The sequence below is a fragment of the Bombyx mandarina genome, chromosome 08 (assembly GCF_030267445.1).
Source record: "Bombyx mandarina strain Sakado chromosome 08, ASM3026744v2".
Taxonomy (NCBI): Eukaryota; Metazoa; Arthropoda; class Insecta; order Lepidoptera; family Bombycidae; genus Bombyx; species Bombyx mandarina.
This window is the reverse complement of record NC_143215.1, coordinates 7,955,930-8,099,028: the sequence shown is the minus strand read 5'-3', so window position 1 is coordinate 8,099,028 and position 143,099 is coordinate 7,955,930. Positions and strand designations below refer to the sequence as shown.

General features: G+C 35.6%; 12 protein-coding genes and 4 long non-coding RNA genes across 26 annotated transcripts in view; 7 read left to right on the top strand and 9 right to left on the bottom strand.

The window, feature by feature from the left end:
* Positions 1 to 2,121, bottom strand: part of LOC114252536 (ribosome biogenesis protein WDR12 homolog) — a 3,830-nt gene extending 1,709 nt beyond the window's left edge. The window contains exons 1-6 of the mRNA XM_028187038.2: positions 1,920 to 2,121; positions 1,548 to 1,847; positions 1,301 to 1,441; positions 882 to 1,057; positions 224 to 288; positions 1 to 13 (exon numbers count right to left, since the gene is read on the bottom strand). The exon at positions 1 to 13 is cut by the window's left edge and continues 132 nt beyond it. Of these exons, the coding sequence (XP_028042839.1) occupies positions 1 to 13; positions 224 to 288; positions 882 to 1,057; positions 1,301 to 1,441; positions 1,548 to 1,847; positions 1,920 to 1,978 (754 nt within the window). The 5' untranslated portion in view covers positions 1,979 to 2,121. The remainder of the gene's footprint in view (positions 14 to 223; positions 289 to 881; positions 1,058 to 1,300; positions 1,442 to 1,547; positions 1,848 to 1,919) is intronic.
* A 247-nt stretch (positions 2,122 to 2,368) lies between these two features.
* Positions 2,369 to 12,971, top strand: l(2)05287 (WD repeat-containing protein l(2)05287). The gene is made up of 11 exons (XM_089729165.1): positions 2,369 to 2,905; positions 3,150 to 3,357; positions 3,993 to 4,279; positions 4,867 to 5,057; positions 5,138 to 5,302; positions 5,616 to 5,803; positions 6,647 to 7,405; positions 8,400 to 8,541; positions 8,955 to 9,097; positions 10,575 to 10,763; positions 12,619 to 12,971. Exons 1-11 carry the CDS (start codon positions 2,802 to 2,804, stop codon positions 12,919 to 12,921), a joined length of 2,679 nt encoding a protein of 892 aa, XP_089585291.1. The 5' UTR covers positions 2,369 to 2,801; the 3' UTR covers positions 12,922 to 12,971.
* A 360-nt stretch (positions 12,972 to 13,331) lies between these two features.
* On the top strand, positions 13,332 to 14,925 carry LOC114252698 (uncharacterized). The gene is made up of 2 exons (XM_028187291.2): positions 13,332 to 13,743; positions 13,842 to 14,925. Exons 1-2 carry the CDS (start codon positions 13,449 to 13,451, stop codon positions 14,795 to 14,797), a joined length of 1,251 nt encoding a protein of 416 aa, XP_028043092.2. The 5' UTR covers positions 13,332 to 13,448; the 3' UTR covers positions 14,798 to 14,925.
* A 4-nt stretch (positions 14,926 to 14,929) lies between these two features.
* LOC114252572 (uncharacterized) lies at positions 14,930 to 16,498 on the top strand. Its single transcript, XM_089729167.1, has 2 exons — positions 14,930 to 15,391; positions 15,468 to 16,498. The coding sequence occupies exons 1-2, from the start codon at positions 15,064 to 15,066 to the stop codon at positions 16,394 to 16,396; spliced, it is 1,257 nt and encodes a 418-aa protein (XP_089585293.1). The 5' UTR covers positions 14,930 to 15,063; the 3' UTR covers positions 16,397 to 16,498.
* A 5,715-nt stretch (positions 16,499 to 22,213) lies between these two features.
* Positions 22,214 to 24,736, top strand: LOC149502535 (uncharacterized). Its single transcript, XR_016323419.1, has 4 exons — positions 22,214 to 22,315; positions 22,492 to 22,563; positions 23,020 to 23,140; positions 23,232 to 24,736. It is a non-coding gene; the product is annotated as an uncharacterized LOC149502535 (long non-coding RNA).
* Positions 24,737 to 26,070: 1,334 nt separating this feature from the next.
* On the bottom strand, positions 26,071 to 26,630 carry Bet1 (blocked early in transport 1). The gene has a single exon (XM_028187173.2). The coding sequence runs from the start codon at positions 26,497 to 26,499 to the stop codon at positions 26,161 to 26,163; it is 339 nt and encodes a 112-aa protein (XP_028042974.2). The 5' UTR covers positions 26,500 to 26,630; the 3' UTR covers positions 26,071 to 26,160.
* A 1,799-nt stretch (positions 26,631 to 28,429) lies between these two features.
* Positions 28,430 to 44,405, bottom strand: LOC114252670 (uncharacterized). 4 transcript variants are annotated; one of them, XM_028187244.2, is made up of 17 exons: positions 44,108 to 44,405; positions 43,607 to 43,710; positions 43,401 to 43,472; positions 42,834 to 42,985; positions 42,564 to 42,651; positions 41,361 to 41,574; positions 40,780 to 40,862; positions 39,861 to 40,100; positions 38,486 to 38,636; positions 36,750 to 36,924; positions 36,196 to 36,339; positions 35,562 to 35,638; positions 35,317 to 35,454; positions 34,693 to 34,800; positions 33,811 to 33,926; positions 32,471 to 32,659; positions 28,430 to 32,029 (listed from the first exon to the last, which is right to left on the bottom strand). In XM_028187244.2, the coding sequence occupies exons 2-17, from the start codon at positions 43,655 to 43,657 to the stop codon at positions 31,811 to 31,813; spliced, it is 2,217 nt and encodes a 738-aa protein (XP_028043045.2). In that variant the 5' UTR covers positions 43,658 to 43,710; positions 44,108 to 44,405; the 3' UTR covers positions 28,430 to 31,810. The 4 variants fall into 4 exon arrangements, with proteins under 4 accessions (XP_028043045.2, XP_028043048.2, XP_028043047.2 ...); XM_028187247.2 differs by having other exon boundaries at positions 43,607 to 43,683; positions 44,273 to 44,405; XM_028187246.2 differs by having other exon boundaries at positions 44,273 to 44,401.
* A 3,937-nt stretch (positions 44,406 to 48,342) lies between these two features.
* Positions 48,343 to 51,607, top strand: LOC149502533 (uncharacterized). Its single transcript, XR_016323416.1, has 2 exons — positions 48,343 to 50,021; positions 51,299 to 51,607. It is a non-coding gene; the product is annotated as an uncharacterized LOC149502533 (long non-coding RNA).
* On the bottom strand, positions 48,892 to 51,370 carry LOC149502534 (uncharacterized). 2 transcript variants are annotated; one of them, XR_016323418.1, is made up of 4 exons: positions 51,253 to 51,370; positions 50,820 to 51,112; positions 50,358 to 50,489; positions 48,892 to 50,273 (listed from the first exon to the last, which is right to left on the bottom strand). It is a non-coding gene; the product is annotated as an uncharacterized LOC149502534 (long non-coding RNA). The 2 variants fall into 2 exon arrangements; XR_016323417.1 differs by lacking the exon at positions 51,253 to 51,370 and having other exon boundaries at positions 50,820 to 51,246.
* A 2,600-nt stretch (positions 51,608 to 54,207) lies between the features above and the next one.
* Positions 54,208 to 57,842, top strand: Cog8 (conserved oligomeric Golgi complex subunit 8). 2 transcript variants are annotated; one of them, XM_089729160.1, is made up of 7 exons: positions 54,208 to 54,474; positions 54,583 to 54,870; positions 55,209 to 55,374; positions 56,152 to 56,247; positions 56,347 to 56,524; positions 56,832 to 56,995; positions 57,064 to 57,842. In XM_089729160.1, the coding sequence occupies exons 2-7, from the start codon at positions 54,665 to 54,667 to the stop codon at positions 57,745 to 57,747; spliced, it is 1,494 nt and encodes a 497-aa protein (XP_089585286.1). In that variant the 5' UTR covers positions 54,208 to 54,474; positions 54,583 to 54,664; the 3' UTR covers positions 57,748 to 57,842. The 2 variants fall into 2 exon arrangements, with proteins under 2 accessions (XP_089585286.1, XP_028042967.1); XM_028187166.2 differs by having other exon boundaries at positions 54,564 to 54,870.
* rad50 (DNA repair protein rad50) lies at positions 57,827 to 73,853 on the bottom strand. The gene is made up of 22 exons (XM_028187165.2): positions 73,428 to 73,853; positions 73,152 to 73,335; positions 72,242 to 72,427; positions 71,895 to 72,108; positions 71,069 to 71,160; positions 70,780 to 70,989; positions 70,155 to 70,324; positions 69,576 to 69,724; positions 68,987 to 69,101; positions 68,649 to 68,885; positions 68,376 to 68,534; positions 68,032 to 68,145; positions 66,776 to 66,973; positions 64,442 to 64,588; positions 64,085 to 64,300; positions 63,025 to 63,185; positions 60,994 to 61,228; positions 59,723 to 59,929; positions 59,400 to 59,596; positions 59,041 to 59,145; positions 58,321 to 58,437; positions 57,827 to 58,227 (listed from the first exon to the last, which is right to left on the bottom strand). Exons 1-22 carry the CDS (start codon positions 73,680 to 73,682, stop codon positions 57,981 to 57,983), a joined length of 3,915 nt encoding a protein of 1,304 aa, XP_028042966.2. The 5' UTR covers positions 73,683 to 73,853; the 3' UTR covers positions 57,827 to 57,980.
* Positions 73,854 to 80,134: 6,281 nt separating this feature from the next.
* Positions 80,135 to 99,066, top strand: LOC114252615 (uncharacterized). Of its 4 annotated transcripts, none has more exons than XM_089729161.1 (6): positions 80,135 to 81,537; positions 89,428 to 89,624; positions 90,208 to 90,347; positions 91,474 to 91,536; positions 92,558 to 92,688; positions 95,406 to 99,066. In XM_089729161.1, exons 1-6 carry the CDS (start codon positions 80,842 to 80,844, stop codon positions 95,436 to 95,438), a joined length of 1,260 nt encoding a protein of 419 aa, XP_089585287.1. In that variant the 5' UTR covers positions 80,135 to 80,841; the 3' UTR covers positions 95,439 to 99,066. The 4 variants fall into 4 exon arrangements, with proteins under 4 accessions (XP_089585287.1, XP_089585290.1, XP_089585288.1 ...); XM_089729164.1 differs by lacking the exons at positions 80,135 to 81,537; positions 95,406 to 99,066 and adding exons at positions 81,543 to 81,924; positions 84,950 to 85,255 and having other exon boundaries at positions 92,558 to 94,518; XM_089729162.1 differs by lacking the exons at positions 80,135 to 81,537; positions 95,406 to 99,066 and adding exons at positions 81,543 to 81,924; positions 84,942 to 85,255 and having other exon boundaries at positions 92,558 to 94,518.
* Positions 99,067 to 100,182: 1,116 nt separating this feature from the next.
* On the bottom strand, positions 100,183 to 107,602 carry RpA-70 (replication protein A 70). The gene is made up of 12 exons (XM_028187238.2): positions 107,474 to 107,602; positions 107,272 to 107,392; positions 106,105 to 106,352; positions 105,209 to 105,451; positions 104,894 to 105,056; positions 104,413 to 104,617; positions 103,310 to 103,422; positions 103,168 to 103,239; positions 102,530 to 102,684; positions 101,807 to 102,065; positions 101,171 to 101,365; positions 100,183 to 100,524 (listed from the first exon to the last, which is right to left on the bottom strand). The coding sequence occupies exons 2-12, from the start codon at positions 107,302 to 107,304 to the stop codon at positions 100,414 to 100,416; spliced, it is 1,797 nt and encodes a 598-aa protein (XP_028043039.2). The 5' UTR covers positions 107,305 to 107,392; positions 107,474 to 107,602; the 3' UTR covers positions 100,183 to 100,413.
* A 4,052-nt stretch (positions 107,603 to 111,654) lies between these two features.
* On the bottom strand, positions 111,655 to 112,733 carry LOC149502532 (uncharacterized). Its single transcript, XR_016323415.1, has 2 exons — positions 112,622 to 112,733; positions 111,655 to 111,728 (listed from the first exon to the last, which is right to left on the bottom strand). It is a non-coding gene; the product is annotated as an uncharacterized LOC149502532 (long non-coding RNA).
* A 4,202-nt stretch (positions 112,734 to 116,935) lies between these two features.
* On the bottom strand, positions 116,936 to 131,626 carry LOC114252706 (glutathione hydrolase 1 proenzyme). Of its 2 annotated transcripts, none has more exons than XM_028187301.2 (9): positions 131,487 to 131,626; positions 125,722 to 125,892; positions 124,253 to 124,660; positions 123,445 to 123,645; positions 122,729 to 122,984; positions 121,005 to 121,195; positions 119,967 to 120,207; positions 119,206 to 119,319; positions 116,936 to 117,320 (listed from the first exon to the last, which is right to left on the bottom strand). In XM_028187301.2, exons 1-9 carry the CDS (start codon positions 131,492 to 131,494, stop codon positions 117,165 to 117,167), a joined length of 1,746 nt encoding a protein of 581 aa, XP_028043102.2. In that variant the 5' UTR covers positions 131,495 to 131,626; the 3' UTR covers positions 116,936 to 117,164. The 2 variants fall into 2 exon arrangements, with proteins under 2 accessions (XP_028043102.2, XP_028043103.2); XM_028187302.2 differs by having other exon boundaries at positions 131,492 to 131,607.
* A 3,065-nt stretch (positions 131,627 to 134,691) lies between these two features.
* LOC114252709 (SREBP regulating gene protein) lies at positions 134,692 to 141,007 on the bottom strand. 2 transcript variants are annotated; one of them, XM_089729159.1, is made up of 5 exons: positions 139,959 to 141,007; positions 138,820 to 138,967; positions 138,016 to 138,167; positions 137,138 to 137,330; positions 134,692 to 135,274 (listed from the first exon to the last, which is right to left on the bottom strand). In XM_089729159.1, the coding sequence occupies exons 1-5, from the start codon at positions 140,190 to 140,192 to the stop codon at positions 135,270 to 135,272; spliced, it is 732 nt and encodes a 243-aa protein (XP_089585285.1). In that variant the 5' UTR covers positions 140,193 to 141,007; the 3' UTR covers positions 134,692 to 135,269. The 2 variants fall into 2 exon arrangements, with proteins under 2 accessions (XP_089585285.1, XP_028043105.2); XM_028187304.2 differs by having other exon boundaries at positions 134,692 to 137,330; positions 139,959 to 140,987.
* Between the last annotated feature and the right edge of the window lie 2,092 nt (positions 141,008 to 143,099).

The following is a 143,099-nucleotide window of genomic DNA, read 5'->3' as shown; positions in this document are numbered from 1 at the left end:
TGGTCAGTGGATTCTATAAATTTAATAAGTAAAATTGGAATCATATTCATTCATTATCCAAGCAACATTTGACTTCTTTGTTTAAAATAATCAAACTGTTTTACCAATTTAGTTTTTTTAATCTGCACAACTTTTAACTAGTCAATTGAAAAAATCAGTCCTATAATACCTATTATACACAAGTATAAGTGTTATAGGACTGCTTCATTCAATTCATACTCACTCTAGTAGTGCCGTGTTCTGGTTTACTTTTCTTTGTAGCTGGATGGTTTTCTTCTTCTGCTAAGCCTAAATTGGGTATACATATTTTATTTATTATGTAGACTCAAAAAAACTAATTTAAAAATAACAACTAAACAAATGTAATAATACATATTTGATTTATTCTGGAGGACCACATAGCTGTTTTTCCACTTGTCATCTTAAAGGAGACCTAGGACCTTAAAGGAGGGTGGGTACCACCACCCTGCCTATTTCTGCCGTGAAGCGGAAAGGGGTTTCGGTTTGAAGGGCTGGACAGCCGTTGTAACTATACTGAGACCTTAGAACTTGTATCTCAAGATAGGTGGCGCATTTACGCTGTAGATGTCTATGGGGTCCAGTAACCACTTAACACCAGGTAGACTGTGAGTTTGTCCACCCATCTAAGCAATAAAAAAATTAAAAAAAATCTTTAATATAGCTGTAGTAAAGTACTAAAAATTGATGCAGGACAGTGGCACTTATTAGTGTTGGCTCACAACAAATTATCAGTTTTTCAAGTTATCAATTCCCATATAAAAATACTTGTTTCAAAGATTGCAACTATACTAGGGCTTAAATCAATTAAAATTGCCTTCCAAAAGTCCTTTCACTTAAATTATTATTGAGTATCTACTCACTTGCACTCCAAAGACAAATGTTGTTATCCCAGCTCCCACTTGCAAAACGGTTACCATCAGCCGACACAGACAGACACTCAATTCCCTTGTCGTGACCACGGTAAGTGATCATACAGTCAACAGAATTTCTAGATACATTCCATACCCAGAGTATTGCTGTTTGATCATGAGATCCACTGAAATCATACATACCTTCTGTATACATCTTCAGGATTTAATTATTTTTGTCATTCTATTTATGTTAAATTATCTATTTTAATTTTTTCAGATCATAACTGCTATGCTATATCTGTAGTATGAATTTTTAATATACTAACTAAATAATGCTGAGATACATATAAATTTAACTTAAATTTGTCAATGTGACAGGTTTTTATATCAAATATATTTATTAAATTACTATCTATTCAATTTCTCACCTAACAAATGTAGCTTGATCGCCCTGGAAGGAAACCCATGATACTGCTTTTACTGGTGATGTATGACCTGGTATGGCTAGTTTGTGTTGTCCTTTTGTGCTCCATATATGTAAGCTATTGTCATAACTTCCTGATAGAATCCTGGATGAAATGAGATTTGTTATTTTACACGTTATTTTGTAAGATTTTACATTAAACTTTTATAACTTAAATAATTTGATTTTATCCAAATTCGTTTTCATCTTACCAACTACTGTGTGCCTGAACAGCTGACACCCAATCATCGTGCATTAAACAGTCCTGTGGAGTTGGTGCAGGGAACCTTTCCAAGTATTCGACCTCAAGCGTGTCCTCTGTCGATACTCCTTTTTCTTGTAAGTGCTCTGCGAGGGAGGCACAAAGTAACTCTCCACATACTAAGAAATCAAATATTACCGCCTTCTCGAACGATGGTGATGTCTCCTTCAAAATTGCGTTTATTAAGGTATTAAGGTCCGCAGGGTGTACGTTACACTGGATAGCGTAAGGACTATCCGGAACTGCATATCTGTATAAAATATAGGCGGTTTAGAGCGAACTACTTTAATGGACCACATGTCAAGACAAGTGCAAGACTTACTGTTCTTGTTTAGTTATAAATCTAACTTGCAATTGAGCTTCTAAAGCATCGCCAGACATTTTGTACTTCAACAACTTAAGTTGTGTTAAAGTTTGGTATTGATATAAATGAAGAATAAACAACCTGAATCTAAATTAAAAACACGCCGGAATCTCATTGATTGACAGCTTTCACCAGGCCTGACTGCTGACATCTGACAGTAGTAGTTCCATTTTTACAAGAAAAAAGGCGAAGGTATCACCAAAGACATTTACCAACTGAGATAAAATTAAATTAAATGAGATGACATGATATGGGATGAAATATAATCTCGGTAAAATGAAGGTTATTTACTGAGACTTTTTCAGTGGACTTTTTGGAAGATCCCGAGAAGCTACGTCCAGCGGCTTTGTTTCATTTTCCCACATTTGTGCACTTTCACAGATTCTTAATAGCTTATAAAACTCAGTTATAACACATTTCAACATAAAGAAACGTTAAATTAACAGCTGAATCTTGGGTGTAATTAGCAGCGGCCACAGTATCTAGTCGTATTAAAACACAGGACACTCATAAGTTTTCAGCTTGATATATGTACCCTTTGTGGTACACTCCCATAAGTTCTCAGGTAACGAATAACGAATGCCCAAATTTAACAAGTTCTTCAAATTTACTTCCTACAACAAATATAGTGGTAACCACAACAAAAGTAGTAGTCGACTAGCTATTCACCTTAATTTTAAAAGAGTTGATTTCTCCCAATAGTTATTCTTTTGCCACAATAATTCTCATTGTCAAAAAAAAAAAGATTGAGGTTATGTCAGGCTCCATCAAAGATTACATGTTCTATTTGTTTACATTGCATTGAAATGAATTTAATTTATATATTAAATATTTCTCAAAATGGTCGTTAAAGTAGATACAGCCAATAAGCTAAAATATTGCCTTAAAAGAAAAGCGGGTAGAAGTATCATAGAAAGACGCCCAATATTTTCCCCGGACGGCGAGTAAGTAAAACAACACATTTATCCACGATGTTATAATGTTAACAGAGAATTCAAAATTCCGATATTAATGAATAGATGAAATGAATTGTCCATAATATTCAAACAATTATGTTATTACAATTTAGAATGCTCTAAAATATATATAATTTTTTAACCTATGAGAACAGTATGTTTTAATCTGCACAGATCAAAGTTGCGCTTTCTAAAAAAAAAACATTCAATTGGCGGCTTATTTATGTTATAGATCAGTGGCAGTAATAGTAGAAGATATAGTGCATGTATACAATGTACAAACATGCGAACTAGTCAGGACTTTAGAATCTGAAACTCCCATTGATGGATTTGTTGGAATAGAATTTCCCCAAAATGAAGATTACAATTTATATGGTTGCTCTAAATCTGGACTGGTCACAATATGGACGTGGGACAAAGGAGCAGTTCTCAGAGACACTGTAAGTAGAATTGTTACAGCTCTGGTAAAATAAAAATAAAAGTTTTCTGTGCAGCATTAGTCTAGAATATTACTACCCCAACTCTTTCCATTAGTATTGTAAAAGGGGATCAGTGAATGGCAATCACCAACTGGAATTTACTGATGGTTTAGAAAATGTAAGCCTGTACTTACTTAAAGGAACCTGCATATGGTCCGCCTAGTTGTCAAGGGCTACCATCACTCATGGTCATTTGTAAGGGGCATAGTCAAGCTGAGCAACCATTGAGTGCTCACTGCAAACCATGAAGAATAAGAAGGAGAAACCATTTAAAGAAAGCCATGCTTAAGAAATACTGTGGAGAGAAGTATATTCTAAAGCTGGTCGGTCCATGGCAAGATGCCATAGTTCTAGGTAGTGTGTGGGTGGGTGGAGGCATTTATATTGTTAATGTCAATGAGCTTCAGTAACCACTTAACACCAGGTGGCTGTGAGCTTCCCATACATCTACGCAAAAAAAAAGCACGATGGGATCAGACACTCCTCATCTCAGATAACTTGTTTATAAATTAATAACAATTAATATAAGTGCTAAAGAATAAACAAGTTTTTCATAAAAATTTCAGTTATATTTTTATTATAAATTTAACTTTCAGCATCTTCAAATACCTGCAAATTTAATAGTACTGACATTTGATTTAATAAATGAAAATGAATGTTTTATAACTGGAGCTGGTGGTTCATACTCAAAAAACATACATTATGCATCATATTCAATAAAAACTGGTGAATTACTTTGTGAATACGGAACTCGGATATGGAATACTCAACCTTTGATAAAGGTTGCTCTCGGTTGGAACAATGATGACAGATTTGCTGCAATCTGTAATGGAACAAAATCATTGTACATTCAAAGCATTTACAATCAGAATACATCTGCAATGTAAGTTACATAAATATTGACTGGCTATGAGAGACAATACATCTCTAAATTTTTTTGAGAGTTTAGATGTACAAGACTAACATTTGAACTCTTTTTGCAATCATTACCCTAATACTCTCTAGTAAGAATATGGTGACAATGGAATAGGTACAAATGTAGCAGAATCATTAAAAATGCCAAGACCAACACCACCTAAGACAGCTGCACCCATCTACAAAGCACACCCTGCACCATAGGTAAAGCCCCCTTTGTCTTTGAAAATGCTGATGTTAATGCTGTTTCTTGAAGGCTGGCATACCTGTATCTGATCTGTCAATGATGATGACTAGTTTCATTAATAATTATAATTGATTATCAAAAATGAACAAGCACTAGAAAATGATATAATGTTAGAATGCCTTAGGTATTAAGTATGCCACTGTAGTTTTGTGCATAAAGCATAATGAATAATTTAATGGTGTAACCCTTTATTTACTATCCAAAATCAATTTTCAACATTAATACAAATATATGATTACAAATCATCATCTATTTAACATTTTGAATAATATCCAAAAGTAGGTCACAAAAATATTGTCTTTTTTCAGTTTCTACAATTTCTCAGAATATCGAATAGTGTCTGTAGCATGTCACAAAAGTATCAATACATTAGCAGTAACAGACACTCTTGGCCGAGCTACAGTCATCAGAGGAAATTTATATGACATTAGGAATGCAGCAAAAGAAGTGTTTCATTGGCATTGTCTGCCACCTATGGCTTTGTGTTTCTCAATGCAAGGTTTGGATATTTTCAAATACAAAAAGATATAAGTTATATCTTGATATAATCAAATTCAAAAGGAAACTACTCTTGTCTAGGTAATTATTTATACTCTGGAGGTGTGGAATCGGTGCTCGTGAAGTGGACCTTGGGTAGCTTGGCATACAAAGCTGCAGAGAAATCATTCCTTCCTCGCCTTCCTGGATTGGTGCGATATATAACAACAAACAACACACATATTGCAATCACCCTCACAAATAACTGTGAGTATTTGTTCACTTTTGTTAACCTATAGTCCTATATCAAACTGAGGCTAATGTGTCATTGTTTTTTTTTTAAAGGAAATTTTTCTTTTTTATTTTTCTTACAATGCCTCAACGGAAGCCATCAACAGAAGTTATATTTACTCATTCCTTAATTACAAGGTTATGCTGGCATGTAGAAAATCGATTTCAACATAATCATGTCATAGTGTGATTAAGAACTTTAATAATTGAAGGTCAACAAGAAAGCAGGCAGTTAAGCTATATGAAAAATGATTAAATAAATAAATAATTATTATAATATTTTTTCCAGCGATAGTGATAGCGAATGCACAAATGCATGCTGTTGGCACAATAGCTGAGTGTGGTGGTGTTTCGCCCACTGCGCGCACTCTCGAACCTGTCCTTATCTACCAGCACAAGCTTGGAGCTCTACTAATGCACGGACCAACCGGTCACTTGCAATTGTATTCTACAACCTCCAACAAAGTTTTATATAATGTAAGTAACATAGGTTCACCCATTTTATATATACAAATGAGCCAATATTTTGTAAAATGGTATAGATGCCTAGAGAAATTTACAACCGACCTGGCTTTAGAACTACCTAGCGCCAGGTCCTCATGCGCCATAACACTTGAGCTTGAAGTCTCAAATGTATTTTTGACTGAACAATGCTATTCCTTTATCAGTGAATACTTCCTAGGTACATGTATAGTCTCAATATGAATACACATTTTACCCATTAGGCACCAAAAATTTTTAATGCCTAACATGAGCACAATTTTGAGAACAAGAGACTTCCTTCACACATTTAGTTATACAATAATGTGACATGACTATGTATGATGCTGCACATCTGTGTTAATTTTTTATTTAAAACATTAATACCACCACTCACACATTAATATGGGAAACGAGATCTTAACTACCTATTCTATAATGATTTATTTTGATTGGTCAAGACCACTGGACAATCTGCAACAACAATTTGAATGTTTTCACTGAAACTGACTTGTAGGTCTGGATAAAATACTGGCTATAAATTTCTAAAACTAGTAGAAAAGTGATAAAAAACCCATTACTAACCACATCACAAATAGTTTCTCTTTTAGTCAGTTCATGTTTCAAAAGCCTGTATGGGCAATGCTCTGTTGCCCTGTACTGGTAGATGTTGTTTATTTTTAATTGTGTACATTGTAAGTATAAGTTTGTTTTTAATGATTCGATTAGGCGTGATTTATAATGTTATCAAATTAGGAATCGCCAGTACTGCTGTCTTTTTTTTCTTCCGAGAACAGCTTTAACCGCATCTAATGCAATATAAAAAATATTTTTTTTTAGATTGACATCACTGGTCAAAATCGGATACAACCTGAGAGGTGGAACCTTATGCCTTTACAAACCGAAATTACATGTGCATCCCTAAGCCCCAACGGGCAATGGTTAGTCACATCGGAATATCGAAATGACGGTTTTATGTACCCAGAAGAACGGCTAAAATTCTGGACGATAAATCAGAATAACAAACAAAAATCACCGTTCTTGATGAACACCTGCATAAACCTGTCCCACGGCGGCTGTCGGGTTGTTGCTCTGGCGTTCAGTTATGATGGAAAATTGTGCGTGTCATCCGGATTGGATCATAAATTTAGAGTTTGGGAATTTGACTGTTCGAATAACAAGAGGGGCGTTTGGGTGTGTTTGACAGCGTGTTACTATTCATCGGGCGTGGCTCAGTACTTGTCCCAAGGTATATTGAACAATTTTAAAATCGGTCACTCCGAGCCCAGCAATGATTTCACTCAATTCCCCTACATGAAGGAAATGAGAAAAGATGACCCGGTAAAAAAGCTGGCAAACTTTCACAACGAATACACTATAACGGACGACAGGATGAGCGCTGGCTCGTGCAGTAACAGCGAAAACGAAATGAGCGGATTGGCTATGTCAAGAGATGGGTCATTAATAGCCGCGTGGTTCGGTTGTAAGCTTACACTCTGGGACACATATCTGTGCACTTTAAGGACGAGTCTGTCTCATCCCGCTTTGAGGCCGAAAGGCGTCGACGTTAAATTCGGGAACAACGACGCTGCACATTACGTAAGTATAATAATTACTAATATCATGATAACTAAAGATTTTAGAAACACATCATCGATGATACACGAGAGAGTCAGTTCACGATTGACTTCCACGGTGAAGGAGTAAATAACATCGTGTTATAAAAATCAAACCCGCAAAATTATAATTTGCGTAATTACTGGTGGTAGGACCTGTTGTGAGTCCGCACGGGTAGGTACCCAACCAGCCTGCCTATTTCTACCGTGAAGCAGTACCTAATGCGTTTCGGTTTGAAGGGTGGAGTAACCGTTGTAACTATACTGAGAAACTAGAACTTATAACTCAATGAGTTGGCGCATTTACGTTGTAGATGTCTATGGGCTCCAGTAACCGCTTAAGGTGGGCTGTGAGCTCGTTCACCCATCTAAGTAATAAAAAATAAAACTGGTTTGCGTTTGCGAATGCTGCCACGCTTTACGACACTGAATTCAAGAAATTGCAGTAGTTTATTCAAAGATGTCTCGTATTACAAAGAAGAGGGCATGGTTGTAGTAATAACTAGACAGCATGTTAGTGCCAATGTCGCATGCAATACGTTCTATAACCATTAGAATTGGAATATAACTAACTGGTACAATTTTTGCGGGTTTTACTTGCACATATATCATGATGTTATTTATTTATTTCATGAAAGACCAACAGCTTAGATTAACATAACAGATTAACAAATATGAAACAGATTATTAAGTAAATAAATATAATTAGGAAAATTAGTACCCGTTTGCGGGATTTGAACACCTGAACAGGTGCTTCTTTTAATGAGAGTATACCGGACGTCTTAACCTTTAGGCCACGATGACTCGTTATAATGATCAGTCAGTTTCCAAGCGATATAAGATTTATGTAAAAAGATAGTTTATGAAATACACGTAAATAATTGACCACAAAATTCATTTGGCAATTGGCTTTTTTTTTATGGGAAAGCTATTCAAAATGGCCTGGTATAAAATTATTATAATAACTATTATTGCAGTTGGTGTGCACAACGGAATCTTGCTTGGCCGTCTGGAGTTTGTTATCTTTGACCGTTAAATGGTTGGTGCAATTGAATCCCATGGCTTTGTGCAGTGATTTACTGTCAAACAAAATGGCCGTTGTTACTTCGAATAATGACAGTAAGTGAAACTTTAGACATTATAGCGATAACGACGAAGGAAAACTGAGGTGGAAGCTATCGTATACCACAAGATATTTAACAGATGCCTAAATCGTGCTAACTACATTTTCATGAAAAGTTCACATATTATATATTATATAAAATTTCCGAACAATAATATTCAGAGCGTATATCTACCGAGCAACATCACCAGCTCAATTCCGTTTATAAAAGTTCCCAACTTTTGGTCTCATGTCAGAATATCGAAATGTTACGGAAGCTCATACCAAACAATGAGTACGTGAATTACATTTACCATTCATTTACAGAATAAGCTTGTATCTTTCAAACTATTCATTTGTCTGATGTATGTTAATATTCTATTCAGTTCAAAAATAACTTTTTACCAGTGCTTCATCATTTTTGTTTCAGTACACATATTTACTCCTCACAGTTCCAAGCCTCTGATGTCACAGCAACGCGTCTCGGATCCGAATTTAGGAGTGTTCAAAAAATGCGCCTTCGGAGCGTCGACGAAAGACGGTGTTACGTTATATTTGCTGAGAAATGATGTTGTAAGTAAAACATATTATATTCTGTACGTCAGGCCATATGGAAAGAGACTTTAATGTTTTTTTTAACCAATATTTTAGTAGAAACTATTGAGTCTCTATAGCGTGCAAGGATTAATAAGAAACGTGTTCAGTTAAGTGACTAACGTATATTGGGATTACAACCTAACGTGCTATTGACAGCCCGACAATCCCGAGACTAGCGTAGCATCATTGCAATATAATTACCGCTAACACATACATATAATTATTAGTTGCTATGGGGACATTTGTGGTCCTTACAAAACCATACATTTTGTTAGTATTACTTATAGTCCATGTGAATAACTTAAAAACCGAACACATTAGTATCTGACTATTTATTACAATACTTTTTTGAGTCTTACCCAAGTGCCTGCTGCAAAGACTATTGACTAGCAGTCCCTCGATCTTGATCGATGTGATGTTCAGAAGACTGTTGCCACTCTTTTTAATGACATGTGGTATACGTGGTCTCTATAAACGATTAAAAATAGTATTAATGAATAAATTATATGTAATTAGAGCTCAATCTTCAAGTACTAAAATGTATAGTAAATATTAGGTTGTATGAGAAAAATATTCAATAGTTTCCTATTTAGCAGGGTAGTCTCATCTGATGATTGAAAAAACGATTAGACTAATTAAGCTAAGAATAACTATGTGTACATAGGTCTATACCTATGTATCTACATTTGGAACAGGCCGAGAATAGCATCGCCTAACTTTCTAAAAGTCTCGTATAATGTTTTTTTTTATTGCATAAATGGGTGGACGAGCTCACAGCCCACCGGGTGTTAGGTGTTTACCGGAGCCCATATACATCTACAACGTAAATGCGCCACCTACCTTAAGATATGAGTTCTAAGTTCTCAGTATAGTTACAAACGCTGCCTCACCCTTCAGGCCGAAACGTATTACTGCTTCACGGCAGAAATAGAAGTATGGGACAGCCATTATTACGATGCAATTGAGATTTCAACATCACGTCTCAAAGTGGATGCCGGAGGTTGCGTTCTGATGCCTAAGTGTACCGATTAGCACTGAACACCAGAAGAGCTCGTTTGCCATAACAATAAAAAAAAATCATTAAAAGAGATAATTTTTTTATTGCTTAGATGGGTGGACGAGCTCACAGCCCACCTAGTGTCAAGTGGTTACTGAAGCCCATAAACATCCACAACATAAATGCGTCACCCACCTTGAGATATAAGTTCTGAGGTCTCAAATTTAGTTACAACGGCTGCCCCACCCTTCAAACCGAAACGCATTACTGCTTCACGGCAGAAATAGGTGGGGTGGTGGTACCATGCGGACTCACAAGATGTCCTACCACCAGTAATTTTTTTTATTAGTATTAATGATTCCATTGCACCGAATTTTATATTTTCGCATTCGATCAGTAGCGCTGGGTTCTCTTCGAATTAAGAACGTTTTAAATCGTTAGGCTTTGTTTCAACAGGAGGTCTTCAGTTTCGAGCCGGAGAAAACAAAAGAGGGACGCCTTGAATCGATCCCGCACAGCAACGCGCCCGTCTCCAAGTTCAGTACACTGCTGGCCGAACAGCAACTGTCGGCAGTCCGTAGAGGCGCACCGGTCGACACGCTGGCGTCAGACGCGGACGCTACGAGCAGTGCGGCCATCTCGAACGTATGTATCCATCTAGTAATCGACGAAACTCGTGTGCTATAGTAAGTAGTTCGTAAACAGTCAACGTTGCCCAAACGTCCTACCATTACGGATCCTCCATAACCATAGGTGTAAATTAACCCACAGAGACAGCCCACTGAGTTTCTCGCCGGATCTTCTCAGTGGGTCGCGTTTTCGATCCGGTGTTAGATTCTGCGAAGCACGGCTCTTGTTAGGGTTTGTGTTAGCAACGTCGTCAGGTTTGAGCCCTGTGAGCTCACCTATTAGTTAGGGTTACGCTGAAATGGCCTCTCAAGGCCATCAGCTTAGGTATTAAAAAAAAAGCCCGTAACATCACGCAGTACAATAAAAGCTCCTTATTCGCACTTCCTCCATTCATGTCTTCACTATTCGCGGATTAAAAATATGCGATCCAATTCCTATATTCGGGGCTAAAGATTTCTTTATTCTCAGATCTAATCGGTACATCGATACATGCACATTGATAAAAATGATTCCATTAAGTAGATCTCCAATCGAATATACTTTGTAAACGCGCTTTTCCATATTCACGATTTCTGTATTTGCGGCATATTTACGGAACATATACCCCGCGAATAAGCAGCTTTTACTGTATAACAAAGCTCCGACCGAACGAAACCAAAGCGAACTTGTGTGGTAGTCAGGATTATAAGACATCACATCAAGACTGGCGAACATTTTGGATGAGTCAAATTTTGTACATAACTTTTATAGTACTAGCTCGTGGAGTCGCTTAGTTATAAATAGGGAAACAAAGATTGTATAAAATTGGTATGTCTCTAGTTAGAATAGTTTTCCTTTGATTATGATACCATTTCGTACATATAAAGACGCTATTATAGTATACTAGCTGTACTCGCCCGCTTCGCTGTGCATTTAAAATGAACATTATTATTTATTGTCATTATTGTTAGGGAGTCCAACACTCATATAAATATTAGCCTATCCATTAAGTGCATGTATAATATTTTCTACATGGATACCAAGTTTCAAGTCAATCGGATGCATGGTTCAGTAGTTATAACGGAACATCCGTATAAACCACTGTAGATTTATATTTATATTTATATCTATATCTATATCTGAATATTTATATTAGTTTAGATTCACTGGTTTTCGTGAGTCGTAGACATAATTAAAACTTCATTCATACAGACGACAGTGACCACTGAAGCTGTAAAGAATTTGAAACGTCGAAAATATAATGACAACAAAAAACGCCATATTAAAAATTGTTGTAAATAGGTTGTAGTCAAAGCTTTCATAAAAAAAACCTACCCAATCTAGAACCTACGACCTTCAACCTACCACGGACTTCCCGCGCTCTTAAGCGTGTTGATAATATAAGCAGTGTAGTTAATATTAAATTGCCTACTGTAATGAATTTAATTTATTATGTACATTAGAACCACGTGATAGATAAACATTAAGATCTTTTCCATTACACAGGTTTGTACTACCTATTTGCACTGTGATAATGTTACAGATCTAAAGTACCGTCTGCATGTTCATTATTAGTTCGTTTAATTCTACTAATTTTTTTTTGTTGTTTTGGATGTGGTTGGTTTGAAGAACACACGGTCAACCCAAATTCCAGGGGTTAACGATCTCTATAGATTTAATAAACATGAATGTGTGACTACCCATTTGCGGGATATTAGTTCGAAGTCTTAAATGTGTTTTAGTAACAACTCTATTTTCCTTCGCACCGGAATGCATTATTGGTTCGTTGCACAAACAAACAAACAAAATGCTGGTAGAAATATCTGCGAGCTCACATTACTAAAGCCAATAATGGTGATAAGACGAAAAAATAATTGGAATTTCCTCGCAGATATCGATGGCGCCGCCATATATGACACCTCCAGTAAGTCTCCTCTGTACAACATTTTTACAAGAACTAGCTGGCCAAGAAGAGCCCAAAGATGACGAATTCACAGACCTCGAGGAGAAAATGAACGTAGATCAGTCTAGCGATGAAGAAGATGATGTAATAAAATTAAACGGCCCCTATGCACCAAGAGCAACCGAACTCTGGACACCGAATTACGAAGCCGTCAAAGCAAAGAAACTTAACAGAATACTTGAAGATCCGTTCATAGACTTGCACGCGACGAGTTCGTTATTTGGAATTTAATTATGTGTATTCAATTTTAAGTAAATTTTAAATAAATATTCTGAATTTGCGATCACTTTATTACTGATATCCTTAGTCTGCTACTAATAATGTCCAAATAACTAGTGGCTTTCGTGCTATCCTTCGGTTTAATAAACTGTGGACGATGTCCAATATTAAATTTCAAGATATACCTATTATTTTTATAATGTTTATGATATGTCACGGTATGTTGTCACATAATATATTTCTTTGTATGTGTTTTAACAGAATTATTTCACGAACCACTTAAATCGCCAATATCAATAGACGACTCATACCAATCACCATTTGACACCAAACAATTTGTTATCCGCGTAAAAATAAATTATTTCATTATTACATACATACCTTACCTATTCTAATTTTGCATCTAAACAAACATCAAACAATCAAAATTACTTTAAGATAATGTAATGAAGTAGCTCGAAGCAACGTTATTTTATATATTCCCATAAAGTTGTCAAGATAGTAATTCTGAAATATTTGTTGTGATAATAATTTTAACAATGGAATTACTGAATAAAGAAGAAATATTGTCAATAGCAAAAATATGTGGATTTAATAACGTCATAAGTTGGTGCATTGAAGAGTTTCCTAATAAAGTCATCGGATACCTTGGAGATCATCTTAAACTTGTTATTCAAGTCGAATCAAAAGGAATCCGGACTAATTTAAACCTGTTTATAAAATGCATGCCGAGGCTGGACAAGTCGAAAGCTCAGTATTTAAAAGAACTGAACTTCTTCAAAAAAGAGTATGTTATGCTCAGTAAATTATTCAAAGATTTTCGGAGCATTGAAGGTAATATTTTCATATCCCTTCCAAAATGCCTAGCCTCGAATTATTACCTATATGTAAATTTATAAGAAGCGTTGTATAATTTGTTATCATTATTTTAGCTTCCCGTAAGTGGCGCCCTAAGCTACTCTTCATAAAAGAGGATATATTCGTTTTTGAAAATATCACAACAATTGGATATTCCATGCCAGACCACAAGGAGACCATGCCATTAGAAATGTTAAGAGCCGCTGTTAAAAGTTTAGCTAGATTCCACGCTGAATCATATATTTACGAGGAAAATAAATCTAAAGAACTCGGAAGACCCTACAGAATTTGGGAAGACTATAGCGAATACCTCCAAGAACCTGAACAAGGAATGGCCTGGCGGAATACTGGCAGAAACGGTGTTATTGATTTCTTAAAAGTGTTTTCAAGGTTTAAAGCCGAATCAAATTTTTCTCGACATTTAGATTTCATCATACCAATGCTATATGATGGAGCATTAGCTCTAATGAAACCCAGCTCTGAATACAGGAACGTAGTGGCACATCGTGATCTGTGGACGAACAATATACTGTTAAAAAAATGTGAAGATTCTTATCATGCTGTTTTAGTTGACTTTCAAACAGTCTTGTATTGTTCTCCGATGCTGGACTTGTCATCTCTCATATTCTTTAACACGACCAGAAGTGACAGATACAATTATACAGACGAACTCATCGATCTTTATTATGACACGATATCGGAAGAATTACTCATAGAAGATATTCAAATCAATGAAATCATGGACAAAGATACCTTGATAAAGGCGTACAATGATAGCATTATGTTTGGAATTACCCAAGCTGCATTAATAGTTCCAATAGTATCGATGACCGAAGAAAAGAGAAAACAAATATTCTATGACCCTGAAAATTGTGAAAGAGCGAATGTCGTTTCTCGTGGTGAATACTTTATTGAAATCGCCAAAGAAGATGCATCTTATCGAAAAAGGGTACTAGAATTATTCGATGAAATTATTGAAAGATACATATATCCACATGAAAGCAGCCAACATAGACCCGATAAACATTAACAAAATCATATATTACTGAGCAGAGATGATTTAAAGACTTTGACTTTTATCATAAACTGCGAATAAATCGAAATTTGAGATTCATGGTTTCCTACATGTAAATAAATTTTTATTTGTTTTAGGTTTAATATATCTTATTTACTCTTATAATCTTAGTTAATGATAATATTGTGCCATAGAGCGGTGACTATAATTTGAAGTGCTTGTCTAATTATCTGCAATTAATAATTTTGTTTTCATTAAGGAACATACATTGTTCTTCAGTTATGGATTCTGAGTCAAAGCCAATCTGTGATAATGGCATTTGTGTATCAGATGCGGACGTCAAATCTATTGTATCAAACTATCTGGTTCTAGAAAACGACTGTGCTATAAGTAACTATTCTATTTATAAAGCAAGTGATCAAATGCTAGGGTATATAGCAGACTACTGGAAATTGAAATGTCACTTGACTGATGAAAGAGTGCTTTCCTTTTTCATCAAAGCTATATCGAGATGCAACCCGGCAAAAGCGAATATGATAAGGGAAATGAAACTCTTCGATAAAGAATTATCCTTCTATTCTCTCATCCGGAAAAATATGATGGTTGCCGGTAAGATTAGTTCAAAATGTATAATCTCTCGGATATGGGCCTTTAATAAATTGTGACGTAATAATTATTGTTGCAGGTCTCAAGCCGTTTAGCAGTAGGCTAATTGCTACTTTAGACGATGCAATGGTATTTGAAGACTTAAACGCTCTTGGCTATAAAGTTAAGAATAAATTCGATAAATTTGATTTAGATCACACTTTACAATCCCTGAATACTTTAGCGAGATTTCATGCGTCTTCAATAATTTTTGAAGAGCGAAGAAGCATTGAACTGCAGCGCAATTATACAATGAATGAGGATTTTAATCAATTTTTTGATGAGGCTGGCTACCGAGAGTCGAATGTTTGGTTTCAACAATGCATGAATGGAGCGCTTGAAGCTGTCCGTTCATATTCTAAATATAATAAAAAAGAGCTGGAGCTAATTGATGCGCGTTGGAGTCAGGTTTGGCTGTCAGCCTTAAACCTAAGCTCGTGCTCTTCAGTTTATAGGAATGTTTTGTGCCACCGTGATTTATGGAACAATAATATAATGTTTCTTTACGAAGACAGAACTGGTAATCCAACAGACTGTTTATTTGTAGATTTTCAGGCCATACGCTACCAGCCGCCTGCTAGTGATGTTATGCTTTTATTGTGTTGCAATCTGGACAAAAAGTATAGAGAAGAAAATTTAAGTACTTTTCTCAATTACTACTATACTGAATTACAGTTATGCTTAGAAATATCCAATTTGAATATTATTAATAGTTTCACAAAAGAGGAACTGTATTTATCCGCCCAAGAACAAAGGAAATTCGGGTTAATCATCTCCGCTTGTATAATTCCCCAAATATGGTTAGATGACGAATTTACGACAAAAACGTTCAGTGACCCAAATCAATTTAAAAAAATTCTTACTATGGACAAGGGAGAATTCATCAAAAAGAACATGGAACACAATTTAAACTACAGAAAAACTGTTATGGAAATATTCGAAGAAATATGTGATAGATATTGTTTGTAATATACTATAGGCAATGGCTTTTAATATTTGATTAGACTTCGAGAGGATTATAAATGACTACTGTTAAAAGCCGCATTAATTTTATTGTTTTGCACTTTGCAAGTCCAGCTACGGCTCCGTGGGGTTTGCGGGATCCCTCAACATCGAATTGGGAACCGACGAGGGGCCCTATGAACTTATGAAATGACCATATTCTCGCTTTGTGTATTGTTTTAACGGGCCAATGTTAATAAAAACTACGTGGACAGAAAATTCTATCGTATTTTATATTTTTATTGTGTCAACTAAACTTAAGGCCTTTTTTTCTGTGCGATACAAAGAATTAAGTTTGGTCTATAGTGTGTTGAGTATCATAAATGTTTAAGCTCGCTTTGACTAATATATACATATACCAAAAATAGTAAAATTTTTTGTATAACGCACCCAAGAAAGCGCGGATCTGCTAATGATGATATGAGTAATGGAAACTTCATGTTACCCACAAAGAGGTGTCTCAAGACACCTAGTCTCTTTGCTGTTTAAAATAAGTTTGAATGTCAATAAATTGTGAAAAAATATTTTAGAGGCTCTGCTAGGTACGGCTATTGATGCGAATCACTTGTACGCTTTAAATTAAATGTTAGAAGGCAACAGCTACGAGAAGTATGTAGCAAAAATCGGAGAATCTCCGAAAACAATATTGAAAAATATAAAACCTATAAATTAAGGAACAAATCATACAAGTAAATCATTGTTCGAAATTATAGTTTTTTTTAACATATAGTTAGGTTATGCTAAAAAAGAATATTCCGCAAATCCTAGGTCATCATAAATGAGACATCGCTAAAGTATCGATATCAACACTGGTAGAAAATTATGGACAGTAGAAGGAAGGAGCATCATCTCGGTGTAAGCGTCCGCTGAAAGGGAGTCAATTAAGGTGGCACCATAGTAGCAAGTGGAACGATTTAAAAACAGCGCCTTAAACTGCTACACTTCGTTCTGTTTAAACTGATATATTCATATCATTTCCACTTCCTAGCCCTATTTCAATGAATCTTTCAAGAATAACTTGCTGTTTACAGGTGGACATTTTTGCAACTTGTGCTTTATACAATACAGTGCTCGCTAACGCTATCTGTCATAAAAAAAAAACATATAAAGTAGGTACAAGGAGATTATTCCTTGGGCCTTCGGTCTGCTCCCAACACCTTGCAGATCGTCAAGTAGTCAAGTCCCACATACCCCGCACGCCCCCTAGGCGCGGGGACCTCGTAGGAGGTTCGGGTCCGGCCCGAAAAAGAAAAGGTACAAGGAGATTACAACAAAAAAAAATATCAATCCAATGCTAAAACGGGACTATTAGAAACTAAGTAAAAAAGGATTATCGCGTCTTTTACGTAGTGACAACAGTACAAACAGTAGGTATATTTTCATGTTATTATGAGAGGACCCCACATTAGAACAAATTTATCGTCTTTAATAAAGTACGTACGCAGAGAACTATTCTAAACACTCAGACGCGTGAGTTCGTTACACGCCTTCGTAACTATTTCGATCGTGAATCTTAAAATGGAGGGCCAATTTTACCTAAAACGTCAGTGGTTGAACGTGTAGCTGATGCGCTTAATATTAGACCACGAACTATTAGACAAATAACTAAAGAAAAATATGGCGAGACTGGAACAGAAGAAAATAAACTTCATACACCAAAAGAGAGAAAACGAGCAAAGCCAGTCGTAGGCATCGATAGCTTTGATGCCGATGTCATTCTAAGACATATGTACGGCTACTATTTACGAAAGGAATACCCAACAAAAAAAAAGTTAGTGCAATCACTGAGGGAAGCTGGATTATTCTTCGGTGGGGAAGTTCTTTAACGAAGATTTTGAAGACCGTTGGATTTCGATACAAATAATGTAACAAACGCAAAATATTGATGGAGAGATTTGATATCGTGATGGCAAGATATACTTTTTTACGGCAAGTGAAAGAAATTGAAAATTGGCAAAATTGTGTGTTTTTGGATGAAACATGGCTTAATGCTAACCATACTGTAAGTCGTTTTTGGACCGATATCTATGCAAAATCTACGTCCACAGTTCCTGTTGGAAAAGGATCGCGACTTATAATTTGTCACGCCGGAACCATCAACGGTTTTGTCGGAGGTTCTCTCGTGGCTTTTGCGTCAAAAACCACTGGAGACTATCATGAAGAAATGAACGGGGAAAAGTTTACTGAATGATTTATCTCAATATTGTGTAGCCTCCCTGTACCATCTATTATAATAATGGATAACGCCCCATACTCGATGTAAATTGACAAGCCACCTGCCCAATCCCAAAAGAAAGCTGACATCATCGCATGGCTTCATAAAAATGGCGCAGATGCAAACGTAGATATGTTAAAAAGTACGTCTTTTAAAAGAAAACAAACCAACTAAGATACGATACGTCATTGACGAAATAGCGTTAGAACATGGGCACAGAGTTATATGGTTACCACCTAACCATTGTGAATATAATGCAATTGAGTTGGTGTGGGCTCAAATTAAGGGATATGCTGCAAGACGCAATACAAAATCCCCATTGACCCCGACAAAAATGCTAAAAATATTGGACGAAGCTTCTAAGCATGTGACTAAAGGAGACTGGGAAAAGGTTGTGGATAGAACTGTTACATTAATAAGGGAAGATTATGAAAGAGATAATATTGTAGAAAACGAACTTCTAATTAATCCAAGTGATGACAATGTAAATAGTAGTATGAACGAATCTGATTAAATTTAGCCTTTCGTGACACCTTTTTTGGTCTCCTTTTGTATTGTTTCTTGTGTGCATATAAAGTATGTATATTCATTTTAATTCCAATATTCAGATCGTTCAAATATATTAAGTAAGCATTTATATTTTTGTTTTATTAAACCTTTTTAATCAGGTACTACTTGCAATAAAAACTTATAGATTTCATTATATTTTCTTCGGGAATAAATTGTCATTTCACATCACTATTGTAATATGTCAAAACGACCATCATAGCGTGCCGATAGTGTAAGTAGTAATTCTATAATCTGTGCTGTTACCATAATACTAACGGCTCAGTGACTTTTTTGGCGGGAACGCGAGGAGTGAAGTTGTGTGATTTGTTTTATTTTGTCTATTTAGTGTTTCTCCAGCTTTAAATGTGTAATAACGGTGGTTTATTAACTGTTTAATATCTGTGAAAGTGCACAAATGTGGGAAAATGAAACAAAGCCGCTGAACATAACTTCTCGGGATCCTCCAAAAAATCCACTGAAAAAGTCTTAGTAAATGACCACCATTTTACTGAGATTATATTTCATTCCATATTATCATTTTTCAAAAAAATAAGAATATACATTAAAATAAGACGTGACCTAAAGGTCTTAATTACCAGGTCATAAAATCTCTTTAAAAAAAAACAAATCAAGAGCGATTTTGGTTTTGATTTTTGAGGCTCAGTGAATTTAGCCCCTCTTTTTTTGTTTTTCAGATTTTTTTATTTTTAATTATTTTTTCGCCATTTATTCGTTAGTGTTCGATTGTAAAAATTGTTTGTTCGTCTTTTATTTATTTATAATTAATGAAACAAATGATCACCCTTAAGTTGGCCTCCTTCACTAGGTATCTTTATTTTTATCGCTCAGATTAATTAATTTTGATCAATTATCGTTTGTTCGACAGCTATTGGTGATTGTCTGATCATAAAAACAATTTGATTCCCAATTATTAGTTATTTTATTTCATTCCATATTATCATTTTTCATAAAAATAAGAATATAAATTAAAATAAGACATGACTTAAAGGTCATAAAATCCCTTAAATAATAAAACTAACCATTTAGGGGACTTTTTGGCGGGAACGCGAGGAGTAAAGTTGTGTGATTTGTTTTATTTTGTCTATTTAGTGTTTCTCCAGCTTTAAATGTGTAATCATGGTGGTTTATTAACTGTTTAGTATCTGTGAAAGTGCACATGTGCGAAAATTAAACAAAGCCGCTGGACGTAACTTCTCGGGATCCTCCAAAAAGTCCACTGAGACAGTCTTAGTAAATCACCATCATTTTACTGAGATTATATTTCATCCATATCATCTCGTTCGTCTCATCTCATTTTATGCCATGTTTAATAATATTAATCAACTTCATTACATTTCATATTATCACGTGCAGAGTTAATTACTACATTAAACTTTCTCAACATAAATTATCTATACCGTACCACGCTGCTAATTTCATTCATACTTACACTAATATTAATAATGGCTAACATGGACAGTTTCCTTCGTTTTTTATTATTCATAAACTGTAAATAATTAAAACGGCGAATTATAAAAATATTATTACTTGACACTGGCTAATGCACAAAACATGCCAGAACCAAAAAAAAACTAATAAATTAATGTGTGAACCATAGATTATACACTTAATATCATAGATTATACACTTAATATCAGGGGGGTGCAACTCCCATACAAAGGAAAATAACATACAACTAGCGTCATCTTACTCCTGTGGCGACGTCATTTTTGTAACTTTTAGGCATTAATGATCTAATAAACTCACTAGATGGCAGATATGAGTTCTGACTCAATAAAAAATGTAGCGTACTTTGAAGCAGTGCTTCCACTTTTAGGGAATTCTCCCTTTTTTAGGGAAAAATAGCTGATATTTTGGATGATAAAGACAATTTAAAAAATACCAGGATTTAGGATATTTCGGGGTAAAAAGCAAAGCCTATACTAGTAACTGTTGTGAATTTTAAAATAAACGATAATTAAAGTAAAACAATGAACATTTTATTTTATGGAGAGAGAATGACATTAAGTCGAGTTGACAAGTAAAAGAATAAAACAGAGTTGTGTATAAAAACTATAAAGGTTTGATTCAACAGTAACCCTCTAGTAAAGTAAATCATAGATTAAGCCACTGCTTTTTCTTAGGGATTCCCCAGAATCCCAATAAGTATAATCCGCCAAATTTTTATTTACCTATTTTCGTTGATGTCACCAGAACTTACTTGTATTGTAATATACAGGTACTTCATGTACCATGAAAGATTATCATGGTAATTTCATTTACGAAAACCTTGTAATTGTCATTTCACTTTTGCTAGCAGTTCCTTCTTCAAAGACTGAGGTGGAAAGATTATTCAGTGTTCTCAAATTTAAAAACTGACAAAAGAAACAGGCTTTCTAATGAAACCCTGAACGGCTTGCTTCATAGAAAGTTCCCAACTTTGCCAGCAAACAATTGCTCAATTTTAGAACCGAACAGTGTTAGGTTGTGCAGCAAAAGAATATAAAAGCAATGCGTCGACTTCCTTGAAAATTCTAATCCTATAGATCTATGATCTTCTGGGGGCGTTTATATTATATATACCTACATTAAATAATATGCTGTGGTTTATTTTCTGTATTTTATTTACGCTTTCTATATGAGTCGTCTATTATCAAAGGTGGCAATCTGTGCATTTGGACAAAAAAATTTTATTGATATGTCAATACAGATTTATTTGAATATAATCGTCTCCTTCAAAGAATACGGTTCAAAACCTGCATTAAATAAAGGTTAATAGTTAACCTGTTATTTATCTAAGATGTCGTTCCGAAGAGTTTTGTGACTGCCAATGGAATATAAAGTCAATAATTCGTTTTTCTGATTTACCAATCATTTTCCAAAAGTCAGATTGCCGGCTTTGATAATAGTCGACTCATATAAAGGATTTATGAAAGTTGTCTAGGAAATTTTAGGGTAAATTCAAAAGAAACTAGGGTAAAATGTGTTAAAAAAAACGTAAGTGGAAACACTGCTTTGAAGTTTTCAAAATTCCAGGGCCGTAAAACAACCTCAAAAAAAAAAAAAAGTTTTCAAAATGTCGTAACGATTTAATTTTTAAATCGTTTTTTTTTGGTCTTGGTGTGAGTTATTTTACGTTGTAGTATTAATTTAGAGCAACTTTTAGCTTTATGAGAATATTAGACGATTAGACATTGAGAAACTCTGTTTTGAATTCTCTTTAGACATAACTTGGCTCCAATACTTTTTTCTTCGTTAGCGTTTCGTAAGCCTGTGTAACTATTTTCATTTCTTACAGAATGTTTATTATTAAAAATCAGCATGCCTCGAAGATCGAAAATGAAATGCTATTTCGGATGCCTTGATAACGGTGAGTTTACACTATTTTCCCGGTATATTATTTGCTAACGTAATTATTATTCATAATATAATTAAATGAATTAGCACCAACTAATGGTCCTTCCTATTTCTGCTGCCTAGCTATCATATATGTTAAGTTTTGATCAAAACAGTCGGTATTAAGTCTCGTACTATCACACACACACCTCAGATAATAAAATTGTCTCGAGTGGGTGGAAGTATTTATGTTTTGCAACTCAGCGTATTATATGCTTATTGTCAAGTGGGCCCGAACTAGTTTTTTGGAATGATCAATCAGTCATGCTTTCCTGTTTAAATAAAATACAGCACAATTGATCTCACATCCAAAGTTAGATGATGGCATTCACGTTTTGTTTCCTGGTGTTTGATAACTAAGTTACACCAAGTGGCCTGTGACCACGTTCATCCTTCTACCCAATATAAAATAATGTTTTTATTTTTGTAGACAAAGGTTTGATAATGACAAAATTTTATGGAAAAATTATAAGGAGCACTAAAATGTCTGAATCATGAAAATATTGATGCACTATATTTGAACCAGAACGTGTTATGTAATATATTAATTTGTAAGTAAGATTACATTAACACTAAATTTTTCATGGTCGTATTTTTTCAATATTTGTTACATACTTAAGATACTTTGTTTCTCCGTTTCAGAAGAGAAACTGATTCAGCAAGGAACGTGAACTCTCAAGGGATCTTAATTTTTTTTAAATATGTTTATAATTGATAAATTAATAATTGAAATAGTTCATAAGAACTAAATTGATGCCAATTTTGTTTTAAAATAGGTTGTTTAGTTCTTATAGTTATAGTATTACGTTTGAATAGTTGTAATTAGTAAGTTAGTAATATATGAAAATACTGATATAAATTTTTGTAAATAACCTTTTGTAAATTCTACGAGAAGATGATTTTAATTAATGATCAAAAGTCAACGGTCTTTAAAAGCATTATTTGCAATTATTTAGATTTACTGTGGAATATATTTGCTAAGTTGTGTTTTCTGTATGAGCAGATATAAATGAAAATGCCCAAACATGATTATGTTTCTTACATTTTCATTATGTGAAATCAATATGCTTGTGACTGAGTATATTAATATTTTTTTAAAACTTAAGTGATAGACAGCAACCCCTATGGCACTGCTGAAGTTTATAAGCACTGGTGACCACTTATCACGGGCCGGGTTGCGTGCTCGTCTGCTGTTGAGTGCAATAAAAATTTTCGAAACCCTTTCTATTATTTAGATGTAATATTAGTGTACATTTAATTTGGATTAAAAGATAAATTTACATTTTATGTTTGCATGTGTATTTATAATTCATTTGCATGTAACGAACACCAGTTTCTTTTGTAACAAAATGTAAACTAATGGTTTGTAATGAATGTAATTAACTTTAAGATGATTTTCTTTCAATCTGCTGTTTGTTTCATCTAGTATTACCAAAGCTAAAGCATCAGAAACGTCAGAATAGAAATAATTTAGATAGGGAATAAAAGTATAACTAATGTAATCATGTCTAAGATTACTATAAGCGTCATTAAGTACAAACTATCAATATTTAAGAGTTCTTTAAATCATCATTACATTTTTTAAACATTTTTTGTTTTTCAAATCATGTAATAAAACGTTTGTGCAGAACAAAATGTCACATGTTATGAACATGATTGTGGGTTAATCGTTTCTTAAATTTCTAAATGTTTATAAGAATGCTAAGAATAATTTAGTATTCACTTTAGTGTGTGTATTATCTCTACAATGCTAGTATAAATGACAATTATTGTATGACGAAGCATAGGTAGTGTTTATAGATGTAATATTTTCATACAAGGTCATGATCTGTCACGATCAACTTTAAGCAAGAACTGCTATAGTTAAGAAACAAATTTATTAAATTTAATTCAAATTGTCTACTATGTTTGTAATGGAAAGCTGACATGTTTATATTTCGCACAAATGACTTAAGTGACATTGAATGATTTGATTATCTAGACTTAATTAACTTTTAGATAACTTTCGATTTAATGTTATTAAGTACTCTAGTAGGATTAATCTAGAGGAGTTATTGTTATTCGAAATTTTATACAATTGTACGTTCATACTATCTTTTAACAGTAAATTGTTTGTAATATAGGGAAATTAAATAGCTTACAGAGAATTACAGCTTTTTATTTAAAAAAACTGTTTTCTCTCTGTATGAAAAGGTCTTATCGATTAGAATGCTGAACACAATCAAACGTTCTTTAATATTTCATAAGTACTACCGGGAATTTCAGCGATTCTAAACGATAAGATTTTTTCATAAAGAGAGTTAATTATAAAAAATATTAAAATTACTAAAAAAGCCACCTGGTGGGGGGTAGGGAGATTAATAATCGACAGCAGCGACGCCTGCTGTCCTGGGCTCTAACTAAAGCAAAAATAAAAATGAGAGTTGCGCATCTATCTCAAATATATTAAGTGTATAATCTATGCTTAATATACGTGTGAACTAAATAGAAGAGATGTGAGATACATATTACTTAGTGAAAAAAGATGACCTAAGTATTTGAAATAGGCACTAAAATTTATAAATAAACATTATAAATGAAAATACTTTTTACTTGCTTATTTCTTGTTATTTTTTCCAAATTTTTAGATAGCGCATTTTGATGTTTATATTAGCTACTTCAGAAATTGAATGTATTTGCTATGGAAGGTAACAAAATACAATTCTACTTTGAAGAAACAAGTTTAAACAGAATAAATCTTTTTAAAGAAGCTTTATCCAGTGCAGAAAACGGAAGAGTTCTTTATATTCTCCATGAAGAATTAAGTCAGCTACCCACATTATCACAAGATTTAAATTCAGTGAATAGACATTTCATGAAAATGATTAGTTTTCTTTATGTAGAAACTATTGAAGCACTTATAGACAGTGTTTCAACACTACCAGATTGGCAGAATGTGCCCTCAACAATTATTTTAGATGATTTAAGCAAGTTCTTCAGTAGAAACAACCAACAAAACATTTATGGGATTATTGCCCTGTTGATGGACAGTGTACGGATCTGTTCTGTTTCACTAGGAAAGCCATGTAATTTATTTGTTGCTGTAAGTAAAGAAGTTGTAGGCGATGATTTTTGTAAAATCTTAAAAGAATTATACTTTTGATTGAAGTTTAAAAACTAGTTAGCATAATTATTATAGGGAATACTTACTAATGATCACATATGAGCATCATTTTAAGTATTATACTTATTTGTTGCATAAGTAGGTGAGTGAGTTAAGTGGATACCTAAGCCTATAGGTAACAATCAAAACTTAAATACCACTGACTATCTTTAGAGCTAAGGTTAAAGTCTCAATTGTATTTTATTATGGCTGTCCTTCAAACAACATATGGTTACTTAGTGAAGGAAAAAATAAAATGTTGACACCTACCTGTGCAAGCTAGTACTTATCATTGAAACATATTGTAAAAGTTGTGGAATAAGTGAAATAAAATAAACATTTAATTTATACATATGTTTTATTTACATTTCAACATATACAAAATTTATTTCGAAACACATAATACACAGGAGTGACGGGTAATGAAAATCATCTAAATTTTAAAACAATATACAACAAAAAGAACACAAAAATGGAGAAGAGGAATAGATAGAAAATATAATAGTTGTGGTTCCCTTTGCCAAGCCTTAAAACTCTTCCCATGGTTTTTCCAAGGAAACCTGAACTTCTGTCAACATCATCATCTAATCCACGCAAAAGTTTTTCTTGGTCCCTTACTTCATTGCCTAACTCAATGGAAATGTATTTAAGTGAAGATATCTTGCCACTGAGTTCTTCAGCCATTCGTTCATTTTCATTTTCGATAGTATCTTCCGTGGCTACTCTGGGCACTGGCTGATAGTGGTAGCCTTCGCGGGCTCGTCTCATATTCGTTCGGCCCGCCGTTTTGATTAGCAGTAAGACACAAGAGTGATGATAATCAGGTCTTGGTTAATTACGTCCTTCGTTAGACGTTTATTTAATTTTGGATCTACTTGCCGCCTATTTACTATAAAATATTGTTTTTTTTGTCAATTTGTAATAGGATATGAAAAAAAACACTAATTTAATAATCTGGACACATTGAAAACATACACGGTTTACAGTAAGTATATAATTTGCTTTTATGTAGTTGTGTTAGACTGTTAGATGTGATAGTCTCCTACGTGTTTATCTGACTCAAATGTCAACTGTCAATAGTAGTAGTAGCTCCATTTATCCAACTGAAAAGACGAAGGTCTCATAATATTATGCATATTTCGTTTTATGACAAATTTAATGGAACGCATTGAAATAATGTTGATTAATTTGAAATTTTAATCATTTGAGATGAAATTAAATGAAACTTGATAATGCGGGTCTCAGTAAATGGTGTTTATTGACTTAAACTTTCTCAGTGAACGTTTTGAACGTTTTGAAAAAACTCGAGAAGCTACGTCCAGTGGCTTTGTTTTATTTTCCCACAATGTGCACTTACACAGATACTAAACAGTTAATAAAGCACCGCTATTACAAATTAACAAAATAGAACAATTCACACAACTTCGCTCCTCGCGTTCCCGTTAGAGTTCGACGTGCGAACTAGCTCATAGACACAACTCACTGGGTTTCTCACCGGGTCTTTTCAGTGGTTTACAATTCCGACCCGGTGGTAGATTCTGCGAAACACTGCTATTGCTAGGGACAGTGTTAGCAAACTCTCAGATTGAATGACCTCACCTACCAGTCGGCGATTAGCTGGAATAGCCCCTTAGGGCTACCAGCGATTAGGTAGAGAAAAACGATCATCTTTCAGTCTACCAGTCACATAGCAGAACTGATATCCTACGAGCTGATGAAACGAAATACTTAGGGTTATCCCGCCTATTGAGGCGAAACACAGAGAATTCTGTGTTACAGTACCGTGACACGTAACTAACGATGAGCACGACCACAAAATTAAGGAACAAGTAGAAGCATATATAAAAACAAAATATTGCAATGCCTAATACTCACGAGACAATCAGCTTCAGAACTAAAAAATAAATAAATAAACCTACTAATATTGATTTTTTTTATTGCTTAGATGGGTGGACGAGCTCTCAGCCCACCTGGTCTTGTAGTTACCGGAGCCCATAGACATCTACAACGTAAATGCACCATCCACCTTGGCTTTACTGCAAAAATAGGCAGGGAGGTGGTACCTACCCGTGCGGACTGGACACATACTGCCCAATTTCCCAAATTAATCGTGGGTTTTCACAATTACTATAGATAAATAAAAAAATATATATTTAGAAACTAGATTATGCAGATAAATATTTCTTGTTTACATCGCAACGTTGAGGCACTTTGATTTAAAAAATGTCGTGATTCGTACTTTATTTAAATTACAATTTTCAACGTTGATAATAATATCAGAAGGCCCTTTAAAAAAAAACCATGGAAACTGGATTTTCGAACAGTTTAATTAAGCATTGGCGCACTCAAATCACATGAAAAGTTTTTAATCTGTTCAATCAAAAAAATGTATTTCCGAAAATGCTTTCAAAGTAATTAAACGATAATTCAACCTGCAAACTTTTTCTTATCCCTTTTAAGCCGCCGTTAATTAGCTATTCCCGGGCCCTACAACGTTTTTTTCAAATTTTCTTTTGATTTTGCACGCGCATGAACTTCATGCTTTTTCGACTTGGTGCTCTACTTCCCATCTGCCGCTCAGAATTCGTGCGCTTGGAAGTTGGAACGGGTTTACATAATATACCTTCTCTTGTGAATTTTTAATAAGTCGCTGAACGTAGAACGCAAAATAATTAATAATTTAATAAAACATGCTACATACATACTCAATTATTTTATTTTTCAATAATTATTATTGTACAAAGTTTTAACAGTCAGTAACTATCGAAGAATAAAGCTTTCTTATTACTACTTACATAAAAATTTAATGTGCCTTGAGGGGAATGTATTGCACATAGCAGTTGATTTCAGAACATAATATAGAAAAACTGATTGAACAAAAATTATAAATCTACATATACATAAGATTGTTGTTAATATTTTCTATTGAATTAAGTATCTAATTAATTTCAGTTTGTTTTTATTCACGTAGATGTAAAACTTAAAAAAAAAATATTCAATGAATGCCTAGCTTTTTGCTGCTAATTAATAGTAGCCATATAATCCTTGAAACAAAATCAAATGATGACAGTAGCATCTGAATAATATTATGTGGTGAGTAGTCCATCAAGAATATGTATATATGTAAATAAGATAGCCGATTAGCATTTAGATTATGTTAGAGAACCATCCCAGCTTCACTGCAAAGTACTTATTATGTCGTAAACTGTCATTCTGAGGGAGAGAAAAAATCAAAACAGTTTGACGATCGACTACCACGTAATCGCTACCACTGCAACTAACGCATCAGCCTTAGAGCCGGTATTCCTAAAACATACTTGGAGGAAGCTAGTTTAGGCAAGAAGACGAACATATTTAAAAAGTCAATCTACCCTCTGTATATGAAAACTAGATAAAAGTTTGTTTTTAAATTTCACGAGGTGACTTAATTAACGTATTATCTTCTGTCGCGACAATGTTGTTTCTTGGATAGTGAAAAAACACACGTCTTCCCTTTAAAAATGTTTACGAAACCGAATGCGACTTTTTATAATACCTGAAAATCAACGATTTGAAGCCTCTGTTGAGAACCTCTGCAACGAAATCATAGCTCCCAAGATAATGGATTCAGCTATTAAAAAAGTATTAACTAGTGAAACCCGGTTAAACTTCGGTATGATTACCCCAAATAGTATGAAAAACATAGATTTTTTGGAATTAATGGAGTACTATAATCATAGTTGATACTATGACAGAAACCTTTTCTGCAGCGTGAACAAAAATTTTACCAATTTTCATCACATTCCGATGAAAGATTTAGAAACGTATAGGGGACTAACAAAACTCAGATTTCGAGATACTATAAGCGTTTAAAAATTTAGGTTATAGGCTTTAAGGTTTAGGTTTTAGTTTACTAAAAATTTCCCTGAAAAGAAAACATTATAGAATTTTGTCCTAAGCAAGGTTTCTCGTTTAATAATGTCTAATATGTCTCGTCTAATATTGATATAGTTTGTTCTGTCTAGTTTGAAATGAAAACGCTTACAACTTCTTTATTTCTGAATAATCTTTTATTTCGATTCCGTTGATTCGCTATTTACGAGGCAATAAAGATATTCAGTCAACTTGCCTATTTCTTATTTAACATATTAAGCTCTACAACAAAAATCGCACACGAAAAATAAATTCAATTAAAAATATTACTTTCTTTTGCAAAAAATATTTAAGCCTCATAATTAGCAGTGTTAATAGAATGCATTTCATAAGCCTACACGTCCCTCTTACAATTGTCCGTCCATTCTCTTCGTTAATTATATGTACTCAGAGAACCTCTAGGAAGTAATGACTTAGGTTCACCAATTTTAGGCTGCCATTTTACTGGCATTTAATTTGAGTATTCTACCCAAATAACTATTTCGCTTTATTCAAGTGAAATCTGACGTTATTTAAAGCTCTAAAAGCAAACCTGTTTGCTTAGTGCGATTTTTATAACGTTCTAGATGGCGTAAAAGTTAACCCAATTTTGTATGCAATTGGAACAGCGCCCCTAGCGGCAAACGTAGGCAAACAATCCCATTTCATACAAATATGAGCTAACTTTTACGCTATCGAGAACGTTAAAAAACTCTAAGCACACTGTTAGTCAAATTTAGTTACCTGTTGGTAATAGCTCTGGATTTAATGACGTTTAATTTTTCTTCATATTTTAATTTTATTGATGTATGAAATCATTCCAATGAAATTGTAAATTCATAATTAAATTTTAATGATTAACGATATTATTGTGGCATCTTCATCAGTGCAGTTCTCTAAGTAGTTCATAACTTCTTCGTCGCCTTCGTGAAAAGGCATTATCTATTAGAATTATCAGAAAGTATAAAAAAGTATGTACATAAAATAAACAGTACTTTAAAATATGATAATACAATTTCTAGATCTGACTGTTTTCGATATTGCTATCTATAGCTAGCTACACGTCGATCCTAATACAGTAGAGTAATTAGTCATTCACAATGTAGCCTTTATATATCCAAATGAGTTATATTTTTATATGTACACATTATTTACATAAAACAATATACAAGAAAGTACAAAATTTAAAACTAAAATGAAATAACCATTTAATTTTGTCAAATTGCAGTTAAAAAGTTAAAACTGTCACCATTTTAAATAAAATTGTTTATTTTTTCTGAAAATTTTAATTACAATTTTAAACACGTTAAGATACAAAACTGTATTTACTAATTGTATACGGCTTTATTTTTAAACGCAACAAGGAGATTCAGCTGACACCAAGTGCAAAATATCGTAACACGCACAACCACTCAGAAAGCATTTAAACTAAATGGTATGTTCACATAATTAATTTAATAATAGTCTCTTAGTTTTTATACTGTTTCACAGTCATCGTGTTCTGGCTAAAAACCAACGCCCATTACCCTCTCAAATTTTCGTAATTTCGATCCTTTGTGATGTCAAGTTTCCAATGTTTTTCCAAATTAATCATCTCCGCAAGATTTTTACAATTACTCGAGTAATTATTCAATTGAATATTCAATTTCGAAAAGGGCACAAAATGTAAAATGTTCAGGAAATGAAAAAAAACTGTTTATTTTCTAAAGCAGTGTAAAATTTAAAATATTAACTTTTGAGATATATTTTAGTATTATTAAGAATTTGAAAATTACTGGAATTATTATAAAATGGGTGTAGGTAAGCCTCAAAACTACATCGACGATCGAAAGGCAAACGTGACTAAGCGACAATAACTGCTTTGTTAAATGATAGGCAATAACTATATTCGATGCGCATAAAATATATATTTCTAGGTCTATTAAAATAATTTCAATTCTACAGCTAGATTCGTTAAAATAGATTTTTTTTCAGGTATTTCAACTTTAAATTAGTCTACTGTAAAGTTCACGCATTGTCGCTTAGTCATGTTTGCCTTTCAAGCGTCGACATGTATATGAAAAAACGTATTTGACAAAATATGCGAAATGTGCCCTTTTCGGGCATGAATTGCATATTCAAAGTAATTAGTAATTACGAACTCTTCATTCATTGTTGAATTACATGGAATTCATTACTTTTTCGATCGTCATATATGTACTGGTACGTGCAGGAGAAGATCATCGCGTCGCGCGAATTCTAGCGAGCACATCTCGCATTTGAAGAGTCTGGATTCGTCGGCGGGAGCGGACGGCGGCGGCGGCTCCGGCGACATCGGCTCCGGCGTCCGCGGAGTGACCGGCGACGGCGATCTTGCTATCTCACGCAAATCGTCGGCCGGATGACGCGGAGTTCGGCGCGATCTCATCTAAAAGCAAATCACATAACATGTTAAAATAAAACTTTTAAATGAGGCTTGAGGAACATATCTACAGCTTTATTCGTTAAAAATATAATATCTTGAGAGTTTTCATCAAAAGGACGCCTTCAAAGGTACGTATCAAATGTTTTAATTTTATATTATACTAGCTGTACCTGGTAACTGGTGTAGGGAGTCCAACACTCAAATAAATATTAGCCTATCCACTAAGTACATGTATTTTCTACATGGTTACCAAGTTTCAAGTCAATCGGATGCATGGTTCAGTAGTTATAACGGAACATCCGTAAAAACCACTGTAGATTTATATATTAATATAGATTTTGCAAAAAAAAGTCTTACGTTTATGACGTCACGTTTACCAACTTTCAATATTGTTGTCCTCGAATGCGATGCGACCTGGACGTGTAAGCGAATGGTGGGCGTTACCTGACGCTTGGTGCGGCGTGCGTGGGCGAGCCTGGTGCGGCGCGGCCGGGAGGCGCGGGGCGGGGGCGAGTCGGGCGGCGGCGGAGAGGGGGGCGGGGAGGCGGGCGGCGGGGAGCTGCTCTCCCAGTTGTGCACGGGAGAAGAGTCCATGCTCATTTTCCGTCTCCGCTTATACTTTCGAGGTCCAGACTGGTTCAACAGTATGAAAACCAGTTAATTTGTTTGTCTTATTGTTTTACACAAAAAGTTATGTTTTATCTAGTATGGATTAATCGCTACCACATATCAACAATAATGTTGTGGGATCGTGTTTGACAAATACAAATTAGGTAAATCAGCACTAAAATTGTAAGTTAGAGTCACCATTTTAATAGCTACATAAAATATTTGTAGCCAGCAAATAATATTTTTTATGAATGTCAGCAATACCAGGGGAACATCCAAGACACTGCTTACTATAGTCCAGTCGCGGAGCAGGAAAAAAATTGTACAATGACCTTGTTACCTACTGACAGTAATCACAAACATTTTTATATTAAGTGCAGTTTACATAAAACGTGTGAAGGAGAAAAAAATTTACAAACTAAAAAAAGTATTGTTATTATAATGAATTATTTATTTAGACTTTATATTATAACAATTATAAAAATCGAGTTACAATCACTAACTCGGCAGAAATAAAAAAATGAAAATTCAAAAATCATAATCCGATTCCTCTATATCAGAGTTACTGTTTGCCTTACTTACTACTTAAGGCCAACATGCAAACAAGAACAAACCTTACAGTCTCAGGTAATAGGTTCACAATCCCTGAGAACGACGGTCATTGCATCTGTGCGAGCGAGACTCATTATATTTACGCGTGAGTGACAAAGACAGGTAATAACAGGTTAACGTACGAAATTCTTCCTGCTCCGCGACTGGACTATACAAGGTTCTACTACTATATACTCTATACTAGCGACCCGCCCTCGCTTCGCTTTGGAAACATTAAGTTTTATTATTGATAGCCGAGTCCCGCGATGTTACCCGCGGTTATGGTGGTATCGCGGGTGACACCGCGGGGCGAAGCACATTAGAAACGTCAAAAATAACAGTATTTCACCACTATTTAATGGATTTTATTATACATATAAACCTTCTTCTTCAATCACTCTATCTATTAAAAAAACCGCATCAAAATCTGTTGCGTAGTTTTAAAGATTTAAGCATACATATGGATATAGGGACAGAGAAAGCGACTTTGTTTTATACTATGTAGTGATTCAAAATAACAGAAAATAATTTACAATGTTTGATTATTTAATATTCAACAATGTCTTGAATAGAATGTCTCTCACCTGTGGTTGCCTTTTCATGGCTGTATTTGCATCACAATGCTGTATGAGATGTTGTACGAGTTCGTTGCTAGAGTGCAGAGTCCGACCGCAAACAACACATATATATGCGGGTCCACCTGTAATCATATTTAATTTTAACTTAGCGACTTTGTTGCGTGTGACGCCTTTAAAGTCCAAAACAATTGAGTTTATTATTAAGTAAGGATCAATTTAATCTTTCGTTTCAAAACGTAAGACAACTTTGCACTAAATAAATAATAGTTTAAAAAGAAACTAAAAAAACACGCTTTATATAAAATTCAACTAAAACATAGAAAATAAATTTTAATAAATTTAAATTGAAAATAATGTAAAATATATATATTTTATTGTAAAAAAAAGCGTGGGGTGCATGGTGTTTTAAATATTTTTTTGACCGATATGAGTAGAAGAATTATTATTTCATTTTTTAGTTAAATTTTCTAAAAGCGTATTTTTAAAACTATTAAGTACCTTAACAGCAATTCCTGCCTTATCGACTATAGATAACAATTATATAAATTGGCAAAAATCTCATTTTACAAATAGAATAATGGAATAATCTTATCAAAGTAGTGTATTGTCATTGGTCCTCGATAAATCTACAAAGTTTGAATGAAATCTGGCCGTTTAAAGTGGGCCAAAATCGCGTCTAAAGGGTCAGTTATAAACATACATACAGTGAAGCTATTAAAAAGCGTGTAAAAACGGATAAAATGATGGTATGAATTCGTTAAGCATCACAATGCGCTATATCTATGCGTCCGGGCATTATCAAATTATTACTGTTGACTAATAAATATATTGAGTCACAATTTGTTTTTGTTTTTAAACGTAGTACTGTATAGAATATGTAATTATTACCGTTAGTACATCTGTCGGGCGCCGAATGATGCGATCGAACATGTTCACGTAGCACAACTCTTTGGTTGAAAGCGCGAGGGCACACTGCGCACGCATAAGGTTTTTCGCCTATAAACAAAAAACATTTAAACTTTCGTATTACTACAAAAAAGCTATAAAGTATAAAGATATAGAAAAAAAAATACACTTTTTTACACTTTTACATTTTTACTTTTGACATTACTTAAATTTCATAGCTATTGCTGGTAGGACCTCTTATGAGTCCGCGCGGGTAGGTACCACCGCCCTGCCTGTTTCTGCCGTGAAGCAGTAATGCGTTTCGGTTTGATGGGTAGGGCAGCCGTTGTAACTTTAGAACTTATATATCTCAAGGTGGGTGGCGCATTTAGGTCGTAGATGTCTATAGGCTCCAGCAATCACTTAACACCAGTTGGGCTGTTAGCTCGTCCACCCATCTAAACAATAAAAAAAAAGAATCTAAATTATTAGGAGATATTTTGTAATTATTAAAAGTTTATATATTATCATGATAGATAGATAATTACGAAATAAAGATATTAGATACTGAAATTGAAAAATAACACCTACCACACATAATTAGAATGTTACTTTATAAGAACTGACCTGTATGTATTCTCTCGTGTTTTCGTAAAGTACCACCATCAGCAAAGGCTTTCCAACAGAATCGACACGCGTACGGTCTCTCCCCTGTGTGAATTCGGATGTGAATCTGCTGCGAGCTGCGGGATCCAAACACTTTCCCTAATTGAAAAGAATGAAAACTGTGTATTTACTCATTTCAATTATTCTCACAATTTTGAACTTTAGTGTGAGCAATATTAAAAACTAAAGTATAAATTTTTGCTCACCGCATTCTCTACATGGAAACTGCCGAGCGATGTTTGACGAAGACGCATTACTTCTGCCTTTAGACGTGCGTTTCACTCTGCAAACGAAAAAAAAAGTTGAGTTTAGTTATATAAAATTTCATTTTTAAAATAATATCACTAAATAGATAGTGCCTTGTTAGATTTGTACTATTGTTAGGAAATATATAAATTATAAAAAGTTAATTTTAAGGGGAATTAAGTTTAATCTTTTTATAAATAACAAAAATTGAATGAATGAATGAATGAAAATTCTTTATTGCACAAAAATATTGTACAAAGGCGAACTTAACGCCATGCAGACACTCTCTTCCAGTTAACTCTCGTTGATGAAGTAAAAGATTCAAGAAGTGCGTAACTGTGTTAAGGTTAATACATGGCGATAATTTTAGGAATTATAGTAGAGATGAATTATATAATAGTAAAAAATTGTACAGCTGAAAGTTGAAATAGTTCTAAATATAATTGATTGAATATAGTTGTAGAATATTTCTGTGGTTGTTCTGCGAGGTGGTCCCCGCAGACACATTGTGAGTACGTGTCCTGGTGAAACTGGAAAGGCCTCCGGGCCACCAGTAATAGTTCAATCATAAAAAAAAACACATCGTGAGTGTACCTATTGTTGTGTGGGGGCAGGTCGCGGTCGCGGTCGGCGTGCAGCTCGGCGTGCGCCAATAGCTGCAACGCATCCGTGCACGCGGCGCCGCACACTTCGCACGTGTGCTCCGCCCACGAGCCGGAGTTCTCGTGTCGCTTGTAACTGCGTAGATAACCATCCACAATATTATTTATTTATTTACTACAAGGAGAACCAACAGCCAACTAACATAGTATAATAATATCAAAAATAATAGAAACAAAAAAATTCAAAACAATCAGCAAGCAAGAAACAACATAAGGAAGGAGGAATACACCAGACTAATTTAAATGTACACTTATGTATAAACTAGCGACCCGCCCTCGCTTCGCTTCGGAAACTGTAATTTATTATTGATTTCTCTACTATTTAATGGATGTTATTATACATATAAACTTTCCTCTTCAATCACTCTATCTATTACAAAAAACCGCATCAAAATCCGTTGCATAGTTTTAAAGATTTAAGCATACATAGGGATATAGGGACGGAGAAAGCGATTTTGTTTTATACTATGTAGTGATAAAAGTTACCTGTGGGCCGCAGCAACGTGCCGTCGGAGTAAATCAGCTCGCTGGAAAGCAACGCCGCAATCCGGACAAAACAATTCTGGACCTCGAATGGTGTCGTATACTGGTCTTCCCGTAGATCCACCACCTCGACCTTCGCTAACAGATGCAGGTGACAGCTGGTAATCCATATCGTCTCCTGTTAAAGAAATATTTTTTTGAATATTGTTGTCTAGTTTATGACTTGTGGAGATCCTTTCCTGTCGAAAGATTTTTTATGGAAAGATTGCATTTTCTTTTGTATTGTCCGTGTAAGCAGACGAGCATTCGGCCCACCTGATGGTGAGTGGTTACTGTCGCCTATGAACTTCAGTAATGTCAGAGGCAGAGCCAAGCCGCTGACTACCGTTAAGTATGAATGAATGTGAGTTAGAGACTTTTCCTCTCAGAACAAAGGGGCCAACTCTAAGGCTCAGCTAGGAGGGAAAGGCTTGCTAACAATTGCCTGAGATGTTGCCCAAGATGAGGTCGAATAGCTCAAGTGTACCTGCATCTACCACCACACGATCGGAAACGGAAACCACTGAAGAGACCTTGTTGAGAAACTCAACAGGCTAATACTTAGAACCATGTGACCTGTGGACCTTCGCGTTAATTGTAATGGTTGTTCACATATTTTTTTGCAAACGCAACCCTGCAATGCACACGTAGAAAGCACTAAATATTTACTTTGTTAGCTAAAAACAATCATAACTAAATTTCTTTACATCGTTGAAACTCGTATTTGTTTCATGTTCAACAAATTGGTTTTTGCACTTTTTTTTGTGTTATACATTATTACATATGTGTGCTATTAATAAAGGCTGCAAGGGAATCGTTATCGCAAATATATATAAATATATTGAAGCAGTGTTGTTTATCTTATTATTTTACAGTGTTTAGCGATGCGCGAAATAAACACATTAAATATAGCACACATTACATTATATCGACGCTTGAAAGGCAAACGTGACTAAGCGACAATAACTGATTTGTACATAAATGATAGGCAATTACCATATTCGATGCGCAAAAAAAAAATATTTCTAGGTCTATTAAAATCATTTCAATCCTACAGCTACTAGCTAGATTCGTTAAAATAAATTTTGTTTTCAGGTATTTCAACTTTAAATTAGTCTACTTTAAAGTTCACGCATTGTCGCTTAGTCACGTTTGCCTTTCAAGCGTCGATATGTATTATAGCGCTAGCTTGTTTGACTAGCCGATGCCTACGCGCGCATTGCTGTTAGCGTGGACCTATTTATGTTACTTATGAAGACGCTTGCAGCTGAAAGTAAGTATTGTACTTTTTGACGAAGCATGTTGCTGATAACTCTATTTCTGTAATCTGACGAAGCATGTTGCGGATAATAACATGTACTTATAGCGCTCATTAAAGTAATAAAGTCATAATGATAAGAATTACTGATGGTAGGACCTCTTGTGAGTCCGCACGGGTAGGTACCACCAAGCTGCCTATCTCTACCGTGAAGCAGTAATGCGTTTCGGTTTGAAGGGTGGGGCAGCCGTTGTAACTATACTTGAGACCTTAGAACTTATATCTATGGGCTCCAGTAACTACTTAACACCAGGTGGGTTGTGAGAAAAGAATATCAAATAAATTTGATTTCTGGTAATCTTCTAGATGTTGATTAGTGTTTCGACGTCGGGAACGGTAATAAAATTTCCTTCGTCCTGTATTTGTAGTGTTTGGAGGGTACCTGAGTCGGCCTCGTATTTCAGTTCAGGCGTTAGCGCGCGTTGGGGATCGACGTGCGGGTGACGATGTCGAGTGTGTGAGGCGAGGGCTTCCCGGGACCAGCACAGCTCGCCGCACTCGCCGCACTCCACCGGGGAATCACCGCCGTGCACCTGCACAAATAGTATATTCGAATGTTTGAGTATTATCGAATTTAGTGGGATGACACAAAATATCCTCAAAATTTTTTGAAGTGAAACTTCTTTAGAAATGTTGTGATTTCAAGCCCGATGAAACGAAAAAATAAGTCCATAGAGACAGTTTAATACAGCGCCATCTATGAGGTTTTTTAATTCTAACGTATGTATGAAACCTCTGTAGTGAATTTTAATTTAGGATTATACGTGAAGTTAAAATATTAGTTCACAGAGGGCGCCTACCTCATACTATAAAAGATGATTCACAATTATTTACTAATGACAAAGTTTTACATATACTTAGACATTTAGGATAATTGTATTTTAATTTTTGAAGGTTTCACTTCTACCACGTGTGAATTGCACACATGTATTTTTTTTTAACTGTTTTGGCGGGTGAACCATTTCACGGTCCACGTGGTATAAAGTGATTACCGAAGCACGTAAATTTCACAACGAGATATTTTTTATTGCTCCTGTAAGCAGACTGGCATACGGTCTACCTGTTGGTGGGTGGTTCCCGTGGCCCATGGACGTCAGCAATGCCAGGGTCAGAGTCAACCTACTGCCTACCGTAAATGCTATCGTCTACCATGAGACATTAGCTCAAAGTCTTAATTGTAATGTATAACAGCTATTTCATTCAGTAATAATAAAAAGTATGGATTGAATTTGAACAAAAACATAATTAAATGTCGATTAGTAATAAATAAGTGTAGAATCTCTGGTTGATGTTTTATCTATGCATGTAGTGTTTCTGGAGCAGATTAAATTAAGAACAGGGCAATCAAATAAATTTAAATTGACTATTTCACCTATTTGACTGTGATACCATGATTATTTATTGACATGAACCAATCTTAGATTCACCTAACTATAAATTAAAATTTAAGGGTATAATATCTATCACTTTATTCAAATGACTGAAATGAATGACAAGGACATTTTATGTTTTTTTATGGGCTAATTTAAAAGGATTACTTAACTCCTGATGAAAGGTTTTTTATAGGTTTTGCGGATTCGAAAATTTATTTCATAATTTGATTCAATTGTACTCTATTAAATATTATGTATTATAGAAATACTTAATTAAGATTTATCATCATATTATATATCTTTCACTAAAATGAAAAAAACTTTAGGCATTTCTAGTGATAGTAAGGCACCCATCTAAGTAATTTATATGAGATAACAACAAACCCTCGCATGTGATTGCAGAGCCTTCTCCCTCGCGAAACCGATCCCACAGTGTCTGCACACGAAGGGGCGGGATGGGTCAGCGGGCGGCGTCGGGTGTGCGGCGTGCACGGGGCGCGGGGGCGGCGTGACGGGAGAGGGGGCGGTAGGCGGAGAAGGCGGCGTGGGAGGCGGCCGGGGAGGACTCCGCGCTCGCCGTGACCACTGCTGCGTGCGCGCTGACGTCATATTCTCCCAACCGTTCTATACAAGTAGATTTTTTTTTTTAATTCTTTTCTTTTTCTCTACCTAATCTAATAGGCTTGAGAGGCTATTTCAGCTTCTCCTTGACGTGTAGGTGAGCTCACGAGGCTCAACCGGAGTGTTGCTAACACTGGCCCTAGCAAGGGCAGTGCTTCGCAGAATCTACCACCAGATCGGAAACGCGACCCACTGAGAAGATCCGGCGAGAAACTAAGTGGGCTGTGTCGGGATCGACGAGGACGGTGACCTGTGCTTGTGGTACCTAAAAGCACCGTTAATGGATCGGGAGGATCCGTAATGACGTGTTTAGGGCGACGTCAACTGTTTACCATTCGGTCCACAGAATCGGGTATGTTTTTTAATAAGTGTGTGTTCTGGTTTCATATGTGAATACAATCTTAATATTATATATTTGTTTAAACAATGGACTGAGTAGTCTTTAACAATAATTTGAACTTACATATACCACAAAGTGAATGACGCTGTCCATCTTAATATTTTCTTTGAGATATCATTTATATCAAAGCAGATAGGGTTGTTGAATAAATGTTTTAATTTTTATAGTTACAGAATAGAATAGTTTTCACTGTTACTTTCATTAATTAAGTATGTATATTCTGTAAGTTACTAAAATATTTACATCAACAATGGATTCAATAACCATTGTTACAATCTTTACCTCAATTGTTTCTGAAATCTTTTTTCTCCTTCCCCTTTTTTTCTTTGGTTTAACATTTTGGTTTTTTTCTACATCTTCTGAAACTAAACAATACATATTCCACATTAATTTTAAAACTTAATATTAACATAGAAACATTTAGACAAAATTATTTGCACACTTTTTAGTAATTAAGGCCATATGTTATATATATACATATGTGTATTTACTGGTTGTAGGACGTCTTGTGAGTCCGCACGGGTAGGTACCATCACCCCGCCCGTTTCAGCCGTGAAGCATGCGTTTCGGCTTGAAGGGTGGGGAACTCATATCTCAAGGTCGGTGGTGGCATTTACGTTGTAGATGTCAATGGGCTCCGGTAGTCACTTGACACCAAGTGGGCCGTGAACTCGTCCACCCAACTAAGCCATAAAAAAAAATTATTACTGCATTACTATTAATGCATGCAGATACAACTATATTATTTATTTCATTTTCAATCATATTTATGTCACTATAATTTAATATACTCATTAAATCTTCCTTAAAAACTCATATCTACCATTTTTTTAAACTATAGTTTATCAAATAAAGACTCATACCAAAATCCATTTCATCTGCATCTTCAGGTACATAAGCATGCACCTTTAGATGATTCATAAGATCACATTTTCGAACATATCGTACGCCGCAAAGATTACAAGCGTGTGGTCTATCATTCTGATGTGCAACCATGTGGTTCATCAAGGCGGCTTTTTTACGGAACCGCCGTGAGCAGAAATCGCATGGCCATGGTCGCATTGCAGTATATTCATCCTAGAGAAAATAGTATTTTTACTGAGTCAGAATTTCATTAAAGCAAAGTCAAGGGTTACTGTGATAAATGGTGGCCTTGTTATAGTATTTGATGGTGGGTGGAGGCATTGTATAATAATTTAAATGTGTTTTTTTTCCTCTTTAATATCTCCAATCAGTATCCTGTACTTTTATTAGATGCTTTGAAATTAATTGATTCCTGGTCGGATTGAATACTAAAATGAGACTACTAGTTCCAACTGCTGATTACCAAATATGTTTCTTTGAAAGAAATTGCATTTTGATACATTCTTGATTTTTTGTTAGCATCATTGCAGTTAGAGCCAAGGTTAAATGCACTTTACAAATGTGACCAGCAGTAGTACCATGTAACTGTTGCAATGTTAAAGAGAAACCGGGCAAAATGTCCAAATAATCAGCGCCCCCTAAATAAACATGCTATAACCATTAAATTTTCTACAAATGACTACTTTGGACTACATATCTAATCAGTATACATCTATTTGCTCAGTTTTTTATAAATCAGTTTAACTTCACAGTTCTTGTGTGGTATAAAAATATTTTATTTATTCCTAGAGAAAAAAGTGAAAACATTCTGGGTTTCATCTATAGACTAACGTAGATACTTTATTATAATTTTTTGAATACCCTTAACACTTTTATCTATGTAATGGCTCATTGACCAATTGACTAATATTTGTTTTCATCACAAATTGAAATAAGTTTTTCACAATAATGAATTTTATTTTTTGCTTCAAAAAGTGACAGAGAAAGATAATAATATATATTTGCTTTGTGTGCCATTCAAGCTATGTACCTATATTAATTGGAAAAAAACTGTGGATGTTGCAATAATCTTTCATTTCATTATTCTATTAATTTGTCAGTACAATATTCAGTGTAAATATGCATATTATTACCAATTTTATTTAGTAGGCAAAGCTTTAACTTTTATTTTAAAAAAATAATAATATTTAGTGAAACCTTACTTGATCAGTTGGTAATGGAACATCTACATCATTTTCTTCTTTTATGTGTAAAACGGGATGTGTTAGCTGATCTATAGGTACTTCAACTCTGAAAACAAATACAATTTCATACTTATCAAGAATTTAAGTAAAAGAACGGAAGAAATAACAATTTCATGCACAAATGAGGATTCTAATTTTTTTGATCAATATTTTGAAATTATCATTAATTTTGTATGTAATGGCTATAATAATACTATAAAAATTAATATGAAATTCAAAATTTATTACCGCTCTTGTCCACCTGGGGTAACCCAATCGTCAGTGATAACTTCTTCCGTTACACATTCCACATTTGGGTCTAGCTCAGGATCAACAAAGCTGACAACATCCTGAGCAAGATACATCAAATTCTCGGCAGCTATTTGGTCGATTTCTGATTGCTGAAAGTTTGAAAGACAGTACAATGGCTGCAAATTATAAACACTTGTGAATGACCACCACACCAAATATTACTTTTAGTCAATACTGGGAACACGGTCGTGACTGAGATGCACACTTTTTAATATTCATTGCTGAAAAAGAAGTGCAATAATAAAACTGAATAGAGATCTTTTAATAGCATTAAGTTTACATTAATATCTATGGGTTGTACAGCATTTTAATTTTACATAGGCATGAAAGCTACTGTTGGTACTGTACTCTACAGTTATTTACCAATTACCGTTTAGCTCATATATTGTCCATAATAAAGAGGTAAATATATGGTAAAAAAATCCTATATAAATTTTTTGATCAATAATAAAATAAGGTAAACTAAACTATTCAGAAAATTAAGTAAAGTTATGATGTAATTACCATATTTCCATAGCTTTGAATATTTTCTATGGAACATATAGGTCCATCTGCTCTGGAATGACTGGGACTATTCTGCAAGGTATTTATTATTATTATAAGCTAGTGGTTTATTGAAAAGAAACACAATCTTATGAAGTAATTTATTTATCATAATTATAAACTATAACTAAGGAAAGAGTTTTTGGTAATTTTTTTTAGCCTCCTACCTTTATAACAACCTCCTCCTCCCAGCGGAGGTTGAATTCTTCACCATCCATGTTATTTGTTGAGTTCAATCATTGTACTGCATTTAAAAAAAGTACTTTATTACCTATACAAACAGTAACTAATTATTTCACTTGTTCTAAATGTGTTTTTTTTTGAAGTCTAGTATTTTGTCAAAACAATAAATGAAGTATTGCTATGGTATTATTTATTTTAAGACGATCACAATTTTTACATCAAAACATCAACATAACCTAATATTTCTTTCTTATTTCGCATTTATAATTGTAACATATTAAAACTATGGTACTTTTAAATTAGAAATTAATTATGACGTGTTGCGAGCACTAAATGTAGATTAATGAAAACCGAAAAATTCGAAAAGAAAATGGTGTCAAGTTCTGTGGAATTATAATAGGTTATCCGTCAAACATAAAGGTTAGATGTGAATAAACAAATACAATTTTATGAAAAGTAGTATTTTAAACGAAGTTAATTATCACCTTGAAATATTTCCCAATTTATTAAGGATAATGGAGACGCACTACAACATAGCTATAGGTTTTTATGACGCAATCGAGAACTTATCAATAGTTCATCACCGACGAAAACAAAAATATAACCAAACTGAGTTTTATATTCTATGAACTTAAAAACCGAGGATTTACCTCTTACTCAAAAAACAATAATTTTAGACTGTAAAGTGCAGTCTAACATGTAAAATTCTGGAATTAACATCTCATAGAGAATGCCTATCTTCATTTGTACGACTAGTTCACCTCCATTTTTTTATGATCCATAAAATAAAGAGTAAAGTTAACAGGTAATATAAGAATAGTAAATCGCATTTTAGGTCGCATGCATATTTTACGCTTTTACCAATCCGGTAAAAAAAATCGCAAACATGCCTTAAACTAAAGTGCTCCGTTCTATCAAACAAGTACAGAAAATTTGAGCAAGTCACTTTATTTCACAAATTCCCACCATTTGCGATTCGATTGGCCGTTTCCCATTGCCACTTTATCCCAACGTCACAAATGATTTATTAGGGACACCTAAAGATATAAACTCCTCGGAGCACTACTTTAATTATAGATTAACTAAGGACAATGAATTAATGAATTAGTAGAGATGCTGATGCTGGGGTGGTGGACCCGAGTCGACCCTCGCAAGTACCACCTCGGATAACAACGAAGGAAATAACTAAAATTATAATGAATATGACTAAGGGTAAGTCTCCCGGTCATGACCACCTCAGCATTGAGCACTTTCAACACGCTGGTCCGCATTTACCTAGATTGCTAGCGCTCTTATATACCTTCTGTATCAGACATTCGTATCTGCCCGGGGCGTTAATGAGAACGGTCGTTGTCCCGATTTTAAAAAATAAAACAGGCGACGAATTGGATCGTAACAACTATCGGCCGATCTCCCTGGCAACCATAACTGCTAAGGTACTCGATGTAGTGCTCGAGCGGCAGGTGAGTGATCATCTTAAATTAAGTGGTGCTCAGTTCGGTTTTAGACCGATGTTATCTACCGAGTGTGCAATCCTGTCGCTAAAGCATGTGGTGGGATACTACACGGAGAGGAATACGCCTGTTTATGCAGTGTTTCTCGATCTTTCGAAGGCTTTCGACCTAGTCAGGTACGACTTGTTGTGGGGTAAGTTGAGGCAGACGGGCGTACCGGGATCTTACGTGGACTTGTTCTCCCATTGGTACGAGTATCAGACCAATCAGGTAAGATGGTCAAACACACTTTCGGAGGAGTACAGGTTGGAATGCGGGGTGAGGCAGGGGGGCTTAACCTCACCGGCGCTTTTCAACCTGTATATTAATGAGTTGATCGAGGCACTCGGTGACGCACGTGTCGGCTGCTCGATTGATGGTCACTGTGTGAACAGCATCAGTTATGCTGACGACATGGTGCTGTTGAGCCCATCGATCGGTGCTCTCCGGCGGTTGTTGTCCATCTGTGAGAGGTACGCGGAATCTCACGGGCTCCGCTATAATGTTAAAAAAAGTGAACTGCTCGTCTTTAAGGCAGCAAAGACAAAACCGACTTATGTGCCACCAGTGACGCTCGGAGGTACTCCACAGAAGAGGGTTACTGAGTTCAAATACCTTGGCCATATTGTAACTGAGCACCTTAAAGATGATGCAGATATTGAAAGGGAACGGAGAGCGTTGGCTGTCCGCTGAGGTATGCTGGCCCGCAGGTTCTACCGTTGTACCGCACAGGTTAAGGTAACCTTGTTCAAGGCGTTTTGCCAGTCCTTATATACCTGTACCCTGTGGGTTCGATATGCGCGGCGGGCATACAATGCTCTCCGAGTGCAATATAATAATGCTTTCAGGATGCTGTTGGGCCTCCCGCGGTACTGTAGCGCATCAGGTATGTTTGCGGATGCTCACGTGGATGACTTTTCATCAATCATCCGCAAACGAACGGCCTCACTGATGCGTGGGGTTCGTGCGAGTACTAATAATATCCTGATGGTTATAGGTAATAAACCCAAATGTGCTGTTTTGAGACACTGGGTTCATATACATACCCATATACCAGGTGCCTCAAAGCAGCGCAGATTTATGAATTAAATGTTTAAATGTTTTAATTGCTAATTTTAATTTTACTAACATAGTTCTAAGTATTATTCTACTTACAACATATGGACTTAAGAGGGTCTGAATTAAATGAATTTTATTTTTATTTATTTATTTATTTATTTATATATTACATACTAACATCATATAAGATAATAACTTGAATATTCAATGCTTAAGTACAAATAAATCTAAAAAAGAATATTTTGTTAAAGTGAAAACAAGGCCAAAAACGTCAATGACAATTTATTGCGTTCGTTTCGTTGTAAACAGTGACCGGCCCCCTGATCACGTAAAAATTTGCGACAGCCACAATTTTGCAGATGTTGTGCAGACGCGTCGCGACCGATCGCAAAACGTCAAATTATTTCGTATCACGTACCGCGATTGTTCGCTTACCGCTTACTGCAGTTTTCTGTCATACAACTAGCGCCAGTCGCAATCGGGTAGCAATAATTGGCACTAAAAAGCCACATTACTTTTTTTTTTTGCTGAACAAACCGGCAAATGAATTTATAAAAGCGCGTTACATATAAACATTTCAAAATGTTTAAGTGGAATTCACGTTTGAAACGCCAAGTGAGAGCTGCTAATTCTGTTCTTTTCGATGAAGCGTTACTAAAAATAAGTGATCTAATAATAATTTTTGCTTTATTTTGAATAATAGCTATAAAAATGTAATTGTGTCGTGTCAAACACTGATAACATTTTTTTTTTGTAATCGTTTGATAATTTGTAAACAGGTAGTTGTTTACGTTACGAACCTATTTTAAAAAAGAATGGATCAAAATTATAGCCTAATTTATTAATTTCATTATCAATTAAGTAAGTACATAAGCTCACAACCCATCTAGTGTTAAGTGGTATAGACCTCACAACGTGAATGCCGCCCCCACCTTTAGAAACGAGGTCTGAGTTTCAACTGTATACCAAAACGGCTGCCCCATTCTTCAAATTGCAACGCATTACTGCTTCGCGGTAGAAATGGGCGGAATGGTGGTCTTGCGGGTTAATCAAACGTCCTACCACCAACGATTTCTTAAAGAATATTTGCTAATTTGATTTTAAATAAAAGATGAATGAATCCTTAATCATGGAAGTCTTCCATGTATTTATGTCAAATACGTGTTTCATTGGATTTATTGATATCTGCCTGCGGGATTCTAACACTGGTTCAGTCGCATCTTTATTAGAAAGTCGGCCGTCTCTACTACACCGCTTAGGCCACGACGATTTCAAATTAAATAGTAAATTCTAGAATAAATGATTTAGTTTTATGGTTTTATCAATAATAACGTGTACAACAGATCCATCTCACGCCGACATGAGGCCGACAACGCTAGAACAACCAGTCGATGATATTCTAGGCGAGATGCTGCGATTCTTTATCAAGTAATAGATAGTGGATTTGTTTGACTTGGCAAGAGTAGGCTTTGATTTGAATACCAGAAATATAGTGCACTCTTTCACAGCTTGAAGGGAAATAAAAGCTGTGCAGACTATTCAAAATAATGTTCACCCAGGTCATGGGCAATATGACGTGAATAGGAAACTGCATGTCAGACATTAACTTAATGTTCTATATTATTTTTAAACAAATGAATCTAATATTTTAAGACAATAAATAAATATTTATTTTTATAATTAGCCCAGTTTTTCGTCGACGAAGCCATCTTAAGAGTAGCTTCATTGCAAATATCAGGCCGATATTTAGTAAGTTATTTGTATTCAATAACCAGGTACTCTTTGCACTCACTCACTGCAGTAAGAATGTTAATCAATCATTATATTATCTAGACTATAGCGGACAACAAACAAGAGTAGACACATCGTGAGCTGTAGTTGTAGAAAGAGGAGAAAATGGAAACTAAGGCGAACCACTGGCTCATGCAGCTTTCATTTAAGCAGAGGCTGCTCGTACGCAGGCAGAGGCCGCGCATCTTCCAGCTGAGATATATAAAAAAATTCAAGGAATTGACCAACATCGGCAAAAACCTTGTTTAAAATAATAAGTTCAATTTTGTTTTAATTTTAGCTGAGTCCGTAATAGTTTATATTACCATAAAACGAAATAGCGCTTGTTACAACAGTCAAGCAAATCCAAATATATGTTTTACTTTAGGCTGGTACTACAGTAAAATTTACGACACTAATGAGTATATTTTACGCTAATAAAACTACTCTCAACTTAGCATTTCAAAATAACTATTTATTTTTTTATTGCTAAGATGGGTGGACGAGCTTACAGCCCACCTGATGTTAAGTGGTTACTGGAACCCATAGCCATCTACAACGTAAATGCGCCACCCACCTTGAGATATAAGTTCTAAGGTCTCAGTATAGTTACAACGGCTGCTCTACCCTTCAAAACGAAACGCATTACTGCTTCACGGTAGAAATAGGCGGAGTGGTGGTCCCTACTCGTGCGGACTCACAAGTGGTCCTACCACCAGTAGAATACCAGTATTTAGCTTCATTGTATATTTTGTATTCACAGTATTTGGCATGTTCTGCTTCTAGTCTATAGGGTTATAGAGCTATCACCTTGCTATCATCCTACTTACCTCGGCCCCAAGTTCAGTTATGTTTCTTTGAAGTTATCGGCAGTCGATATTATATTTCAATTGTGGCTTCAATTTCATGCGGCAAGAAGTTGGACATGTATTACAAACAAACTACGATTTCCTAATTTAAGAATTATTATTCAAATAAAACAAAATTACACAAAAAAAATTATTATCAAACTTATCTAACGGCCGTCTGGTGTAGTGGTAAGTGACATGGTCGCTACACAAGGGGGTCGCGGGTTCGAATCCCGCCAAGGGAAGATATTTGTATGATAAATATAAATGTATTTTCCAGGGTTATGGATGTATATTAAATATATGTATGTGTATAATAAAAATCCTACATTTATTTCCGTTATCTGGTACCTGTAACACAAGTTCTTTACGAACTTATCACAGGACCAGTTAACGTGGCGTGATTGTTAGTAAATATTTATATTTATATTATTATTATTATCACAATGAACTAAAATCAGTGGTGGTTGATCCACATTTTGTCTAAATGATGAATTATGTTTTTCATTTTGTAAGTAATATTCATGTAAGTATCCAACAAAATCTAGAAGAATTATGAATTACTAGTCGATTTGTTATTCATTCTATTCTATTATTTAAAACAGCAGTATATACAATAATATATATATAACAACACAACATACAAACGGGGTTAATATAAAGATAAAATGATACAGAACAAATTGAGCATGACAGATTAAAACATTGTCTTAATAAAACAACCTCACAATTTTGCTTTCAAATAGTTATGAATCCATCCTTTACTATAAACACAAAAATGTTAAGGAAACATGTATATTTCCACTAAGCACAATTAAAAAATTATAGGCAGAAATAATTAGGCTATTCTTGCCCTCTCAGTTCACATAATTAAGAACAGCAGTTTTAAAAATATCTACATAAAATTACTAGAATACAGAGGTTGGACTAAATTTAATGTCTGTTCTCCACAATCCAATTGAACCACCCTTGAATGTTGACATGGTGCTAAGTGCTGTGTTTCCTCTTCTCTCCCAAAAAATACAATGTTATGAATTTGATAAGAAACATCAATTTCAGCATCTTCGTCAGAGAGTTGGGGCACTGGACACCCATGTGTGTTTGCCATGTTATGCAATACAAGCTAACAATTATGGTATTGGCCATGGATGATCATAATGCAGTACTCTATGTACCAACAAGCATCTCCAACTGGCTTTCAATACTCACAATGGTCAACAGTGTTCCTGGTATGACAATAAACATTACTATAGTACTATATATTAACGGCCTTCCCAGTTTTAAATATACTTTTAGATTGAGTATTAATTTGTAGTCAGGTTACTGAGACAGAGCTCATGATGTTTTACTTGCCTAAAAACCAAACTTTTTCACTATTATGGTGCAGGTCCTGCATAGGCATATTCAGTTGTGTTAAGTCAGACAAATGTATCATGAAATGTTGCATCAATACTTAAAATGTTAAGTTCACTATCACAGATCTGAAAAATGAAAAATGTTGTAATTTAGATAAGTACTATCAAATGTTTGTTATTGTGAATGATAGGCTTCAGCAAAATACTTACTATTTGCACATTCTTGAAATGATAATGCTTGCGGTTCTAAAACCTTTCTTCATATACAGAAGATCTGATAAGTGCAAATGAGTGCCATCTATACACCCCGAAACCCCAGAAAAGCCAAATTTATTGTAAAACCTATAATGAAAAGAAATTTATTTACTATTATATTATGTTTTCAATCACAAAATTATTATTGTTCAAATATCTATGTACTATAAAAATAAGACAAAATTTGAATTAAAAAAAAATTATGTAGGAAAGATTAATGGTGGCCTGAAGGCCTTTCCAGTTTCACCAGGACTTGACATTTCTTAGAACTCTGTTTAAAATATAGCTATATATAGCAAAATATAGCTATAGTTATAAAGCTTCAAGAATATAACTGATCTATATGATTGACTCGTGGAAATTGTAAAATCAGTAGAACTCTTGTGCTCTATACTATAAGATAATTATTTAACTTACCCATTTATAATAACTTGTGACCCATTGTACTGTTTGCAGAAACTTTAAATGTTTCAATAAAACTGGAAGATTGTTTAATGCCATAGCCACTTCCCTAATGGCATTGGATTTACTTGAAGTTTAACTCAAAATGCAAAAAGCTCATTCCCACAGGTTTCTGGTATGAATAGATTAAGGCGTCAGGCTTGATCACGAAGATAGCGTCGCAAACGCACTGATTCGTATGTATCCGACCTAATTTCCTTAGACTCCAAAGCCCCATTTATTATTTGAGCTCTGTCCATAGTACATACCTAGAAGAAATATTAATTTGTAAAAAATAAACTTTATAACCTCAACATTAGTAATGTACTTAAATTGCCCAGCGTGGTATTTAATGTTAATACTATGGAAAACACAAACACAAATAAAGATCTAAACCAATTACACTTACCTAAACCAAGTTAATTAATTTAATTTCACAAATTTTACACTTGCAGATAGTTAGCAACAATTCAGCACCAGATACAAAAGGTGTCGCAAATTTGACAAACGAAATTGCTAAATATCTGCTGTTGTGTGGCAGACAAAAGCATCCGTAATACCGACTTTAAGCCAGTTGTTGTTAGTTGTATGGAAAAGAATGCACTAAAGTTTCACAAATCGCTCTGCAGAGGCAGCACTAGTGATGGTTCGCGATCTGCTTTTTTGTTGTAAGTCCGTAATACGAAATGGACAGTTGACAGCAATATTTGCACAATATTTGTCTTCTGCTAATTGTCTGCGAAATACGTGATACAGCTGCGGTATAGCTAACTATAAAGGATCAGCTTCATTATACGCAAATCGGAACATAGTCGAAGTGTGGTAGTTTAAGGCTCTGTTTTTTAAATCTTTCCGCTTGCTACTATGGTGCCACCTTAATTGGATCTGTTTTAGCGGACATTTTTTATTAAACGGTACCTATTGAGATGTACTCCTTAGTTCTACCCTCCATAGTATGTGTAGTGTGTACTTTGTAGTCTATTACACTTATTTGTAATGACGATTTAACAATTTAATTAACAGGCCATAAAATTCGTCAAAAAACAAACTTTCGGCTGCAACGCTAGTGCAAAATTGTGTGAATTGTTTTAATTTCTTCATTTAGTGTTTCTTCCGGTCAAAAAATATAATAACGGTGATTTATTGACTGTTTAGCATCTGTGAATGTGCTCGATGTGGGAAAATGAAACAAAGCCCCTGGACGTAACTTCTCGGGAACCTCCAAAAAGTACACTGAGAAAGTTTCAGTAAAAGACCACGATTTTACTGAGATTATATTTCATCCCATATCATCTCATTTCATTTCATTTCATTTCATCTCAGTTGATTAATTCTCAAATTAATCATCTTCATTTCATTTCACTCCATAACATAATTTTTCAAAAAAATAAGATTATGAATTAAAATAAGACTTGATCTAAAGGTCTCAGTTGACGGGTCATCAAATCACTTAAAAAAAAAGTAACTGTTGTACTAATCTGTGACTTAATGGTTAATTCACAAAATCCAGGACTTTTTGGCGGGAACGCGAGGAATGAAGTTGTGTGATTTATTTTATTTTGTCTATTTAGTGTTTCGTCGGGTTTAAATGTGTAATAATTGTGGTTTATTAACTGTTTAATATCTGTGAAAGTATATGTACCAAGATCTGGAAAACAGGCCAATGGCCCAGTGATTGGACAAAATCTGCAATAGTACCACTTCATAAGAAGGGCTCCACAGCGAAGTGTGAGAACTACCAAACTCTGTCGCTCATATCCCACGCGAGTAAAATACTCCTTCGCATAATAAACAGCAGACTATCAGCTTTCATAGACCACCAGATACCGAGAGAACAGGCTGGTTTTGTAGCTGGAAAAGGAACTCGCGAGCAAATTTTGAACGTCTGAGTGCTCATTGAGAAATTTCGCGAGTTTAACAAGCCTCGGGTGCTATGCTTTATAGATTATGCGAAGGCGTTTGACTGTGTTCAGTGGAGTAGCATGTTTGATGTGTTAATTGATATGGGCGTTCATTCTCATCTCACACTACTGATACGGAATTTGTACCTTGATGGCTCTTGCTTCGTGAAACTGGATAATCGAATATCTAAGCCCTTTCATACAGAACGTGGAGTGCGTCAGGGCTGCATTCTGTCACCCAAATTATTTAATATCTACGGTGAATATAAAATGAGAAGAGCACTTGAAGGCTGGAACAGCGGTATTTCCGTGGGCGGTGAAACACTCACGAACCTGAGATACGCTGACGACACTACCATGCTTGCATCAGATGAGGAGGAAATGGCAATTCTGCTGAACCGTGTGGAAGAAGAAAGTGCTAAACTCGGTCTTAAAATCAACCACTCCAAGACCAAAATAATGATAGTAGATAGAGCGCAACTTCTTCCACGTTCTGATGCACTCAGTGGCTATGAGAAAGTAGCGGAATTCATATATCTTGGGTCGCAAATAACATCCGAGGGTGGCTGCACGGGGGAGATACGCCGAAGATCCGGTATGGCTAAAAGTGCGATGGCCAATCTCGAGAAGATATGAAAAAATCGTAGCATCCGATATAAAACCAAAGTGCGCTTGGTGCGGGCACTGATCTTTCCCATATTCCTCTACGGGGCGGAGACATGGTGCATAAAAAGCCGGGATATCAACAAGATCGATGCCTTTGAAATGTGGGTGTGTTGGAGGATGCTGCGAATACCGTGGACTGCCATAAGAACAAACGAATCCGTTCTAAGGTAGCTAGACATCCGAAAAAGGCTCTCTTCCATCTGCCGGGAACGTGTTATGAGCTTCATCGGACACATCATGCGGTCTCCCAGACATGAATTAGAGAAGCTCATAATAACGGGTCTAATAGAAGGCAAGCGCGCCGTGGGCAGAACACCAGCCAGATGGTCAGATCTAGCAAGAGAAGCACTCGGTGGTAGTCTGTACCATGCAGTCCCTGCCACCCATGATCAAGCACATTGGAAGTACGTCGCATGTGGTCGCGATCCTCAGTAGTGAGGGAACGATATAGAAGAAGAATCTGTGAAAGTGCACAAATGTGGGAAAATGAAACAAAGCCGCTGGACGTAACTGCTCGGGATCCTCAAAAAAGTCCACTGAAAAAATCTTAGTAAATGACCACCATTTTACTGAGATTATATTTCATCCCACATCATCTCATTTCATTTAATTTCATCCCAGTTGATTAATGTCTTAAATTAATCATCTTTATTTAATTTCACTCAATAATATCATTTTTCATAAAAATATGAATATAAATTAAAATAAGACATGACTTAAAGGTCTCAGTTACCAGGTCATAAAATTCCTTAATAAAAATCACAAATCCATAGATTATACGCATAATTTAATCGAGAAAGACAAAATCCTATATAAAAAAATTACATACCTTATTTACCGTACCTACTTTTAGTAAATAGTGTGCTAATTATGTACATATTTGATATTAGTATGTGCGTTTAGTCTTTGAAATTAATTATTTTGTACGGAACTGCGTAAAGTGTAGTACCTATCCTATAACAGGCGAGCGCACTCACATCAGTTTCAGTTAACTTCATCATCAACTGAAATGTCTCAGGAACTAAAGGAACTCTGTCAATTAATTTTCCCAAGTTCACCTACAGGTAGGTATCATAACATTTCTATCTTAACGGAAATAAATATATTTATTTATTAATCCAAATTATAAAGTTGCCATTCATAATTTTTTCAGAAAATGTCATATTTTTTAGCGAAGTCAGTGATTACATCAAAAAGTTGGGTTCTCAGAATTGGGACTATATTCGGAAAGAACCAGAAAGGCTTACCGAGGAGATGAAGCACTTAACAGAGCAGACCCAGGAATTAGCATTCACAAATTACAAGACTTTTGTTGAAACTGCAGAAATATCCCGTACTATAATTAAGGATCTTAATAGATCAAAGCAATCCTTACAGAATTTTCTTGATGCTACTCCTGGTTTTATTGAAGAGAGCGAAAGGTTTTCGCAGATGGCTGGTACCATTGTGAAAGAGAAAAGGTAGTTCAATGAAAACCTTTTAACACAAAATAAGATTTTATAACTGTATGAGAATAAACAAGATTGAAAATAATATTAAATAAAAATAATTACCTGGTACAGCCAGATGTTCAAACGAATCTGGGATTATTAATATGCATTGACCTGTTTTTCTTGAAACTTAGTTGAAAAATAGTGTGGAAAAGCAATAACTTTGGCTCTACTGATATTTAGAAGCAACAAAAATCATTTTTCATCATATTGGTTGCAAGATTGCAGCCATCAGTAGCAATAAAATTAAAACAGTATAGATACAGTGTATATTAAAAAAAATTAGCAATAACTTTCTTTTTTCACAGTCGATATAGCACTATCAGAAATCAAAGTGATAAGTTGTTAGAACTTCTTGAACTGCCGTCCTTGATGCGAGAGGCTTTAAATGCTGAAGATTATGAAAGTGCATTAGATATATTCACTTTTGTTCGAAATTTAAGTAAGAGGTACTCTGTGATACCAATTGTTCAGGTAAATTAAAATAGCCCTAAGATATTACTATAGCTTACAAAAGGATATGTTATAAACATTTATCATATTTTTCTTTAGTCTGGTCTGTAGTCTTATCAGTGTAGTTGAAGTTTACAAAGAACAATAAGACAAGTATGTGTTTTCCATTGTGAAAAAACCTTATTAACGTTCTATAAGGTATCTGAAATTAAACGGATGAAACCAAAGTTGATATGTTTACTACTGGCTAAAAAGTAATATTTTCTACTTTGGTTTCTTTTATATAAACTCATGGGAATTGAATTCTACATTAAACTTCTTCATTGATTCTCTTTTGACAATACACCCGGAGATCTCACAGCACACATTAGTTTATACTTTATGTTAAGTGAGTATTGAAGCTCACAGATGACCTTCAAATGAGAATATAGGCGGTATTTACATTGTAAATGTTTATGGATTCTGGTGACCACTCAAAAGCAGCTGAGCTGTGAGCTCATCCACCCATGTGAGAAAAAAACATGTACAGAGAACTACCACATAACACATATATCTGTAGGTGGTTTATGGGTGGTATCTACTTGTGTGTTCTCACTTCTCTAGAAATGTCTCACTTCTTTGACATTCTTGAGGTACCTAATGTACCAATGTGTGTGTGGTTACATTCAAATTACGTTTTTATGGTGTTATTGGTAGTATTATAATGGTGGTGTAAGTGTTAGTGACTAACACTTTAACGATGAAGGGAAAAATAATAATAGAAGAAGTTTCATATTAACCAAGTATTAACATTTTCAGAATACAACAAATGAGATAATGACATTATGGTTTGAAACACTGTATCATCTCTTCAATCAGCTTCGTTATGATTTACCGCTTCCTCAGTGCCTACAAGTAATTCAAATATTTATTATTTATATTATACTACATTAATTTGCATAAACTTTACTACAAATATAGTTCTGAAAAAAAATAAACTGTACTTGATTTAAGATATTAGGTTACCTGCGCAGAGCAAACACAGTTTACAAATCAACAGATGAAGAAGAAAACAGTATGCAGTCTATAATAGGGAACAAAAATACAAGTTCTGATGGATTACACTTACATTTCTTAAAAGCGAGAAATGCTTGGTTTGAAAAAGCTTTAGTTGATGCTAGAAATTCTGAATGTAAGTAAATACAACTGATCTTATTAATAATTTAGAAATTTTAGCATAACAGTAAAGAGCATACTTTTGTTCCTATAGGTAGGTAGGTATATTTTGGTTTAATAAGTAAAAAGAATGAACGTTGGCATTTACAATTGTAATGTATTTGCTTTTCCAATCACTGAAACATTCACTGTTTAAGGTTTAATATTTTAGAAGAATTAGAAAATTTAAAGTATGTATACTCTTTAACTTTACTAAGAAGTTATCTATCTGTACCATTATACTTTTTGTAATCTCAAAATTGTATTAATAATAAATATTACAGCATCTGATAAAGTTCTAAGAAGAATTGTGGAATTGCATAGAATACATCTCTTCAATGTATTAACCCAGCATAAATCAATTTTCTTATCTGATGCTCAAGAATCCAAAGCAAGAGATGATGAATTGAGTGGAAACAGTGCTCTATCAAACTGGTTAAAATTAAAGGTATTTACAATGAAACATATTTATATAATTTTATGTATGTTAAATTTTATAGCTTTTCTTTTGTTTAGGTGGAGATTTTCGCACATATTTTAAACCAAAATTTGGGTAAAGAAGATGAAGCTAATTTCGAATCACTTTTGAACCAATGTATGTACCTTTGTCTTTCGTTCGGAAGAGTCGGCGCTGACATGCGATGTGTCTTAACGCCGCTGTTTCGCGACTGCATACTAAAGCAATTCCATTCAAGTCTTGATAAAGTCAGTGATCACTTTGAGCAACAAATGCGTGCATACAAAGTTCCTAGTATCAAAAACTATCCAAGACCAATTACGGAAACGGCAAAGGGTCCTCCCGAAAACCTCCTTGATTACTATCCACTAGCAGAGTACTGCAATGGAATGCTTACAGTCTTGAATTCTTTAAGAGTTACAGCTCCATTAAACATAGCTAAAGAAGTGTATAACTCATATAAAGAATCATTAAACAGTACAGTCCAAGTATTGTTAAATTTCTATTACAGAGAACAACAAGGATTTACTGATGTGGAGAGACAAAATTACGTATCATTGTGTCTTTCCTTTAGAGATGATTTAATACCTTACATCACTAAATGTTTATCTCAATCGTTCCCTTCAACACAAATAGCAGAGTTGCTAGGTGTTACTTTGACTGTTCTTCAAGACAGTAAAATTTTGTACATAGACCTCCATGCAATGTGTGAACCTTTAAATGTCATTACTGGTTCAAATTAAATATCTAAACTATATGATAATATTTAATAAAATAAAATATGAATAATATGTATATTAATTGTTATAAAAATAAACAATATTACTTTTAGAAAAAAGTTTTAATCATTACATAACCTATAATATAATTTTAATGACAATGATATTTTAAAGTTCTTCCTAAGGCACCGCCTTTTACTTATTGTTAAAATAAAATTTGTATGTATTTAAGGAATGGTTCAAACAAAAAAATAGACCTACATAAATCTAATCCTCTTGACCCTAGATTTGCCATTGTCATTTCGAGACACCTCATAATAGTGTGTAACTTTATCAATGTTCCCAAGTGACTCTATAAATTCTTTGTCATGGGTGATAATAATAAACATAAAGTTTTTTTGCATCATTCGCTCTTGGACTATTTCACCAAGGGCTGCACACAAACTGTGAATGTTTTCTTGATCCAAATTTGTTGTTGGTTCATCCAAAGCAAGTATTCCAAACCTAAAATTATACAATAAGTATCAACTCCAGTTCCTATATAAAATAAATGTTTAAACGAGAAATTAAAAATGTTTTATAGCAAAAATGAATTACCTGGAACTGAACGTCTCTGCAAGTGCTAGCCTTATTATTAGGCAAGCGAGTACTTTTTGACCAGCACTACATCTTCCACGCATGTCGATTTCCACACCGTTTTTAGATTGTACTACTCTGTAATAATAATTGTTTGATTAATTAGGGTTTTTTATATAATCTAGGTAAATCTTGTCAAATTGACAAACCTTCAGATTTGTCAATTTGACAAGGTTGAAAAGTCGAAGCTGTTGCCTAACAGCTGTCTTACCATTCACACAAAGCTGCCGTAAAGCAGGCCATACGGCAATAATACACTGGTGGTAGGACCTCTTGTGAGTCCGCACGGGTAGGTACCGCCACCCCGCCTATTCCTGCCGTGAAGCAGTAATGCGTTTCCGTTTGAAGGTGGGGCAGCTGTTGTAACTATATTGAGACCTTAGAACTCATATCTCAAGGTGGGTAGCAGCATTTAAGTTGTAGAAGTCTATGGGCTCCAGTAACTAAGCGCTTAACACCAGGTGGGCTGTGAGCTCATTCACCCATCTAAGTAATTAAAAAAATGAGTACCTACAACATTGAGCTGTCTGACCTATTCTTTCTGTTAATACAACTTTTTTAAGTGTTGCGTTTTTTTCGATAGATTAGAGGTAGTTCATATGAGTACACAGGGTGTCTTATCTATTAGGTCAAAGATGCTTATATGCTTTATATTTTAATGCACAGTGCAGTTGGACATACCTGTAGTCATATTTGCGTCGTTCTGATTCTACAGTTAAGTTGCCTTCAGTCTTGATTTCAATGTAATCAATATCATTACCTCTGTATATCTTTCGCCAAAGTTCCCTGAAGAATAGATCACACATAATAATTATGCATTTGATATAGGTATTGATAGCTGAGGTGTGCTCGCACCTTCCACAGAAATGGTTTGTTATTGGTTTGGAACAGGCAGGATGGCAGTGCCCTATAGGTTCAGAATATCCCTTAATAGTGATCACATATTTTTATCAAATATTTGTATGATATTACTTCAGCATTGAAGTTTTCGTGAACCTATGTGCTGCAATGATTTAGATTCATACTCAAACTATTCATACCTGATAATCATGTTGATATTTTCCATTTTCTCTCTATGAAACTCCATAAGACATTTATCTAAAGCAACAGCATATTCCCTTATATCTTTGTCAATAGCTTTAGTTACATGCAGTTCATACATTTTTTCTCGAAATTTTTTTTCTATATCCTTCGATAAAGATTTTTCCAGTTCATTCCTGAAGCCTTTTAAACTTTTCTAAAATGCATAATACAAAGTACAAATGAATGCTTGTACAATTGAATTAAAATTACAAATACAATTGATGTGCGATTGAATTGAACTTGACACTAATTAGCAAAAATGCACTGTTCAAAATTGTACCTTAAGTTCACTCAATGCTCCAGTGCACTCTGCCTTCTGTTGGAACAACTTCGTTTGCTTAATGATTAATGATTCTTTTTCATTTAATTCTTCTCTGTTAATACCATTCAATTTTTCATTCAATTCATCATCTTGTTTTTGCCAATTTGTGATGTCCGTTTGTGCTTTACGCAAACACAAGTTGTCATCTAGATCACGTTTATAAACCTGTAATTTATATTATATTATCAACTTTATTACCTATAATATATAATATCAACTTTTTTCCTTTCCTATTTGTTTTTAGCCTATGAGGCTATGCCTGCTATGCTGTGACTGGTAGGTGAGCACATGGGGCCCAACCTGAGAGATTGTGCTAAGACTGATCCTAGGAAAAGCAGTGCTTCGCAGAATCTACCTCTGTATCAGAATCACGACCCACTGAGAAGATCCGGCGAGAAACTCAGTGGGTTGTGTCTATGGACTGGTTATCTCGTCGAACTCTTCGTCGTAATCGACGAATTATACGAGGATGGTAACAGGTGCTTGAAGAGCCTAAAAGCACCGAGAGCGGTACGGAAGATCCGACGAGACATGTTTTCCCCAACTTATAGAGAATATAGAGAAGGACTGCAGAATGCTGATATCTTTTTAAAATTATGCACAAAAAAATGATTAAATCAATAAAAAAGTATTACACTCTTACTCTGTATCTATACTCTTTTGTTTATTAAAGTCTGTGGTCATATTGAGAATAGATTATTATTGTTTGTCTTTAATATTATTTGTCTACAGTGTAGTCTTGGCGAAATCTATGATTATTTATAAGAATAATAAATAGTTTTGGACAATAGAACCATAATAATGTTCAAACTTTTAATTTTAATTAATGTACAATACATTTGACACTTTGATCATATGTCACAAGGCGTGTCACGTTGTTTTTATCTATGGACTTCGGTAACCACTTTAAGTATGGTAACCAAATGGGCTATGTGTTCATTCAAATAAATTAAAGTCCGTATACATATTATTATGATTACTGATTCATCAATGCAGTGCCTAAGCTGCTTTTACTACCATTATGTTTTAAGCATAAACTCCTTGAGTCGGAAATTTCACACCTAAGGGTGTAAAATAAGTAAGTAATAAGCACAAAATTCTATGCATTTGCTTCTGGTTAGAAACATAGACATGCACGATTTTCATAATTTTACATCTAAGAGAGTGAATTAGATACTTCTGACAAGGTATTGGAATAGGATACAAGCAAAAATTTTAAGATCACGCACCTCTTGCTTTGCAATTTCATCTTTAAGAGTATCAATTTTTTTTGTGAGCACTTGTCTGTCAGTCATGATTTGTTTTTGTTTTTCCATTAATTTATCGTTTGCTTCTTGTATCTTCTCCATTTCACGGGGTACATTCTTTTTTTTATGCTGTTGGATCTCAGCATCGAGAGACTTTACTTTATTGAAAGCTACTTCGACTTTTGCAATATAGGCACTTCCAACCTCGATCAAATCTCTGTAATAAATAAATAACGAATTTAAAAAAAAAATTAGATGCAGAAATGGCGAGTGTGCACGCGCGTGCGTAAGTTTAAAAATTCAACAAATTTTAATTTGAAGTCTTATTTTGTTTAAAATGAAGTTATTGATAAAAAATATATATTCTATGGCATAATATGTGACCCAATCCATAATTTTTCTTCCCTCTATGGGAATCGCTTGAACGTAAATTATTAACATCTTCAGGGATATAATATGTGTATGTTCAGTTTTTTCTTAATTATTTATATATTTAACTCTACGCTAAATGACCGCATAAAATATGTAGTCACTTTTTTTAAAGTGCATAAATTAAAATTTTGTTTATTTTAGCAAATCGCAATAACTAATACATTATATTAATGTTTTTGGTACTTTAAAATATTCGTCTCTAAAACTGTTAAGGGTAAGAATTAAAATGATTAAGGTGTAAATAAGGGTAGAAAGGACATGGGCCACTCCCCATACAATGCACGGGCCACTAAACGAAGTTCAAGGGCAGTAATTAAATTAAGTTTAAATAACAGACTATATATCCTTTTTATTATAAACTAGCGACCCGCCCTCGCTTCGCTTCGGTAACATTAAAACACACATGAAACAAAAAAAAAAAAAAAAAAAAAATAAAAGTAGCCTATGTTCATCAGAGACAATGTCGGCTTCTAATGGAAAAAGAATTTTTTAAATCGGTCCAGTAGTTTCGGAGCCTATTCGAAACAAACAAACAAACAAATCTTTCCTCTTTATAATCCTTTTTATTATAAACAAATTAAAATCAATATTGTTCATGGGGATACAGATATTTTTAAAAAATAAGATAAGATTTTTAGGTTACCTATATCATGTGATTTGCTGTCAATACACTTACACTATAACATCATCATCAGCTTAAATATTATTTATATTACTATACTTTATAACACCGACCTAATTTAATGAACGCCAAGACTTAATTTATGCACAAAAACTATAATAAGCAGGTATATCGCACGAAACACTTAATAATATCCGCAATGCGCGCGATTTTAAAGGATAAAAATAGATTTTTGTTTAGATATAATGTTTTATACTAGTTTTAAAATCCATTAATTAAATATGTTAATATATTTTGCTAGTTTTTTGCAATATAATGTCTTTTTTAAGAAGGTTTAATGTAAATTGTTTAAAATATAAATATATTTTACCTATGGCAACTCCTTCAATATTATCAATGTAGATTAGTCATGCTAATTTCTTTTTATTTATGATTTTAATTATCCCATCACTAAAATACCCTTAAATTTTATAATAAGTATGTAAAAATGAAATGTTTTTTTCTATAGATATTTCATTCGTGTCCTTGAGAACACTAGTAGCTGGGCCGAAAATGTCCCATGTCCTTTGCTGGTAGTAGAATATTTTCTGACGACAGCCCTATTCAAATATTCTTCTGATAACATAACAGCGCCACAAATGTTTCTCATCATGTCTAAGCTTTAATTATAATTTGCGTAATTACTGGTGGTAGGACCTCTTGTGAGTCCGCACGGGTAGGTACCACCGCCCCGCCTATTTCTGCCGTGAAGCAGTAATGCGTTTCGGTTTGAAGGGTGGGGCAGCCGTTGTGACTATACTGAGACCTTAGAACTATATCTCAAGGTGTGTGGCGCATTTACGTTGTAGATGTCTATGGGCTCCAGTAACCACTTAACACCAGGTGGGCTGTGAGCTCGTCCACACATCTAAGCAATAAAAAAAAAAAAGCTTTGTAGCAATAAAAAAAAGTAAAAGTACCTGTTCCTTTTCACTACTTCGGTCTTGGCATCGATTTTTTCTTTAAGTGCGACTTCCAGTGGGGTTATAGCTTCTTTCAGTTCTTTTAGTTCGGTTTCTAGTCTCTCACAATCTGATTGCAGTTGCTTTTTAGATTCCTCGAGATTTACGATGTCTTGAACCTGGAATAGCGAACTAGTTAGATAGTATGGTTCGAATAACAATACACTAATTTTTATCTCTAACATAACATAAGATCATCTTTTCGGTATTACATTAAACTATAATTATATTGATATTATAGTATACAATGATATCATCATCATTCATCATTATCCTGCCCTTCTCCCAGTCACCTGGGGTCTTCTCAACATGTTTTCTCCTTCCATACTCTTCTATCATATACTATTTCTTCGCTCACTCCCCTCTTACCCATATCGTCTTTCACACAATCCATCCATTTCTTCTTAGGTCTACCTCTTCCTCTATATCATATTCATAGTTAACACTCTCTTAACAACCTCATTTTCATTAGTATACAATGATACAATGATATATTGAATTTAATTAACTCTGCCTGTATTGTGAACATAATCGTAGCATAGACATTAAGTAATTTTTAGTTTGAGGTTGAAAGGATATGGTACATATTGACATACACATACATATGATCGAACATCGGAACACAGAATGACTTACCAATTAGATCTCTGACGATTTTTGAAAGAGCAACTATAGAACAAATTAAGACATATTCCTTGCTTGATAAAAAGTGGCAGTAATGCAGATAGCTTTGGCACTTCAATTCTTTCTCCTTCTAATTTTGAAGAGAGCTAACAACAGGTGCTTAGTTTGATTTTGTATTTCAACCAATCAACAATCATTAAATAAACTTAACTTTAATAGTTGAATTTTTTATTTCTCATAAAGTGTTTGTTCACAAAAAGCTACAAGCACTTAGTAAATTGTAAGAGCACGGGAGTATACAAAATTTATTGTGTTGGATGAGTAGTTTCACTAATACCTAGCATAAATTCAGCATATTGGCAGGGTGTCTAACTGCCAAGTACTAAGTATTTACCTTTTTCTGTGTATTTAACAATTCTTCCTTAGCTTTGGTTTTTTTTTCATATAAAGTTTGCAGTTTCTTGTTGTGTGCATTTAGTTTCTTCTGTGTGGTTTTTACGCGATTCCTTAGGGTGCTAATTTTTTGCTTAAAATCCACTTGCTTGGCAGTCGCAACATCCAACGTCATTTCTGAATCAACATCGCCACATTGTTCTTTTACTGCCTCAAACTACAAAGATATGAATTATCAATCAATTAAGTTAATTTAAAAATGGAAGAACATATTGATTTTCAAAACATTTTCTAGAATATATGTTTAAATTCTAAAATGTTTCAACAACAGTAACATAACATATTTTTCGTAGCTTACCTTTTTGGTGACCGTTTTAATTTCTTGTATATAGCGATCAAGCATCGGCATATCCCCGTGTATTTGCTTAGCAGTGGTCATCTTTTGCTCTGGTTCAATCAGAGACATGGTTATTTCTTCCACTGTTTCATTTAGAGTCTTAATTTGCTAAAAATAAAAATTAATCTGATTACTGCATTTTTCTTCTTGTTTGGAATCTAATATGTAAATAAAATTCTCGTGTCATGGTGTGCGTAATTGTACTCCTCCGAAACGGCTCGACCGATTTTCGTGAATCTTAGGTGAGAGGAGGGAGGAGAATCAGGGTGGAGAATCGGACAACATCTATTTTTCATACCCCAAAATTTTTATTTTTATTTTTTTGACAATTTTTTTTATTTTTTATTTTTTTATGATACACCATACAAAAATACATACAACCCTAAATTTTCACCCCTCTACGATTAACCCTCTTTTTTTTTTTGTTATAATTTTTTTTGCAAGAATTTTTATTTTGCCATGACTTAAAATAAAAAAATTCATATTACTCTCAATTTTCACTCTTATACGATCAACCCCTATTTTTCCATCCCGATTTTTTTTTAATTCTATGTACAGATCCGCAATAAGGTTAGAAGATGGCAATCAAATATTATAATTGTAGAACGATAAATTCTTATTCAGAGCTTATAACTTCAAGTTCCTTTAATTATGATTTTTTTTAAATTCAATTTGATTTCCCGCCCTCGCCGGTCGACTACTGATCAACTATGAATCGATCAGTTATCCCCGCCAGGTGTCATCACTCATCCAGCAAACATCACGTAGTAGGGATGAGGACGAAGCCAGGCTCCTGTCTTACTCACTACATTTTTCAGCCATTTTTTTTTTGGTTTTATTTGTGTATCAATCGTAGCAGTGACTGTTATACCTATTATTTTAATTTTTCTGTGCAACTTTCATGTTAATTTTACTGTCATCGTAAAATTATCATTAACTAGCTGACCCGGCAGACTTCGTAGTGCCTCAATCGATAAATAAAAGATCTACTTTTGTATAAAATAAACTTAAAACAAACAAAAGGAATCCGTCCGACGGGGGACACATCAAAGGAAAAACAAAATTGTTATTTTTATTAAATTCCGAGCATTTTCATATTTATCTTTTATACCTTCTCTGGACTTCCACAAATAATTCAAGACCAGAATTAGTCAAATCGGTCCAGCCGTTCTCGAGTTTTAGCGAGACTAACGAACAGCAATTCATTTTTATATATATATATATACTTATATAGATTTCCAGTGCAATAATTTTTCAGTCATTTACCACATCTTTACACACTACAATAAGTTATTATTATTTTTCTACACTAGAAATTCCCTAGAAATCTTATATATGGCAAAGCAACGTTTGCCGGGTCAGCTAGTATTTAAATAAATAAATATATGAGTCTGTGTAACTCTGACTATATTTGTAATAAAGGAGGACCTAAAACTGGAATGCTATTTCTTCATGGCAGAAATATGCAGTGGAAACACCCTTCACAAACCTAGAAAACCTAAAAATGATCCCGCGAGCTACTCGCCGATCAGCCTCCTTCCAGTGTTAAGCAAATTATACGATTGACTATTACGCAAACGCCTCTGGGACTTCATCACCTCTAAAGGCATCCTGATCGACGAACAGTTCGGATTCCGAGCGAAACCCTCGCGCATTCAGCAAGTGCATCGCCTCACGGAGCACATCTTAGTAGGGCTAAATAGACGCAAACCCGTACTCACGGGAGCCCTCTGCTTCGATACCGTGAAGGCGTTCCAAGAAGCCTAGCGCAATGGTTTAATTTACAAACTGTATAACATGGACGTGCCAGACAGTCTCGTTTTCATCATACGAGACTTCTGGTCAAACCGTTGGTTTCGATATCGAGTCGAGAAAAATCGCTCTCTCCTGCGACATATCTCGGCCGAAGTCCCGCAAAGTTCCGCTCTCTCCCCGGTACTTTTTAGCCCATTTATTAACGACATACCCCGGTGGCCGGCTGGGTAGTTAGCCCCTTTTGCGGATGATACGGCTATCTACTACTCTAGTAGGATGATGTTGTTCAATCAACTCCAGATCGCGGCAACCAATTTAGGACAGAGGTTCTGGAAGTGGTGCATCGACATCAACCCCAGTCTTATTAAATAGTGCGTAATTAAACATTAAGTTAAGTAACATAACATTGGATACGAGATGCCAAATCGTATAATCATAAATAGATAAATACTTAAATTACTATTCAGGACTTCACGAAATTTGGCAGGATAATTGGTACACTTCACGAAATTTTAAATTACATATATTGTAAATACTCACGGTATCAACATCAACGATTCGTTTCTCCAGCTGGGGGATTTCCGTATCTTTAAGAGTGGTTATTTTCTCATTTAAAGACTTCATACTGAGTATTTCATCTTTTTTAGCTGACGCTCTTTGGAGATCTTCAGTAACTTTTTCAAGTTTACCCGGCACATTCATAACTTGAGTTGTTAGTTGTGTTACTAAGTCGGTTACCTAGACATAACCAAATTATAGTGACAATCACAAATTTGTCAATATATATTTAACACGTTGTATGCTTTACAACCCACCAGTGGGCAAAGCGTAATTTCCCTAACAAATATTTTTTGAGGAAGAAGTTGTTTGACATAATCTTTTTATAAGAAACGCAATATTATATTTATTGGTTTTTATATTAAGTGCTGTTTTATTTCAATATTTTTTACAGAATTTAAAACATTTTCTGTAAATTTTAATATTTTATGGGTTTTTTTATTACTTAAATGGGTGGACGAGTTCACGGCTCACCTGGTGTTAAGTAGTTATCAGAGCCCATAAACACCTACGGCGTAAATGTTGCCACCCACCTTGAGACATGAGTTCTTAGGTTTTAGTTTTTACAGTACAACGGCTGTCCCACTCTTCAAACTGAAACGCATTACTGCTTCACGGCAGAAATAGGCAGGGTGGTGGTACCTACCCGTACGGACTCACAAGATGTCCTACCACCAGTAATTACGCAAATTTTATTTTTGCGGGTATCATTTTTATTTTACAAGATGTTATTCCTTTATCGTGGAAGTCAATTGTGAACATTTGCTAAGTACGTATTTCATTAAAAAAATTGATACCCGCCTGCGAGATTCGAACAGCGATGTATCGCTACTTACGAAAGCACCGGAGGTCTTATCCTTTAGGCCAGTCTTTCCCTAAGTGGGTGATAACGCCCCCTCGTGGGCGCTGCAAGCCTAAAGGGGGGCGGTAAAAGACCCAGAAAAAAAAATGGGGGCGTTGTGTAGAAGCTTGAGAGGCGATTTGTAATTTCATCTAGGAGGACTCTGAGACACCAACTGAGCTCTCGCTATAGTGGTTTTTAAGTAGGTGAAAAAATGGGGGCGCTAAAATATAATTTATTCTCAAAGTGGGCAGTACACAAAATAAGCTTGGGAGCCCCTGCTTTAGGCCAAGATGACTTCATAGTCATCAAGTCATTCAAGTCATGTCATGTAATAATGTAGATGAGAAGATGCAAGAAATTGTGTTTTGCCCTATGAGATTGTTATATTACTTACCTCAGACTCGTTTTCAAAGCCGCGATTGCATAATGGACAGCAACTGTTATCTTTAAGTTGCCCTTTATATTTGTTTATGATGAACATTGAAGATTGTAAAACATTTTGTTCATCCTACAATATAAAAGTATTTTAAAGATTTTTGTATTTTTTAATAAAAACTAAACCAATTGTATACTCAATATTATAGATACAACTTATTTAATATAATACCAATTTACTAATAAATAAAAAGCGTTCAAGTAATTGTCATTTGATTATGACAACCATTTAAAAAAAAAATCTTTATTCTTTTTTACTCAGTAGTTAAGAAAATTAACAGTAATTAATCTGTGCAATAATACCTGAAGTTTTTCTACTGTGGTTGTATATTTAGATAACGTAACATCATAGGGCTGGGTTCCGCATGCCTTGTATATTTTGTCTTCGGCTTTAGTCAGTTCACTGCGTCGTTCGTTTAAAGATTCACGAATATGTTTTCGCTCCGCTTCCAAAGTCGTTATCTAAAAAAATTTAAATGAACACAATCATATTTTTTTCATTCTTAATTATTTCATTCATTAATTGCTTTTGTTGGCTGCTGAATGAATTTAGCCGAATGAATAACATCTCTCTACCTCTATTTGTTTTTCTTTCAATTTTTTCTTCAGGGTTTCAACTTCATTTCGCACTTCACACTCAAATTTGTTGATTGTCACAGCAAAGTCTTTTTCGGGTACATTACCAAGCAGTTCCATCAGGGCCGTCTTGTGTTTGTTTTTAAGAACAATTAACTGTTTTTCTTTAGTTTTGAGATTCTCTTCGATCATTTCTTTTTCTTTCAATTTAGCAGTTTGCTTTTGAAGTTTGGTTATCTGGGAAGTTTTATACAGTTAAATGGTATGTAACATATTTAATTATTATCTACCATGGGAATTTGCTTGAAAACATAAATAATAAACACATGCACAGCTACCTTTTGACTAAGCTCATCCATTTCTTGTTCATATTGTTCCACAGCTTTCTCATCTTCGTTGATTTCTTGCTGACATTCTTCAATGTTTAATTCGTTTTCAGCTTGTTTGTGTTCTCTGTTTTAGCATGAAATATTTTATTTTGTTATTGGCAATATTTATATATTTGTTCATTTATTAATACTTACATTATATTTTAATTAACTTATAGTTATATAAATTATAATATGTTATTAGTAAACGGTGAAAGCCTTTATAGTGTAAATCTGATTTATATTGAATTAGCGGTTGTTGTACTTTTTATTCAGGATTAATTATTGCTAAAATAAGCTGTATCAAGTGTGGACTTACAACACAGTCTATATATTTTATTCAAAAATTAAACCTAGCTTCAACTTAACTAGGGAAGTTCCCCTAGTTAGGTTGCAGAGTGAGGACACTATTTCTTCTAGAATGGACAAAAAGGCCGTAATGCAATAAGAACACTGCGGGGTAGCATAATAAAATCCTAGTTAGTAGGTAATGTAATTAGAAGATCATCTAGATAAAATACGAGCGAAATATGTAAAATAAAATATTAATTTGACTTACTCTTCAACTGCAAGCAACTTCTTTTCAATCAATTCTAGTTTATCTTTTGATTGATTTGCTGATGTTATATCTTTTTCTATTTTAGTAATCTCTTTTTTCTTCTTATTTATCTCTCCTTCTTTGCTACTGATTTTTTGTGTATGACCAGACTAGAAAATAATCTTTAATGTAAATGAATCATATTGAAGGATACTTTGCTTTGTTAAGTGTTACATTTATAATACATTATAAATGGTCTTTTAAATGTTAACCACTCAATTAAAATACAAATTAAACTTTTCTCTTACTTAATTTCTCTTTGACAATGAAGTCATAGACATCAGTATTATAAAATGATGGTTTTGCAAAAATTATGAATTGCTAAATAAAAGAACATTTGTGATACATAACAGTTTTAGCAGTTAGGTATAGTAGCAGTTAGAATATCGGCGAGAAACTCAGTAGGCTGTGTCTGTGGGTTAATTTTCACAACGGACCCTTCGTCACATTCGACGAGTTCGACAAGAACGGTGACTGATGCTAGGAATGCCTAAAGTAACAATAGTGGATCGTGAGGATTCAATACGACGTGTTATTTACCAAGGCTACACGACATTCATCAACGAATCCCTGCGCTTTCTTTTCTTCTTCATCAGCTTGTGATTTTTGCACTTTATGGTCACTTTTTAGACTTTCTACTTTTTCCAAAATAGTTTTTGTGGCTTTCTCTGCTTCCTCGTTTGTTTGAACTTCAGTGATGTTTTCAATTTCTAAAGACAACAAAACCAACATAATAAACATATCCATACTTTACAATACTGTTTAAATGTTTAGAGATATTTCATATAAGTTCATATTAGTATTAAGTTTTAAATCACATGAAACACAGATCATGTGAGAGACAAAATCTAAATATCTATTGTATTATTTTGGTGCTTCACAGTAATAATGCACACAATGGTAGTATGTAGTAGCATCTTATAGAGCTGTGCAAGTTATGGAGATTTTTATTAACACCTCTTGAATTTCATGAAACAACTACAATAACAAAGTTACAACTTCATTGTTGAACACATTTATAAACAACAAAAAAAATGTTTTACTGTGAGATTCAGATTCAAGTATTGCATCACTCAAAATGAATCCACCTTCATATCAATTAGGCAATGGATGCCTTTGTTGTTGCTATCTGTACAACAATCTCAATTGATTTTAATATAATTACCAGCAATTTTTGCAGTTTCCACAATCTGTTCATTTCTCTTATCAATCTTCTCTTGATTTTGACTTTCCAATAATATAAATTTGTTGTACTCTATCTCATTTGAAGACTTCTCATTGGCAATTTTTTCTTCTTCCTTGTTGAATGATGTGTTCTTTTTGTATGAATCTTCAAGCTCTTTTTGTTTAGCTTTAACTGTAGTTGCGTAGTTTTCTGAAAGAAGATAATTTTGAGTCTTTTGTACACCTTTTTGAGGGTATTTTTCAAAGCAGACACAGAATTTTCTACTTACTTATATTTTGTTCCAATTCATCAAGTGCTCCTTCAAACAAAGTCTTGATGTTGTTTTTTAGTTTCTCCTCTTCTATTCGAGCTTGCTCTAGTCTAGTAAGATAATCGTTTTTATTACTGATCAGTAGATGACTTTTGTTATAAAGGTAACACTTTCTCCTCAAAGTCAATAATAAAGTATGATGTAACTTATAGTATAATTTACTCTTAATTAATTTTATTGTTTACTAGATTCAATTACTACAAAGACCTTAGAGAACTTCAGACCAAAACAATAAAGATGTTTGTTTGTTAGCCAAAGTTTTTAAGGCACTGTTATCTGAATTTCACTGTCCAGTGTTTGATAAACAAGGACTTCTCAGCTAATTGACATCTTCAAATTGAATGTATTTCACGAGTGTGTAGATAAATGATCTGAGAAGAACCATCCTAACTCTTTTAAGAAGTCGGCTACCCACCTTAGGGAATGGTCTAGGTCTGAAATTCGCCATGAAAATGAAACCTATCATGAGACACAAGATTGTAGTTTAATTAAAATTTAATTCACTATACTTTAACAATGCACACAATTTATAATTAGAAAAAAATGGATCACAGTACCAGTGGTGTCTAGAGAAAGTGAGTGATAGTTTTATACTGACTAGACGAAGTATCACAGTTCACAAAAAAAATGCTTAGTAAAACAACAAGTATTTATGTATGGTTAAATAAATGAACAATATCTTCTATTTACTTTAAGTTATATTTTGGCTTCTGCAAGTGTATATACATACGGACATGTTAACATGACTTCTAAATAAAGTATATTATTAACACAACCGTTATACCTCATCTTAATTTTTTCTCGTTTGGTTTCATAACTCAGTAAGTTGTTCTCGAGTGTTTTGATAGCACTTAATTTTTCATTAACTGGTTTTAATTCTTGTGTTAGTTCTGTTACTTTTATTTCAGTTTGGGAGATATTTGTCTCTGTATTAACTACATTAAGTTTTTTCTTGTCTAAATCTTGTTTCTTCTCTGTTAAATGAGCCACTTCTTGTTCTAAAAATCAAAACATTTTGTTGATAAATACATTCACAAAATATCCTCCTAATACAGCAGAATTAAATTTAGGAACTCATTAATCTAACAGCTTATATGTGGAATCCAATTTGTATACTGAATATTAACTCACCAAGCAACTTTAAGTTCTGTGCATAATCCTTTCTTATTTTTTTTAAACGATCTAAGCAATCACTGTATTTATCAGCATCAAAAATTTCATCAAATCTTTCCTTAACCTTTTTTCCTTCATCGAGTGGCCAGCTTGAATCTTCTTGGTGGCAAAATACGACAGAATTTAGTATGGCTTTTGAAACCCCTGGAAAATAAATAATTAAATTTTATTTGCAATTTCTAAACTACTAATATTTTCAATAATTTTCAAGAGAACTTATTGAATTGAGATGCTGTCTGCACTGACCGGGTAATGATTTAAAGTACTTTGCTAACTGGAAGAAATATAGTTGAGTTACTAAGTCCTACAGAGGTACCCTGAAACATGAAGTTCTGGTTTTATTGAGCTTATTTTCACATATTTTGCAGAAATTGGTAATCGCTTTTTGAAAAAAAGTACCTTATAGAAAACTTTAACTACTAAAAGAATGCAAAAATCAATGCAAAATTTACAGCAAAATAATTTTAAATGGTTATTTATAAATTTTATTAACTTATTAAAAACTTATTCATACAGTTGTTAAGACACGTCCATACATGTTGATACCTAATGCTACATATTAAAACTGCACAATAATCAGTATTCCAACACTTACACCTTATACATATTAATGGAGTCTATTTATCGATACTTAACACTCAAAGATGTAAACAAAAATGCATGAATGCTTTCTAGATCAAGTTATCAGTCTTTTCTAACATATACAACAAAAACCTAAATTGCGTTAACTACATTTTTAAGACTATATAGCTTGCATATAATAGCATTGAGACTGTTAGTCTGCTGAGAAATGACACTCACTCAATGAAACAACTTACCTTATTACTCACTATAACTAACAAATTCAATTAAATTCAAATTAGGTTACCAAGTTCCTCATGCATAAGGATGTCCAAATCGGCACATCTTGAAGATACATCTTTTGTTTTGCCACTTTCATCAACAGTAGAAAGAAAGGAATCCAGTGTTTGAAATTTGGTCTTTTTCTTGGCTAAGGCAGTCACCTTCATGGACCTTGTCACCTCCAACTGTTTGTCTTTTGCATTGACAATCTACAAATATGATGGTTAATATTTTTATACTGTTATAAATAGCACGCTCTTTTAATTAGAATCATATCTCAAAGTTCTAGTGTTTAGCTAACCTTTAATTTCACTTGACCGAGTACTTCTGTTGATCTATTCACTTTTGCATCATGAACAAAGCATTCGTTCCTGCTACCAGGCGGCATTTGACCAGTGATTGCATATCTTAAGCACTCAATTATTGTTGTTTTACCACATCCATTTTGCCCTAATATCAGCGTTAATGGAGAATCAAATAGTATGCGTTGTTCGTCGGTATCTTCAGGTCCAAAACTTCTTATTCCTCTAATTGCTAGCGATTTCACTCCCGCCATATTGTACGTTAGGTTTTCTTACGGTCTAACCTTAACAAACAGTTTAATTATACTCAAAATACCAAATAAAGTCCCATGCCAAACTTAATCAGAAAGCCGGGACGCGCGCCATTCACTTCTGTTTTAGTAAAAAGGCGGCCGAAATCCGAAAGGGTACGAGCAGTGCTACCAGACCCAAAAAAAATTATAGCCCCAAAGCTAAATTAAAGTATCGCCTTAATTCAAAACTTCATCAGAAAACAAGTGGTGTAGATAATTTTTTATTTACAAAATACCACCTTCAGCTTCACCCGTTTCAACTAGCGTTCTGATTTGATCTCGAAGTTACTCCCGTAAGCATCGGGAAATCGTTATTTTGATATTCAGGTATTAACGTATTGCATAGAAGTCGATGTATAATTAAATAACGATTTTTTTGTGCCAGTTGTGCTGAAAGTGAAGTAGGAATCTTTCAATATTTCACAGTTAAATTATTAAAAGTATATCTCGTTATTTCAGCTTTGTCGGGCTTTCTGTCTGTACTGCATTCTGATTGTCCAATGATCTATAATTATATTTGTGTAGAACGCTGTCAGGCTTTAAGTCGCAGACATAAAATTGTCAAAGTTCAGTTACTTTTGACCTTCAAAAATAGAGTATTTGTATATTAAATAAACTAAAAATCGTTTCCCAAATTTTTGTTAAATTTAATTAATGGCTTGGTTGCGGACATTGCAACACAATGCACCGGTTGCACCCACCCTTGTAACCGAAACGCATTACATTTACGGCAGAAATAGGCATGGTGGTGGTATCTACCCGTGTGGACTCACAAGACCACCAGTAAATAGTATTGGTGGAAAAGGTAAAAATTGGTGGTAAAAAGGATGGACGAAGAATTACTGGTGGCCCAGAGGCGTTTTCAGTTTCACCTTTCAGTTTCACTTTTCAGTTTCGTGGGCGAGCAAAGGCTCAGCCAGGAGGGAAGGGATTTGCTAACAGATGTCCAAGCGTCGCTGGAACAGACCTAACAATTCATGGGCAGCTGCTTCGCCAATGAATCTACTAGCGGTTCGGAATTGCGACCTGCTGATATCTGGCGAGAAACTTAACGGGCTGATGTAATTTTTTTTCCTACCTAAGCTGAAAGCTTTGAGAGGCTATTTCAGCGTAACCTTAACTAGTAGGTGAGCTCACGGCGCTCAAACCTGACGACGTTGCTAACATGAACCCTGGCAAGAGCCGTGCTTCGCAGAATCTACTACCGGAACGGAAACGCGACCCACTGAGAAGATCCTTCAAACTGAAACGCATAACTGCTTCACGGCAGAAATAGGCAGGGCGGTGGTACCCACCCGCGCGGACTCACAAGAGGTCCTACCACCAGTGATCATTTGTTTAATTAATTATAAATAAATAAAAGACGAACAAACAATTTTTACATTCGAACATTAACGAACAAACGACGAACAAATAATAAAAAATAAACAATCCGAAAATCAAAAAAAGAGGGGCTAAATTCACTGAGCCTCAAAAATCAAAACCAAAATCGCTCTTGATTTGTTTTTTTAAAGGGATTTTATGACCTGGTAACTAAGACCTTTAGGTCATGTCTTATTTTAATTTATATTCTTATTTTTATGAAAAATGATAATATGGAATGAAATATAATCTCAGTAAAATGGTGGTCATTTACTAAGCTTTATTCAGTGGACTTTTTAGAGGATCCCGAGAAGGTACGTTCAGCGGCTTTGTTTAATTTTCCCACATTTGTGCACTTTCACAGTTATTAAACAGTTAATAAACCACCGTTACTACACATTTAAACCTGAAGAAACACTAAATAGACAAAATAAAACAAATCACACAACTTCACTTCTCGCGTTCCCGCCAAAAAGTCCCTCTTGATTTATCATTTTATGTGATTTTATGACCTGGTAACTAAGACCTTTAAGTCATGTCTTATTTTAATTTATATTCTTATTTTTATGAAAAACGATAATATGGAGTGAAATGAAATAAAAATGATTAATTTGAGACGTTAATCAACTGGGATGAAATTAAATGAAATGAGATGATATGGAATGAAATATAATCTTAGTAAAATGGTGGTCATTTATTAAGATTTTTTCAGTGGACTTTTTAGAAGATCCCGAGAAGTTGCGTCCAGCGGCTTTGTTTCATTTTCCCACATTTGTGCACTTTCAAAGATATTAAACAGTTAATAAACCACCGTTACTACACATTTAAACCTGAAGAAACACTAAATAGACAAAATAAAACAAATCACACAACTTCACTTCTCGCGTTCCCGCCAAAAAGTACCTCTTGATTTAACATTTAAGTTCATAGACACAGATTATACACTTAATATGTTCATAGATAATACAACTTACTTTTAAAAAGTCGATAAATTTGTCGACCGCGTATGTAACTTTAATGTTATTTTAATGTTGACAAAAAACTGTCAAGTTAGTATTTTGGAAACAAATCTAGGTGAGTAAATTTTGTTTTGAAAGTAAATTAATTTTATAGTGATATTGCAAAAATAATTATGTAGGGTTATTGAGAAAATGCGACACCAATACAATTATGACCCTTTAAACATGAAACAAAGTTATTCTGACAAATTGTCACTCAAGTCAACATTAGTTAAATAAAATAGGCTGTCACTAAGATGTTACATACGCTTGTTTTGTTATTAGCAAATTTGACCAAACACCACTTATGTCTGTATCAAGGTAGGTAAATATAGTTACACTCAGAAAGTTAAATTTATTGTGGCCTTTAATTTATATAAATTCTATTTGCCATTCATAATTTAAGAAAATTTATTTTTCTGTACCAGCTGCCACTGTTTTTATGAAAAATTGCTGCATATTTTTTATTGTAATCGATCACTGGAAACTATATTTTAAATTAACCTTTTATTGTTTTAAAAAAATGCATGTTTTTAATTATTTCATTCTAAATATACATCTATATATATCTAAATAATGGGTATCTTTTGAACTAATTCTAGATGATCATCTTACATTTTAAAATCTTGTCTTGTTTACTCAACTATAATTTTGTTTCAAATTTAAAGCCTAGCTTGAATGTATGACTTAATTTATTTTACTTTATTTATCGCTACGTCACTGGCTCCCAGTAAGAATGACTTTTCCCAATTTGATAACCAGGTGATAATTTTATTTTAATAAATAAAATATGTTTGTAAAGACATATGTACCAATAGGGTTGTCGTAAAAATGTTCATGGCTATTATTATTAAAATTAATAAAAGATAAATATTTTTTGCCAAACGAATCATGGTCTAATTCAAAGTATAGAACATTCCCTTAATGCAGTTGATCGGTTGGTTACCTTTTTTGTTCCATATTACCTGGTAGCCACCTACAAACAGCTAAATTGATAATAGTAGTTGGGCTCATCTGGTTAAAATGATAAATATGTATTAGAATGTAGGTAATTTTACCTGTCCTGGTGAAACTGGAAAGGCCTACGGGCCACCAGTAATCCTTCAATCATAAAAAAAAGGTAACTTGCTAGTAGAGTAATAGAGGGTTGCTCGTCAAAATTTGTTCATAGATGTCGGTAGCTGGGCTTTGAAGGGACAGTTCAGGAAAATAAATAAATAGTAACAACCTCAATTGTATCAATTACACAGAATTAGCATTGAAGTTAGGATCCAATCTTTGCATATTTTTTTTCGGGCCGGGGGCTGAACCTCCTACGAGGTCCCCGCGCCTAGGGGGCGCGCGGGGTATGTGGGACTCAACGATCTGCAAGGTGTTGAAAGTAGACCGCGGCCCAAGGAATTTTAGGGCTCACCCACGACTCCCCTGCACTCTTACAACCGACGTCTGATCTCCGTCCGGGGTCAAAACCCGGTCAGAGTAGGGGGGTTCCCGCGGTCAACACTACAACCAGACACGCGGCGCCACCCCGAGGACGCTCGACCGACGGGTCGGCGAGGCGATAGTCGACCACCAACGACGTCGGTCTCCGCGGTACGGCGGCCCTACCAGGCCGCCCGGGCGATGCCGCTGGTGTTCCAGGATACCCCGCTGGGCCAGAACCAGCCTGCCGTTCGGAACGCGATACACCGCCGACCGGGTTACTCTTCCACAGTATGTTCGGCGACGACAGCGACGACGAAAATGCGGACCGCATCGCAGTCCGCAGCCGCCGACGCATCGTCCCGTCCTCCTGGTGCCAGCGCGCTAGAGTGACGGTAGCGTGCGGCGCAGTCTCAACCCCCTTAAGTCGCCCCGTAACCATCATCGGGAGGAGACTGCCTCATCCAATCTTTTCCTAAGCCTACCTGCTTTCCATATGTACACAGGATCCGATTATATTAATGCGTTACAACAGAAAAAAAGTACAGTTTACATTAGTTTATTTCAAGTATACTGACTGCACTACTATGTGAGTTTAATTCGCAAAAATGTTATACATTGTTACCCACATTTTGTGTAATGATGTATCAGGGTGCTGGTAGAGTTGTCTTATCTCTGTAGCACCGTAGAAATGTTTGCAAAAGCTTAAATTTACTGTGTTAAAACCTTAACAGCAGTGGGGTAGCGATGCGCATCCTTAGTGATTACAGTTTGGGTTGGCCCCAACAGCAACCTGAATATGATTGAGAGGAGGCTGGACTGTTCATAATATTATGTGAGTCACTGCAGCAAGGTCTCAGCTATGCTTTTTACCTTGAAGCACTGAGTCATTTTAATTTGAATTTACATCTTTACTAACAGATGCTGTATATTATTTTGTTACTAATATTTTTGATTTTAAGTTATTTTAATATAATGTATATGAACTACTTATTATTATTTAAAAATATATTTCTTAAGAATGTATTAAATATTCAGTATTAAAGAAAGTATTAAAAAATATCATGCCCCTAGTGGTTACAACTACAAAGTCAGATACCTCCTCACAATGAGCAGCATATTGCAAATTACTGATTCTGCTCTTAATCCATTAGATAATGAAAAAGTTGTTCAAAGAAGAAGAAATTGTGCACAGACACCGATTATTAATTATGATAACAGTTTATCATAGTGTATTCAACCTAGAATTACGTACTTGATTACTTTGTAATATTATTAGTTAATGTTATATTATTATATTGAGATTAATATCTTAAATGTACTTATGGTTTTTCACAGGTCGATCGTCATAGAAAATGGCATCAACTACAATGATCGAGACTGTTACCATAACAAGGCCATTAAAGGTAGGAAATAACGCATATTCAAATAATATCATTCTTCTCATGCCATGCAGTGAAACGTTCCTGAACAGGAATGTCAATCATACAGTATCTCATGTATGTTTGACGATATATGACATGTCCTTCTTCAACGAGGCTTGTCGAGAGTGGTAGACAGCGGCCTGGCTCTACCCCTGTCATTGCTGAAGTCTATGAGTGACGGTAACCACTCACCATCAGGTGGGCCGTATGCTCGTCTGCTTATGTCTGCAAGGGCAATAAAAAAAAAGTGTGTGAAAGTGTCGCTACAAGATAAACATCATCACTATCGCAAGTGTAACAGATTCATATCTGTTGAACCCTCAAACAAAAGTAAATACTGCAGTAAAGACTGATGGTAGGTTGTCCACAAATCACAATACTCGTTCGATTCACGACGAATTTAAACAATGTAACCAGTGGCTGATTTGCAGTCTCGGCCGCCCTAGGCCCAAGTCATCAGCCGTCCCTTTCTCAGCATCCACCATATAGACTATGTAATGAAATTACTTTATTGTCAACCTTTATCTAAATAGATTTAGAAACTTGGAAAAAAATAGTTTTACGCGGTATATATTGCACCATGCAGTGCAGTCCGCCCGCCATACGTTATAATAAGTTTTTTGACACGTTTGGGGCCGCCCCTAAATCTGGCCGCCCTAGGCCTGGGCCTACCGGGCCTTAGGGTAAATCCGCCACTGAATGTAACCCAAACGCTAGGGTCAAAATATTTTAACAGGGTTCTATCTTTATTGCTCTTGTTGTGGCTCCTATTTATGGCAATGTGATTTAGAAATTTTGCGAATGATTTTTTTTCGCGTATGATTTTCATACACTACGTTATCCTTGATATAACCTGCATCGTGAAAGTGCGAAACGGAATAAGTGATAATTAGAGGTATAGTTTATTAAACGCTTAGAAAAGGATATATATATTAAGAACACAAAAATGCAAAAGTAAAGTTGGAAGTCTTATTGCTTCAATCAATCTCTTCCAGACAACCATTGAGCGAATATAAGATTGAAGAGACTGCTGAGCATCTGAATTTACGTTAATAATATTGGTGAAATACTTAGTGAAATACTAGGCCTTCTAGGCCTTCACTAGGCCCTGGGTCGCGTTTCAGATCCTGTGGTAGATTCTGCGAAGCAGGGCTTTTGCTAGGATTCGTGTTAGCGGTTGTATCAGATTTGAGCCCCGTGAGCTCACCTACTAGCCCGGTGACGCTGATATGGTCTCTTTAGACCATTAAACTTAGGTAGGGAAAAAAAAATTGGCTAGGTTTACAAAATGTATAGATACGCAATGGCTACATACATTTATCATTGCAGAATACGTACATAAATTGTAAAATAACTAATCCATATATTTAATATAAATAAATAAATACAAATCATAATATGTTGTTTAAGATATAAGCACAAAAGTATAAGATTGGGTAATAGTTCTAAGTAAAACCAATGGCCTACGCAGTTAGTTTTACTTTATAATGTGGAGTGCGTTATAGATGTACATTATAGATTATTACGGGCTGTTTTTTTCTAAATTATGAACTAAGTTTTCTAAGGAGCAAAACTTTTTTTTAAATATGTATTTATTCTGAAAACGTCTGGTGGGTTATTTTTGTAAAATTTAAAGAACGACAATCAAAATTAGAATAATAATTTGATAGACTATCCAACTGCGTATTTAATTACACAAGTAAATTAGAAAAAACAAGTTGCAAATTGTAAACATGTTTATATAACCGAATAACCCTCACACCTCATTAGTACTATTAAGAATATTATTCGCCATTCCTAATCTAATTTAGAAAGTATTAGGTTAGTGTTCTGTGAAAACTGTCAAGTGCGCTATACCTAGTATTGGATTATCAGCAATCGCTCGCCATCCTTAGTGAAGTCTTGTGAATCGTGATGCATACACACGGTAACTTGACTGCTAGTTATCTTTGGCAACCGGGTGAATTTGCTCGCCGGATGCTCGGAGAACGTCCATCTCCAGTACCGCCCACAAGGGACCTCTGGCCTCCACCTCAACAGCCGCTAAGCATAAGTACCCTTCAAATCTCATATTTACAAGATGAACCGGAAATTAGGTGTTCAGCAACGCTCCCTGCTCAATCAGGTTATGCAACTAAAGAAGACGATCGACACAGACCACAGATGTGTACTATCGGCACGAACACCGATCCGCCACCAAATATGCTTGAAAGGTTCAGAATTTTATTTAAACGTCAAGAGAACGAGACAATTAACCATCGTCGTGCCGGACAATTTACTATAGTTCCCAGAGAAACATCTTTTGAGGTAAAAGAAGAAAGCTCAGCTTCTAAAAAACTTAACAGGATAAAAAAGGCACTTGCCAATGCTAAATACAAAATTGCACCTCGTAGTGAGACTATCGAGAGTCCTAAAATAGTGTACGACACGTCCAAGCCTGGTGATAGGATGAAGACAACTTTTGGTGTTCGCGATAATCGAAGAATATGCAAAATACCTTCGCGAAGTGAATGTCTTCGAAGACTTAGTACTGTGACCGATTGGTGTCGTCCACGATCACGTCGACCTCCTCGACGGCAACCCCCAGTACCACGCTTACAAATCACTCAGGTGTGATCATTCGAGACTGCAGCCATTTAAAAATAAAGAAACTATGTATTTTATGTAAAAAAATAAGTAAATATCGGAGTGGTGTCCTCTGTTTTATATTTAACTTATGGTATGTTGAAGTCCTTGCAGAGATTTTGGCTAATAAATGTATGGCTACAATTTGTGATTAAAAGTTATAATTTGTGGGGCGTAAAAGTCTTGAGTCGTCCGAGGGGTGTGAGGGAAGCTCGGGACAGCTGGGAGGGCGGCAGTCCCGCGCCATTCGTCGTATCGTTCGTACGACGCCTATCGAACGGTACACGTCCCTGTCCCGAATTCCTATAAAATTATTCATCCCCAAATTTCATAAAATACTCCTAGTAAGAATAAAAGTACTTCGGAATCAATGTAAGAAACGGCGTTTCGATTAAGCTGTTGTAAGAATAATATTGATGCCTTTGAAGTGTGTACTATCCGCGCAACCTACTGCGCAAATTACACAAATGGAAACCAAAAACTACACAGACCTATACGTTTTTTTTAGAAATTATTGTTGAATGAATAACAAAATGATTAAAAACAATTGAAAACAAAACAATATTATAAGAATGTTTGGTTTTTTTGTTTTTATTGTTAGCAGATTTTTTTTAACATAGCATAAGTATAAAATAAGAGATAGATATTTAACATCGTTAGCATCAAGGTTGTATTTTACCCGACCGCCTGCCGAAGGAGGAGGCTAATGTTATATGAGCCATCCGTTCATTTATGTGTATATTTCTTTGGTACGCTCTATAGCTTTAATGTTGTGAAGGATATCAACTAATGAGATGTTATTTTAGATTAGTTTCAGTTGTGAGAGTGACAAAATTAGATAAAATGGGTTTCGTAAAAAAATATACATAATAATATACATATTATATAATAATTATAAAATATACATTAGTGTAGGTATTGGAGGCGGCGATAAACATAATAGTATTATTTGTATGGAATTTAAACGTGATCGCCAATTTTGAGATCCGTTGATATTTAAAATCACGAACAAATTTTAATGAACACACTGCCGAATGAGCATGTGCACCCAGCGTTGCTCGGGTCACTTACCATAGTAAAAAGTGTCTTATGTGTTAATTCAGGCTATAAATTATATTTGTGTAAAATATCCAAATCGATTTAAGCTAAGCTAGGTTGTTTCACAAAAAAATTATTAAGTTTTCTATCTAAAGACTGTAGGCACTGAAATTTCATATATCCGGATTTTAATGCCTGACTTCGCACTTACCGTCACAATAAATTTATAAAAGTTATCTATCTATCTTCTTCTTCTATCTTCTATCTTCTATATTATATATAAAAATGAATTGCTGTTCGTGAGTCTCGCTAAAATTCGAGAACGGCTCGACCGATTTGGCTAATTTTGGTCTTGAATTATTTGTGGAAGCCCAGAGAAGGCTTAAAAGGTAAATAAATATGAAAATGCTCAGACTGAAATAAAAATAACAATTTTGTTTTCACTTTGATGTGCCCCCGTCGGATGGATTCCTTTTGTTTGTTTTAAGTTTATTTTATACAAAAGTTTAGATCTTTTATTTCTTGATTGAGGCACTACGAAGTCTGTCGAGTCAGCTAGTAAAATAATAAAATCAATAATTTTGCTTAGAAGGAATATACAGTTCAATCCTAGGTCGTCAAGTAATTAAATGTTTTGGCTATATCCTTTGAATGATGAAAAACAAATGGTACAGTTCCAAAAAAAAATCGACTCGATCCCCCATTTATCTTAAATCTAATAAGCACATGATTCATCATCGTATAAGCGAGAGAGAGAGAGAGAGAGATTTGAAACGTATTCATAATCTTTGTGTAACCCGCACGATGCAGCGAAGTGTATGGATAGTACAATTATTATTTGTGTATGTTTTCTGATCAATTTCCGGATTGAAAGAAAACAAACAAGTTAGACATTTTACACATTGTTCGACGCAACTTTTTTAACAAATGACATCAAAACTTCTTAAGTGGACAAAAATTTTTTTTTATATTAATTAAAAAATCATTGACATCTAGTGGTAGGGACTTAATTTTTGATGAATCCATTCACTTTGTGGTTAAGGATATCAGCGCCATTAAAGTGTCTGATACAGATAACTAGGTTTGCTCAGTTCCACACTCACTTCCATAAATAATTCTTAAAATTCATATCAATTACTTTTACAACTAATTTCGATTCTCTTTCCACAAAGAGTGTCTTTTGAATGTCTGTTGCCAGTAAATTATTGTAAAGAATGAAACTTTCGGTATCATCCCTATTACGTTTATGTCATTGTAGGTAAAACTCGTTGCTCTTTGAGGTCGTAAATATCAACAAACGACCTCATTTGATGGTTCTTTTTTAAATAAACCGGTGTGGTGGCATGGCGGCGGTGACCTATATTCAAGGAGTTTGACATGAAAAACGTTAATTATTGAGCTGCCTCCGAATGTTGTACCGACCAAGCCTTGTAAATAATTGTTGAAGGCAAGTAAATAAATAACTACTAATACATAATTTTCTCTTTAAATGTTAACTTATATATCACTATCACTACATAGTATAAAACAAAGTCGCTTTCTCTGTCCCTATATCCCTATGTATGCTTAAATCTTTTAAACTACGCAACGGATTTTGATGCGGTTTTGTAATAGATAGAGTGATTGCAGAGGAAGGTTAATATGTATAATAACATCCATTAAATATTGGAGAAATACTGTTATTTTTGAGTTTTCTAATCTGATGTCGTAAATAATCAATAATAAAATTTCATGTTTCCGAAGCGAAGCGAGGGCGGGTCGCTAGTATTGTAATAATTAGCGGCTATGCAATGTGAAGTATAAAACAAATAATCTATAATAATAATCCTTTATAATTTATGAAATACTTAAATATTCTATTAAATTAATAAGGGGTAATTCCCAATGCATTTTGTGTTGTGGCTTGTGTTGTACGCAACAGCTCTTATGGACAAACTGTAATATATAAAATAAAACTAAAATAAAACTTTTTTGAAAGCTGTATCGAAATTTGTTGTACAATAACGATTTCAAGATTTGCTATAATTAATTTGTTGTACAATAACAATTTCAAAATTTGCTATAATGAATGCGTACTTATTGCGTAGTCAGAAAATTATCTGTTCCATGTTCGTAAATTGAGTGGAATACGTGCAATCTTCTTTTAGATAGATACCTGACAATTATCTTTTCATCTTAACCGGATTACATAATAATTTTAATTAAATAACAATAACGTAGAGATTTTTGAATTAATTGTATTTCTTTTTAAATACGTTCACTAATAGTATAATTTATATTTATGCTTTTTGTACATAAAATTTAAGAGCCGGACTAAAAATTAATAATACATATGCCTCTACACATTGAAGTAATTTAGTAAGCAGACGACCCCCGATTCACTTGAAACACCCATCTCCGATTGAATTGAATCTTGAAATTTGATTATGGTGCTGTGATTGTGTGCGCTAAAATCAAGGAAGCGTCTTATGTGTGATGTGGTGAAGTTTGGTGAGGTGTGAGTGCGGTGTCGTGGCGGGTGGGTAGTGAGCGCATGCAGGGGCGCGCGGGCGCAGGTCCGGGCGGGCATCGCACTCTCCCGCGCGCCCTCCCACCTCCGGTCCTGCCGCCGCCGCCACAGTTTGCTTCCGAGGAAGACGAGATGCCGGCCAATCAAATTGCACAGGTTTATCAAAATTATTTTATTTTTAATTTTTATTGCTTAGATGGGCGGACGAGCTCACAGCCCACCTGGTGTTAAGTGGTTACTGGAGCCCATAGACATCTACGACGTACATGCGCCACCCACCTTGAGATATAAGGTAGGACCTTTTATGAGTCCGCGCGGGTAGGTACCACCACCCCGCTTATTTCTGCCGTGAAGCAGTGATGCGTTTCGGTTTGAAGGGTGGGACAGCCATTGTAACTATACTGTGACCTTAGAACTTATATCTCAAGGTGGCTGGCGCATTTTCTTTGTAGATGTCTATGGGCTCCAGTAACCACTTAAAACCAGGTGGACTGTGAGCTCGTCCACCCATCTAAGCAATAAAAAAAAAGATTGAAAGAAAAAAAAATGCACTTTTCGCCGGTATTATTAAATTATTTTAAATTTAATTAAATTATATTATTAAATGCTTTTTTAAATGTTTGTTGCAATTTTATATGACAATTCGATTAGTAAAATTTATTTTTCAACAAAAGCAGAAAATTTAATAGTTCATATTGCTTTCGTTCAGTTTCTTCAATAATTCGATTAAAGAAAGACAAGATTTCGAAGGGAAATAAATCTTGAATAGAGAATTACCGACCTATTATATAGCATTTACATAAATTTTTCATAGACAATTTCCAATAGGCCGGTTTTCATTGTGGATTCAAGCACAGATCATCATAACATTCAATAAACCAAATATTTAATCATTGGGTTTACCATATGGCAGGCGAGCTCTGAGCAGGTGTTTTTAAAGGATGATAATAAATATAATTGGTCATCGATTCGTTGTGGAAAAACAATAAATATACGTTCCACATTTCACGACCCTGAGTCAGTATTTTCTCTTGTGTGCGTAACGGACGCATATCTCCGTGCGAGATAACAAACAGTACATCCAGGCGTCGAAACCCAAATTTACCTGAACTTGGATCACATGGTTCAGTGGTCACGATCATAGAAGTCTGAGTTACACAGGAAAAAGCTTTCCGTTCTTCAGATCGAAATGCCATGATTGCGCAGCAGAAATACTCGGTACTTTTGTGTCCGGACTATCAACATTCATATTACGTGGATTGCGAAGTCTCATTAAATCGAAGGAAATTGACGTATCAATAGTTTATTCAGAACGATCACAAGGTTTACGAAAAAGAAAATGCTGCAGTTAAGACACCTCGCCCTCGACAACCTGACGTACTGTTATTGAAGGGAAAGAAAACGGGAAAGTGAAAGGTGGGTGGTGTCTAGAAGTGAGGGACGGGGCGCGGGGAGTAGTCATCGATCGGAGTTCCCGACGGGACATAGAGCCGCGGGGACCGCCATCAGCTGATAGCGAAGCGCGACGATCCGTCTCCTCAAAACAACTGTCGTCAGGGCTTGGGAATGGTTCGAAAATTACCAGGTTATTATAAATCCCAAGCAGGTTTTTCGTGAACACTCACTAGGAGCGAAATCGATACGTGAACACTATATTCGCCGGGATTAACCAGGTTAATATCAAACGATTTGGAGGCGGGGCATCCCGGCACTTTTCAAGACAAGTTAGTTCTTGAGTTGATACGAAAACTTTTCGTATCTCTAAATTGATACGTCTAGAGTGCAGCACGGTGGTTTGCAATTCTAGCATTCTCGAAGAATGTGACTTCGTCTTTCTCGAACTGCTTCTCTCTCCCCCTAATCCATCCAACCTATTTTTTAAACAAAGCAAAGTAATTATTCGTTCTGATTGAATAGTTTCCACGGCCGCCACCTATTGACTCAAATTGCACGGTGACATTAACGTTGTGTGGTTTATATCAATATTGCGGTAACCGCTTAAGGACCAGTAGGCCGTGAGGTCATCTGCTGTCCACGTATACAGCAAAAAATCTTATTATAGAATTATAAATTTTACTAGGATTCTTTTATTCATTAATCGTGACAAACCGGAAATGTTTAGTATCGAGGGGAACATAATATATGAGTCACATAATAATATGGTGATAGAATTGTTGACCTTGGTTGTTCCGTAATATGATTCGATGACGAATGATGAATAATTAAGTACACCAAGAAAAAAATATTAGGTACAGTTATAATTATATTTCTTTTGTTTTAACTCAGTTTTTACAGCTAATATTATGTAATTAAGCTGAATGTAGCATTATCTATTTAGCTATCATTCTTTATTCAAAGTTGTTTATCTTTCGTTGTCTACAATAGACATGCTAGATAATAATATATTAGCACATTTTTAAAACTGTAAATAGAAAAATATATCTTTAAAAACCAACTATATTTCATGCTTGGACTACTTTATCTACTTCTTTTCTACATGACACATTTAACTTAAAAAAAAATTACACAAATATAACGTTTTATGAATATATAGCTCCATTCAAAATAATCTCTATTCCCATTATTTAATTCCTTTGAAGTTGTGGCCAGTTATCGATTGAGACGCACTTTTTCTATAGGACGGCTCGCTACTGAAATCTAAAGGAACATTTTAGGTTGTCCAAATTTTCATGGCGCTTAGAGCATTATATAAATAATACTTTCTAAATGACCCAATAAAGTGAAATAAGGTGGGGAGTATAATACAATCTTCAGTTATGATAAAATCAGAACAGTTCCTTTTCAACCACGCTTTTTATTCTTTTTTTTATTGCTTAGATGGATGGACTAGCTCACAGCCCTCCTGGTGTTAAGTGGTTATTGGAGCCCATAGATATCTATAACCTAAATGCGCCACCCACCTTGAGATATAAGTTCTAAGGTCTCAGTATAGTTACAACAGTTGCCCCACCTTTCAAACCGAAACGCATTACTGCTTCACGGAAAAAATAGGCAGGGTGGTGGTACCTACCCGTCCGGACCCTCTAAAGGCCCTACCACCACTAAAACGCTTATATGGCCTCAGCTACCAAACTATCACTAAAACCGGATAATATCCACTTTGTACCCCACTGCTAATAATTGAAAAGCACCTGTAGAATTCTGAGAATAAACTTCGTCCATTTTGTTGATTTAAATGTTGCTCTAATAGCAAACTCTTTCATGTTAGTTTTTTTTTCTTTGACCAAATTAACATTAGTCACTCCTTTCTCCTCCAAACGGATCAATGGTGTCATAGCTGTCATATAGAATACCGGATGGCACATCCCTATTAAGATGCAAAACAATAAGCTAGCAATCGATCTCCAAGAATAAAATAATCAAAAATAAATGGTAATAAATCGAAATATAAAAAATTATTGCAATTTTATATGATTTAAACATCATATTATAAATTCTAAGACTTATCATCAATCACACGCACGGATGATGTCAGATGTGATGTGTCAGATTTTTCAGCCATGTTATATGGTTCAATTAAATGCTAACTTTACAGCAGTCATTCGTCAGTCGAAGCAGATCGCCGTTGCCAAAAAAACGGCATTACATCATTATCATATTTCCACAATTTTTACCACCAGAATGAATTACTGTTTCGTGGCAGTAATAGACAGTGTGGTAGGCATAGGTAGCTACGTACGTATCCGTGAGACCTCAAAGAACGCGCCCTTTACTAGAGCGAAGTTTTTTGAGGTCGTAGTTGACCTATTAATATTTAAACTGGGCAAAACAGCACGCAAGACGGATTTCCTAAAAAAACAATTGTTATTGTTATTGTTGTACGTAGGGTAGTCTAGCTTACAGCTCACTGAATTTGAATGAAAGTTTGTTTTCATGACCTACAACCTTAACTACATGAATTTAAATATGAGATAAAAATATTTGGAATGCGTATAATGTAACCGAACGACATAGAGCTCATGACCTTGTCTTTATTTCAATTTTAAATTGTATTTGTATATTTTTTTTTACCTATTTTAGTGACCTCGAAGGGTCATAGTAGACCGAACGTGTATGTGAGTATGTGGGGCTCTAACCTGGTAACATTGATAACACTAGCCCTAGCAAGTACAGAGCTTCGCAGAATCTACCATCGGATCGAAAACGCGACCCACTCAGAAATTCCGGCGAGAAACTCAGTGGACTGTGTTTGAGGGTTAAGATTTCCTGTAAAATTTACGTTTAAGCAACACATAACCCAACACATATATAATAATAATGTAGTTGTGAAACATCTATCATATAGAAACTTTCTTAATTTATTCTAGGTAATCGCCCTAATATGTGGCTTGCTGGTTGTAATTCTGATGGTGCTTGGACTGGCATCAGCGGACTGGCTAATGGCGGCCGGCTGGCGTCAGGGGCTTTTTATGCACTGCATCGACCCAATCGCACCAACACCCTTGCCTTTCGACATTATAGCTCAGCCGGGATGCTACGCCGCGAGACCAGCCCCATACATCAAGTCAGTATAGCCAATTATGAATATGATGTCGAGAAATAGAAACGCAGCACAGATTTGAAAGCATCGTGACATAAAAGATAAGACGACTGGTAGATGTATATTGATGTCGCGATGCGACTGAGCCGGTGTTCGAATCCCGCAGGCGGGTACCAATTTTTGTAATGAAATACGTACATAACAAATGTTCACGAATGAATTCCACGAATAACATGGTGTAAAAAATCAAATCCGCAACAATTATAATGTTGTGTAATATTGTGCAATTAATTACTAGTGGTAGGGCGTCTTGTGAGTCCACACGGGTGAGTAACATCACTCTGCCTACTTCTGCCTTGAAGCAGTAAAGCGTTTCGGTTTGAAGGATGGGGCAGCCGTCGTAACTATACTTTAGACCTTAGAATTCATATCTCAAGGTGGGTGGCGCATTTACGTTGTAGATATCTATGGGCTCCAGTAACCACTTAACACCAGGTAGGCTGTGAGTTCTCAGAATAGTTACATTTTGTCACAGAATAGTCACAATAGTTTTATTTTATGTAATTGATGATAGTTGAGTTGAGGTTTTACGTGTGATGTTGGACAGGGCCGCGGCTGGTTTGTGCGTGGCGACGCTAGCGGCGGATGTGTGCGGGGCTCTGTTGACCGGGCTCGGACTGCGCTCCACTGATCACCGCACTAAGTTTCGGTACTACCGTTTCGCAGTGCTCGCTATGGCCCTTGCACGTACGTATCCACGTATACGCGGCTTACGATATCAACATAAGTGACAACAAATTTAGCTTGTGTTCGATCAGTGGCTCTCAACTTTTTAATTGACGAAACACAGTTTGAGCGATTTAAAAATTTTGACGGCACACAAAGAAAAATGTATGCCTAGAAGCCTTGTTTTCTGACCTATAACACATCGTGTAAAATAGTACGATTATAACTTTGCCTATAAAATGTGGTGATACACAAAATTGTCGACCTAATGCTTGAGAATCATTGATCTAAATTCTACGTCATGATTTACTAATTTTCATGATGAATATACATATACCAACCAGATAACAAAGCAATCAATAAATATTACCTAAGCCATTTTAAGTTTAATTAAAATTTTTCATTTAAATTTTTAACTACTTAAGAAAATCTAATAATTATAAATGTTTTAAATAAACTATATTGCCTGGTATAATATGTGTTTAGATGTGTTTGAAAAATAAGACCCGTTCGATATTCCATTGGATGTGGGTGAAATTCGATTCTTTAAATTTCATTGCTCAGGATTCACAGAAATGTTCTTAAAAATTATAATGAATTAGTGAAAGTTGATTGGTAATGGAAGACACAAGGCAGCGTAACGATTACTAGTTTAGGGACTATTATTACATTAAAAAAACCGATTGAACTAAATGCGCAGAGTAAACAAAAAAAAACAAAGAGGAAACAATAAAAAATTAATGCGGCTCACTGGCATCCTTAGAGATTTTCTTGAACAAGATAGTGTTTCCATTTCTAACTAATAAATATAGAATGAAGTGTAAAAGGAACTAGGGAAATTCTAATTCCAACCCTTGTATTTGTTTGGGTTATTAATTTAAGTAATAATCCATAATAGCTGAATAATCAGAATTCTGGTTGATTCAGATAGATGTCTATTATTACTAAACAGTTAATTTCGAACGGATTGAATCCGGAGAGCTGATATTTTCACTGAAATCGATAATAATGTTATTTAATTTTGATCACTTTGCATTTTTCGCGGTCACGGACGACTTAAGTTTTGATCGTAAAACATAGTAAGTTTTAATTATTTGTACGACTTGCGAAATGCGTGTGTTACTAATTATCTGTTTTATATTTTCAGTGATGTGCATTTTGATAGCATTAGTCATCTACCCGGTTTGCTTTGCGGCCGAATTAAATCTGGGTAAGCGAATTCCGTTTTATTTTAAAATTTTCTTTCAATTGTAATATTCTAAAGATATGGTGTGGTAAGGTATTTTTAATAAATGTATGATATTTTCTTTACGTATTTATATATACCTAATGTAAAATTATTAACGTGCCTTTAAAAGAAAATGAACACTAAATGAATACAAACCGAAAAAAAACGATCTCGCTTTGTTTATTTCTTTGTATTAATAAATTAGAAATAGATTAATAAAAAATATGTAAAATTAAATATTGTAATTTAGTGCTCTGAGGATTTCCAGGAGATAATCCCGTCGTCTTCGTTTTTTTCCCTACCTATTCTAGTAACTTCTAGGGGTTATTCTAGGATTCACTGAACTAGTAGGTGAACTCGCGGGTCTCAAACTGACGTTGTTGCTAACATGAACCCTAGTAAGAGCCGTGCCTCGCAGAATCTACCACCGGATCGGAAACGCGACCCACTGGCAATATCCAGCGAGAAATTCAGTGGGCTGTGTGTTATGGGTTAATTTACTCGTCGAGCCCTTCGTCGCAAGCGACGGGTCGTCGAGGACGGTGACCGGTGCTTGAGGTACCTAAAACCACCGTTAGTGGATCGGGAGAATCCGTAATGACGTGTTTTGGGCGACGTCGACTGTTTACCATTCGGTCCGCAGTATCGGGAATTTATCCGCCGCACCGCTTCCAACCGGAGCGGAGTTTCTTCATACTACTTAGAACCTCTGCTTTCATCCATTTATCGTACCACAATATATTATGCCAAGTATGCCAAGAGGATGTCCCCCTTCAGAGATTTTTTTTATGTTTTCGTTCTTACCTATGCTGATAGCCTTGAGAGGCTATTTCAGCTTCTCCTTGACGTGTAGGAGAGCTCACGGGGCTCAAATCGGGGTGTTGTTAACACTGGCCCTAGCAAGAGCAGTGCTTCGCAGAATTTACCACCGGATCGGAAACGCGACCCACTGAGAAGATCCGACGAGAAACTCAGTGGGCTATGTAATAATGTTATGTTACAGGTAACCGGTCAGTTTGGGAGTTTGGTTGGGCGTACGGAGTGGGGTGGGGAGCCGCCATATTCCTGTTCGGGGCCGTAGTGCTTCTGCTCTGCGACAAGGAGAGCGAGGAGCTTTATTATAAGGAGCGGAAAGTACGTATCAACCAGCTAATAACGTCCGTATTAGAAGTATACGTGTGAAAAGTTAAGCGCTTGAAATGAGGCCGTTAGCGCAAAAGTGGCCTATGCTTACTATAGTCAGTCAGTATGGAGGCAATTAGGCTTGAATTTTCATGAATTTTAATTTAAGTAGGCAAAAAAAAAACAATACGCCCAAAATAACGTTTACAAAGCTATCTGTTACACCGGCCGACAAATGAAAAATTTTTGAAAGTTGTTTGTATTTGAACCACAAATATCACCAATTTATACTATCTTAAACACAAAAACACCTACATATTTGCCCTATCACATCAGATTTTATTAAAAGAAGGAAAAAGCATTCTTTTCAAAATTTAAAGAAAAAATCAATAATCATATTACAAAAACATATATTTGAACATTTACAAAGAAAACATTGAGTCTAAACAATGCTACAGGACTATTTAGAGTGACATCTTTTACGTTTCGCGACAAAATTACGTCTGGGTGTAGTTTTTTTGTGAGTATCTTCAGTAACATCACGTGTCAGTGACCAGCAGTAATCAGCCATCATATTCACATTCCATCGACCTTGGTACCTTGTCTCCATAGTTTTTATGTCCTGATGAAACCTTTCTCCCTGCTCTTTACTGTAATCACCAAGATTATCAGGAAAAAAGTCCACATGTGAATCTAGAAAGTGGAGTTTTATGCTCATATTACACCCCAATTTTTGATACTTATCCAATAAGTTTGCAACCTTATTTTTATAGTCGGGATGTTTATTATTTCCTAGAAAATTGTTGACAACATCTTTGAACGCCAGCCAAGCATCTGATTCAGTGTTATTCATTGTGGCATCAAATTTTTCATCAGCCATCAAAGATCTGACTTGCGGTCCATCGAACACTCCCTTCTTAAATTTTTGCATCAGATAATCTTGGAAATTTTTTACACAGGTATTCAAAATTAGCATTGTTTTTATCCAATACTTTAACGAACTGTTTCATCATACCGAGTTTGATATGAAGCAGAGGTAGTAAAATTTTTTCAGGACTAATTAAATTTTTTCGTGTAACGTTCTTTGTTCCTACTTTGAGATTTTTACGAGGATTCCATTGTTTTTGTACGTAGTGCTTGTCTCGTGCTCTACTGTCCCACTCGCACAAGAAGCATGGAAATTTTGTATATAAGTAAAAAGTAAAACGTAAGATTTTTTTATATAAACACACTAATTTCAGTAAAAATTTTATAAACAAAGTAACTGTAGAGGTTTATTTGCAAGTAAACCTGTTTCGAATGGGTGTGTCGTTGTTGCAACTAATATATTTCCTCATGAGAGGTCGCACAATTCGAGAAAAGAGCGCCAAAATCTAAAATTTAATTTATTTTAATCAAAAAGTTTAAAATAGCCAATATCTTAACTTTTTTAAAAACCTGATGTGATACGATAAAATGAGGTATAATTTCGTGATCAGCACTACCAAATTAGTGGAAAAAAATAATCAGAACTTTAACAAGGAAAATGATGTCGGCCGGTGTTATCTATGGGTGAAACTATGGATAGGCCGGTTTTGCATCAAAATTTTTTATATTTTAAGTTAGCGACCCGTCCTCGTTTCGCTCCGGAAACTGTAATTTATTATTGGTTTCTCCACTATTTAATGGATGTTATTATACATATAAACCTTCCTCTTCAATCACTCTATCTATTAAAAAAACCGCATCAAAATCCGTTGCAGAGTTTTAAAAATTTAAGCATACATAGGGATATAGGGACAGAGTAAGCGACTTTGTTTTATACTATGTAGTGATAAATTCCAATATACATCATATAAGCTTGAATATAAAAATTGGGGGTTAGGCCACTTTTGCACTGATGGCCTCAAATATGAATAATAAAAAAAATTAATAGAAAGTTTTTTATTAACTTAAATGTATGGCCGTACGACCCGTTGGAAATATCTGCGCACCCGGTTGAAATGCGCTTCCCCACGCCTAACTAGTACCGTTGCCAACGCAAGCGTCGACGCACGTGTATTATTCTTGCTTTCGTAATGTCATTTTTGTTTATTGTCTGTTCACTCTGTTTCAAATTAATAAACTACCTATTTAGTGTTTTATTGTAAGATGGGTAGGACTATAAATAGTGCAGAGCGGAATTTAGTAGACACAAGGAAATAAACGTACTTTAAAAAAAAGTTGAGAATAGCCAAACAGGAACTCAACCTGTCCGGCCAAAAAGACGCCCTAAGAAACATACTAATAAATTCTTCGGGGTACATACAGGTTTAAAAAATTTAAACGAAAACGCATTTTTTTTTGCTATCTCTCTAGTTTGCATGACGTCATTAAGCCAGGTTCGCAGATATTTCCGACGGGTTAAACTGTATTGAAAGCGAAGCGCCTCTTATTTATATGAGATCTGATCTTAAATTTATACCGTCAGCGTATATTGCAATTTATTTAAAACAATACATTTTGATGCAAAAATGGTTTATCCCTAGTTTCACACATAGGTAACAGATGGCTTTGTAAACATTGATTTTGCGCGAATTGTTTTTGGCTACGTAGCCATGTGAAAGTAAATTCATAATCTAATTATGGTAAGCTTAGGTCACTTTTACGCTGACGGCCTCAATTAACACCTATAATGGTATAAGAGAAATGTGAAGTGTTCACATTGTCTTCGTCAGCGTTTGTGTGTAAATATGTAATTAATTGATCAGGTGGTGAGCGTGGAGGGCGGCGGACGCCCCTAGGGTTGCGGGCGCCTGCCCGACCTCGTGCCGTGAGCGCGCGTCTAGTGCGCACGCACACGCGCGCCCGTGACGCGGCTCGACGCACACGCACACACGCACGCCACGCCGCGCGGCCGACGCACGCGATCCCATAGCCTTTTGAACGACATTGCCGCCTGTACTCTACCACTGAACAAATGCCATAGATACTAAGGATCTTATTTAAAAAAAAAAAACTGATTAACTTTATGTCGATATTTAAACTTTTTAGTATTTTGATTTAATTTGTTAACATGGAGCGCACTAACGCCGTGTCATTCGAAAGGTATAAAGCAGTCGCTTCGTCACTGAAGTACTACTATATTATTATTAGTATTATTATTGCCGATCGAAATGATTAACCCTGGATTTTTTAAGAATTATTTTGATATGCGCTTGCGCTGAATTTATCGGCGAAGATACAAATTCCGTCGTGTTGAGTATATTGGGCTTGTCTCATCGTGTTGCGGAACTCTGAAAGCGATTGTCACGAAAGATCTGATTCGAGTAAAGAAAATTAATGTTAGTTTTTTGAATATCTAGTTTTTTTGTGAGGAAAATTAATAGTAGGTTTTGGACGACGTCTGTTTTGCTTGTTATATTTTGTAAATAAAAAATCTATAGGCTGAGTTTACGCACAGCAAGAGAATAGCTACAACGGAATTGTTTGTCTGGACAGTGTTGAGCGCAGTGAATTTGCTCGGACTTAACCACAACAATCTGTTTACAAATCTAGTTCTAAATAATTGTACAATTTTTCTAACATGTCAGAACTATTGTGAATAAACTGTTGCAGGGATAAATTGAATGAAGCTTTGATTAAGTAAAGTGCACGGCTCGCGGCTGAGAAATTGAGTTTTGCAGCATAAAGTCTGATTATAATAAATTATTGCAAATCAGACGGTTAATCCAAAGCGTTTATGGTTGGTAGATATGTGTTTATTCGTAGTTAATTTGCTTAATTTATTTATGTACTGATATCGTTTTTAGTCATTTATTAGTTTGTGTTAGAGGATATATATTTAAAAACAAAACAAAAAAAAAAATGTAGCTATAAAAAGACCTTTATGAAGTGAGAGTAACACTTTGTGGGGTCGCCTTTTGTGAATTTGTGTATTTTTGATTTTTCTATAAACTTCACTGTTAGATTTTGAAAAGATTTTGTTTTGTTTGCAAACGTTACCGATCTGTGTATCGAATTATGGAGGGAACGTGTCCAAGGTCGTTGCATTAGAGGTAATATTACAACCATTTAAATGAGCAAGGATAGTGCGGCTGGTACGAACTACATTGAGTCCACGATGCGTCTCGGACACGCTCCTGTCCGCGTGTCCAGAGAAGGCCGCTTGTCTCTGGTCGCGTTGCGGCGAGTGCGTCGCGTCGGCGGCGTCGGTGTGTGCGTGTGGGTGCGTGCGAGTGCGTGCGTGTGCGTGCGGGCTCGAGTGGCATCGGGCAGGCGACCCTAATAACCGCTCGCTCTACTCTATACCTGCGATTACAGATAACGAACTGTGTTTTAGTGTAGTGTAAAGTGAAAGACCGGACCTATGACCGAGTGAATTAATGTTGTAATAATGTACGGGCTATGATAACTAAGACGTGTCGATCGCCGAAGTTACCTTTCGATGTGTAGTTTAAAAATCGATATTCGAAATCGATTCGCGGACGGGCTATTCGGAATATTAATTATCTGAAATGTGAATCGATATTAAAATCAACATTTTCGGATGCCCTATTTTCGCTCGATTTCAACATAAGTATAAACGTATAGAATAGAATCAATCGATATTATATTCCGCAATAGATATTACTCTGTAAAATTATTTCTATGTATGTAATCAGAGCTAGGTACTCGATTATCTGCGAGCAGAGTTGAACCTCAATTATTTTCAGGAATTGAAAATCTAAAAAATGCATGATACTTTATTAACGATTGTCATATATTGTAACCGCATTAATGTAATTAATCTCAAATATAGTAAGTAATTATAGTACAGCGGTATATTATTATGTACGTTTAAGTAAGTCTAAATCATCATAGTTGCTGTAGTCATTAGAATGATAAATGGTTTTCGGACATGATGAATTTATTAGTGATTCAATTTATTCTGTACTACTACTATAATATTAGATGTTTGTGTAATCTCTCATTAAGGCTTTAAATAATTTACATTTTAATTTATAATAATTATTTACATTTTTACAAAAACTTAATTTTAAACTATAACTATAGCTCCTAATAATTACACGGCAACTATTGGAATCCTCACTTTATGTTTAGGAATTTTAAAATTTGATTTAAGAATAAATATTTTACTTATATATCTAAATTATATGTAATCTGTAGTTTTTAAGAATTTGTAACAAAACTAAATGATACAATTTATCAGAACTCGTTGTATGAAAAAAAAACTATATAAATAGATTAGAAATGATTTCCTTTAATAATAAGCTACATAGCAGTATTATGTTATAACGTACGTAATAATGTGTGATACCTCAAGTTTTATGTTTAATATTATTTTCTATTATGCTCTTTCTTTCATTTTATATTAGGTATCGTTCTGTGTCAAGTCAAAAATTATGCATATTTCCCCACTAAACTACACCACTGCCATGAGTTATAAGTTATTTAAAGTGATATTTTATTTTCATTATTAGGCTAATTTATTGGAAATAGTTTTAAAACATGAGGAAATTTATAATCCTGTTAGCTACTTACGTATGGGCAACTAAGGCACTTTAGTCAGTAATGTTATTGTCTAATAAATGTATTTATTCCGAAACCACTTTCTAATAAAATATAAAAATAGTCATAGTATGACGAGTACAAGATTTTGCGATACGAAAATGTTGTATATTTAAAAAATACAGTACAAAGTTATTTATCTTATTATTATTGATTGCGTAGACAGGTGATCTAGCTCACGACCCCCTTGGTCTTACGTGATCGCCGATGTTCATAGACATCTTATAAAGTAAATTGAGATATGAGGTGCAAGTGAGTCGCTATTGTATAACAGCTCTCACACTTCACTACCAGGGTTCTTAGTGCGAGTATTTTAACGTTCTCGATAGCGTAAAAGTTAAGTCAAATTTGTATGGAGTTGGAACGTTTGTCTACGTTTGTCACTAGGGGCGCTGTTCCAAATGTATACAAATTTGAGTAACTTTTACCCTATCGAGAACGTTATAAAACTCACATTAAGCACATAGAACGTATTTCTACTTTGCATCAGAAATATGTAGGTGATCGTGAAGCCAACTCGTATGGACTTACACTACGCCCCTAATTAGTCTATGCTGATTGGTTATTGTAGAATCTCGGTGTAGTAATACTCTGGAAACGTTGTCTGCTCATTCTCCAGTGAGTCCGGGGCGGCGAAAGTATTTCAATCTTGCAAATAACTAAAGATAAATTTATAACAAGAGGTGTTTTTTTTATATTATTGTTGTTCGAACATTGTGAAAATTAAATATCCATAGTAATAAGTCAATTGTTGTCAGTGTTAAAATTGTTGCCCAATTAGATCTGAAAGCAAGCTATATGTTTCCTTAGCCAAATATGAGTCATATCAAACGAGATTGAATAAATTAATTAGTACATAAATGCATTTTTATTTCAAAAGTATGCCAAAATTTAAGTTTAATGAATACTCTATTTATATTATTAATGGCTTATACTAATTAATTTTAGGTTATTCTAATACTATAATTCTTATAGGTATTAGAATAACCTAAAGGATAAGATTATTAGGACTATACTGCTTTGCTGGTACTGTTTTTTTAAGGAAATGCGTAAATAATCCATTTTCACGAATGACTTTATAGATAACATCATGTAATAAAACTCAAAAGGTCAAAAACTATAATTTGAGTAATTAACGATTGTAATGTAGAAATATCACATGGGCTACTTGTTTTAACCGTAACTAGGGACTTTTTTGGTTTTAAGAGTGGGACAGCCGTCATAAAGTAAAATTGAGATTTTTTTATTGCTAAGACGATTGGATGAGTTCACGGCCGGTATCTGGCGTTAAAATTAAATGATGTCCGGAACCCATGACAGCTCATGTCTTTTTAATTTTTTTATTGCCCTTGTAGGCAGACGAGCACACGGCCCACCTGATGGTGAGTGGTTACCGTCGCCCATGGACTTCAGCAATGCCAGGGATAGAGCCAAGCTTACTTTTTCAGTACAACGGCTGCCCCACCTTTACACAAACAGAAACGCATTACTGCTTAACGGCAGAAATAGGCGGGGGTGGTGATACCTACTTGTGAGGGCACACAAGGCTCGCTAACTTTAATAAAAAAAATTGCGGATTTCATTTTTATTACACTATGTTATTCCTTTTCACCATGGAAGCCTATCGTGAATAATTTTGAAGTACCTACGTGTTTCATTCGAAAAATTGGTATTTGCCTGCGGAATTCGAACTCCGACAGTCGCATCGCATAAAAATGCTCTGGCCGTCTTTTTCCGAAGGTCATGATAACTCAGACCTCATGTCTCAATGTGAGTGGTGGTATTCTCATTGTGCTATCTATCGGCTACGGTAATACTTAACATCAGATGGGCCATGAGAACATTAAAAAGAGTTGCGTCTATTTTAAGACTCAGTTTCCATAAATACCGAAAAGCATATTAAGACAGTTTGTAATCTGACCGAAACCCTTCAAAATTAAGAGCGAAATTTAGTATAGAGTAATGAATACTTATTATATTTAGAATTAATTTTATTAAAAATAACAATTAGTATATTATAATGTTCATAATAAGTTGCGTACACTTTACAATAATTTTAGTAATAAGGCATGATTTTAAATCGTAACGTTATACATTTTTTGGCTGTATTCTAATTTCAATAAACAGGTAGTTTAATGTTTCGTTAACAGCTGACACTATTAATTTTTGTTTGAATACTAAAAATCGAAAAAAGTATGAAAATAATTATTAAACTTGTACTCCAGTGGCCGTTTTTATGTTCTTGAGAAGTCTGGCAATACCGTCCTTATAGTCGACGGGTTGTACGTTAACTACGGTCGTCTTCAGCCTGGATTCATCCTACAACACGACATAAGAACGTTATTTGATTTACTTGTTTAAAATATATAGTATGGGATCAGTTGTTAGATCTTCCTTCCCCCATCTGCTTACCAGACGAACACTATAATTTATCAAGTATATTACGATTGTATTATCAATCAAACTATATGGTATGACTAGACTTAATAAAAACAATCATAATTTTCTGTGGTTCACTGTCTATTTTATCAAATAAATTTATTAGAAATTTACATTAAAATGGAAAATAGGAAACATGCAATAATTGTATTCTGAATGAAGATATGGTATAAAATAAAGGCATAATTGCCTGTATAAACAAACAAATTGATTCGGGTGACGACTATTAGCTCATTGCAATAGATAATATTAAAATTGCAAATGCAGTAGTGTAACATTGGATAAAACAATATTCGTTAATTAATAGTACCAGGCTTTGAAGTTAGAAAATCGGAGCTACAAAAGGTGTGTGAACAAAGGCACTGAACGCACAATAGAAAAAAAAGGATGTAGCCATTTTAGAAAAGGTTTGATTCATTATATCTCTAATTTAAATAATAATATTATTGTTATTGCATTAGAATATTTTTATTATAAAATCTTGCACATATATATGATTATAATGTGCCATAGACAACATACTTACATTAAAATTTTCCATCTTGGTACGGAATTTAAAGATAAAAGTTTTGAATTTCACTTCGTCAAAGATTCTGTTATATTCGTTCTTGTCGTATTCGGACAGACGTGCAATTTCTTCGGCGGACTTGCCCAACATTGTTTCTGCGGCTTCGTTGAAAAGTGTGACACGTTGGTCGCCAGTAGGATCTGAGACGTTTGCCTAACGAAAACAAAAATTTAAATCATTCAATAATTCAATTCAGCAATTAGAAACGTCCTAAATAATAAAAAGCGTAAAAGTTGTTTTAATTCTGAATAAGATTCATAAAAACCGACGAAATACTGTTATTATAATCGTTTGGGGTTTGTTTCATAACAACCTATACTAATATTATAAAGCTGAAGAGTTTGTTTGTTTGTTTGAACGCGCTAATCTCAGAAACTACTGGTCCGATTTCAAAAATTATTTGTTAGATGGCCCATTTATCGAGGAAGGCTATATAAAACATCACGGTAAGACCAATACAAGTGGAGCACCGATAAATAATGTTTCAAAATATTTTCACTTTCTACATAGATGAAGTGGGGGGTATTCCAAGCGTACGGAGTCTCGGGCAAAAGCTATTAATGTACTATTTGTATCTATGTGAAAATAACATACCGCCAATAAGATCCTGTGTTTGTAATTAGGATATTCTCTATTACATTTCTCGCATCGGAATAGGCCATTTTCTTGATCGACAAGTTTCTTGTTGCACTGTTCTTGCGGACATGCCTTGTACACAGCATTTTCGGAAAACGTAAACGTCAATACGCCGAGAAGACTGTAGTAATCGCCTTTCTCACCGGTGCCCAGTTGACGGCTCTCGGCTTCCGAAAACGATATCCATTCATTTGAACCACCCGTGAAGTTACCCGACCTGTAACAGAAACGTGATTATTCTTTTATTTTTATTGTCCTTGTTGGCAGACGAACATACGGCCCACTTGATGGTGAGTGGTTACCGTCGCCCATGGACTTCAGCAAAGCCAGGGGCAGAGCCGAGCCGCTGCCTACCGCTTAATACTCTCCACAAGCCTCTTTTAAAGAAGGACATGTATTAGCGCTCGGGAAACACCGTGGAGGTGAGCTCATTCCATAGCCGGATGGTACGTGACAAAAAAGACCTCTGGAAACGCACTGTCGATGAACGCAGCGGTTCCAAATAATATAGATGAACTCTGCTCCGATGGCGGGAGGTGCGATAATAATGGTGATGAGGGGATCATCGCAAATAATTCCTCAGAGCATATTTTCTATTAGGGATACAAAATGTATCATTGGATATAAATCTTTTGGTTGATAGGTAGAAATTAGTAAAATAATATTTCAAATTACACTAACTTAGCAGATATGTTGACGATATCGGCATCTGCCCCTCCGTTGTCGTACCAGCCTCTTAGTTTGTGAGCTTCAGGTACATCTGGGTTCAAGCGCAGCATTGTGCTCGATAAACAAGACAACGACTTACTGCCGTTGAATTCAGTTAGACGAGCTCCCTGTTCAAATATAGATCAACTTGTTTATTACTAACTAGCGCCCGCCCTCGCTACGCTTGGGAAACTGTTATTTATTATTGATTTTTCCACTATTTAATGGATGTTATTATACATATAAACCTTCCTCTTCAATCACTCTGTCTATTAAAGAAAACCGCATCAGAATCCGTTGCGTAGTTTTAAGCATTTGAGCATACATAGGGACAGAGAAAGCGACTTTGTTTTATACTATGTAGTGATTCCACTCTGAATAGTGCATGCCTATATAAGTCAGATCTATAATGGCATGAAAATAAGAGATGAATAGAGAGCATGGATTGCACACTTACAAGGATCTTTAGTAAATCAGTAAATCAAGCAATTAATGTTTGTCGTTTCAAGAGAAAAGATAAACTAGTGTAAGAGATTTGTTTAATGATTGCTTGTACCTTGTTTGAGAGTTTAGGACGAATTTAAAATAATTCAATTATATTTTTAACATACCTTTACTGCTAAAATTGGGTTTGTGTTTCCCTCAAACTTTTCAGCTTCATTGCCCCACAGCGTTAGTGTTACCTGCAATGATGTCAAATATTATTTCAAAAACCTTTTTTTTTAATTATAATGGATTGTGAATAATACTTACAGCCCCACCAGAAGCGTCAACTAGCATCACTTCTCTTTTCTTAAGTAGTTTCCCAGTACTTTTAGCTGTTAACTCTTGGACATCTGATGCTGACTTGCAAACACCTATGAGATCTGAAATATAATTTATTTTAAATTGCAGTCTCATATAATTAGCGTAATATTATATATAATCGGTAGGCAGCGGCTTGGCTCTGCCCCTGGCATTGCTGTGGGCGATGATAACCACTCCACATCAGGTGGGCCGTATGCTCGTCTGCCTACAAGGGCAATAAAAAAAAATGAATTGCTGTTCGTTAGTCTCGCTAAAACTCGAGAACGGCTGTACCGATTTGGCTAATTTTGGTCTTGAATTATTTGTGAAAGTCCAGGAAGGTTCAAAAGGTAGATAATTAAGAAAATGCTCGGAATTAAATAAAAATAACAATTTTGTTTTTTCTTTGATTCCTTTTGTTTGTTATAAGTTTATTTTATACAGAAGTTTAGGTCTTTTATTTATCGATTGAGGCACTACGAAGTCTGCCGGGTCAGCTAGTTGTTAATAAAAATTTAGACGCTAAAGGAACCTTATGTGATAATAGTCACAGTTGACTATTAGTAAAATATTATGGACATTGGACTTGTCACTTGTAATGCCACCTTGAACAACTTAACTGTTCTCTGCAGTGGTATCTTTACAACCTTTTAACTTAATACGGATTTGTATTTTTTTTTTATTGCTTAGATGTGTGGACGAGCTCATAGCCCACCTGGTTTTAAGTGGTTACTGGAGCTCATAGACATCTACAACGTAAACGCGCCACACACTTTTAGATATTAGTTCTAAGATCTCAGTATACAACGGCTGCCCCACCCTTCAAGCCGAAACGCATTACTGCTTCACGGCAGAAATAGGCAAGGCGGTGGTACCTACCCGCGCGGACTGACAAGTGGTCCTACCACCAGTACTTAGTTTTAAAGAGGAATGAAGTAGGAAACAGCAGCTCATAAAACTGAAAATTAAATGAAATAGAAGATATTTTACTAGTTCCACCAGTAGACGAGATGAGACTACAAAGCAGGATATATACGTAAAAAAATCTTTTAACAAATAATTTTATTTACCTATCAGCGTTTCAGTTTCTTTATTAGCAATCTCGCTGATCGGTAAAAAGTCATACTGGACTGTTGGCACAGCAGACTCATCTCCAACATATTCACTCACGACAGTCTCAGCAGTGAATGTCATCTCATAATCATTCTTCAACGTTGTAAACTTCTTATTGGCAGTTTTGATTGCACACCGACTTATGTAGTATACTTTATCCACCTAAAATAAGTGACAAATTTTTTGTGTTCAAAGTGTAACGAACGTTCAATCAAATTACAGCATGTAATTTGTTGTAAGAAAAGTTACAGCATTAAACAATTAAGTGAATATTATATTACAGTGAGAAATGTATAAAATGAATCCAGCCAAGTATTTTAGCCCTTAATCACATTAATTAATATCTACCTAACCATAATGTAGATGTTTGATTGTTGAATATTTCCATTTATAGTGTTAAATATTACAATTTTCTTGTATTTTAGTTCTATTCATTACCTGAATCATATCATAGAATGTGTCACATTCGTTTTTGAAAGCTGTGGCTCTAATTTCTCCGGTTTCATCACATAGATCCATACTAAATAGTTTTCCTTCACCTTTGGCATTACTCCATGTTCTTATAGGTGTTTTTGACATTACACGAGCTCTTATTACCCATCTAAAATGAATTATTTGTTTTTATATATTCAAGATACGATATTCAAGATTTACTAATTAATATCATTTTGATACTTGGCAGAAGAAAATGGCTTGGTTTGGTTTTCATCATGCTTTAATTAAATGGAATATTTTTTCTTCTCAGATACTCACTTATTTTGATAAGGACTAAGGCTAGAGATTGGATTGGTCATTTTAACCGAGAGCATACTGGAATCGAGATTAGCAGCTTTTGGTTCTACTTTAGCCGTAAACTTTGGAGTTACTGGTGCAGGCTTTGGTTCTGGGCGTTGAGCTGATGTTGCTTCCTCTGACCATGGTTGTGGATTACCTATCTTATGACGAACATCTCGACCATTTGCTATAATGGTCAAAGCTAGAATGATAATAACACGCCTGAAAAATAATTTAATTTTGAAATCATTATTCATCAATTGTGAAATATGTTTTAATTATTTAATATTCTAGATCAAAGACCCTTTTTTTAAAGAAAACTTTTCTTAAAGGTAAACATTTTTGAACACAAACATAGGTAAGTGACAGTACTGGTGGTAGATCTGGAGAAAATTATATTGGGAGTTGTAATTCAAAATCTTTAAAAAAACTTGTGAAAACAGTAATTGACTTTAAAGATAATATGGAATATCCATACTGGAACGTTGGTAAAGTTTTGACCTATTTGTGCATTCTAGTGCAATATCATCACTAGGGTTTCTAGCTTGGTAATTCCTGATCATATAGAAAATTTTCTTATTAATTTTTACAACATAATATGATGACTACATACAGCTTAATATCAACTGTGAACATTATCCATAATATAATGTGTTGCAATTTCAAAGATCTCATAAGTATTTTATGAATTTATATAGGTGAACATTCCCACAGCCTGTTGTGCTAAGTGATTACCATAAGTATCAACAAGTTATATACCACCACCCATATTGAGTGATATATAATCACATTGCTTGTGATATTATTTCTGGTTTCAGCTATGTATCTTTTAAAATTGAGACAGCCCAAATATTTTGTTCATCTAATTTACTTACTTTTCACCTTTCCCAACATTCTTCAGCAATGTTGTAACAAACTGATCAACTTGTATCACAGAGTAATCTGTAAGTTCTCCAGAGAGCAACATAATATTCAACTGTGTGGCTAACATTGCAAAACTATATGTATATTTTCCATCTGATACCAATAATCTGTATCTATCCCCAGCATCATTCCCTTGAATCTTCTTCGTACCCAGCATTTGTATTATTGGTGCATCATAATTACCACCCTTCATTATGGTCTAAAATAAAAATTTAGTTTTTTTAATTTATTGCTTAGATGGGTGGACGAGCTCACAGCCCACCTGGTGTTAAGTGGTTACTGGAGCCCATAGACATCTACAATGTAAATGCGCCACCCACCTTGAGATAAAAGTTCTAAGGTCTCAGTATAGTTACAACGGCTACCCCACCCTTTAAACCGAAACGCATTACTGCTTCACAGCAGAAATAGGCGGGGCGGTGGTACCTACCCGTGCGGACTCACAAGAGGTCCTACCACCAGTGAAAAGTCTTGCAGGAACACGATTTTTGTATAATGTAATTATTGATTAATTTGCTCCATAATTTTACCAGCTTTGTGCCTTGTGCTGTATAGTTGTGCCTAAAGACTTTTACTTATTTATGAAATGCAATGAGGTTCTTATTTAGTATTTAAAGATGTCACAGATGCCATAGGCTTTTATAAATTATGATTTTTTTGTTTAAACAGTCCACATTATGAAATGATGGACAACAATACCACTCTCTATCACTGGGGAATCTTTTCATTCCTAATTTGCAGAAGCACAGGTCAAGGCTCGGGATGTTTCCCATTCCATGGTGTTCCATGCAGGGAAGTTCAAATCAGAGCCAGATGGTACTTATGTTTTTTCTGTTCCTCTTATACTTATTATTATTAGAGAACTTTTTTTTTAGAATATGTGGGTATTGCATCTAATAAATGATTTTATGTTATTTTATTAGAGATAAAAATCAAGATATCTTATTAAAATATAGGTATCTTAGGTGATGTGAAAGAATGTTTGAAAGTTGTTGAATGTTGAATTGTTGAAAGAAAGAAATGTTTACATTTGTGATGAGGTACCAGTTCTTAACTTCGTACGAACAGTTCGTAATCTGTAGTATTCCAATCTGTAGTATTCATACAAAGTTTCTTACCTCTAAGGCACCCTCCGACAAATTATAAGACATTTTACTTTTACTTGTAGTTGTTGTATTTTGATTTTAATTTGAAGTCGCAAGTTTGACAATTTTGTTTTTGTTGTCTTGTTTCACTTCCCTGTGTTTTAAATTGTAAATTAAAAAGTGTTACAGTGTGATCGGAAAGCCTTGGCTATAAATTATTTTCAGAAATTCAGACCAGTCAGACGTTGTGATTAACTGGATAAGAGATTAAAATTGTAGTTTTGTAGCAAGTTAAAGTATTCCTTCTTTCGTCGTAGTGTCAAATAACTCAAAATCGCAAATTGGCGGCAACGGGCAAAACTAGTATTGCCAGTAGCTGTATCTACCATAGATAATATACATAATGTTTTTCTACAAATTATGCGGTTGTCGACTTTATTTTTGCTACTTTCCTCTCTTAACCTCTGATTCTCTGATTAGTAAAAGGTAAAGACAACACAATGGTAGCGTTTTAGTGGATCTGTAGTTGAAATACAAATCAATTGTAAGCCTTTATTTATTAATAAATAATTTAATTAGTTATATCCTTTACTGATGAAACTGTTAATTTTCTAATTATGTGTTAAAGAGTAAAATTTTAGTTCTATTGATAGTGACCGCGTTAACGCGAGTTGTAAAATTAATTGAAGTGGTTTAGTTTGTTAATATAATGTTGATGTGCCTTTGGAAAACATACAGCATTGTATTATGAAGAAGCAGTGTGTACTTAGCTTAAATTCCTTGTCTATGTCCAACCATAGACAGTCAATTTAGTTCCATCTTTAGCCGCTAGGTGCTGCCAGCAAGTATAAAGGAAGCGCAGCCATCTTTGATCTTCATCCGGTCACCGTTCTCGTCGAACCCGTCGCTTGCGACGAAGGGCTCGACGAGTAAATTAACTCTCAGACACAGCCCACTGAGTTTCTCGCCGGATCTTCTCAGTGGGTCGCGTTTCCGATCCGGTGGTAGATTCTGCGAAGCACGACTCTTGCTAGGGTTCGTGTTAGCAACATCGTCAGGTTTGAGCCCCGTGAGCTCACCTACTAAAGTTAGGGTTACGCTGATATAGCCTCTCAAGGCTCTCAGCTTAGGTAGGAAAAAAAAAAAAAAAAAAAAAAAAAAAAATAATTGATCTTCATAGCGTTGTGTACTTTCGTACTGTGAAGTCGCAAATCCACAAATGTTTATTCGACTTCTTATTAATTGCAAAAAATATTTATTTTGTGTTTCTATGAGTGTTATTTTGCAATCATTACGAGTATTATTTACCAATCCTATCATCGGACGCCATGAATCACGCGTCATCTGTTGGAGGTGATGTTGAGTCAAGCTCCATAATTTCCGAGAGGGAAGATGTCCAGGCGAGACGCGATGGAGACGCCTCACGTTCGAACAGCTCGTCAAGCGAAAAAGAACAAAAGGAGTCTCTGCGTAAGAAACGACGGGATTCAAAGGTAACGGTCGATCTTCGAAACGGCTCGTTATCCCACCAGGTCAGTGACGTTGTAAATCTAATAATGCATCAACTGTGTGTAACAATTGAATGTAACGAAAATTGTTGTAAACAAATTGATCTCGTCAATACGGAAATTTTGACAAAAACACAACAGATTTAAGCTAATAATCTTTGTAACATAATTACTGAAAACTTTGGCAAATCGTCGTACAAGTTATCCGTAAAAGCGTCATAGATTGTATGCGGAAAAAAGGGCCGTATGGATAAAAATAAGACGTCAAAGTTTAATTTCCGTGATCTCTAACAAAGTATCCTGTTGCCAACGCACCACTCATTGAGGAATTTTTGTTTGATAATACTAAATTGAAATCTATTCAGTCCCTCGGAGGGCTACAATCCTATTTGTCACAACCTCGTACAAAAGGCAAGCCAAACATGATAAACAATTATAGTCTGTAACATCTGGCACAATCCAGAGGGGGCAATTGAAGACACCGACGGGAGGCACTGAGTGCCACCAAAATTGTAATAATTTGTAAACCATGTATGATTACCAAATACCGTAAAAAAAAAAAAAATTGCTTTTTCTGCGGAAGAAAAGCGACGGATCAATGCGTCCAATTTTCTATTTTCGAGAGTTGAACAAGGTCGTAAAGATAAAACACCTAACTGTTTTCGGACACCTCGGTACCAAACTTTCCCCACCCAGGGGACTGGATGATAAAATTGAACATTTCTTAGGAATATTTTTCTAGTATAGGTCGCAAAATTTCGTCGATACTTCTTGAGGATCAGTACCAAGGTACCAGTATCAGTACCTTCAGGAAGGAATCGGTACCTTCTTATGAGTTAGTATGAAATGACATGCCTACCCTTCGGTCTGGCTTCAGAGCCACACCTTTTTGCTTCTATAACATGCGGGTCGCAGAGACCTTGCGTGCAAAGGGAACTCGAGTGCTAGTGTCTACTAGACGACTTCCTTTTGGTCGACCAAGACAAATCCAAGTTGAAACTTCAGGCTGCAGAAGCCGTGAAGATTTTGGATTATCTGGGCTGGCATGTCAATTTCCATTATGTAGGGTGCTCGGTCGCTCGGTCGCTCGGTCGCGGAGACATTGCGTGCAAAGTAGAGTGCTAGCTTACCTACACGACTTAATCTTGTTTCACCAAGACAAATAAACGTTTTTGTTCCCATAGCATGCTCGGTCGCGGAGACCTTGCGTACATAGGGAAGTCAAATGTTAACGTACCTACGCGACTTTCTCTTGGTCCTTGAAGACAAATACACCTTTTTGCTTCCATAGCATGCTCGGTCGCGGAGACATTGCGTGCAAAGTAGAGTGCTAGCTTACCTACACGACTTAATCTTGTTTCACCAAGACAAATAAACGTTTTTGTTCCCATAGCATGCTCGGTCGCGGAGACCTTGCGTACATAGGGAAGTCAAATGTTAACGTACCTACGCGACTTTCTCTTGGTCCTTGAAGACAAATACACCTTTTTGCTTCCATAGCATGCTCGGTCGCGGAGACATTGCGTGCAAAGTCGAAGTGCTAGCTTACCTACACGACTTGATCTTGTTTCACCAAGACAAATAAACTTTTTTGCTCCCATAACATGCTCGGTCGCGAAGACCTTACGTACATAGGGAAGTCAAATGTTAACCTACCTACGCGACTTTCTCTTGGTCCATGAAGACAAATACACCTTTTTTGCTTGCATAGCATGCTCAGTCACGGAAACATTGCGTGCAAAGGGATGTTGAGTGTTATCCCACCTACGCAAGTCCCTCCTGGTCCATCAAAAGAAGTCCAAGTTGAGTCTTCAGGCCACATAAGCTGCCACATAAGCCTTACAAAGGCCTTACTTCAGGCCACATAAGCCTTACAAAAAATCAATTAGTACACTGGTTCAAGAGATGACATGGCTAGGGATTCGATGAAAAATTGAGAGAAATAAAGTGGCCACTCAACAACATTCTAGCTCAAACTCTGACGGAATTACATCACTCTATGTTAACTTGCAAATTTTCTTGCGAAGTTTCAAGAAAAAACACCCCCGTAAAAAACAGGCCATCCTGCATGTGTTAACAATTAAATGCAGTGCTGACGCGGAGCCACATGTCAGACATTGCCGATACACAAAACCAACCATTTCCTGGCAACGGAAGCTTCGGATATGGGTAGGGGTTACAATTAGACAAAATATTAACGTCCTGTCTATAGTCAGCTCAACAACTGAAACGGCTCAACCACAAAAGAGCTATTTGCAATGGTAGTGACAATCAAAATGAATCTGAAAGTATTTCACTAGCGGTTGACCTTTCGATTTTTAAACTAAGCGATAAGTTCAAGATAACTGTCAGCTTATAATCTCTCGGGGAGGTACAACATCGTAGCCGATAGGCTATCACGAGGAAATCAACCTGCGAAATGGCACTTTTTACCACAAGTGACCACAAAAGTTTTTCGAAAGTGGGGTCATCCGGATATAAACCCATTCGCCGACCAAGATTGGATACCTTCAGCAGACCGTAGAGGATGCAACTAGCATGGAGAATTCCTCCTCTCAACCTTTTCCCCAGAGTACTGACTCACTTCAACAGTGTCTAGGGAACCTACCTGGTAGTGTTTCCAGACTGAGCGAAAGCATTTGGGTTTCCAAGCCCTCAGATCCCGAACGCTAGATAACTCGCACGAAATCCAAAACCTGCCTCCTCCACAGGGTAAACATTAACCCTGAAAGCTTAGAAACGGGGGGGGGGAGGTTGTACAAATAATAGACTGGTCTACACAGGAGAAGATTTATTGAAAATTAGCTGGTGTCAATCCACTTTGCCAGCATACTTACCAGCAACTAGAAGATGGTGCATATGGTGCTACAGTTTTAAAATTGATCCTAAGTCTGCAGATGTTGCCAAATTCTTTTTTCTTTTCCAAAAAGAAAATTTTGCCTGTAAAACAATCCTTCTGCATAAAGCAGCGCTGTCGACTTTCTGTGGACAACATACATGTAGGACAGCAAACATTCTCAAGCTCTCTAATAAAAATTGCTATTCTAAAAAAGCCATCGGAATAACTAAACAAAATTCAACTACTTATTACAACTTTACTAAGTATAGTCCCATTCACATGAGATCCGAGAATAGTTCTAAATTGGTTTTCTTCAAACCCAACCACCAGATCACGCCTCAAGGTAGCTTGAAGGACACCAACAACCATGTTGCTGGCTACTGGACGCAGAGTTAATAACCTTACTTTGCTCAACATTTCTAAAGACAGTTTCTTTGATAACAGAGAAAAACATCTTTCTGATACCAGTCTTTGGGTCTAAAATTGAAATCCATTTTCGTCAATAATCTGCATAAGTGCTTTCTAAACATGAAACTAAAGACATGCCCAGTAAGATTCGTCAGGATTTTTTTTCTAACTATGTGTGTTGTCACAAAAGCGGCATACCGTACTGTAATTGGAAACTGGTCTTCGTTCAACCTTACGAGGTAGTGGCATCAACCCATCTCTAAGAAGTTGTAGATCAGCAGTAGCCTCTGAGATGGATTGATAATGAACCAATAGACGAAATACTTTCTAGAGGCAATTGCAAATCATCCAAACGTTTACAATAATTATTGCCGAATAATAGAGCTTCCTAAAGATCCTCACGATTCTTTTTTTTCAAAACATTTACCCATCATTTACTCATGTTGCATATACATCATTTATACAATTTATACATTTTCTTGTATATACAAGATAAAATGTTTATTACAAACTTATAAATATTTTTTAATTATTGAATTAACATGAAAGTTAACAGCTGTGTTTTTTCGATTTAATAATTATATAAATTATGAACATTATCATTGCGCTTCATAATTTTATAGCTTACCTATTTCATCATAGCGTTGTGCTTAATAATTTCACCAGCAGATAACAAACACGTCTTCATAATACAATGCTGTATGTTTTCCAAAGGCACATCAATATTACGGTTTTACATAACAATAAAACCGATATTATGTGCCGAGAAGGAAAACATACAGCATTGCAGGAAGTTCTTCCTGGTGAAGACTATGAAGATTTTTTTTTTTTTTTTTTTTTTTTCTTCCTACCTAAGCTGATAGCCTTGAGAGGCTATGTCAGCGTAACCCTAACTTTAGTAGGTGAGCTCACGGGGCTCAAACCTGACGATGTTGCTAACACGAACCCTAGCAAGAGCTGTGCTTCGCAGAATCTACCACCGGATCGGAAACGCGACCCACTGAGAAGATCCGGCGACAAACTCAGGCTGTGTCTGAGAGTTAATTTACTCGTCGAGCCCTTCGACGCAAGCGTCGGGTTCGACGAGAACGGTGACCGGTGCTTGAAGTACCTAAAAGCACCGTTAGTGGATCGGGAGGATCCGAGATGACGTGTTTTGGGCGACGTCGACTGCTTTCCATTCTGTCCGCAGGATCGGGAATGTAGTTACCGGCGGCCACGATGAGAGGGTTCTCGTGTCGTGCCGCTTTATCGAAGTGGCGCATGGACGCCGACTGCAGATACTTACTGATGGACTCTAAGTCCAGGTCGTCATGGAGGTCGACGTTCCTGACGAACCACGGGGCTCCGACGGCTATCCTGCAAAAACGGGATTGAATGATTTGAAAGGATTTTAAGTGTATGCGGGCCGCGTGAGCGAACACTACACTTGCATAGGTCATGACGGGGCGTATGCAAGTTTTGTAGAGTGTCACCTTATTTCTAAGGGGGAAGATCAAAGATGGCTGCGCTTCCTTTATACTTGCTGGCAGCACCTAGCGGCTAAAGATGGAACTAAATTGACTGTCTATGGTTGGACATAGACAAGGAATTTAAGCTAAGTACACACTGCTTCTTCATAATACAATGCTGTATGTTTTCCTTCTCGGCACATAATATCGGTTTTATTGTTATGTAAAACCGTAATATTTTTTCGGGTTTAAGCATGTAATATTATTGGCTTATTAACATGATGGTTTATTGGCCGTTTAGCATCTATCAAAGTGTACAAATCTGTTAAAGGTTTCTCGGGATCTTCTAAAAAGACCAGTAAAGTCTTAGTCAATTCCTACCACATTACTGGGAAGATTTTTCAAACCATTTCATTTCATATCGTCTTATTCCATTTCAATCAATTTAATTCCCATAGGCTAAAATTCAATTAAATCAACTTCGTTCATCTTTATTTTCAGTTTAAATTACTTACCTAATATTTGAAGATATTAAGCTCGACGCTGGCACCAAGACATACCTTGAAGTCAATTGCAATACTGAAAAAAAAAGAAGCAAAAACTCGATAGTGGCAGCAGTCGTCGTGGCCTCTGGTTAGTGGCAGTCAACTGGTTTTGAAGTCGTCGTGACCTAAAGGATCGGTAGAAGACGTTCGGTACCAATTTTTCTAATAAAATACGTACCTACATAACAAAATATTTTCACGGTTGACATGGTGAAGGAATAACGTTGTGTAATATATAAAAAAGAATTGCTGTTCGTTAGTCTCGCTAAAACTCGGAAACGGCTGGACCAATTTGGCTAATTTTGGTCTTGAATTATTTGTGGAAGTCTAGAGAAGGTTTAAAAGGTAGATAAATATGAAAATGCTCGGAATTAAATAAAAATCCCCCGTCGGACGGATTCCTTTTGTTTGTTTTATGTTTATTTTATACAAAAGTTTAGGTCTTTTATTTATCGATTGAAGCACTACGAAGTCTGCCGGGTCAGCTAGTCGTGTAATAAAAGTCAAACCCGCAAAATTATAATTTGCGTAATGACTGGTGATAGGACCTTTTGTGAGTTCACACGAACAGGTGCTACCACCCTACCTTTTTTTGCCGTGAAGTAATAATGCGTTTCGGTTTGAAGGGTGGGGCAGCCGTTGTAACTATATTGAGACCTTAGAACTCATATTTCAAGGTGGGTGGCGGCATTTACGTTGTAGATGTCTATGAGCTCCAGTAACGACTTAACACCAGGTGGGCTGTGAGCTCCTCCAACCAGGTATGCGAAAAAAAAAAAAAGCGGTATCTCACTTTTTTCAGCTTGGCAATCAGCTACCTACTTAGGTAGCTAATTGCCAAGCTGAAAAAAATGTAGAGTGACGACCATGACTATTTTATAAATTTGCATTGTTAAAAATGTTTCGTAAATTAGTATTAATTCTATAATCAATTAAGTCAGAGGATGATGAACTATAGAAAGTTATGATTTTATTTATTTCTTATATGGGTGAACTAGTTCATGGTTCATCTGATGTTAAGTGGCTACGTTACGCAGTCCATAGGTATCACAACGAAAAAGCCATAAGTCATCTCAAGACCTTAAATCGATGTCTCAGTGATAATAACAGATGCCCCATTCTCAAATCTCAAATCTCAGCTCACTGCAGATATAGACACGTGGTTCATGGTTCATGGTGTCAAGTGGCTAATGCAGTCCACAGGAATGTCAATGCCGTAACGTATCTCGAAAAAAAAAATGTATTTTTTTGTCCTTTTAGGCAGTCGATCATATGGCCCACCTGATGGTGAGTGATTGCCGTCGCCCATGGACTTCAGCAATGCCAGGGTTAGAGCCAAAAGGTCAGTGTCTCAATGGTATTATACTTAGTCTGGCCATAAATACTGTTACAATTAAAAATAAAAATAAATCAATTGCAAATAACATTTATTACTTTTACAGTGTGTTAGTTTAATACATAAATATAAAACAATTTAAAGTATAAAAAGCTATTCGAAGTGGTCTTCATTGGCTGCAATACAGTCCTTTAAACGTTGAGGCCAGCTATCAATAGAAGCACGCACTCTTTCCATGGGAAAAATTTTCACTGCCAATCGTACGGATTGTTTTAGGGACTCCAAATTATCATGGCGTTTAGAGCAAGCCGTACTCTCTAAAACTGACCATAAATCATAATCCAGCGGATTAAGATCGGAACTAGACGACGGCCAGTCTTCAGCTCTGATGAAGTCCGAAACGTTCGTTTCCAACCAAAACTGCGTAGACCGAGCTTTATGACCTGGCGCCGAGTCTTGCTGGAAGGTACACGACATGATTCTAGGTGCTATCTTCATCTCCCGAGATAAAATCTTTTGCTTTCGGACAGGATTTCTTCAAATTCTTTCCCTTACTGCTTTGACCACCTTTTTCGTACGAACACTACGTGGACGGCCAGATTTTTTTCTGTCACAAGCAGAGCAGGTCTCATTGCACCTATTAATAGTCCGGTACACAAACATTTTACTAATACCAAGCGCTAATACCAAGGCTCCATACCTACTTTGTGTAATGCAATCACAGCGATTCGGTTCTCTTTATCACCCCACTCCATTTTAATATCGCAAAATATTGTACATTGTATTGGCGCCAAAATGAGAACTTAATGCAATCATATAAAAATGACAGTTTCCAAATTCAAATGTAATATTTTGTTTATTTTTAATTGTAACAGTATTTATGGCCAGTCTAAGTGTAATGGCTGTCCCGATCTTCAAACCTTGCCTCGTTGCAGATATATGCACGTGGCTTAAATTACATCCCACTAAATTCGGACGATATCGTTCAGGAATGAATTTACTGAAAGACATTCTGTACCTACATGATATAAAAGAGCTTAGATATTAAATATTATATAGTACATATTACAATGTGAATACCGGTATGTGCTTCAAGATATAAGATTGAATGTACAAACCGCGATCTTCCCTTTCGAAATGGAAAGCTTGGTTACAAATCAAAAAGTTACGATAAACTAATAATTTATTATCATTATCACCTATCTTATGCATTCGATTATACATGTTTCAATGATTTAATTAGTTTATGGTAATGAGCTGAGAGGACTCTAACGATAAAGGTTCGGAGCCTCTCCGCTTGAAGGAATACGAAGACCTCGCCACCCTCTGTGGTGTTACACGATTTTCACATTATTGTCCTTAACAGTAAAATAAAAGATAAGGACTGAGTATATCAGAGGAAGTGTGAAAGTAGCCCCGGTAATTAACAAATTAAAGAGCGGACGGTTAGCGTGGTATGGACATGTGATGCGTAGAGAGAAGATGCATGTGACTAGTAGATGTACGGAAATGGTAGTGGTAGTGGGAGAGGTGGAGAAACAGAAGAACAGTAAAACATGTTTTTCTTATTAAATTAACAATTGGTATTGCATTAATTAAAAACACTATTCTTTTTGGTATTATGTTTTTTTTTTTTTTATTAAGATTATTTGAAATTCAAACAAACAACGCTCTTGTTTCAGATTGTTGATGAGATCAAATTCACGTATTTCATATTTTATGGTCGCCATCGCTGTAAAATAGGTCCAAGTTTCCTTTAAGGCTTACTAAATATGGCGAACTGTAACTTTCACACTAATTAATGCTAGCAAAAGAACACTCATGGTATTGAAGATTTCTTTAAAATCCGTCAACGCTACCGATTCTTCTGTGATCTGTGGCCGGGACCAAATATCCCGAGCGATCACGGTGTATGGCCACCATCGCAGCGAAACCCGCCGTGGGTCCCAGTTCAGTTGTTGCATGTCCTTTGCTACGCAATGACGCTATTACGTCCTGAAAAGAAAATTTGCTGTGATAAGTAAAACCTGTTACGCCGGTAGGAGTTACGTCATTGATCGCCGAATAGTCGAAAAGAATATTAAAGTAACTAGTAACGTCGAGAAAGCTCGAGAAGTACAACGCTATCTATTGTCAGATATCGGAAGCACACATCGAAGCTACTCGACTTGCCCAGAATGTTCTCGATAAATCTAGGGATGTCTCATCGACTTTATAGTCTTGCCATCTCTCATTATGGCACGAAGTCAATTAGTAATCAGAACTACTCTTTTTTTATTTATTGCTTAGATTGGGTGGACGAGCTCACAGCCCACCTGATGTTAAGTGGTTACTGGAGCTCATAGACATCCACAACGTAAATGCGCCACCCACCCCGAGATATAAGTTCTAATATCTCAGTATAGTTACAACGGCTACCCCACCCTTCGAACCGAAACGCATCACTGCTTCACGGCAGAAACAGGCAAGGCGGTGGCACCCACACGTCCGGACTCACAAGATGTCCTACCACCAGTAATTACGCAAATTATAATTTTGCGGGTTTGATTTTTATTACACGATGTTATTCCTTCACCGTCGTGAACATTTGTTAAGTACGTATTTCATTAGAAAAATTGGTCCCCGTCTGTGGGATTCGAACATCGGTGCGCCGCCGCGCCGATAGACACGAATGCACCGGACGTCTTATCCTTTAGGCCACGACGACTTAAAGCGAAACAGCGAACGGATCACCGGAAGCGCAGCGGAAGAAGAAAATTGATATTTGTAAAGTATTCTGTGAGTGTTCTAAGTGTTAATAAAGTTTTAATTTGTACTTCGGTAGAATTTTTGTTTATCCCGAACCCCAGCGCGTAGCAAACCCATGAACTATGAAATCATAGCGGAGTGCCAAGGGAATGTAGCAATGATGTATACACTCTTTGTAGAAAAAAAACCTAATTCGTGTTCCCGCACGACTTCTGCTAATGAATCAAGATTCAATCCCTTAAATTTATAATAAATTAGCTTAGTTGTAAGTGTTAACGTAATATTTGTATTTCTGAGGTCAAATGGGTAGGTAGCATCAATTTCCTTATTGCTGTGTGCATCCATATAATACCTTTAAGACTTCAGTCTCATGCCGCAAATTCGTTCTAATCAAAGCTCGTGTCCTCACTCTTTTAGTTACAAAAAATAAGTGTAAATGGGTGTGACGCGTGTAAAAACTATAGATACATTAGAATGTATTCATATTGGGTAGTACCTTATTAAGTACGAAGAATGCTATCAATTAAGTTCCAGTATAGTGTTCGACAACTTTTTTGACAACTTTTTTATGACTGAAACTTTGATCGCATGGATATATATAATTAAGGCTGCTTTTGAATAATTTATGGTGATTGTAACAACGAACGTACTAAGAGTGCTAAAATATTTCTCAATAGTTTAGTCTACAATAAAACTATGTATAATTTTCTGATGATATTTTAGAGAATGGCTTGATGTGCTCCATTAAATGACGCGGTGTGAGTACGTAATTTCCGGTCATCGTTCTCGTCGAACCCGTCGCTTGCGACGAAGGGCTCGGCGAGTAAATTAACCCACAGACACAGCCCACTGAGTTTCTCGCCGGATCTTCTCAGTGGGTCGCGTTTCCGATCCGGTGATAGATTCTGCGAGGCACTGCTCTTGCTAGGATTCCTGTTGGAAACAACGTCAGATTTGAGCCTCGCGAGCTCACCTACTAGTTCGATGAATCTAGAATAACCCCTCGAGGTTACTAGAATAGGTAGGAAAAAAAAAAGTATTTTACTGTAAATCAATGGCAATCGGTGACTTTTTTTTCATTTGCGTGTGGTCAAGCCTTGGTTAGCGTGAGGCGTTGTTGCAAATTACTCACTGAATCGAAATTAGCTTCGTGTTGAATTTCCATCGGCAGCAGCTGATGATGTAATCGAGGTCGCCGAATCACATCCGGGAGGTCGTGGCCCTCGACTATGATGTGTGTCGCCATCTGCAAATCGAACGTGACGTGAAAAACAAAATATTTCACCATAATTAACATTTCGGAATAATTTTATTTTTTATATTCAACATTTAGCAACGTTTTTATAATTAAGCGTATTATTTCTTTCGTCTCACCTTGATGAATATTTTACGATGAATTTAATAAGTAAGTAGTTGATTATCTAAACTAAAAGTCTTATTGTCAGTTTTTTTTTTTTGATATGGACTTAACATTAATATGTATGGTGACATGCTAGTAGTATAGTTTAATAAAAAAAATCCGGTAATAGCCTGAATCGCGTTAACGACAATTTCAAGATTATCTTTAATGCATGTACCTATATTGGGGCTACTACGAACTACGAAGGTATACTATGAAGGGAAAATCTTCCACCGAGCGGATAATATTGCTCGGTAGACCGACACGATTCCGATGAACGATGTCCGAAGATTGTTGTTCGGAACTTGTATCTATGCAAGCTTATCTTGAAAATGTCGTAAGCGAGATGCAGGCATCTGTCAAATATCTTGTGTTCTGTGATGGCTACCGCCACACATATCCAGGAAACATACCTGCTCAATGAAGATCTTCCCTTTGTGTTACGTTACCTATTGATACAGAGGATGAGAGGAGTAAAAGTCGTTCTTAATTACCAATGCGACTTGAGTTGTAATTTTAGTGCCACCGGCTGCACCCAAAACTAAATCTGCAGCTCCGCTCTTTGACACAACAACACTGGGCACCATTGAACTGAGAGGCTGTAGTCCAGGAGCTAGCATGTTGGCCGGCGAAGGGGGAAGTCCATATGACGAGTCCCGATTCGGAATGGCGAAATCATCCATCTCATTGTTGAGTATGAAGCCTAGACTTTGAGACCTCCTTTGCGAGCCCCATCTGAAGAAAGCTTATTTATTTCAAAGCAGCAGTGATATAATTTCCCAATAATTATGTAAAGTGTAAAGGGATTCATTTGCAAATTCTAAAAAGCAGAAGCAGCAGTCGGAGAAAAGAAACAGGAAAGGAATTTAAAGGCGACGTCCGGTGCATTGGTCTCTAGCGATGCATCGGAGTTCGAATCCCTCAGGCGGGTACCAATTTTTCTAATGAGATACGTACTTAAGAAATATTCACGATTGACTTCTACGGTGAAGGAATACATCGTGTAATAAAAATCAAACCACCCAAATTATAATATAATTTGCGTAAGTACTGGTGGTAGGACTTGGCGTGAGTCCGCACGGGTAGGCACCACCACCCTGCATATTTCTACCGTGAAGCAGTAATGCGTTTCGGTTTGAAGGGTGGGGCAGCCATTGCAACTATACTGAAACCTTGGAACTCATATCTCAAGGTGGGTGGCGGCATTTATGTTGTAGATGTCTATGGGCTCCAGTAACCACTTAACACCAGGTGGACTGGGGGATCGTCCACCTACCTAAGCAATAAAAAGAAATCCATGTTTGCTCTCTATAGCGAACCTTGAGCGTCAGCTGTTTTTAATGCTATTCCATTAAGCGCAATCTACCACGCGTTTGGAAAAATTCATCAAATTAAACTACAATTCATTATGATTTGTCAAGGTTGAAGCGCTAATAGTCGTGTCTATTTTACGGTAATGTATCCAATACGGCTCGCATACTTAGTCAATACAAATACAGAGAAATACGTTTTTAAAGCAAATCCTTGCGTACATATAGTTGATAGTGCTGGTTGCAGAGACTACGCTACCGTCGGGCGCCACAACGATGACGTGCGCTGTCCCGTGATCGTCTGCTCCCTCGAACACAGCCTCATAGTGTTTCCAATCGTTGTATGTGCGGGTGTCGTCCACGCGCCCTCTATACGAGGCAGCCCACTCAGCATTTGCAAGGTTTTGCTCTAACTGCATCAATGACAATTTTAACTGGTTATTATTTTAATTTGCTATATTATATTTTATGGGCGGCCCGCCGCACCAACATCTCTATTCTCAAGCGGTTAAAAATAGAAAAGACAACGCCTATCCACAACCTGCCTATAAAGAATATTGCGGTATTTCGGTCATGTTACACGCAGAGATACTAGTAATTTGGAATGCCTTGTGGTGACCGGTAAAATCGAGGGAAAATGGCCTAGGGGTAGAGGTCTCAAACGATGGTCGGACGATGGTTTGAAGGTTAGGGCAGCCGTTGTAACTATACTGAGACTTTAGAATTTATATCTTAAGGTGGGTGGCACATTTACGTTGTAGATGTATATGGGCTCCAGTAACCACTTAACACCAGGTGGGCTGTGAGCTCGTCCACCCATCTAAGCAATAAAAAAAAACCAAATAGCGGAGGAACTAAAAATAAAACCTGTTAGCGACGCACTCCACCAAGCTACAGAACGGGATCGATGGAGACAGCTAGTTGGCGGAATCAAACGGAGTCACGATCCTCAGTAATGAGGGACCGATTGAAGGGAGAGAGTACCTACAGGAACTCGGCATCAAGCAGCGTCTATCCTCCATCGTTTAGGGTCGCAATATCAGTTTCTTTGGACATGTGTCGCGACGGGGTAACGACTCAGTTGAGCGCCTTGTAGTGCAAGGTACGATAGAGGGTACAAGACCGTGCGGCAGACCACAGTTACGATGGGCCGACTAAATGAAGGCAGCTCTAAATGGTCGCGTCTATCCTCCACCGTTCAGGGTCGCAATATCACTTTCTTCGGACATGTGTCGCGACGGGGTAACGACTCCGTTTGTTGAGAGCCTTGTAGTGCATGGTACGATAGAGGGTACAATACCGCGCGACGGTTACGGTGGGCCGACCAAATGAAGGCAGCTCTAAATGGTCCTGTCAATGAGTGCACAAGAAAGGCCGCGGTACGCGAGGAATGGCGACGTATTGTGAACCACACCCAAAATGGTGACCACGACCACTCTGCCAAGAGTGCAAACGACCGAGAAGAACTTATTTTTTTCCTACCTAAGCTGATAGCCTTGAAAGGCGATATTACAGCGTAACTTTAACTAGTAGGTGAGCTCACGGGGCTCAAACCGGAGTGTTGCTAACACTGACCCTAGCAAGAGCAGTGCTTCGCAGAATCTACCACCGGATCGGAAACGCGACCCACTGAGAAGATCCGGCGAGAAACTCAGTGGGCTGTGTCTGAGGGTTAATTTACTCGTCGAGCTCTTTCGTTGCAAGCGACGGGTTCGACGAGAACGGTGACCGGTGCTTGAGGTACCTAAAAGCACCGTTAGTGGATCGGGAGGATCCGAAATGACGTGTTTTGGGCGACGTCGACTGTTTACCATTCGGTCTACACTCTACAGGATCGGGTATGACCCTGAGAAGAACATTAGTATGACTTTAACAGGTTTACGTTACTACATATATTTTCATCTAGATTTGAACACGAATTGTATGTAATTTGGATACGTAGCTACCTCAAGAATACTTTGGTTAAGGTTGTGACGTGAAGGGTCCCCGAGGCCTGTTCGCTTCGCGTACGCGTATTTGAAGGTTTCGACGATGCGATGCCAGTATAGGTCGGAGCCTACTGGAGCCACGCTCTCGACGCCGATCCATCCACGTAGCATGTTCAGTATAAACGCTAGCACTGAGCCCGAGCCGGGCAGGGGCACCGAATATAGCGTGTGTTGCTCCGTCAACGGTATTGCGATAGGTTCTTGCCATTCTACCCTGTAATTATTGAAAGTCTGGTCTACGTGATTGGCATAGACAATTAAATTATCTAATCGAGGGGTGAAAGACTAGTTGGTTTAAGTGACAATTTTGCAACTTTACTGGCGAGCCATTTAAAGTTTAAAAATTGGAAAACATAACAAAAAAAGTCTTCAGCTCTTTCAATGGAGTAAACTTATTAAAGCTCAATTACAAACTTCTGTAAATTAAACGGTTGTCCGGAAGAGATCGCTTTTAGCGATAAAACCGCCTATTGTACATATGTATCTGTTTTTTGACTGTTTTTTGAATGTAAATTGTGTTTTGGTGTGCAATGAAGTGTATTCTCTCTCTCTCTCTCTCTCTCTCTCTCTTTCGCTCTCTCCCTCGCTCTCTCTCTAAATATAGCGTATTAAGCGAAATGTCGCTTACGCCAAATAACCTTTCACCCCTCCATATAATTCAGATAGTTACAGACCTGTAGTTCCGTAGGTCGTCTTCGGTAATAATACCGCCGAAGTTCTGTATGTCTTGTACGAGTCGCGCCGTTAGTGAGCCGTCGTGAATCGCCTCGGGGCCTTCCTCCGCTATAATTTCTAAAGTTTTGGCAAAAGTGGGATCTGTTATGTAGTCGCCCACGTTCCACACTTTGCCTGTCGCCTTGTTGACATAAAGTTCCCTGTAACGTTTAATATCATATACTTTTTACAGCTTTACTGGTGGTAGGATGTATTGTGATTCCACACGGTTAGATACCAGTATCCTCAATCCTGCCCGTTTGTATTGCCAGTAGTCACGAGTTACGGTGTGAAGTGTGGCATAGCTGTTTTCCAATACAATTAAAACTGTAATCATAAGTCAAGGTGGGTTCATCACGTTATGATGTTTTTGAGCTTAACATTAGGCAAGCCGTGAGCTCGTTACCTATGCTTAGCTAATTTAAGTAGAATTTATTTAAGAAAAAAATCTTTCATAATTAGAACTTCATTAGTAGATTTTAGACGATTTGATGCTCATCTAGGTTTTTTACTGGTGATAGGACTTGTGAGTCCGCACGGGTAGGTACCACCACCCTACCTATTTCTGCCGTGAAGCAGTAATGCGTTTCGGTTTGAAGGGTGGGGCAGCCGTTTGTAACTATACTTGAGATCTTAGAACTTATATCTCAAGGTGAGTGGCGCATTTACGTCGTAGATGTCTATGGGCTCCAGTAACCACTTAAAAACCAGGTGGGCTGTGAGCTCGTCCACCCATCTAAGCAATAAAAAAAATAGTTAGCCTATCACCTCATAGACGGTTCCGCCATGATTCGGTCGCTGAAGGTTTGTAATACTCTGCCCATGTATTCGGTGACGCGGTGTCCACGACGGCACAATTCTGCTGTTGGCTGCACTAGCTCTCGCCACGGCAAGCGTCCGTACTCCTGGTACAGTGCGCCGTAGCCTCGCAGCTCTCCGGGTACAGCGATTGCTAGCCCGCCCACGGTCGACGACGCGTTCTCGTACATGTTCAGGGTGGTGGCACTGGGTGCTCGTTCTCTGGCGTTGAGGACCCTCACCCGTCCCGTGCTCGCGTCGTACACGGTCGCTAGGAACCCCCCTCCGAGTCCCATGCATTGTGCGCAAGATATCCCCTCACAGAACAACGTCGCTATCGCAGCATCGACAGCCGAGCCATTCTTTTCAAGTATCTCCCTGAAAGACGTGAACTGTAAGTTGTTGGGAATGTTAAGTGAATTAAATAACATTGAATTATTATTAGTTATTATTAGAAAGAAATTAAGTGACTATTTATAAATGCTAAGAAACCTAGGAAGCCTCTAAGTACTTAGAGCAGGTACAGGGATAGTTATATTAAGATTGAGATGTATAAAATGGACCGAAGAATTCAAATATCCGCTTGAAGTATATGGTAGAGAGCCTGGTTTGGATATTGAGCTGTCTTAATATGGATGCGTTAGTCCATACTAGGACATTATCCAAAGAAGAATAATGGGAGGAGATGGTCACGACCCTCGGACATGAGGAATGCCATTCAGGGAGGAGATATAAAATGGAGCTTTAAAGTTTTAGCTTTAGGTACTACAATAATTATGCACGTAAATGGTATTCAAGGTCGTCCAGCATTAGCATTAGTTTATATAACATACTTTTGTTGGTTTATACAGGGACGTCTTAAACTAGGATGGGGCCCTTGGGCACACAAGAATTTGAGGCCCTTTTGGAAAGTAAAAAAAGCGAATTATAATAACATTTTTTTACTGAGTATGAGACCATTTATTATAGGTAATCTAATACAGTATGATATAATATGTCATTAATGATATTAGAATGCTGCTGGTTTTTTGGTTACGATTTCGATAACGGTTTCTTTCGGGATTCTATTGAGCAAAATCTTCTATTATAGGCATAGTATATGCCTTGTAAATACCTTCTGATTACTGATTTGTGAAAAAAGTGTAATGTGACCGACAAAAATGTTTTGAGAATAAACGTGTGAGAGAAATTGTCGGTCTTTCGGGGCCCCCTGAGAATGGGAGCCCTGGGCACGGGCCCCGTGTGCCTTATGGTAAAGACGGTATTGGGTTTATATAGAATTAAATTGGTTTATACGATGTCAAGCCTATTATGGAAAACGTTATTCATTAATCACTGACAATTGAAAAATATCACTAAAATCCAATTGAATGATCATAATTAACATTGGTGACAATTATGCCGAATACAGACAGACAGAAAATTAATTGATAACGTACCTCCCGACGGTGGCGCACTCGTGCCCATTAGCAGCGACGGCGGCGCGCTGATAACGCACGTGCTGTGAACCGGTCCACGGCTGCAGCACCAGCACTGCGATCAGCGCGCCTATCAACACGACCGACAACACGCTGCCTAGCACCCAAAACCGGCGGTGGTTGTTGCAAAATCTATAATCGTTACCATATACCTACCATCAGATAAGAGTGGCGGCGTGTTGTGAAGCTTGCCACCGACACTTAAAGTGATGACCACGATCACTCTGTCAAGAATGATACCAACAAAGAAGAATAAGAAGAGTCATGTACCGGAATTTTCCAACCCCCAAAAGTACTGTTTAATTTATTGACGACACACCGGCGTTATATTATGATACCTATTAGTAAAAATGGGGGTTGAAAAATTCCGTATCATGTCTCTAAAATGTACGAAATATGATAAACATTAGATTTTCTGTATTGATTTATTTGACTAAAATTAAACGAAAGAGCTTAAAATTCGACAACTTAATTTTGTTTTGATCTAGCTTCCCATAAGGTAACTGATAAACCCACTGATAAAAACAACACTTACTATAATATAGTCTTGTAACGAAAAATAATATCAAAAACGAATTTAAGCATTTTACAATGAATAAAAATCGTACTAAAGGACAATACGAATAATTTATAAGCGAATATATAATTTGAAGTGCGTATTTGTCAAAACATGACAAAATATTATGACGGGTTATTTTTTTTCGAGTCTCTGAGAATTGGATCTTGTTTGGTCCATTATTAATGTAAACAAGTATATTCAAATTTTATTGCCAACGTATCGTATGCTAAATAAGTACATATTATGTAGATATGTAAATGATCGTTAAAATAATTTTACGCTTCGAACCAGTGAATGGCTGTTGATGTTACGTCATAAATATACATTGTTATTGATAAAAGCGTTTTTCATTGTACCCATAATTTTATCTTATCGTATTTTTCATTTTTATTACTTACTTAATCCTGAATTTTGATATGTAATACGTGGTAAGTATGTAAGTAAAATGACCTTACTGTTTCTTTATGGTTTTTAATTTTATTTAGTGTTGATGTGGCAAATCGGTAACGATAAGGTTATGGCGGAAAATTCCTAAAATCTTTCTGCATTCAACTTATCTATAGTTCAAAACACACAAAAAAACGTCTATATACACAGAAGTTTCGTTTAATCCCTTGGATAATCTTACCGAGACTCTGATATATCTACACTAATATATAAATCAACAGTGGTTTTCACGGATGTTCCGTTATAACTACTGAACCATACATCCGATTGACTTGAAACTTGGTATCCATGTAGAAAATACATGTACTTAATGGATAGGCTAATATTTATATGAGTGTTGAACTCCCTAATAATAATGTTAATTTTAAATGCCCAGCAAAGCGGCCGAGTACGGCTAGTGTAAGTATAACGTCTCAGTATTCAATGGCTCAGGTCCAATAATGAATTAAATTCGACTTATATCATTCGGATACTTAAATCAGATAGTTATTCAGATAAAAGTTTTGATTTCTTCTACCTTTATCATACTCTGAGAGACACTCTGATACCTAATTGATTACTATATCAATAATTTCGTTATTTGAAAATGCTGAAAGTGCTCTTTCAGTTGATACCATCGGAATGAAGATATCCCAAATTTGAAGCTACTGGGTTTATCTATAGCGCGTCATTCGTCAGCATTTTTTTCAGGTGTTTTATGACCCGGAGTATTCTGACCGGTGTTGTTCTCCTCGCGTTGCTGACGACCTTAAACGACGGTTACCACCTACCGCCATGTGTATCCCTTATCATAGTCAGTAATACAACAAGATTGCTTAAGACATTCATGTATACCGAGATCACGATGTAAGTACAAAAACGCATAAGTCTGTTGTGCTAGAATCACAAAACGTGAACACTACTATTAAGGTAACTGTAACAATTAAGTACTGTAATAAAGCAGATTAATTAAAGAAATAAAATTAATTTATAAAGATTAATTTTATCACTTGTATCTCGTTTGATAAGAATTTCACGTTTGTGCAGAATATGTCTCGTTTGCTATTTAAATCACAGAAAAAATGTAAAATGATTTTTTTTTAAATATATTTCGAAGCGTTATGACTATAATTATAAACAGTTTGTAATATTTTAATTGAACAACGTGCTTAACAAAAATGTTGTTTATCTATGGTAAACCCAATTTGTTTGTGATGGGCATACGTCTTGCGGTTTCCTTATGACAGTCACTGTGAATTTGGGTTTTTTAAAGTATCGTTCATAGGTGTACAGATCCCAGAATTTAAGATTTCAATTTTTCTATCGTAATTAGTTCTAATGTGCCCACAGATTTAGTCATTTTTATAAATGCGGTTTTTACAAAAATTAGATCCAAGATTATGATTCTCTTCGCGTCGCGAATCAAAAAATTGAGTTCGAATAACCACTTACAAAGAGGTATTGATGAAGACTCATAAAACGCCACATCAGAAAAAAAACTCCATAAAAACAGTAAAAAAGACATCAGGTTCGTGTGTTAAACTTAACATTTACACCGCACCCAGCTCTAATCTGAGAAAAAATTATAGAAAATTAAAATAACTATTTTAATCGAATGAATATCTCCCTTTTTATTTTAGTAAACCTTTGCAAGGTCTTTTAATAGCTATATACCAGTAGACTGAGATGATTGAGAGAAATCAACAACTTGTGGCTTCTCTGTTTCAATAGGTATTAATATTTTATATTGTGGTTGTCTTCCCAGTAACTTACTACGTTAATTTACAGCATTTTTAAAATCGGTTTGTATAGTTTTTACTGAGCAATCGAATTTATAAACTGCAGGCGAACGCGGCCCCTATTCAAAGTTTCCATTGTCATTTTATAGAAGAACTAGCTGACCCGGCAGACTTCGTAGTGCCTCAAAGACCTAAACTTTTGTATAAAATAAACATAAAACAAACAAAAGGAATCCGTACGGCGAGGGACACATCAAAAGAAAAACAAAATTGTTATTTTTATTGAATTCCGAGCATTTTTATATTTGTTTACCTTTTAAACCTTCTCTAGACTTCCACAAATAATTCAAGACCAAAATTAGCCAAATCGGTCCAGCCGTTCTCGAGTTTTAGTGAGACTAACGAACAGCAATTCATTTTTATATATAGAGATAAATATTATAGTAAGTTGTTTCAGAGTCGTTTAATTCGTCATAAAATAAGTTCCGCATACTCTAGTATTTTCTTCGGGTGTCACGAGTATAGTAGGATTTGTAAAGAAGATTAGGGGGAATAGGGACAATGGGATGACACAATACTTTTGTTAAGTTAGATTTAGTTAGATTTAACTTTGTTGAACTGAAAATTACTTTTATTTAGTGTTTAAGAATATTAAATAGGTTAATTTAGTCATCAATGTTTTGTAACTCATTAAAGATATTAAAAAGTTAATTACCTAAAGTTAGGTACTTACCTAACTACTAAATCCCCCCCGACAAGCCCCTTCTGAGCAGTGACATCGAGACACTGTTCGGTATGGGAGACTGTCATCCTGGAAGACGATTTAAATTGCCACCACACTAGGTGGAACTGCCATCGTACGAATTTAAGCGGTAGGCGTTTCGACGCGTTTATAGACGACCTCACGTTCGAAGTAGTCGGCCCTCCAACTCCAACATGTTATCCGTATAACATCGCGCTCCGCCCGAGCACTCCACGATGACCTGGAGCTCGACTCTGCCAGTAAGTATCTACAGTCGGCATCATTGCGCCACTTGAGAATGCGTCACGACATGAGAACCCTCTTGTCGTGGCCGGTGGAAACTATAATACCCGATCCGGTAGACCGAATGGCAAGCAGTCGACGTCGCGGAAAGCACGTCATTACGGATCCCCTCTATCCACTAACGGTGCTTTTAGGCACCACAAGCACCGGTCACCGTCCTCGTCGAACCGACGAAGGGCTCGACGAGCGAATTAGCCCATAGACACAGCCCACTGAGTTTCTGGCCAGATCTTCTCAATGGGTCGCGTTTCCGATCCGGTGGTAGATTCTGCGAAGCACTGCTCTTGCTAGGGTCAGTGTTAGCAACACTCCGGTTTGAGCCCGTGAGCTCACCTACACATGTTAGGGCGAAGCTGAAATAGCCTTTCAAGGCTATTAGCATAGGTAGGAAAAAAAGCTAAATAGTGCCAGCCCTATCGAAAAACTATTGTCCCCATACGTAACCTGATTCAGCCTAAAGCCAAGGTAAATCGGGTCAAGCTAGCTTTTTCAGTTTTTGTGTGTGTTTTGTAATGAACTATATAATAACGCATCGTATGTAAAAAATTAGCATCCAGAACTATTTTAATCTCAATTTTATTGGTATTACCCAAAGAAAAACCATTGAAAATAGTCCCGATTTCCGTCAATCTACGGTAATTACTTTTACGGCTTAATCTGGTATTTATTATTATCGTTCTACTATTCCCGATGTTTCGAATACTTTAATTTTCAGTCGTCCGTAACGAAGAATAAATAATAAACACAAGATTAGACCGTAAAAGTACTTTGAATTATAGCTCATACTATTTCGTTCTTTGTGGGTTGAAATTTTGTAGTGATTTCTTTTCTGTCGCGACTACTTTTGCTTTTTTAAACCTGTTTATATATTTATTAACTAGTATACATTGGGTGTTGTAAAAGAATTGGACGACTTTGTTGTGCATGTTACATAGGAATAAATATGTTCATTAAAATAATTATGTAGCAAATTGTAGTTGCCAATGCAATTAATTCTCCATGGCAATAAAATTTTGACTAATGGTAGAACGTATACTGAACCCTTTCGGGTATAAGCTGTTCTCTTGACATATTCTGCTGTGAAGCAGTCATGCGTTTCGGTTTGAGTATGACCGCTATTACAATACGATTGCTTTACTGGTATCAGAAAAGGCTTTCACCACATGTCTCAATACGGTTGGTGTCATCCATCGGTACCGGTTAGAACTTCCATGACAGTGGGCTTTTAATTGTTAGCATTCGTGAACACACTGGACAGAATTCTTGGTAGCATTCGACATGAAATAATGAATGTTTTCACTACTTTTCGTTACTTTTACACTACATGTTTTTTTTCGACTAGCTCAATTCTCTCGTAATGTTAAACGGTGATCTTAGCCCTTGGACATCAAATCATGAATGCCGTTATCTCTAATACGGCCTGAGTTCAAGCCAGAACGTGGAAAAGATAGGTAGAATAGTAGAAAATATTGGGTATTTTTTTCAACGCAGAACAATCGTTTAAAGAATAGCGTAATTTTAAGTCGCTCATTTTTGCAATCGCCGAGTGACGTCAGTAATTCAAAATTCAAAATTTATTCAACATCGCATAGATAATAAACTATACATATTTATAAACATCGAAGGATACATAGCGCTGGTCTAATAATTATAATGAATCTAAAGTAATGAAAGAAGGCACTCACACGTAAAATGTAAACTTTTTTATCATTGTTAACCTTCAACTGTTTAGTAATTGGGATATAAAACATAAAAACTAGTAGTAGAACAAGTTTATAAGAAACCACTAACTTTTTTCATTTTATTTCTTTTCCGCGTAATCACCATCAAGTACACTGGCAAATATTAAAACTTTTAAAAAATAAAAATAGAATACTCATCTAATTCACTGAAATAATTATTTAAATAATAAATGAAATTATTTATGAATCTATAAGTAATTTAAACAACTTCTCACCTCACCATTTTCAATGTCGGGACGGGAGTTCGCGCCAAGTGAATGGTAACTACTGCATAGGTCTTCGCTCGTAAGCGTTTGTAAATAAAATAGCGCCCCGTCGCACAGTCTTACAATTGACAAATGAACAAACGAGGAATACTCAATCTTCACTTATCTAAGTTTAGAACAATCAAATAGAAAGACGATAAAGATTACGATTGATAAAAATCGCCGACGATGTCATAGATAACGGAAGTCATTATTTTAAATTATTCCGTTTATCTAATGTCGTTTACATAGATTTCTAATCATATGTTTTTTTACGATAACACATTTTAAACTTTTGTTCAAGTGGCAAAGAATGAGTTTCGTGCTTCTGTAAAATGGGTTCTGCGGAGGCCAAACACTTTTCCTAAATTAGACGGTCTATAGGACTACATAATCCAATAGAAAAAGAAGCCAATTAAATTTCATCGTTACTCTCTGTCGATATAGCCTAGGAGGAGACTTATAACAAAAACAGTATATAAGCGTTGCCGATGCCAGAAGTGGAATAAAGTACCCTAAGACGAATTGCAAAAAATGTAAATTTACTAAGCATAATCAACTTATCAGTTGTATTCGTAAACCAGTAATCTAAAGCGAAGGCTACTACTAGCAAATGTGAAGAGTCAGTGGTGTTTAAATTGTGTCACATCGTTATGTAAAAAATTTATATCGCGAATATTAATACTGCTATAGAGTCAGAGATTACAAATTCTAATCTTACTTTGTTTTAAGAAGTTTTCGTCTACATTACAGGTTTACGTGTTTATTTTTAGAGGCAATTATTTAATTCAAAATCAAACCGCATCTTAAAAGGTAAGACGACGGGTTTTTTTATGGACCGACCTGACCTTGTTAGTGTTTAAATATCACAGGCTGGAACAATTTTTTTTAATGGAAGCATACATCACTATTGTTCGTGATCGTGAATGATTTCCACGATAAATGAATTAAATTGTGTAAACCTACAAAAATTATAATTGCCGTAATTACTGGTGGCAAAGTGTTTTGTAAGCTTATACGGGTATATATCATATTCACCTTTGCTGTATTGGCCGCGAAAAAATTATGTGTTTCGATTTGAAGGGTGAAACAACTATTATACTGTACAATGGAGACTACCATCTCATATTTTAAGGTGGGTGGCGACGTTCATGTTGTGATATGTGCTCCAGTAACAGCTTAACACCAAATGGTCAGTAAGTTACTGCGGTCGCTTTTATTACTAGTGGTAGGACCTCTTGTGAGTCTGCACGGGTAGGTACCACCACCCTGCTTATTTCTGCCATGAAGCAGTAATGCGTTTCGGTTTGAAGGGTGGGGCAGCCGTTGTAACTGTACTGAGACCTTAGAACTCATATCTCAAGGTGAATGGCGGCATTTACGCTGTAGATATCTATGGGCTCCAGTAGGTAACCACTTAATACCAAGTGACACACACATTTAAGCAATAAATAAAAATAAAACGCGACAGACAGAAAAGTTTAAAATCATAACATATTACCAATAAATTAAGCAATACATAAGTTTGTTGTATTGGCTTTTTTTAATTTAGAATAGTTTCTAAAGACTAGTACCCATTCTTAAATCGTTTGTCCATATGTATATATTTTCAAGTACTGATAGTGGCTGAACGAGACGCGTTTCCCACAGACACAGCTCGATCCGGTGGCAGATTCTGCGAAGCACGGCTCTTGCTAGGGTTCGTATTAGCAACAACGTCAGGTTTGAGCCCCGCGAGCTCAAGGTACTAGTTCAGCGAATCTAGAATAACCCCTCGAGGTTACTAGAATAGGTAGGAAAAAAAAGAGAGGCGCTTGTCCGGTTTTATTTTCGATTGATTGGCTGTTAGTGGATTTTTTTTCTTAACTGAAACTAGAACGAGTTTGTCTGTTAGCAAAGCGGATCGTGACATTCATGTTGAGTATAAATAATATGCGTTTTTGATAACTGTATAACAGTTCGTTTGCGAGGTTGCCTGTTCATTAACGTTGATAAATAAATCTGTTGATAATTGTTTTGTAATCTTATACATTTAGCTTATTGGATAATTTTCACTTTGAGACTTAATTGGAATAAGCTGGAAATCGATTGAAGTTGCTATCTTATCGTTCATTATGTTAATATTTTAATAGCCTAATGACCAATGAGATTTATATCAATTACCTAATTAGTACAATCCTATGATTTTTATTAAGGATTTTCAGTGTTCCATGGACAATTCAGAGAAAAAATGCTACTTTCTTCCTGTTCGTTCGTTCTTACGTCGGAAATTTAATACATAATTTATTTTACTACACTATTACTTAAAATTACATTGTATGGTTTGCTCAGATAAAATTGGAAAGATGCACTTTATGTGTGGTGTGTGTGTGTATTCTATAAACAAGGACGTTAAAATTACTTTATTAAAAAAAAAATTGTTCCATACATTGTCTTTATACGAGTGATAGATACTTCACCGACCCAGTAGAGAGGGCAACGCAAAGCCGCCGTCACCTGAAACATGTTTTGTCGGATCCACTCTCGGTGCTTTCAAGCTTCTCAAGCACCGGTCACCGTCCTCGTCGAACTTTTTACTGGTGGTAGGACCTCTTGTGAGTCGCTAGTAGGCTCTCGGGGTTCAAACCGGAGGTGTTGCTAACACTGACCTTAGCAAGAGCAGTGTTTCGCAGAATCTACCACCGGATCGGAAACGCGACCCACTGACAAAGTCCGGCGAGAAACTCAGTGGGCTGTGTCTGTGGCTTAATTTACCCGCAGAGCCCTTCGTCGCAAGCGACGGTTTCGGCGAGGACGGTAACCGGTGCTTGAGGTACCTAAAAGCACCGTTAATGGATCGGGAGGATCCGTGATGACGTCTGATTCGTATGTGAGCGAAGCTGGGATAGCCTCTTAGGCTACCAGAGACCGGGCTGCCGTGGACATTATTGTAGTCGTGAAGGATTCTGTTTAAGGAAGACTTAGGCAGCCAGATTCGAGCGACTTTTTTGTAAAAGGTTTAAATTTATTCTTTCTTGACAAGCACTTACGGACAGATATTTTTATCTGGGTCAGGGGATTGGAGGTGTCGTTTATTAGATGGATTAATTCAAATTAATTATAAAATAATTATCTTAAATTTAAATTAATTAATTTAAATCATATAATAGAGTTGAAAAGAAAACAAAAAGACAAATTTTCTTTTACAAAATTATTTATTACAAAAATATTCTGTGCTAATTATTAATTGATTTCAATCTTCAATAATTTAAAGGTAATTTAATTTAATAATTAATATCTATTTAAATGTATGTGTTTAAATGACAAACATAAGTTAATTTTCACAAACAACATTAATTTTAAAATATTTTTAACGAACAGGTACGCCACATATCACGCTGTCTATTATCTTATGATAATGTACAAATATATATATATATATATTTTATTAATATGCAAATATTCATAACAATTTGGACTTTTATTTTAAGCGGATCGTTGATATTATTGTATTAACTTTGTTTAAAATTGTATTGGCAATTGGCATGCAGACATTTTTACCTTATTATTATTACATTAGTAGGAAAGATGGCAAAACTGAATATCAGTTATCAGGGTGCACTGAAATCATTATATGGATATTATTGGATATATAAAGTCCAGTAGTTGCACAGGGATGGATCACACTATATGTCATAAAAAATATGACTGTTTAATGAGAATGTTTTTAAAATATAATTAGAACTGAATTTCAAAACACTGTCTGGCTCTGGGTCAAACTGGGAATAGAACAAGATTTTTTTTATTAAAAACATGAATTCTTTTAAATTTTGAAGTCTGAATAGACTTGTGGCGCTACCTAACGGCTACCAGAGAGACATTCACGGAACGGTATTTTTAAGGTTTGGTTGTGTGTTTTCATTATGCAACAGTAAATATTTACTATTAAAAATAGATTATATGTGATGACAATATCGAATTCATCATTAAACTGATGTCGAAATTAATAGTAATCATAGTTATAAAAGAAAAAAAAGTAATATAAGCTGTAACATAATGTGGACACTTATCACTGTCGCTTACGTGTATCCTTTATTTTTTATCGAAGATACAGTTTATTGCTGTTCTTTCCTTCGTTTTTAGATAAATAAATTATAAAAAAAAATATAGGGTCATCATCACATTCGCATACATTCTTACCATTCACTGGAGTTATTATACTACTAACATTTTTACATTGAATTTTTTTATGTGATGATTTAATCTAGGGAATGTACATTACAATATTGGTAGGTCCGAGCCCCTAGTATTGCTTTTTTTATTTTTTTTATTGCTTAGATGGGTGGACGAGCTCACAGCCCACCTGGTGTTAAGTGGTTACTGGATCCCATAAACATCTACAACGTAAATGCGCCACCCACCTCGAGATACAAGTTCTAAGGTCTCAAGTATAGTTACAGCTGACTTACGTAAGCGAAGGCTCACTCACCATCAGCTGGGCCGCCTGCTTGCCGGCCTGTAGCTGAAATATATAGCTTCGCGAATGCGGTGACATGAGAAACCAGGATAACATAGGCCCGAATTGGGTAAGCGATTGTCCAAAAACTTTTATAGTGTGTTTAACAGAACAGTGTAACTTAGTTTATTTCGTTTTACAAAAATCCTATTTTAAGTACTTATTTTATATAAGACACTGCTTTTATCTTAGGCTATATTCTAACTTAATCATTCAGTTATTAAATAACTAGCGACCCGCCCTCGCTTCGTTTCGGAAACTGTAATTTATTATTGATTTCTCCACTGTTATTGTACAACAAATTTCGATACAGCTTTCAAAAAAGTGTTTTATTTTATATATTACAGTTTGTCCATAAGAGCTGTTGCGTACAACACAATCCACAACACAAAATGCATTGGGAATTACCCCTTATTAATTTAATAGAATATTTAAGTATTTCATAAATTATAAAGGATTATTATTATAGATTATTTGTTTTATACTTCACATTGCATAGCCGCTAATTATTACAATACTAGCGATCCGCCCTCGCTTGGCTTCGGAAACATGAAATTTTATTATTGATTATTTACGACATCACATTAGAAACCTCAAAAATAACAGTATTTCTCCACTATTTAATGGATGTTACTATACATATAAACCTTCCTCTTCAATAACTCTATCTATTAAAAAAAACCGCATTAAAATCCGTTGCGTAGTTTTAAAGATTTAAGCATACGTAGGGATTTAGGGACAGAGAAAGCGACTTTGTTTTATGCTCTGTAGTGATTGAGAGCGCCAACCGATTAAGATTTGAAATTTTGAATGGGTGTAGATTTTTGTGCGTACCATGGAATTTACCATGGAAAATAAATAAAAGTTCATTAAATATTTGCTATGTGTATTCATTAATTTGAAAAAAAAATTGTAGTAAAATACCTTAATTTATGCTTCCAAATTGAGTATTCATTGAGTTATAAAGTTGTAATTTCACAATACCAAACGATGAAACATGCATAGTTTTAGGCCTTTATGTTAATGTATTCAAACATTGTTCATTGTTAATAACAAAAATACGTCATAGGTACCTTTATCACAAGTTAACAGTATCATTGATTTATTAAAAATTACATTTTGTTACCTGAATGTGACCCAGGTGGCTCATCACCGAAACAATGCTTATGTGTTGGATCTTTGTAAGAATTCTCATGCAATACACTATATGAGCTTGTTCTACACTTTGTAAGACATAGTTCATAGTCATCTGTTAATGAGCGGAAGAGAATGCTCTTCTCTGTTGAAAGTTTTGATAAGACTATCTCCAGCATGTGCCTCTGTGAAATGAAATGTCTTTTTTTTAATATCACTAAGTAAATAAACATATTGCAAATGTTAATTTTAAACCTTTCCTAAGACTTCTTAAAGAACATTGGTAGCTGTTATTAATATCCATTAGTAGTAGTAAAGTTCAATGTGATGTACATTTAACTCTATTGTATAAAGGCTGTCACATCTTTTAAATTGGAATGCATTAGTTCTTTGGGGCAGAAATGGGCAAGGTGATGGTGGAAGGTATCTACTCATATGCGTTCACAAGACAAGGGTGTCGGGTATAGTAGGGACTATCAGTTTTAAGCAAATTTAATTTGTATTACATTATAATATAGCTTCATCATGAAAGTCATTCATGAGCATTGTGTTAACTATGTATTTCTTAAGAGGAGATGCTGCGCCAATTCCACATAATGGGATATGGGCAAGAACAAGAAGTGTTTAGTTTTGTATTTCATTATGAAAATTAGTACATATTTGCTTATGGGATTTGAAGACCAACATAGTCACATGTTTCAATAAAATATTAGGCATCATATTCTTTGGACTATAATGACATTGATTCTAAGTAGCAATTTAACTCTTATCAGGTTGTCGTGAAAACAAATACTCGATATTCATAATATTATATTATTTAGTCTTGGTTGTGTAGCAACATGTAAATATAATGTTTAATCTATATATTACCTTGCCTGGATCTAAGCAACATGATACACAATGTTCATATTCAACGCAGCAACTGCTTTTACTACAAGATTCACAGCTGTACCGTTCTGTGAAGTCAGCTTCTGGGTCGCAGCAACCATTTTTCGTTACATCTTTTCTTTGACATACATACCCTGAAAAAACAAGATCATATCTTATTATTAGTTCACATTCTCTTTTTTTGTTGTTTATTATTATTCACTTGCTAAGTGAGACTCGGATCTTAAGAAAATACATAATAATATATGTATTGAAAACATAATGTTTTTTTTTGTTTTGCCATTTTTGATCATCTGTTATGCTATAGGAAGCTATGCAGAGGTTATTTAGATAAGTCCAAAAATAATCTAGCACAAAATCATGTAGTACAGTATACATATTCCTGCATTAATATTGCCATTACTGTCAAGACTAATCCAGAATAGCATGTTTTCAAATGACATAATAGATTATAGGAGATTCTTCTTAAGTTTTTAAGGTCCAAGGGGAATTTTGTGTAGTAGAATAAAAATATGTTTTTTCTATTATAGTCGGCATTGAGAAGATATTTCAACATTGGTGTTAGTTTTATCTGGTGAGAGAGTCCTAAAATAATTGGCTATCACAAACTCATTCCTCATAAAATCTAGTCCATTATAAAATTATTATAACTTGATTATTTATTGACAATTGAAATTATGAGATTTTTATTAATATTGAGCCTGAGTATAGTTAGAGCATGTAAATAAATCCTGATATTTCTTCAATACTACATTTGAAAACTGAATAATCTAAATTTGTACATACCTCTGTCATCAACAAGAAAGTTTTTTCCTTGTACTGAGTTCCTGCAGATCAAATGGTCATTTGAATCATTATGTTCTTGAAGTGTTCTCCACACAAACGGTTTTCTTTCTATTGATATGTCTTGGTATGTCACATCTCTATGGTTACCCTGGAAAAATCATTAAAAAACTCATACAATGAATTGTAAAATTAATTTGTGACAATATGTTGTAAGGTAATGTTTTTTTTATAATGAAAATCAAACTAAAATACACACTTTTTTATACGTGAGGGCTTGTGAATACAACTGGTATAACCTGGTTATGCACTGTCATTTGTCACCAAAATAGGTTTCTCTAGACTATAGAAACCAGAGATCGATGTAAACATCCATACAAAGAGAAAACAAACCTTTTCATCATTAGAAAGTTTGCCAGATATGGGTATTGAATTCACAATCCTCACTAGAACAGCCAGAGGCTCCAACTACTGCACCAAATCAGATGGTATATATATCAGAATATGTTTTATATGTTATTATACATATATGTCTATGGCTAGATATAGTATAGTATCAGATAAAGGAATATTGATTACACTTTTACTTATTTGAGGTGATTAATGGGTAAATAAAATCCCCAGGCACAGACAAAGAATGATCTTTTTATAACATCTTTATATTTAGTTACAATGACAAAACAAGAAAGTGGGAACATTACAGCAGTAAACTATGGCGTTCAAGTTTTTTTATTTTTTTTTGGTGGACGAGCTCACATACCACCTGGTGTTAAGTGGTTACTGGAGCCCATAGACATCTACAACGTAAATGCCGCCACCCACCTTAAGATATGAGTTCTAAGAGTCTCAGTATGGTCAGAACCGCTGCCCCACCCTTCTAGACGAACTGCATTACAGCTTGACAGCAGAAACAGGTAGGGCGGTAATACCTACCTGTGCGAACTCACAAGAGGTCCTACCACCAGATAGTTGGTATTTCAAATTTATTATTTGTTTCATCAGTTTCAATATACAAAAAGTGTGAGATTGTCTACCATAAACTAATGTTGATTTTCAGAAGAAATCTTTTGAGATTTAAGATATTCAGATGAAATATTTTAAGATTTAAAAGTAAATACGGGAATGGAAAGTTTTATACTAACCTCTTTTAGAAAACTGACAATGCAGTAAGTCAGTGAAGATGCGAATATGATACCGAGCACTAGTCTTCTTCTGATAAACCGAATTAAAGCTGCGTACCACATTCTAAATATCAAATGAGAGCTCTTTTTGTGAAACAATAAACCGTAATTAGCGAAACACGGAGACCAAATAATACACATTGTTTTTATATACCGTAGTAGATCAAAGGTGACATTTTCCCAGAACATGTTCATCAAGTGTTTTCATTTTGATAGTATTTTATGAATTCTAACTGTAAACTATTTCAACAGGCATTATTAAAACAAGATCATGGCCCTTGAAGTCAGCTCATGTTATTAAAAGATAATTTTGTCTAATGTACTGATAACACGTACAATTGTTTGTGTTGTGTTTGTTTTTTATGACGGTATAAAGGTAGTAGGTAAGTAATTCAATCCAATAGATTCGTATATAATGTGAAAAATTAATCTCCCCAGTTCTTCAAGATATTTTGATTTTTGGGTTGACAATGACAGTTTGTCAGTTAATAAAATGAGTAAAAGTTTCATTTTTAAAATACATAAAGCCGAAAGGATCACACCATACATCATAATCTTTGACTTTTACCAGACGAAAGCATGCTTTAGATTAAATGTAAAATGAAGCGAACAGAAATGGAATTGAATTAGATGAGATAAAATGAAATAAACGACTTAACGTTTCAATAAAATAGTAAACATTTGATAAGAATTGAATAGACTTTTTGGGAGAACCCGTGGAAGCTATTTTAGGTCTAGCGCCTTTGCTTTATTTTCCACATTTGTGAACTACAGACCCTAAATGCAGATGAAAATATCGTAATCGTCGAAAATATGTAAATATAATGATGATAAATCCTGAGGAAACACTTAATGAACAAACTAAAAAAATCCACACAATTTCAAGTAACTCAATTTAGTTTCCCAAAAATTTAAATTATGCGAAGAATAACATGAACAAAAGGTACTAAGATTTAACTTAAGTTGTTGAAGATCTAACGGTGCTAGTAGCTCTTAATTATGTATCTAAACATATCCACGAAGAAAAAAAATCGCTCCATAGAATAAAAAAATATTACAATGGTAGAAGTTTAATCTCATTGATTTTTTCGAAAATTCTAGTTGCCATATCCAGAAACTCGCGTCTAGAATCGCGACCTACTAAGAAGATCCAGTGAGAAACTCATAGAGTAAGATCCCAGGGCCCCCAGACGTCACGTATTTTCTGACGAACGAAATGTGGCCGATTGCGTAGTGTTAGTATGTACTAAGAACGCATGCCTACCTTGCTTAGACGGCTAATTTTCAGGTAACAGGTACTCAAGGTACATAAAATCATGACCTACTTCACGTATTTTCTGAAAGCTGATTTTTACGTATATTTTAGGCAATATCCTTAAAAATAAGTCGCCTTTACTCCCAGACACTTTCCGTCGGCCGAACTGCTTTGCAGACGCTTTAAAGCTCCCAAAATAATGACCTAGTTTCACGTAAATTCTGAAAGGTGATTTTTATATATGTCCACCAGACAACTATTTTGGTCCGTGTGCTCGTCTGCCTGCAAGGGTAATAAAAATTTTTTTATACGAAATCGAAAAAAATCATTACATATAATTATATAGGGCCAATTCCCATATATAATTTGATTAATTATTTACCTGATTATTAAATTTTTGGCTGATTAATTATTTACCTGATTATTTAATTTTTGGCAGGTAAACGGTACTAAAGACACCGATCTAAATATCATTCATCATAGATAAAATATTATTAAAAATCACGTCATTCATTGCCGGACTTAACCCCTTGCCAGACAACCTTAATGTTCATGAAATTATAACTCTACTTCCGTTCTAGTATAAAAGCTGGTTTTTATATATAAAACTTGGGCAATACTCGCAATTAGGTAATGTTTCCTCATTAGCCAGACATTCTTGATAATTCCAACTACCTACTTGCTACACAAACACGTAGGGTAGCTATAGGAGCGAGCGCGAGGCAGTATTTATATGAGTTATTTCTACTGTGCTTGTATTGTTTAGTACTTACTACATGTTTATGTACGTCTAGGGTTCACTGGTTCAGACTAGTAGGTTGTAAGTCATAAGCACATAAGAAATAGACAATTGAGTCAAATTTGTTATTATAAAAAAAAAATTAAAAAAAGTGCCCTTTATACTTCCAAAAAGTGCAAAATTTCCGATCAGTAAGCTGAGCTTATGGCCCACATGATCTTGAACAGTCATCGTCACTCATAGATGTAAGCAATGTCAGAGGCACAGCCAAGTCATTGCGTACAGCCGAGTACTCTCCGAAAACCTCGTTTTAAGAAGGACATGTCGCAGCATTCGGGAAGCACGTCCAGCAGCCAAAGCTAGAGTAGGCTATGATGACGATCTTAAAAGGTCTTTTAGTTTATGTAATGTTTGGGTTCTTTTATAAATGACAAACGTTACGATTGGGTTTACATTTTTACTTTGATAATCACAATTATTCAGTTTTTACTTGCGTGTAACATGTACGTCGTAGACAATATGGCGGGGCAATCATAGAGTATGTTTCGTAGAGTGGTCAGCAAAGATTAATATTATGAGAATCGACATTAGGTCGCATATACATTACAGTTTACTTTCCTGATGGCTTAAGTAAAAAAGTTAAAAAAAGTACCTACATAACACTGAGAGCAATAATGAGAAAAAAAATGAGGCAAATCCAAGCACCCATCGCGTGAGTACGTGCTTAACGGTTGAACGACTGTTCGATCGCCCGACCGCGGTTCGTGGCACATCTGGCGTACAAGTGTTTTCTCGGAAGTGACTACCTGTGCTAATTGTGTCACAATGCCACGTGTGAGCGGTCGGACCTATGTATTCCCGGAATAGCCCATTTAGGTACAGCAAAATCCCGGGGCCACCAGAAGTCACGTGATGAATGAAATTTGGACGAATAAGTAGTGTAAATAATATATGTACTATTATCCCATGCCTACCTATAAGCTTGTTCAGAAGGCCATCGTCCAGGTATCAGGTAATGAAGGTGCACAAAGAAATTGCTTACCTCACGTCAATTCTCCAAGCCGATTTTTACGTATATTATAGACAATGTAGATAAAAAATAAAAATA

Coding starts and splice junctions, on each gene's coding strand:
- LOC114252698 (XM_028187291.2), top strand. CDS start 13,449: ATGGAATTACTGAATAAAGAAGAAATATTGTCAATAGCAAAAATATGT. Junction 13,744..13,841: donor AGATTTTCGGAGCATTGAAG/GTAATATTTTCA, acceptor TCATTATTTTAG/CTTCCCGTAAGTGGCGCCCT.
- LOC114252572 (XM_089729167.1), top strand. CDS start 15,064: ATGGATTCTGAGTCAAAGCCAATCTGTGATAATGGCATTTGTGTATCA. Junction 15,392..15,467: donor GAAAAATATGATGGTTGCCG/GTAAGATTAGTT, acceptor TTATTGTTGCAG/GTCTCAAGCCGTTTAGCAGT.
- Bet1 (XM_028187173.2), bottom strand. CDS start 26,499: ATGAGACGAGCCCGCGAAGGCTACCACTATCAGCCAGTGCCCAGAGTA.
- LOC114252670 (XM_028187244.2), bottom strand. CDS start 43,657: ATGGATGGTGAAGAATTCAACCTCCGCTGGGAGGAGGAGGTTGTTATA. Junction 41,575..42,563: donor TTCCATTACCAACTGATCAA/GTAAGGTTTCAC, acceptor TATTTTCTCTAG/GATGAATATACTGCAATGCG. Junction 38,637..39,860: donor CTCTGCAATCACATGCGAGG/GTTTGTTGTTAT, acceptor CTATTTGTGCAG/GTGCACGGCGGTGATTCCCC.
- Cog8 (XM_028187166.2), top strand. CDS start 54,420: ATGTCTCAGGAACTAAAGGAACTCTGTCAATTAATTTTCCCAAGTTCA. Junction 54,871..55,208: donor ACCATTGTGAAAGAGAAAAG/GTAGTTCAATGA, acceptor CTTTTTTCACAG/TCGATATAGCACTATCAGAA. Junction 56,248..56,346: donor CGCTTCCTCAGTGCCTACAA/GTAATTCAAATA, acceptor ACTTGATTTAAG/ATATTAGGTTACCTGCGCAG.
- rad50 (XM_028187165.2), bottom strand. CDS start 73,682: ATGGCGGGAGTGAAATCGCTAGCAATTAGAGGAATAAGAAGTTTTGGA. Junction 72,109..72,241: donor ACAGAACTTAAAGTTGCTTG/GTGAGTTAATAT, acceptor TTTGATTTTTAG/AACAAGAAGTGGCTCATTTA. Junction 68,535..68,648: donor TGAAAGAAAAACAAATAGAG/GTAGAGAGATGT, acceptor AAATTTTTTTAG/ATAACGACTTTGGAAGCGGA.
- LOC114252615 (XM_089729161.1), top strand. CDS start 80,842: ATGCATACACACGGTAACTTGACTGCTAGTTATCTTTGGCAACCGGGT. Junction 91,537..92,557: donor TGCGGCCGAATTAAATCTGG/GTAAGCGAATTC, acceptor GTTATGTTACAG/GTAACCGGTCAGTTTGGGAG. Junction 92,689..95,405: donor TTTATTATAAGGAGCGGAAA/GTACGTATCAAC, acceptor TTAATTGATCAG/GTGGTGAGCGTGGAGGGCGG.
- RpA-70 (XM_028187238.2), bottom strand. CDS start 107,304: ATGTCTTATAATTTGTCGGAGGGTGCCTTAGAG. Junction 103,240..103,309: donor TTGACGCTTCTGGTGGGGCT/GTAAGTATTATT, acceptor ACATCATTGCAG/GTAACACTAACGCTGTGGGG. Junction 101,366..101,806: donor AACACAGGATCTTATTGGCG/GTATGTTATTTT, acceptor TGTTTTCGTTAG/GCAAACGTCTCAGATCCTAC.
- LOC114252706 (XM_028187301.2), bottom strand. Junction 123,646..124,252: donor ATGGCGGAACCGTCTATGAG/GTGATAGGCTAA, acceptor TAAACGTTACAG/GGAACTTTATGTCAACAAGG. Junction 119,320..119,966: donor TTACAACTCAAGTCGCATTG/GTAATTAAGAAC, acceptor TTCGATTTGCAG/ATGGCGACACACATCATAGT.
- LOC114252709 (XM_028187304.2), bottom strand. CDS start 140,192: ATGAACATGTTCTGGGAAAATGTCACCTTTGATCTACTACGGTATATA. Junction 138,968..139,958: donor TTGTCAGTTTTCTAAAAGAG/GTTAGTATAAAA, acceptor TGATTTTTCCAG/GGTAACCATAGAGATGTGAC. Junction 137,331..138,015: donor GTTGCTTAGATCCAGGCAAG/GTAATATATAGA, acceptor TTCATTTCACAG/AGGCACATGCTGGAGATAGT.